The 144,179-nt window shown below is 34.7% G+C and overlaps 1 protein-coding gene across 4 annotated transcripts; it reads left to right on the top strand.

Moving 5' to 3' along the window:
* Positions 1–29,086: 29,086 nt before the first annotated feature.
* Msr1 (macrophage scavenger receptor 1) lies at positions 29,087–92,973 on the top strand. Of its 4 annotated transcripts, none has more exons than XM_005008599.4 (10): positions 29,087–29,240; positions 39,161–39,267; positions 41,285–41,392; positions 45,291–45,700; positions 48,876–49,062; positions 53,350–53,430; positions 59,635–59,724; positions 64,214–64,267; positions 81,777–81,965; positions 89,890–92,973. In XM_005008599.4, exons 2-10 carry the CDS (start codon positions 39,165–39,167, stop codon positions 90,021–90,023), a joined length of 1,356 nt encoding a protein of 451 aa, XP_005008656.3. In that variant the 5' UTR covers positions 29,087–29,240; positions 39,161–39,164; the 3' UTR covers positions 90,024–92,973. The 4 variants fall into 4 exon arrangements, with proteins under 4 accessions (XP_005008656.3, XP_013007082.1, XP_013007083.1 ...); XM_063234598.1 differs by lacking the exon at positions 29,087–29,240 and adding an exon at positions 32,818–32,955; XM_013151628.2 differs by lacking the exons at positions 81,777–81,965; positions 89,890–92,973 and adding an exon at positions 66,642–68,010.
* Positions 92,974–144,179: the final 51,206 nt, after the last annotated feature.

The raw sequence follows: 144,179 nt of genomic DNA, 5'->3' as shown, positions 1-144,179 counted from the left end.
AGCCAGAGGGAGTAGACACGTATTATGTGTTGTGTTCATTGTTTAAACATATATATAAGAAATTGATTATCTGAGTACTATGGAGATGTGACTACCATAATAATAGCCTCACTTGTTATATAATACATATTACGACCTCAAGTTAATTTGTTTTTAAACAATTTAAAAACCTACATTTCAGAGGGGTAGAAAGAATCTTAAAATTTTTATGCTTGAGATGGATGATTAAGAAGAACCATGCTAAGGTGGCCATCTAGGCATATTCATTATGGACTATCTGGGAATTACCCATATCTAACTGCTAACTAGGCATTTAGCAAAATGACCTTTAAGTAGGTTTGGCTACAAGTATAAGGTTGGAAACTATTGACATATGCACAGTATTTAAAACCACAATGAAGGTCATTATCTTCTAGGAGAGAGAGAGACAGACAGACAGACAGAGACAGAGAGACAGAGACAGAAAGAATAGAATAGATCCACAATGAACTCTGAAAGAAATTTAGGATTTGTTGCACATGGTGGTCTAAAATTGCAATCCTAGCACTGAGAATGTGGAGGTAAGACTATTTCAAGATTTAGGCCAGCAGACACTACATAGTGAGAACCTGACACCCTCCCAGAAAGAAAGAATAGAAGAGAGAGTGAGAGTGAGAGAGAGAGAGAGAGAGAGAGAGAGAGAGAGAGAGAGAGAGAAAGAAAGAAAGAAAGAAAGAAAGAAAGAAAGAAAGAAAGAAAGAAAGAAAGAAAGAAAGAGGGAAAGAAAATAAAAAGGGGAAACAGAGGGTGGGGAGAGGGAGAAAAATTCACTGTTGAAGGGATTATACGAAAAGAGAATCTTGAAAGAAAAACACCGTATTTCAAGGCTTAGGAAGGAGCAATAATAAGGGTAGCGACCTAAAAATCAAGAAAAAACAAAAAGCTGAAGGAAGAGGATAGAAGCAACAGAATCAGCTGCTGCTAGGTTTCTGGTAGGACACAAATATCCAGCGAATTTTGCAGAATAGGTTTATGAGTCCAGCATCTGCATGGGAGTGTGGTATCAAAGGGATGCTGCGACAGAGAAAGCAGGTGTACACTATTCTAAGAAACTGATGAAGAGAAACAAAATGAGAAGTAGAAGGACCTGGAGTTCACTTTTTACATTAGAAATGATGATAAAGCAATTTGTTTAAAATATAGGAATGATAGTAGAAGCCTTTCTGTGAAAATATTTATTGTAGTATTAATTTAAAGATTAATGGTTACCATTAAAATAAGAAAGATGCAATATAAAACTTGCAAATCAGGAAAGGACAGAAAGTGACAACTAAAGACAAATATGTGACCTTTCCTTTTTTCCCTGGCTTTGAGCCAACTACCGTGCTTCCAATCATTGTATGACTTCAGGATTGATTAGGGTTAGGGAGATTCCAAGGTCCGAATGTCCTGTTACAGTGCATACATTGAGCTGTGCAGAAAAGCACATTCCTTTAACCCCAGCACCCTGGAAGGTCAAATCAGGCACATTGCAAATTCAATCTCAGCTGAAGAAGTTTAGCATTTTATCAAGACCTTGTCTCAAAATAATAATAAAAAGTGGGAAGGCCCTGGATTTAATCTTCACTACCCCTCACCACATTCACACCAACTCCCTGGTGATGGTACTAAGAGATGAGAGTCTTTGGGAGGTAATTAGATTTTAAAGGGGTGAAAGCTATAAAAAATGTGTAAAGAAGTCTGAGGGACTTTTGTCCCTCCCATCATGTCAGGACACAAATAGAAGCCTCCATCTTCTAAGCAGAATCAAGAACTGAATATTCTGGTGCTTTGATCTTAGATTTTTCCAATCTTCTGAAAAGTGAGCAATAAATTTCTGTTGTTTATAAATGATTCAAACTAAGATATTGTGTTTTAGTAGTCCAGATGACCAAAGGGAGAGTGGGTGTAATCTATTCCTCTAACTGTATTTTTACTTACACTCAAATTTTTTATAACCATGAAAGAAAATAAGATTAATTCTAAATAGCTGATGAGTGGACTTCCACAGTCCACCTTGAATTTTTTCATAGGAGGGAATTCATTTTTTAAAGGAACAGGCACAATATGTAAGAAGTCCTCAGACAAGAGAAAGGAGGCTGGAAAACACTAATAGCTAAGTAGAAATCAGATCTTGACAATTTTGACACAGTGGAGGCTGGGGGCAAAGCAACCTCAGAAGCTGTGGAATTAAAACTTGACTTTTGACTTTTAATCTATGTGCACACAACTGTGAAATGTTGAGCAAATGGTATAGTGGTATCATGGGAACTTGTCAATATTGATATTACTTATAGACAAAAGGAGCTAACAAGTGAAAAAAAAACAGGACTAAGCAAACCAGCTTTACTGTGTTCAACAATCCCATTCATTGTTCAGAGCTACTCCATGTGAATATATATTCAGCATTATATTCACTACATGTGTTATTAAATCTGTGCCAGTAAATTGCTTTTAAATCTGTATTTCTTTATATTGTTTCTTTTTAATTGTTTTGTTCTGTTTTGATATGTTTAATCTTACCCTCTTTAAGATAAAAACCAAGTGTGTAGAACTGATAACCATGTTACTAAGTTTTTGTTGGATCATTGAGCAGAACTGTTGGCAGTGTTACTATTTGAAAGTCACTTTACACACTTTAATTTTATAATCTACACAACTATTTCTAAGATGACAATATGTAACCTACTGGTGATTTCTTACTGCTTATTTTTCTGTAATTCTGTATTATTTCTACCCTTTTTTTCTCCATGATTTTTTGTTTTCTTCTTTTTAAATTAAAAAAGAATTTGTTTGATATGAAAAATGTGTTATGTTTTAGCTTCTTGAATATGCTGTCTCAGATCACAATGTAAAATGAGGCACTGCTCCCCAGTGCTCAAATTACCGCCTGAGTTCTGCCTCCAGTTAGCAACAGATTCCCATGGAAACATAGACACTGGCATTGTGACAATAAGCAGAGACATAGAAAGGATACCCAGGATTTGGATGCAGTTTTGTTTACATCAACAGGTACTAATTGGGATCATTTGCAACATACGAGGCCCCAAGACTGAGGGAGGAGGTTTTTATGGAGTTGAAAAGTGAAGTATGGAGGCAGAGTACTTGACTGTCTCTGTTTGGTTCTACGGTATGCATCATAGGGACTGGCTATGTATCACAGTGATCAGTCATTTCTAGGAGACAAAAGTAATAGGAACTGGAAATGGAACTATTACCTGGGCAACTAATAAAGTAAAATATACAGGTGGGGGCATGGGTGGGCATCTTCCACTAGCCCATGAATTACTCTAGCAAAGGATCTTGATGGCAGGCTTCTTATGTGAATCTAATGCCTGATGATTTGGGGCATATCCAGGGTGGTGATGTTAGCACTGGGGAGGAGCTGCAAATACAAATTAACATTAGCAAAGAGATTTGGGCTCTCAGACCATAATAAATCAACTGTTTGCAGACACATATCAAAATCCTGTCAGTAAGTGGGAAATGACAGTTAAGCTGATTCTCATGACAGGTTAAGTCAGAATCTGACACTTAATTTAGGAGAATTATTTCATTAGATACTGAAATGGAATAATAATAGAAATAAAATGCTCAAGAAATGCAATGTCCTTGCATTTCCCCAAATCACCCTCCCTGCCCCGTCTAAGGGAAAATTGTCATCCACAAAACTAGTTTCTGATACCAAAGGTTTAGGTATCACCAAATTAAAGGACAACTATTTTCTGTTGAAGAACAGTTGAAGTTAAAAATGATCTTGATAATTATGTTATGCAATTTTAAAATTGTTTTTATTCTAAAATTGAAGTTTCTATATTTTAAAAAAGACTGATTATATTCATACTACTCAATGAAGAGTAGTAAAAAATAGAAGTATTTTTAAGATAGTTCTTTTTCATACTTGGAAAGAAAGAAAATATGTATACTATAATGTCTGTGTTGTGTGAATATTTTACTTTTGAATGATTCTATTGTGGTCCTTATCTCTCGCTACATATACTTCATTTGATGTGCATGCAAAGTCTGTTCACTACTCACCTCACTTAAGAAATACTGCATTTATTCCTAATGCCAATACATATCATTATGTCTAGTCTAGAATACAATTATTATCTTTACTACTCCCACACTGTGAGATTTATATCATAACCTTGAAGGGTTTGAGATTGTTGTCTTAAACAAGTAACAAGCATAGAAAGAGTCAGTATTGTTAAAAAAAATAGACTGCAAAAAATAAAAGAAAATACATAAAGTCCTGGGTTAGCTATTTAAATAAATATATTTCTCTGTATTTTAAACTAACAAGGATATACAATCTCATAATGCTAACCTACTCTCATAATTTATGATATAACATAAAACAATTTGATTTGGTTCATTTTGTATTCAAACACAAAATAGTTTTCAAAAATATTTACCTAGCAGCTTCATGAATATTAAAATGTGGTAATTGCTTTTCAATAGAAATTTAAAACAATAAGACTACTTCCTTAGAAAGGATCATAATTCACTAAGTTCAACCCTGACAGAGTTATTACCACATCAGAATAACTTTTTTAATTTTTTTTTTTTTTTTGAATCAGGGTCTTACTATGCAGTTCAGGCTGGTCGTAAGCTCACATTGCAACCCAGGTTGATCTGGAACTCACAATGATTCTCCTGCCTCAGCCTCCCAAGTGCTGGGACTACAGGCAAGTGCTACCACATCCAGTTTTGAAATAATATTTTTTAAAAAATAAACCTGAATTATTGAAATTCTCTCTTTAACTCCTTGAATGAATATCAGCAGAAATTTTAATAACAAAATAAAATAAGATGTAAATATTTAGCCAGAATGTACTTTCAAATTCTATCACTTTAAACAGAACATTCAACTCACTCTTTTCTTTCATGAAATGTATATTTTCATACATACTTTAGATCCGATCTTGAAATCTTAAAGAAACTAGTAGTTAGACTTTCACATGTCCTGAAGATGATCCTAGTGCCTCCCACAGAACTGTTACTATCTGTCTGGCTCGTTACAAAGTCACAAACTCTGACTTCATCCCAACAGTCTTCATTTGTTTTCCTCCTCATGGCATCGGATTCAAATTTAATTATTGCATTCTTTTCATAAACTTATTTTTAAAGCAAATATTCCCCAACACATTGTCTTTCTATCTTTTTTCCACTTCCCTTAACTTCAGAAACTTTACTAATTATGTAGGAGTCAAATTGGGCCTGGGGGTATGGAACAGTGGTAGAGGGTGCTTAGCATACATGAGCCTCTGGAGAAAAACAAGAAAATGATTGTGCATGCTATGCTCTAAACAAATTGTTCATGATTCCTTCATAGCCAGGTATGGACTAACCTAGCAATAATACATATTTTAACTATTCGAATCTGTTTATTTTATTAAGAACAACAATATTCACATGCTACTTAAATTTGAAAAGGTTACTTTCTCTGATTTAATCCACATTCACTGTTGAATGCAATCATAACTGTATGCATGAACAAATCAATTATCGTTTGTCATTAATATCTACAAATGGATGAATGCATGCTTATTGTTTAAATTATCATTCTTTTCGTGTAAGTACAGATCACAGTTTTAAATCTGACACATACTAGAACTATTACAGCTCCAAAGTAAAACAGGATTAGAATACTTACAAGGTCCAGTCCCTATCCTCGTAAACTTTCTAGTATTTAAATCAAAAGAAAATCCCATAACTTGGCTTGAATTTAAACTCATTAAGGTCCCTAGGAACAGTCAAAAGTAAGAAAATTCATTGTTTTTTTCAGAAATAAAATATCTAATTTCTAACAGTATTTTCCAAACAGATTTTATAAAAACATAATAATTAAAATCCATACAGAAAAGAGTATATATTTGTCTTTTATTTTCAATTAATGTCTGTGAGTTTAGCATTTATTCAAATAATTGCTGTACTTTTATCTGTTTCAATTTATATAGCCTGAATTCCTCTCACTTATCAGAATCAGTTGCTTATATATTTTTCAGACCTTCTGTTTAACGCAGTAAAGAACAAATGTAGCAGTTACTGTGTGCATAACAGCATAACAGACCTGCACTGATGGTGTGGTGATGGTGACGACCCACTGCTTTTTCTCATTAAGTAAGTGATGCTGCTGCACACCAACCTCGAGGCATGTGGCATCTGAATTTGTGTCTCTGCTAATTAGCAAATTAATGCTTATTTGTATCCTCTAGTTATATTCAAAGAGTCAAACCACAGATTCCAAAATTCTGCTGTACCTTTTATGAACTGACCAGTCATCTCTTCATCTCTGGATTCTATCACTGGAGATGGGATTAGATATAAATTTTCTTTTAGGAGAATTAAAGGGCAGGTGGTTAAGGTCACTTCACTATGCTATTTGTGGGGGAAAAAAAAATAAACAAAGGTTGCAGTTGTCCATGAATGAGCAAAACAAATGAAGAAATACATCTTCAGCAAAAAATAAACAAACACATAAATAAATAAAATTCAAAATGAAAATAAAACCACCACCATAATCAGGAAATTTTCTCCACATACACCTAGGGTTGCACATGTACATAGAAAACAGAACAGCTGAACATAAATGTTCCTTTCTCACACCAGCTTTCAATTCAGTAAAGAAAGATTAATCATTTAATAAGAAGCAGTGGGGAATCTGCCTATTTCTGGGCAAGATTTCCTGCACTTTTGCTCTGCACCAAAAAAGTTTTAAGAGAACTCTATGAGATGCTGTATCAGCAATGGAGCCCTTGCTGGTCACACACAAAGCATGGATTCAATTTCCAACATCTCTTAAAAAACTCAAAAGTCACTTTTTTAAAAGAAGGAATGTGGGAAGCCCTGTAATTGGCTGCCACCTTATATCTGCAGACAGCACCACCTTAAGGCTCTCTAGGAGTTAAGTTTGGTAGTTAAGCAGCTGCTTGCCTAACCTGTTAGGCCCACTCAGGGATTATGTTAATCAGCCCACTTTATGAGCCCTTATGTGCGGGAGATTTGAATTGCCCTATAACCCTGGGTCTTGCCACTGTTGCTAAGGTAACTGCTGACCTCTCAGAACCCAACTCCTTGTCCCCCAATACTGTATATATTCCTTAACTGTTTCTTTGAATGAATGACACTTGATCAGATTTCTGTCTTATCTCCAATTTTTCGTGTCTCTTGTCTCTTCTCATCCTCACTGCCCCTCTAGCATCTATGTTGACTCACCCGTGGGCTGCGACAAAGGAATAACACAAAAAATGAGTAAATGTTAGTTCATCAATTTTAGCACTTTGTTTTGACATGTGATACATTTATAGAAAAGTAAATAAATGTGTACAGTTTATTACATTATAAACATCTACAAAATGATCCTTGAATACAGATTGGATCATCTGCTTCCCAGGGTCTCATTTCCTGCCCCTTCCTAAATATAACTGCTCCTCCCACAAATGCAACAACCAGTAGGATTAAGCATGCAATTCACTGTGTATATAGTTTTACCGTTTGTATGTATCCCTAAGCAAGAGCTCAATTTTGGCTACTTTAGAAGTTTATTTGATTAAAGTTGGACTGTATTACTTAAATATATCTTCATTTTTCAGAATTATAGCTGTAAGACAAATCTGCATGATTTTCAGCATCTGCATTTTGCTGCTGACAGTAGGTTCAGCATGTCCACTTCAGTGTCAAAGTCCTGCTTGCACTTTGGAATCCCATGGTACAAACTGCAGCCCACTGGGAGAACCCCATCTAGACCTAGCCTCTTCAAACTTTCCAGTAATTTTATAGGTACTTTATTGCCTGAGTTAAATACCTTTATGCTTGAAAATTCCTAAATACTTTAAATAATATAGCTTTCTGTTACAGCATTAAAGTCTAAATGAGACTCAACTTTTTTTTTTTTTTTTTGATACCAGGGATCGAACTCGTGACCCTATGCTTGCAAGGCAGGCACTTCTGCTGCTGAGCTAAATCCCTGGCCCCTTTTTGAAAAACTGATAAGCTAATAGAAAACAACCCTAGAAGCAGGTTAGATAACTTTCTGTTAAACTCAGTATTTTCATCTTTGTAACCAGTATATTTCCTGTCACAAATATCCAACTCTGATGTTATGAATGCAGCTGCAGGCAATATATTTAAAAGGGTATATGGCTTTATTCCAATAAAATTTTATTTATAAAACAGATAATGTGCCATAATTTGCTTAACTGTATAGATGAATAAAATAATCTCAGTTTTAATTACCAGCTAATTAAAGGGCTTTGAAAGTTTTAAAACGTTATAATTAAATTCTTCATATTAATGCCAATGATAGATGCAAATATGCCATTTCCTCAAATTTATTTTGTCTTGATAAATAACAAAAATATAATTTGAGCACATGTAATTTAGAAACAGAAGGCATTTTTTCCACTGAATCTACAAATATAAAATTGATTCAATTTAAAATATTTTTCAAAGCATTTCTGAGAGTTCTATAGTACATATCTTATTGGGAATCTTATAAACTATTCTTTATTACATTTTGTGAAAACTTTAAACATTCTAATTTATTTAAAATAAAATTACCACTCTAACAAATGATTTTAGCTTAGCACTCAACTCAGCATTATTTTTACATGTTACGCCATGTTTTTTTTGTTTTGATCTTGTGTCATTGTCTTTGCATTAAACAAGCCATACTGAATGTCTGTACCTGAATAGTTTTAGTGTGCCTTCCTGCTTGAGCTGGCACTTCCCATTTTCTTAGCTAAGAAGTGACTCACGTTACTTCTGTTGGTACTTTATTGTCACATGGATAGTAGTCACACGGACTCATAAGGACTGGCAATTATGAGTCCTTAAGTACCCAGGAAAGAAAGAAGAATTTCCTTAGTGAGTACCGGCAATAGCTTCCACATATCCATTCTAAATTTTAAATCTAAATATAAGAGGATATATATTTCAAAGGCTTAGAAATGTGCACCAAAAAATAAAAATATAATAGCATCACAAGAATTATTATAATCATATCAATAATAATTATCACATATGATTGCTTACTAGAAGAAAACACAACTATAAACTCATTTAGTTTTCATAGTAACTCTGTAAGATCGTATATACTCTTTGATTTTTGTTAGGAGTGAAGAAAAAGCCAAAAACAGGAAGGTTAAATAACTTGCACAAGGCAATGTAGCTAAAGAGTAGTGGATCCAGGATTTGAATCCATAGCGGTGTTCTGGAATCTGAGATATTTAATATCTAATATTTATATTAGACTTCATGACCAAATAAATTAATGGCAGCGATGCACATAGCAAGAATCTTTTCAATTATTCTAAGATTTAAGTCCTATATTTAAATTGCAAAGTTTTCAGGGACAAAAATAATTCTATTTGAAGACAAATAAGAACATAGAAAATAAACTACCGGTGTCTTTCATATCAAAGTGAATTTTTCAATTGAGTTAACTGAATAAAATAGCAATCTAACACCCATTTTCTAACAATTGGTTACTGAAGAATAAAGGTTTTTACTGGCTAGTTAATATTTCCTAAGCAATTGCTCTTTTATGAAGATACATGAATACTGAACAAGAAAATTTAATGTCATTCTGACATTTTTCCAATTATAGCATTTTAATTTGCTCCATTATTTAATGATATCTTGTGGAGTGTATACTAGATGCTAAGCACAATTATATACAATTTTAAAGTATGTTTTTAACCCGTGAGTTCAATTTTCATCCCTTAAAAGACAGGAACTTTCTAGAGCCTAATAGGTGTAGTAACTTTCCTAATGTCACAATTTGTGAATTCCAAAAATGGGATAAAAATATAGTAAGAATTAGAAAAAAAATACTGGGCAACCAGGTATTAACATTCTTATTGTACCTTGCATGTGCTTCAGAAATGATTTTGTCCATAATAATAAGTAAATGATCATAAAAAAAAGTGTTTGGTTTCTGGAAAACACTGAAAATTCTATAATGTGTTTCTTAAATAAACTGCAGTTTTTCTTTATTGAAATAGGTTTTTGAAAGAGTTGCCGGACCAGATAAAACACTGTAACCAGAAAAGGCTGCAGCTAAACTCCTCCCCCACCCTGCCCCCTATGGATTTGATTGTAATCCTATATCCCCATCCTTAAGGACCTGTGCGCCAATGAGATACCTGTGCATCTCTAATGGCCTTTGGGGCACTGCCCTAAGCTTAGGCTATTTAGATTCCCCCACGCCACGTGTCCGAGGGAGTTCGCCAGAGGGAGTTTGCCAAAGAGAGTTTGCCAGAGAGAGAGAGAGACCACCCGCCCCGGGTGTAGAGATGCTGCGCCCGGGGCCGGCGACGGGGGCCCCCTCCCCGCATTCCTGGAATAAAGCCACCGCTGACCACTACTTTCACGGCCGTCCACTCCGCTCCATTCCTCCCACGGACTTCTCTCTCCGCCTCCCCCCTCTCTCAGACCTAACAGTTTTTACTAGCTGATTTATACTGTATCATTAGAGGGCATGCATTACTTTCTGTTTGTATTGTATGACTACAGCAAGTGATTTAGATGCAAGGAGTCCATTTCAAGATGTAAATATCATTATGCCATTACCAATTTTCCAGCAGTTTCCTTTAATCTTCTTCAGCTAGTAGTTATTTTAAAATGTAAGAAAAGTAGGTTTTCTTCCAACAAATTTTTAAAGACTTGAGTATTTGATATGCTAAACTCTATGCTGGAGAGTTAAAATGAACAACTAAACAGACAAAATTCTCATCTACATGATGTGCAAACAACCAGAGAAGTCTATTCCCTTGGGTGAAGATGGGCATGTGAAGTGGTGTGTAAATTTCTTGTAAGCATTATGACAGATGGGGAAGAACACATTTAAATTTTCAAATGCTTTTGCTTTGCTGAGAAATTTCCAAAGATAATTTGTATTCATATCAAAATAATAGAAAGCTCAAGATTAAGCATAGCAATTGTCATTTGTATTACAAAGAAAAATGCAGTCTTGAGCAATTTTACGTTAGCTCCATTTCTTCATCTTCTGAATCATCTTCTTTGAGCTATTACTCAAAAGATGCTGCTGCTTTTTCGTCCTTTGTAGGGTATCCTGCACTTTGACTAATGATAAAAAGTTAGTTTTCTTTCATTCTCATGAACACACATTGTTGTCCTTCACTGGTTGCTTTTTAGATGACAACCTTGTTGTACAGAGAGCTGCAAAACTCCATCAGATCTATCAGGCACCTGAGCCTAATTAAAGAAGTTCTAACTATTGTCTTTATCATAGATTTGGAAAATGTGCATATTCTCCTCAAAGTCTCTAAAAGTTGAGTGGATGTCTTAAAACAGATGAATTCTAAATATCACAAAACTCATGTTATATCTATATTATATGATGAAAAAGAGAAATATGATAAATTTTCTTGCAAGAATCTACTTATTCATAATGTGCATTGTTTGCTAGAGACAGCATACCATTCAAAAAGTTACAACAGGGATAAAATAAATTATTCAACTTTTAATTCTATCCACTGAATCAGCAAAAAAGGACAAGTCCTAGACAGTAGTGATTGGTTACAGAAGAACAATCAGGTTTCTTCAGATCATCTGTGTCCTCTGCATCAGTTTTTCTTTGGTTACATCAAACATCATTGCCAACATAATAAAATGAACTTTAGCTAATGTAGTGAGGAAAGAAATTTATTGGAAGACTATGAGGCATCTTCTAGAATCAGTAGAAAGGATGGAGGACTCAGCTTAAGGAAATGGCAAACATGAAATTGTGAAGGGTCACCGCAGCTGTCCTTCAGGAAGAGGGAGCTGGACTTAGCCACGGGACCCCACTCCAACCCAGCTGACTGCCTTTTCTCAGCCTACTCTCACCCGGAGTGCATACAGCCGCTGCCTGCCTGGAGGAGTGAGATGGGCCAAGCTGTGGGACCACCTTCCGGCCTTGCTTACTGCCCTCTTTCACATGGAGGGCACAACGCAGCTGTCTGCCAGGAAGGGGGAGCTGAGCCAAGTCTCCGGACCCTGCTCCAGCCTTGCCAACTGCCCTCTCTCACCCGGAGGGCACATGGCAACTGCCCGCCTGAAGGAGGGAACTGGGCTAAGCTGCGGGAACCTGCTCCGGCCTTGCCCACAACATTCTTTTGACCTGGAGAGCAGCCCTGCTGAGGAGGTTTGAGGCCTACCTAGACCATAGGGGGACCTTCAATCAGCCTGGGGAGCTTTGCCATCCAAGGAGCTGGATGGTTACACAACATCCAATCCCCAGGAGCATATGAGTTCCTTGCTCTAGGGGTTTGGGGCCGCTGGGCTTGCAGCCACACTAGTTTGGGCTTAGCAGGTTTTGGGATTGCCTGGACCACGGCGGGTAGCCTTCTTTCCCTCAGAGGAGCCTTGTGTACAGAGGGAGGAGCTGTGTAGCTTGAGGAAGCTTTAGGTCTATGTGAGAAGAGCCTGGCAGCCTTCTTTCAATCCAGGGGCCTTGCTGCGCAAGAGAGAGCTACACTACCAGAGGAGTCCCAGGAGCCCAGGACATAGGAGACAATTTCCAACATGCCCAGGGGAAGCTTTGGAACAACACTCAAAACACAGAAATATAGGAAAATGACAAAACAAAAGACAAAAATGCAATCTCAAACATCCAGCACATCCCAAGAAAGCCTATGAGCTATGTACACAGAAGAAAATACATGTCATATGCCTGAAATACTGCAATAATAGTAATTGAAATAAAGAAGCAACTCTGGGAAGCTTTAAAGGAATTCAAACTAGAAATAATCTCTCAGGTAAAAGAAGAAATGATAAAAGAAATGAAGGAGATGCTGAACATATGTAAAGAAGACACAGTAAAAAATTGGCGGAACTAAACAAAAAGATAGCATCCCTGGATGAACAATATAAGAAACAAACAGGATATATAAAGCAGATGCAAAGAGATATAAGGAAATAAAAAATTCCACTGAAAGTTGTAAAAACCGCCTCAATGAATGTGAAGATAGAATTTCAGACCTTGAAGGACAAGATTGCAGCCAGTAATCAGGAAAGAAAACATCTTTTTAAAATAACAATAAATCAGGAAATAACAATTCAAAATCTGCATGATGATGCAAAGAAAAACAAGATAAGGTTGATAGGGATAAATGAAAAAAGAAGGGGACAACATAAAGGATGTCAAGAGGATATTTAGAGAAGTAATAGCTGAAAATTTCCCAAACATGAGATTGGAAACTGATATCAAGGTCAATGAAGCACATAGAACTCCAAATAGCCATAACCAAAATAAAACTACACCCAGACATATAATAATCACCATCCCAGAAATTGAACAAAAGAATAGAATATTAAAAGCTGTCAGAGAGAAAAGACAGATCACCTATAAAGGAAAACCTAACAGAATTACAGCAGACTTCTCAGCACAAACAAAGTCAAGAAAAGCATAGAGTGAAGCATTTCAGATCGTAAAGGAAAATGATTTCCATCCTAGACTGAAGTACCCTGCAAAACTGTCCTTCAAAATTGATGGAGAAATAAGACACTTCCATGACAAAGAACAGCTGAAGAACTTCATGATCACCAAGCCAACCCTGCAAAGAATACTGAAAGACAGTTTAGATACACTTAGGAAAAAAACTACTAAACAAAGCAGACAATTAAACAGAACAGAAAGATAAAGACGCGACATCAGAAAGATAATATGTCAACAATAAACCAACATATAACGGCTATAACCATTAATGTAAATGGTCTCAATGCACCAATTAAAAGAAACAGACTAACAAAATGGATCAAGAAACAAAACCCAACCATATGCTGTCTACAAGAAACCCATCTAACTCAAAAGGATACTCACAGACTGAAAGTCAAAGGATGGAAAACAATATTTGATGCAACAGGAACCCGAAAAAATGTGGAAGTGGCTATTCTGTTTGAAGACAATGTGAATTTCAAGCCAATAATGATTAGAAGAGATAAAGAAGGTCATTACATACTGGTTAGGTGAAACTTCAAGAGGAAGAGAAAACAACCTTAAATATATATGCACCAAATTCTAGAGTACCCAGTTATATAAAACAAGTATTAACAGAAATGAAAAACCAAATTAGCAGTAATACAATTATAACAGGAGATCTTAACACACCATTGAAACCAATGTACAGATCAATCAGACAGAAAATCAGCAAAGAAATAAAAGAACTGAATCACACCTGTGAACAAATGGACTTGATAGACAAATACAGAGTATTCCTCCAAAAAACAACAGAATACATGTTCTTCTCAGCAGCGCATGGGTCATTTTGAAAAACAGATCATATATGAAATTATAGAACATATTTAAATAAATGAAAGAGAGTTGAAATTATCCCTTGCATGTTATCAGATCATAGCACTTTGAAATTAGAAATTAATGATAAAAGATACTGCAAAAATCCCAAACACATGGAAACTGAATGACACTCTTGAGTAATCAGTGAGTCACAGAGGAAATTCAGGAAGAAATTAAACAATACCAACAAGCAAATGAAAACACAAATACAACTTACTGGAATCTGTGGGATGCAATGAAAGCTGTCCTCAGAGGAAAATATATTGCACTGAGTTCCCACATGAGGAAAACAGAACAAATACAAATAAATAACCTGATGTTACACCTCAAACATCTAGGAAAAGAAGAGCAAGTCAAATCCAAAGCCAAAAGAAGAGAGGAAATTATAAAAATCAGAGCAGAAATCAACGCAATAGAGACTAAGAAAACAATAAAAAAAATCAATGAATAAAAGAGTTGGTTCTTTAAAAAGAATAAATAAAATCATAAGCCCCTAGTCAACCTTATTTTAAAAAGGTAAGAAAAAGCTCAAATTCAAGCAATAAGGAATAAAAAAGGTGAAATCACTACAGACCCTATAGAAATACAAAAGTTCATCAACACCTATTTCGAAAACCACTACTCTCAAAGGTTTGATAGCACAGAAGAAATAGTCAGGTTTCTAGAAGCATATGAAGTACCAAAGCTAGGTCAAGAATATGTAAAATTGCTGAATAACCCAATTTCTATTAATGAAATTGAAAACATAATTAAGTCCTTACCTACAAAGAAGAGCCCAGGCCCAGACGGATTCATTGCAGAATTCTACAAGAAATACAAAAAGACCTAATGCCAACACTTCTCAATCTCTTTAATGAAATTGAAAGGGAGGCAATCCTTCCTAAGTTGTTCCTGGAAGCAAATATTACTCTTGTACCAAAACCTGAGAAGGACACAACTGAAAAAGAGAACTACAGACCAGTCTTCCTAATGAACACAGATGCAAAGATCCTCAATAAAATATTGGAAAATAAGATGCAGCAAATCATCAAGAAGATTATGCATCATGACCAAGTGGGATTCATCCCAGGCATGCAGGAATGCTTCAATGTACGTAAATCAATAAATGTAATCCACCACATCAATAAAACCATAAGTAAGAATCACATGATCATGTCTATAGATGCAGAAAAAGGTTTTGATAAGGTCCAACATTAATTTATGATAAGAACTTTGCAGAAAATTAGAACAAATGGTCTTTATCTCAATATAACAAAGGCTGTCTATGACAACCCAACAGCCAATATCATAGTAAATGGCCAAAAATTGAAAGCATTTACTTTAAAATCAGGCAGAAGACAAGGATGGCCCTTATCACTGCTCCCATTTAATATAGTACTGGAAATACTAGCCAGAGCAATTACATAAGAGAGAAAAATAAAAGAGATAAAGACAGGAAAAGAAGTTAAATTATCATTATTTTCAGATGGCATGATACTTCACATAAAAGACCCTCAAAACTCCATTGAAAGACTCCTAGATATAATAAATAAATTCAGCACTGTGGCTGGATACAAAATCAATACTCAAAAATCGATAGCATTCCTATACACTAACAAGAAAGTAACAGAGAGAGAAATAAGAGAAGCCACACCCTTCACATTAGCAACCAAAAAAAATGAAATATTTAGGAATTACTCTCATGAAAGAAGTGAAAGACCTATACAGGTAAAATTATAATACATGAAAATTAAAATTGAAGATGATCTCAGAAAATGGAAAGACATCCCTTGCTCATGGATAGGAAGAATAAATATTGTGAAAATGGCCATTCTTCCAAAACTGTTATACCTATTCAATGCAATCCTGACAAAAATACCATCAGCATATCTCATAGATCTCGAGAAATCATCCTAAAATCCATCTGGAGCGAGAAGAGACCTATTATAAATAGCAAAGGCAGTTCTAAGCAGCAAAGGCAAGGCAGGAGGCATCACAATCCCTGACTTGAAGTTATATTACAAAGCAACTGTAGTAAAATCAACATGGTACTGGAATCAAAACAGAGCCGAAGATCAGTAGAATACATTAGAAGATACAACCACAATTACAAACACACTCAGCCACCTTATCTTTGATAAAGGGGCCAAATATGTTCACAGGAATAAAGACACTCTCTTTAACAAATGGTGATGGAAAAACTGGCTCTCCATATGCTGAAAACCAAAACTAGACCCATGCCTATCACCATGTACTAAAATAAAATCTAAATAGATCAAAGATCTGAATATTAAAACAGATACACTAAATCTATTGAAAGCAAATTGGGTAAAAACCTTGAAGTCATAGGAGTAGGTAGAGAATTCACGAACAGGACTCAAACTGCACTGAAAATACTTCCCAGAATCAATAACTGGGATCACCTCTTAATAAAAAGTTCCTGCATGTCAAAAGAAATCTCCAGCATAGTGAAAAGAAAACCTACAAACTGGGAAGAAATCTTAGTGAACTGCCCCTCAGACAAAAGACTTCTGTCTAAAACATATAAAAAATTTTTTAAAAATCAGACCCCCAAAATCCAAAAATGGGCATCTGAGATGAATACACAGTTCTCAGATGAAGAAATAAAACGGCAAATAAATACATGAAAAAATGTTCATCATCCTTAGTCATTAGAGAAATTCAAATTAAAACCACACTGAGATTTCATTTCACTCTTGAAAGAATGGCCAAGATCAAGAAAACCAACAACAACAAATGCTGGAGAGGCTGTGGGGAAAAGAAAGTCTCCTGCATTATTGGTGGGAGCGTAGACTGGTGCAACCATTGTGGAGGTCAGTCTGGAGATTTCTCAGAAAGCTGGGATTGGAAGCTCCATTTGACCCAGCTATTCCACTCCTAGGCATATTCCCAGAAGAACTGAAAGCATCATACCACAGTGATATATGTGCAACCATATTTAAGCAGCACAATTTGTAATAGCCAGATCTTGGAAACAACCTAAGTCTCCATCAACAGGAATGGATAAAAAAGTTGTGGTATTTTTATACAATGGCGTCCTACTCAGCTATAAAGAATGATCATGAGATATTTATAAATAAATGGACACAGCTTGAGACCATACTCATAAGTGAAATAAATCAAACTCACATGTATAAATACCGAATAGTTTCCCTAGTGTAAGAAATAATAAGAATACATAACAGTATGTGGTAATCATGGTTCCTAGTTATATTGGTTTGAAGCCATATAATGTTTTTGCTCATTAATTGGAATGGTTGCAATCTGGGTTGTTTGATTTTATTGTTTGTGATAGTACGAATAGCTATTTTGAAGAAAACAAGAAATCATAATAGCTAGTACTGATTTAATATCATCTTGTTTTGAAGTCCCATCAAGCCATTATTTGTCTGTTTCCATTGGTTTTAGCATATTGTATCTTATTATATTTTAATATATGTGATAGTGTAAACAAAAATTTTTATAGGCAAAGAGATAATATAGAAACAGTTGTTCATTTTCTGTTAGCTGGTTTTAAATACCCTGTAAAACTTTCATTCTCTTGAGTGGTTTCACACTTGATATGTTTGATGCTATAGTATATGAAGTTATACTCAAATATTTCAAGAAAATAGACACTATGAAAACTACTATTATGTCAGGTTATCTGGTGGTGAAACACTATGATGCTTAAATTGTTCTGTTCTGACCTGTGTTGTTCTGTTGTTATGTCTTCTTTTATCTCAATCTCCCTCCTTTTTTCCCTTTTTTTAAAAAAAAATTAATTTACTTTTTCTTATTTTTTTTTAATTAAGGGAAAAATAAACTTAAAAATAGCGGGATATATTATAGTAACTTTTTTGTTTTCCTATTAACCTGATTTGAACCCCTGTATTGCTCTCCCCATCTTGTTTTGACCGATTTTACTCTATTCTGTTTTGTTTGATAGTATCAAGTTTGAGGGTATAGGCAACCACTTTGCAGGCAATAAGATTTACTATGATGCCCATGATGGTTTGACTATCATCTTCTTTTGAAGTCCCGTAAAGTCTCTAGTGTAGGTTTTATTGGTCTTGTTCTGTACTGTTTTGATCAATTCTGTTATACCTGATGATATAGGCAAGTCTTTTTAAGATAGCAAGAGGCATAATGGTAACCATTTTGATCACCTCGTATTCTATTTTTACATCATGTACTATGTCCATCTTTGTGTTCTAACTATCTCTGTTTTGCTTTGTCACATTTGGTTTTTTTCTCTTTAAAAAAAAAGTAATAAGAACTGAGGGAGTAATAAAATGCAAAGTGTGTAATTGTTATTGTAAAAAAGAGGAAAAGAAAGTGATCTAAAGGATATAACTGCATGTATATTTAAGTGTGTAAAATAGAAAACCATATTACTAAGTTTTTGTTGGATCATTGAACAGAACTGTTTGCAGTCTCACTGTTTGAATGTCCACTACTTGTATGCTTTAATTTTGTATCATTTCTAAAATGATAATATGTAATCTATTAACTAGTGATTTCTTACTGTATATTTTTTCTTGAAATTCTGTATTACTTGTACCCTTTCACTGTTTTGGTTTTTTTTTCCTCTTTAAATAAAAAAAAAAAGGAAACAGCTAACATGAAAAAATGAAAAGCTAAACACACAAGCCTAGAACTCCTTTAGTTAATGGTGCTAAGAGAAACAGGGACACTTTCTGTTTGACAGCTAGTCTTCTGGATCTCATTTGGATCATTGCTTTGAACCATTTCATATCTATCATGATATCTTTGGTGTAGCTTCTTGATTTTTCAGAAAACTTAAAACCAGGTAAGATTAAATTGTTGTCTCAGCTGGGTAATAGCCTGTGCTGCAATGATTAACAGGCACGTAGAGAGGCATGGTCAGCCTTGCAATGGGAACATTGCCCCTGCCTCCGAAAGATACTCGCAAAGGAGGAGTCACCAAAAATTCAAAAAGCAGCCAGGCATGGTGGCTCATGCATATAATCCCAGCACTTGGAAGGTTAAGGTATCGTTGCAAGTTCGAGACCAGCCTGGGCTACAAAGTGAGCTCAAGGCCAACCTGAACTGCATAGTGAAACCCTGTCTCCAAAAAGACAAAAAAAAAAAAAAAATCAAAAAGCATCTCATTTTTTTAGTCAAAAGACAATAGCCTACTTCTCATATGAAGGTCATGTCCACAGATAATGAAGTATTACACAAACTGATCCACTGAGAACTCAAATTTGAATCTAAACTCAGATAGTTATCATCCTAGTGTTCTTGGCTAAGGAAATTATAGTCTCAAAGTTACATTCTCTTGTTTTCTTCAGTTTCAGTGTGGAAAAATACTGCCCAACTAGTGCAAGGTTGTGAGTCCAATGCCCAGTACCAAAAAAAAAAAAAAAAGGAATTTACATAGTTGTAGCTGAGTGACATAATAGTCTCCTTAAAATGTAAGGTCATTATAAAGAATGTAAGGAGCTAATTTGTGACATTTCTTTCAGTCAGTTTTCAGTTTTAAAAAAATGTAGCAAGGAGTTTAGAGTTTACTATACATGCTTGTCATGTTTAGTGCTCTGGGTTGATGACTTGATTTTTGACTCCAAAAAGCCACATATAATGACAAACACGTAGATATTTTAAAACGATATTAAAGGCCTAATATGTATCACATTGTTGCATAGTAACAATTTATGTAAGAATGAATATGTACATATGAGATAATATTATCAGTGTTTTAATCTAAAAATAAAGGCTAAGCATGGTGACACACACTGTAATCCCACCTACTTGGTAGGTTAAAGCAGAAGAATTACAGGTTCAAATTCAGCCTGGGGAACTAGTAAGTCCTTATCTCAAATCAAAAACAAATTGTTTAAAGGTCTGGGATTGTATCTTGGTAGTAGAATACTTGCCTATTATATATAAGACCCCGTGTTTGTTCCCCAGTACACACACACACACACACACACACACACACACACACACACACACACACTCATCTTCTTATCAGTGTAATGGAAAATTAGGACAAAGAGATGAACAATAAAATAATGCTATAATTAATGTGGAACTCAGAAGAAAGGAAATTAATGCTGAAGTGTTTCCCTTATATTACTTCCAATTTCATCATCTATGTTTTGTGAGGGAACGGACATTTCTAGGGGAAACTGATTAGTCTACTGATAGGCCCTTGGGCGAACATAACCAATCAGAACATTTTCCTGAGGCCTCTTAAACTGAGAACAAATTTAATAGAAAATACAGTGTGAATCTTGTTCAGAAACAATATTGCCTGTTTCTGCTAATTGTGATGATGGAAGAAGGCTAGCAAGAAGAAAAAACAAATCCACCCCATCAACAAGTGTTTTTTATTCTTTGTTTTCCAGTGAAGATTAAGAATTTTTCCTTGGCAGAGGTCAAGTATTATCAATATAAGACCTCAGGACAGGGCAGACTGTATTAGGAAGTTTCAGTGTTGACATACTGGACTTCGGTATAGGCAGGTTCTTGATTGCTTTGTGAAGGTAAATTGTGCATTGTCCTGTCCATTGCTTCTACTTATGCTATATAAATGCTTTGTATAAGTTGTGTAAAAGAGCCTAACTGACTCATATTGTCAATTCAGTTTATTGGTTGAGTGCCCTCTAGTGGACATTTGTATGGAAAATAATTGCGCTTGCCATTATTGAAAAATTTATTCACAAATGATTCTCCCAGTATTACAATCCTGCAATGTGAAATATATGATTATGGTCCTGAAATATCTATTCCTCCAAGAGTAGAGCGTTGTTGGATTACTATCCTGATGAGGAAGAAGCATTGAATTGATTTGCATTTTGCATACAAGTTTTTACTCCACAGCTCAGAAAAGCAATGTGGCTCCTGATAAATTGTTCAACATTTATCTTTTTAGCACGTATTTTATGTCTGGAGAAATAACCACAGAATGGATCTAGTATCTCATAGGACTCACCACAAGATGGGCTTGGGCCAAGATTTAGCACTTTAGAAGGTGTGAGTTCTGAGCTTCTATTATTGTTTATAGAAAGCTTGTGCTTTAGTAAGTCACTTTTCTGTAATGCCCTGGAGGGATGACTTAGGGAAAGTTTATGATATACCTTGTTGTGGTGTGAATTTGTAGGACTTCATATGTCCTAAGCTCTAGTACCTTAGAATATGAATATGTTTGGAGATAGAACTTTAAAGAATTAAGCACACAGAAGATTCAAGCTTCAGAGGCACTCCTGTAAATTATCAGCGGTGGTTTTAGAGATAACAGGGAAGGAAATAGAAATGCATAGACTATACAATTACACTAAGTCACATATTTATGTACATTAAAGATAGAGACTTCAACGTACAAATGGACCTCACATTATGAATGTTTACAGATGCAAAAAATTCATGACGTAGTTCTAGTGTTATCTGGACACTGTTGCAGTTGTGATGCTGTGTACTTACTGTACAGTGTGGTAGTCTACAGTAGTACAATGCTCACACAGAGCCCAGGATGTCTGGAAACAAGAGAAAAAGCAGTGGTGATGTGAAGGTGACTGCTGGGAATCGCAAAGCAATGTGTATTGTAAGTTTGTGTTCAAGGTGTCTAAGACTAACTTTGACTTAGGAAGGAATTTGACTTACAAGCATTCTTTCTGGATGGAACTTGTCCATAAATTGGAGACTATATATTTGTTCCTGAAGGCTACATGATCCAAGGAATTTAGTGGAAAGAACATTAAGAAATACACATTCCACTGCATGCTCTGTCACTGGTAAGGTGACCACAGTTAATTTACAGAAGAGTTTACAATTTTTCTTATTTCATAAAAAGAGGGTTTCTTTTTCTTTTCCCCTAAGAATAAAAGGGTGTGGAATGTGTAAGATCACATAAACAATAGATTCCATTTTGCTACAATCCACTTGGCTATAATATGAGTCCTATTTTCATTTTGAACTCATAAACTGACATCCATAATTATTTCAGGTGCTTATGGGTAAGAATTTGCTTTCTGCATTTTGCTCAGGTTTTAATGAATTGAAAATTTAGCAAATTTTGAACTTAGCTTTCACTACAGTTCTGAACCCATAGTTCCCTAAAGTTCAAAACAACATGCATTCATGTTTCTAAAACAGCACATAAAAATGGGCTCACAATCATTTTTTTTTTCTTACATTTTGCCTTTTTAGTAAGACGATCACGAGAAAAGGGCAAATTGTGAATGTTGCTTCTGGTAGACAGCTGAGCTTGCAAGGAAATTCGTCACTAGCATTTTGCAAATACTTCTACTTCCTTAATTTTCCAAGGAGTTTTCTGACTTTCAGAGTCTCAGCTATACTTACTTAGTTTTAGTGTGAAGTTTTACATTAATCTGGCTAGGAGATAGACTGTATTTAATGTTTTCTGTAGATATAACTTTTAGAAGCTAAATTTCCTCTACTGTTCCTCTATTGGCTTTGGGTTTCTCAACACACTTCCTTCAGAAGAGTCTAGAAAGGCCCAGCATTGTACTGCAGCTCTGTTGGAGTAGATGAGGGGAAGATCCACACAGTCACCATTAAATCTGGTCATTTATGAGCTCATGTCTCCAAACCATAGCCTTCCTGAGTGTCTTAGTTTTCAATTAATTTTCCCTCTATGTGGCTGGTCTGGAAGGTTAACAGGAGCTGTGGCTAAGTAATGGCTCTTGGAATATATGAATAAGGTAAAGCTTTGGGAAAGTAAAATAGGCCTTATGTTATGGATAATAATGAGAGTATAGACTCAAGGAATTACTTTCCTTCTCCCACTGCCTGAGACACCAGGTGACTTTTCTTGGCTCTACATTGTAGGAACCTAGTAATAAATATTCTTGGAGGTAAAGGACATAAATGTGTGAAAACCAGGTTGCAGCCCCCAGAAGTCTTATATTCTCACTCTAGCTCACACCCAGACTTCTGCAATTTAGCAAAATTACTGAAGTATTTTACAGTTTATCAAAACACTGAAGTGTCCACACCAGTTTGTGCCTCCAGTGACTATGGCTGATCTCTTCTTGTCATTCTCTGTCTTATCCTTTCTTTTCAAATTTCAGCATGGTGGTTTGCTCTGAAACTTGATTCCTGATGGGTCCAACACACTGATTTTAGTTTGGGTCACTTTTGTCTAGGTATGCAGACACAAATGAAGCTAGTATTATGAGTCTCCCAAGTACTTTTTTAAAAAAATATTGACAGTATGATATACTGTAGTGTTTCTCAAAGAAAAACAATACATTAGAGGGAGGAGAAAAGATGGCAGATAGATAACAACTGGCTACAGATGCTCCCTGAGATAGTCAACTTAGAATTCAACAAAATACAGAGTGGGGAGCCCCAAACAGAGGGAGATGAATTCGCTTGTCCCAAGAGAAATTAAGGTGAGAAGAACCAATCAAACATACAGTCCTGGTGCTATTATTGGAACAGCTAATGGTTCAGTGTTCTTGCTGCAGCGGGTGACTTACCGACCATCTGAGGTCCCGCTGAGACTTGCTGAGGTCCTGTCACCACTTGCCAAGCCTTCCAAGGTCCCGCTGCTTTGACTAATTGGAGGCACAGTTACATTGAGTTTGGGGTCGGCGAGCTGAACTGAGAGCTGAGTTAGCAGGGTGCCTACTTCAACCTGTGCAAGTGATGGGAATGGAGCCATTCCATAGAAGAAGAGTCTCCAGTGGATAACATTCTGGGACTGGGCATGACTGGCAAGTACAAGGGGCAGCAGTGACTTCAGTCAATCCCTTCCTGAACGGGATTGGTGGAGTGAGCTATGTGACCTGGCTGAGACCCCAGTAGGTTATCTGAAATCAAGTCCCTACAGCGGTGATGCACATTAACCACACTAACCCAGTGAAGCCTCAGAAGTTTGACTGACCTGGAGGGGAGGTGGTGCAAAGTAATACAGTGCAGGCCACAGGAGCTTGACTGATCCAGAGGGGAAGGGCCAGCATTGCTGTCCCTGTCTGCAACTCTCTAGCACATGGCAGTGGGAAGGGTCATCTAGCCAGCATGCTTCAGAAGACTTGTAACCAACAAAGAAAGAAACTGAGCCTCCTGGAAGAAGTAAAAAAGATGGAAAGAAGAAGCAACAACAAGAAGTTGCCAGGTCCCAATCCTGAGAACATTGACCCAGGACAGGTAAATACAAAGGAGAATGAGAACAGCAAACATGCAATATCAGGCACAGAGCCAGTGGACATAAAGAAAAATATTTGGGACCTCATAGACAAGTTTCAAAAGGGAAATATTTAGCCAAGTAAAGCAAAATATAAGATGATTTTAATAAAGAGGTACTAAGCACCTCTCAAGCAGACACAGATGGAAGAAGGGAGGAACTCAAACAAAGGAGAGAACCACTTGATGAAGATTATAAAGAAAATATAGAATACATGAAGCAGATTCAAAGAGATCACCAGGAAATTAAAAACTCTATGGAAAGATGGCAAATCAGCTTGAAAGAAACTAAAGATAGATTACCCAAACTGGAGGACAATTTTGCAATGTGGGAGTATGAAAGGGAAAACTTTAAAAAATAACAAGGAAACAAGCAGTAACAATACAAAGGCTAGAAGATGACAAGAGGATCTACAACTTGAGAATAAAGAATGTGAATAAAGAAGCTAGATACAAACAAAGGAACTACAAGAGTTATTCACAGAAATAATTAAAGAAAACTTCCCAAACAAGAAAAGGAAATGATACTCTGATATATGAGGCATATAGAACTCCAGCCACCTACAACCAAAATAGAGCTATACCCAGCCATATAATAATCAAGATCCCAGAAATTCAATATAAGAACAGAATATTAAAAGCCGTTAGAGACAAGAAACAGATAACCTATAAAGGAAGGCCCATCAGAATAATGACAGACTTCTCGACACAAACCATCAAGTCAAGAAGAGCCTGGAGTGAAATATTCCAAGCCCTGAAAGAAAATAACCTCCATCCCAGATTGATATACCTTGTTTCTAGGAATTAATCGAGAAACAAGATGCTTCCAAGATGAAGAGGAACTTGGGAAATTCGCAACCACCAATCCATCTCTACAGAGAATACTGCAGGGCAGTATTTTTAATTGAAGATATGGATAACTGCATGTATGTTAAGTGTATAGGATTGATAACCATATTTCTAAGTTTTTGTTGGATAGTTGAATAGAACTGGTTGAAGTCCCACTGTTTGAATCCCCACTTTATATGCTCCACTTTTAATATCTTGAATAACTATTTGTAAGAAGACAATCTGTAATCATCAACTAGTGATTTCCTACTATTTTTTCTTTGAAATTATGTATTATTTCTACCCATTTACTGTTTTTGTTTAGTCTTTCTTTAAATTAAATTTTAAATGGGTACAATAGTACCCACTGATGATCATGGAGTGCAATGATTGCAAAATCCAGTAATACTATTATTTTTTGTTCAGAATGATTTTAACCTGTTTTAGTTTGCTTAATCTCAACATAAATGAATATATGGATAATCTCGTGTATGTTTAAGTGTATAGGATTGACAACCATGTTACTAAGTTTTTGTGCAACAGTTGAACAGAACTGTTTGCAGGCTCACTGTTTGAATTCCCACTTTATATGTTCCATTTTTGTATCTTGAACAACTATTTGTAAAACGACAATATGTAAACATCAACTAGTGATTTCTTACTGTTTATTTTTTTCTCTGAACATATGTATTATTTCTACCTGTTTTGTTTTTGTTTAATCTTTCTTCAAATAAAATTAAAAAAAAAAAAAAGAAAACCAATACATTGGTCTCTTCACTCCAAAGAGTGTTGCTATATGATTGTGCTAAAACACAAAAACATAATGTAGACCTAAATTCCATAAACTTATGGTTTTTAATCAACTTTTGAAATATAATATATTTTAAATTTAAATTTAAAATTCTATTAAGAATACTAAAAATTTTAGTTAATAAAAATAATCATTTGATATTGTGTGGATGAATCAAAGCATTATTATAGATTTAATAGAAGCAAAATGCTCTTTAGGCTGATATATTCATCCTGGTTTTGTATTTTAACTTCAAAAGCACAGAAAATTTCTGTTTATATGTAGTATACATCATATTAGTGATAATACATGCTTATTTCTAACTATGATATCAGACAAAAAGCTCTGCTGGCATGCAGTTTTTCAATATCCATCTTCATAAAGTATTTTTAATAATTCTATAAATGTATTACATTCAGGTGAAGGCAAGTGTCCATTGTAGAATTATTAAAACCTGCATATAAATCAGTATTTTAATTATAACTGTGAATCCAGAACATGAAAAATATTATCTTTGGAAACGTATCACTAATGTTATATCTTATCTTTTATGAAAAATGACCTGTTACAATTTTAGCCTTTGAATCGAGCATGCTTCTATTACAATGAGCCTTAGGTTATTTAACTCAATTCTTTCAATCCATTTCCCTATTTGATCTAAACCTTTATTTGAAAAACAGGTGCATATTTTTTTCCTCAGTACTGAATATTGAATTTGGAGTGTTGCACTGATCTGTATCCCCAGCACATTTTTTTTTTTTAAATTTTGAGACAAGGTCTCAGTTGCTATTTCCCAGGCAGGGCTGAAAACTGTGATCTGCTTGAGTCAACCTCTCAGAGCACTTGGATTGTAGGTGTGTGCCACCATGCCCAGAACTAGGTGGAATATTATAGAGACCTCAGCCTACACACTGATCTACAAAAGCAACAAAAATGAAGTAATTATATCCTGTCATAGTAACTGGGAGCAAGGTGCCCATTCTTATGATCTAGAATGTTTGTAATTTTTTTTCCACACAACATTTCTAATAAAGAATTTTCATACACCTGATAATACATACAGTGACTCTACATTAAGTGTAAACATATACCTTGCTAGGTCTTGAAATCAAACTGTGTTTGACTTTAAGCTCTGTTTACTTATAGCTTTATGATATGGAAAAGTATACATACAGATCACACATGTTTATACACAGAAAGAGTGAGAGGGGATTTTTAGGTGAATTGTTAGATCGACTTAGGAATGTAGAAGCAATCAAGTAAGGAAGTGGTTTGCAATGTGAAAGTACAGCGATATGCCGTCAATACTATAGAGACAAGATAGAAATAGAACTCACTCTCAATGAAAATAGTTCTCATTTTTGGAAAGTCAGTACATTGGTGTTTTGTCTTATGATTTCCAGAGTCAACTTTTCTAATCTTGTACTGCTGACTTTTTCACTGTCCAGATTAACAATATAAGAAGGGATTGTTCAACTCCAGATTTGGAGGACCCCATGTTCTAAAATGAGATGCATGTACAAATATAAGGGAAGTAGAGTGAGTTTTGATGTTAGTTTCCAGTTCCTCTTCACTAAGAATTTCATGGTAAATTTAAACTACTGTATTTAAGAAACAGCTTAATAACTGTCAGCCTGGATCAACTTGTGATCTTGTGTGTGTGTGTGTGTGTGTGTGTGTGTGTGTGTGTGTGTGTGTTAAACTCAAAGCTTCATATTAACTATATCCCAGGTTTTAAAATTTTTTATTTTGAAATGAGATGTCACTAACTTGACCTAAAGCTTGTGATCCTCCTCCCTCACCTCCACAAGTAGCTGGGATTATAGCATTCTATGCTGTGCTGGGCATAATCAGACTTTTTGAAACTACCTGACTAGAAATTATGCAGCTTACTTTAATGCCTCTGTTACTCTTGGCCATTTATTTATTGCTTATATATTTACTTTCAGGTTTTATTTAATGATGTTAAGGATTGAATCCAGTGCCCCAAGCATGCTAAGCAAGTGCACTACCACTGAGCCACTGTCTTTTGATGGTTATCTAAAGGATGGCTGGACTGGCCAGGTGTGGTGGAGCACACTTGTTATCTCAGCATTTGGGAGGATGAGGCATTACCACAAGTTCAAGGCAAGCCTGGGCTACATAGTGAGTTTAGGACCAATCTAATCCACATACTGAGACCCTGTCTCAAAAACAAAAACTCAACAAAACATAAAAGAATCATATACTGCTACCCATTCTTTTTCCTAGGCATATTGCCTTCTGAGAGATGGTATGTACTTATTAATTTTGACCATTCTTGGATAAGAAATCTGATTCCCCCTGTTTAGGGCACCAAGAAGTGCCTATAAAATGCAAATTAAACTTCTATCCTCTCAGAAATATTGGCTATAAAAACTCATTGATGTACTGTTGAATTTTTTTGTGTGTACATCATACTTGAAGTTGTTGAACTAGGACCCAGTAAATAATATAAAACACATACAATTCTGACAGAGTAGTACAGAGTAAGGAGTTTTCCTTTCTTTTGACCCCATATTTTCAGCCTCCATGCTCTGGGGGAAAAAAAAATAACTTGTTAGGTGGTCAAAGATAGATAATGCTTAGATCAGTAAAGAAAGAGTTAAAATGAGCATTATTTGAATATTGCTTTTATTTATTAGGCATCAAATCCTTTTCTCATGTGTTTGTGTTTCAGACCCAGGATACAGTGTATAGGAAAAAGGATGGAAAAAAAACTCAAATGTGAAGTCATCTCTCAAACTTATATACAAAAGAAGAGATTAGGGGAATTATTGAATGTTATAAGTCATAATTAGCTAATTAGCTAAAAGGCAAAGATCATTCTGCTATAAATTATGTGCCCTTTTCCAACACCCTTTTCTTTTTCCTTTTAACTTCTCATTTTATTTTTTAGTGTCCCACATGGGAAGAGGAATGAGTTGGGCACATTTAGATTTTGCAAACTTGTGGGTTGTAGAAAATGCTACTAAAACACATTGCTAAGAAAAATTTTCAACACAAGCATGTCATTTCCTTTCTTCATGGACCAGATGCTGAAATACTATGAGATACAATTTCAGATTTCAGTTGCAAAGAGAAGGAAGTGAATGAATCAGTGTGCCTGCTTTATACTCCAAGGTAAAAGAGGTTTACTTTAATGTCATTTTTCAAAATTATTTCTATTGTTTGTATGTGTCTACTGAGAGAGAGTGATAGAGAAAGAGACAGAGAGGAATATTATGGTAAATATGATCAGTAATTTCTAATAAAATGTTTTCTACTATTACTAATTTTATTAGGTTATTCTAACTGCTTATGTAAAGATATTTTGGTAAGTTTTGCTGACCGTAAAACTGAATATATGGGTATAAATATTCATGAAATACGCTCAATTTTGTAGTTGAACTGGCAAGAAATATTTGTCATATAATCATGCATGTTTTCATAAAAATATTGGCTTGACTACAAGTATGATTTAACTAATTTTAGTTATTCTATTTTCCTTACTTTTCACATAGTATTTCTGGCTTTAAGTTAATGCTTTTATCACCTTCACCTGCCCCTGTAGCAAACAGATTCTGAGTATCTCTGTAAGCTGTTCATTGAAGTAGATGTAGGGAATGGATGCAAAAACGAAAGCTTCTATTTTCATGAGTTCTTGATCTAAGGCATAGACTCCAACAGGTATGCTGTGATAAAGTGCCATGAATAACTACCGTGGAAGTATAGGAGAGCTGAAATTACTTCAACAGCAGACAGGATTGTTAGAGAAAAGATCTACGTGGAGGTGTTAGAATTTAGTTTCATCTTGAAAACTAGGTAAGACTTATACAGAATGAACTGAGGGGTTGGTGTTTGTCATTGCCATTTGAAAATAATGGTGAAAACAAAGGCACAGAACTGAGATTATTATGCTTTGTGTGGTGATTAAGAGTCAATATTCTAGGGCTGGGGATTTAGCTCAGCGACATAAGCGCCTGCCTTATAAGCAGGCAGTCGTGAGTTCGATCCCTGGTACCGATAAAAAGGAAAAAGACAAAAAAAAAAAAAAAACAAAAAAAAAAAAGAGTCAATATTCTAATAGTACACTGCCTGCTTACTATCAGATTCCAGAATCTCCACTCCCAGCTGGTGACATTAGCTAGTTACTTTAGTATTTTGCTCCTGGTTTTCTAAACTGTAAATGAAGAAAATAGGACTATATATCTGACGGCACTATAGCAAGGATAAAATAAGAAAAACACATGTATGAAAAATTGAAATTTTAAAATAATGATTACCCATTAACAGACAATTTTCTGTGTACCAAGGGATTTACAAAAACACACTTTTAATTCTCATTGTCATTCTTTATATTATTGTTTTGCTGCTAGGGAGTGAATCTAGAGTTCCATACACATTTAAATGTGCAAACTACCATTGAGTTTGGGTACATTCTCAAACACAGTGTAATTGAGTTGATGTTGTAATCATATTTCATATACATTAAGAATCTAGTTGAAAGAAGTTAAAACATTTGCCTAAGATCACACAGCTAGACAAAAGATAGCCAAAATTCAAAACTAGATTTTTAGATTAAAATACTAATGCCTTTTCTACATACAGTAACAATGTTGATCAAAACTGATATCAGGTAGAACATGGACATTAGAACTTCACTATAGCAAAACAGCTATACCAATATGATACATATATTTGATTATTTACCATGTAGCTCATTATTCTAAAATTGAAAAAAATCACTTGTAGGGAAAAAAAATTATATAATTTTGGGGGATATCCACACCAAGTATGAATATTTTTATGACATTAACTATGCAGTATATATCTATCTGTATAGAATCAAGTTTCATGTGAAAAGTGAAGTTATTTTTCTTATATTAGGATGGTGAGATGACAGTTTTATTTTTCCTATTAATTATTGTCCTGATATTTTTGTCATGAAAAGAGGACTTGTTAGCTTTGAAATTCTTTTACTGTGACTTTCCTATGGTTATTTCTATAAACTTTTAACTTATTATTTAGAAGCTGACATTGCAGATATTTTTCACTTCTCATGAGAACATGCTTTTAATAGATTATACAACCCACAAGGTTTCACAATCCTCTATCATTTGACATTTGATTGGAAAAGTGAACTTGTGTGAACTAAGTTTCTCTCTAACTTTAGAAATGTTACCTAAAGGCACATTTGAATGATCTGAACTGTTTACTGGCTTATAACAGGCCTCACCTATGTTAACACAACAGCATTATTTATAGTTATAAATAATGCATTATTATAGTTATTATAACTATAATAACTAAAGTAGAACTGAGTCAGTATGATATTCTAATAATAAATTCCCCAAAACAAAATGGGGACATTCAGAGTGAAATATTTTTTGTTTCAGTTTGCTAGTTACATACAATTCAAAGAAAAATATTTTATTTTCCAAAGTGTAAAAGAATTTCCATATTAGTAAACTTTGAACTTTGCTTGATACATAAACAAAGGTATGAAATCTAGTCATCTTGCTAAATATTTTGGGTATTATTTATCTCTCTAATCTTAAAATGAAATATTATGTATATAATGGTCACTTTCTAAAAGTTCTGACTCTGATCTCTGACCCAAAGAGATGAAAACTCTTCATCATCGTTCTAACCTGGGTGTGGAGACATATGTGAGATAAAACCAATAGGGAAAATTTATTTTATATAAGATTGTGATACCTATTAAGGAGAAAATCTAGCCAGAAAGGAAGTAAAGAAGGGTCACATTATCATATGTACTTTTTTTGAAACAGGTCTCACTAATTAGTACAGGCCTGCCTTGAATTCGCTATGCATCTCAGGCGTGGCTTTAACTTGCAATTCTCTTACTTCAGCCTCCAGGATATGAACCAGCATATATACTTTGGCTTTCAATTGTGACTCCTGGCTCATACCTTTCTCCCCATTGCAAACCACAGAAATTATAACTTATGAAAGGACAGCGAGCCATGAGACTCTCCTAATGTGTACTATACTTTGGAAGAAGGAATGTTGCACAGACAGGCCAAGATGATTCTGAGCAGACAGGCTTTCCTAGGTTTCTCCAAGAATTTTATAAGCAGTCACGCTTAGGCAGTGAAGCCTTCATAGAAAATCATAAGGACAGATATCTGAGAGCTTCCAGTTAGCTGAATGTGAGGGGGTTTATGGGGGTGGGGCTCCTGCAGAGATGGGCGGGGCCCATCTCTCATGCCTCACCCCATGCTTCTGCTCATCCACCCATGTAAGTGTGACATTTATATCCTTTACAATAAACTGGGAAACATAAGCAAATTAATCAACCTAATAAAGAGGTTACAGGAACCCCTTTTATAGCTGGTCAGTTAGAAGCTTGAGTGAGATGCTTAGGACTTGTCACTAACATCTAAAGTCACCATCTAAAGTGGTGACAGTTTGGGGGACTCAACACATGGGATCTGATGCTCTTTTTCAGTTAGATGATGTTAGTATGAATTGGGATCAATGGCACTCCATTGGCTCCCACCACCTCAGAATCACTCCTTTACTAGTGAGGGGAGATTCCCATCACCATTGAGGTCAGAGAAGTGATCATTTTGAGTGTGTGGTTGGACTGCATGATGTCAGCAGGAATTGGTTTTTCCTTTGCATTTTCAGGAATCAAAAGGAGTAGATCACAATTTTAATTACTCTACCGTGCTCAAAGAAAGGTCTCCTTTCTTGAAGGTGAGATTTTAGTCAGGAGCTGAGTGTGTTGGAAATCCATCCAGGGTGTTGTGCAATGGGAGAAGAGGTGTGACAGTGGAACACAGTCATTCTCGAAGCTGTGTGGGGATGAAGCAGAGATTATAGGAGAAAGGTAAGACCTGAGAAGACGATGAGGCTGGAACAGGATGGCCTTGGGGGAAGGATGAGGAACAGTCTGCTTCTGCATTGTGTTTGCAAACTAAACCTCCAGAATGTGATGAGTGATTGGATATGTAGACAAATGAAGCTAAAGGACAAAGGAGACCATTAAGTTTGGGCAGAAGAGAAATGTGAGTGCTCCTGTTAAGCACTTGTGCATGTGAGTTTGGGGTTCAGAAGAGAGGTCCATGCAAGAGATAAAATAGTGAGAGCCATCACCCTCGTAGATTGTGTTTAAAGCAGCAAAGCTGGTGAGATCATCAAAGAATCCGATAGAGAGAAGGCAAGAATTAGTCCCTGGCTCATTCTGGTAGTAAGATGATGAGAAGAGAAGGAGAACACTCTGAAAAAAAAAATGGAATTCTGCTCACTGTCTGTCTCAGAGCAATTATCAGCACAGTATCTCCAAGTAAGAACCAGAAACTTAAACAGATTTCATGAATACATACATACAAGGCTGTTCATGTTTACATATTTACTATTTATTGATCTTCTAATAGCTTTCTACTGCTTCATCATATGGGCAACTCAGCTCAAATCCACATGCATATTACAGATGCCCATTATGCCTTCTAATTCTTTTTCTTCTCCACGAACCTGACTGTTTCTTAGTCTGCTGCCAAGATTATTTTAATGGTTCTTCTATGTCTTCAGTGCCCATTCATCTTCTTTTGCCCATACACTAAGTATGTTTGTTCTTGATTTTCAGTGTTTTGAGTGTTTTTCCTTGAAAATGTACACATTACTGTTTCCATTTTTTTTTTGCATATTGTCTGTTGAAGCAGTATGCTTTGATACTTATTTATCAATTCTTTTAATTTTTTTCTGTCTTGTAATGCTCTTATCTTATTGCTTCCACTCAAGATTCTAGGCTGGGTCAAATAAAAATGAGCTAAAATCCAGAACTCAAGACAGCTGGGTAAGGAATGAATTCAAAGAAGTCAGGAGTCACTGTTTATTCAGACGTGGGTCTTACAGCTGAGAGTAGCCTCCAAGAAAGATATGGCATCTCATTTAAGCAACTGTTTGTGAGCTCCTACCTCTTCTTCCAGTATGCACAGCTGTGTCATGCATTCCCCACTCACTACACAATAAGTAGATGATGATAATAATTGGTTATAATAATAAATAGATGATATACCGAGATCAAAAAATCCTGGGGCAAGTGAGAAGTTTGGTTTGAAAAATGCACCACAGTCTCCAGTTCTGTTATTTAAAAACATCTGATTGTGTAACATGAAAGCTAAGATGGTTATATTCGATCACTTGGCATACAGAAAGCGTTTCAAGCCATTGACGTCACATCAGATCCCAGAAAGAATATGGAGAAAGTAAGAAAAGTAACAAGAAACTGAGCAAGCCTATGACACTGCTCTTTATGATTAATGTAGTTTTATTCTGGAAAAAAATATGCCAATATATCATGTAGTTTGTAATGAACTAATCCTTGCTCTGTCTTCCATCAGAAAACAATCAGAAATAATGTATTATAGAGAAGTCAGAGGGATTATTTTTCCTTCATCATTCAACTCAGTAGATTTTGGTGTTTATTTTCCTTCTAGTCCCCTATACCTATCTATGGTGCTATGTAGACCAAATATGTTTAATAAGTCTGCCCCAAACTATCAGAGTTCAAAATAGAGTAATATGCAAACCACTGATCACCCCCATCATAAACTGAAATAAAGGTAGATCAAAACTTGGAAGCTTAAGGAAAGACAAAACTGAATGTATTCTGAGGCAAAAAAGAAAAAAGCAAAATGTTTAATAGATAATATATTTTGTGATATTAGTAGTATTAATCCAGTTCACTATAGCTAATAGTTCTTTCAGACAAATTTTTCCTTAATTGTATAGTGATTTCAATATTTTGTTCTGGAGAGCCAGATTAATTTCTGTAATCAGAAAAATTAAAGAGTAAATCAGTGCATAAGATGCCTCTAGCTAGAAGCTCCTGCCGCCTGTGGCTGGGCTCTGTACTCCCATCTCTAATCCACTTGAAACCCTATGTTGTTCATAGATTTATGTTTTGTAACATGTTTTTCAGTCTCCAATAATCTCATCCCCAATTTCTGCTCATTTTTCAAAACACTGATAAAATATATCTTTTTTGTGCTTCTACCAAAAGTTAATCACTTCCTTTTGTCTAATGCCTGTGCCTGCTGTGCATATCACAGTTCAGGAGGATATTTACAATTTGTTTTTTCTAACAGTGTCTCAGATCTTTGAATCGCTGAGAGTGTTCTACACACGTTGATCTCAACTTCCTGCTTACTTGCACAGTTCTTGTTATATATAATGCCTTGGTAAATGATTTGGTATAATGACTCAGTAATGTGTGGATAAAAATAACATTTATGCCACTTCACTGAGGCACGGATAGAGCACTGTAGTAAATTCTACAAAATGATTCTTTAAAATATAAGTTTTGTTGTATAAGAAGCAGTCATATAGGTTTAATAAAGGTCAGCTCTCTCTAGGTGAATGGATAGATAAACAATCACAGGACATCTGAGAAATATACTCCCCCCAAATTTGATTAATCTATGTTGTTGCTGAAATGCATGAAGATATTTTTTTTTCATGAAAATGAATGTTTATTAAAGACCTTGGGCCTAGGATTTACCTCAGGGGCATAAGGGCCTGCCTGGCAAACGCAAGTTCGTGAATTCAATCCCCAGTACAGATTTAAAATAATAATAATAATAATAAAATAAATAAAAATCTGTCAGCAGTCAGACCGCTAAAGGAAATGTTGCTGACGGAACTGTGCATTTCCTGTCTCCTCACCCACATTTGGGAGACCGGAAGGGCTCTAGTTCTCAAAGAGGCTTGTGAACTTGAAAATACAAGGAGAATAGTTGCCCATCCCCTTTTTTTCCCCAAAGATCCATCTTATTTCATGGACAAAAACAAATGGAATATACAAGACTAATGTCTTACAGAAAGCAAACCAAATCATTTATTTAACAAGTACTTACTGTGCTGTAGTAAAATAATTTTGAACCAAACAGGCATTTTCCTGGCCTTCTGTTGTTCAGTCTGGAGATGTTTTCTGATTCAAGAGTCCGCCTCTTTTGCATAAACATTTGTAGGTGAGAACGAAGTAGTAATCTAAAGCGTTTCTTTTTCATTTAAGGGAAAATAGTCAGAATATCTCAAATATGAGGACCAAAGCCAGGAGAAGGGAAAAGCAGGCAGCCAGAAAGGAAAATATTTCTAGTCATATACCAGCTGAGTGTGGACACAGTCTTTGTGACTCTTCTCTATTGACTGAATTCATGGTTAAAAACTTTACCACATATCCTCAGTTACTTTGAATTATAGTTTGAAGTTAATTTAGCTAAATTACAGTTACCTCAGAAATTGTTTGCTTGTTTGCTCATTCCCTTTGTATGATAGAACTCTTATCCAAATTTCATGATAGAGTAGATTAAAAAGAAATAAGTGGAAGTAAAAACTGGATCTGAATGGTCCAAATTAATTTCTTCCAATTTTTTCAGATTATTTTTATTTTTGAGTTGGAATCTCACTGTGTTGCTAAGATTAGTGTTGTACTTTTGGGGTCCAGCGATCCTCCTCTCCTCGCCTCAAAGGAATGTGAGTCTCTAGGGACATGTCATTATTCCTGGCTTCTTTATTATTTTTACTTTGCCTCAGTCTCAGAAAAGAGAAGAATTTAGGTACCAGTGCTATACTACTCCATGCACTTCACCCACAGAAATCAAATCACTTAAAGAACACAGTCCTTGGACAGATCAACACAGGGTTGGTAGAAATCAATTTTCAGATAATGTAGTTTCAAAGACTGTCATAGCAAATAGCCAAATAAACCATTTCCTTATTGTACTTGAAAAAATATGTCGGTAGAAATTGAGTCACATCTCTAATTGTCAGTGTCTCTTCCCAAAGCAGGATCAATCTTTTGTATGAAAAATTGTATTTTTGGCTTGGATTTACTTTTGGGGTCCTGGATTTGCCAGTGTGCTCTATTAAAACTGTGCAGTGCTAAATCCACTACTCAACATTTGAGGAAATAAATGATCTGAAGGTGCTGACTTTATGCTAAATTATCAATCAAATAAAATGAATAGTGCCTGACAACCAAAACAAAGCAAAAGAAAAAACTACATACTTTCTTTTCACAGAAAATATTCTTTAAATGTGCTCCTAAGATCAGCAGCAGAATATCTGTTGAGCAATTATTAGAACTGTCAGTTCTTTTTTGTTTTATTTGCAATCAACATTATTAATTTTTCAAGCAGAACTTTAGGAGTTGGAGATGTTAGAGCATGTGCATAAGGTATTTGAGGTCTTCATTACATCCCAGCACTATAAACAAAAACAAAAACAAGAAAAGAGAAATTCATATATGATATATCAATTCTTAATTGATATATTTATTTTTAATTTTTAACTTAAACTTATATATATATGCTACTTGTACGTACATATGTATGTGCATATGTATGCAGTGCTAGAGACTTAATCCAAAGCTTCCTATGTGCCCCATGAACAGTCTACTGCTTAGCTACATTCCCAGCCCTGATTAAAATTCATTTTCATTTGTACATAAAAATAGAAACTGTACACACTAGTGGTATATAACACAATGTTTTTATATACTGTGAATATACATTGTATGACAACAAAAGCAAGTTGATTAAAAGGAACTGTTATGTATAATGCACAGTTATCAACTCCACACAATGATTGTAGGCAGTATGTATTGAAATGTGTACACACAATAAAGGAATGAGATCAAAGGATAGGTAAAGGGGGGCAGAAGATACAGAGTATAAAACAAAAATGAAGATAGACTATCTACATGTATAGTACCAAGTTCTCACAAAGAATATAAACATTATGTACTACACACTTGTAAAAGTAAACTAAAAATTTTAAAAATCAGGTTAAATAATCCACCTCCTCATTTGTTATTTCTTTATGATGAAAATTTCATGGTCTTTTATCATGACTTTTTGAAATGTGTAGCACTTTACTGTTAACTGCAATTACCCTACTGTGCTATATAGTACATCAGAACTTCTTGCTCTCATCTAACTGTAACTTAGTACTCATTCAGGAAGAATTACAAATTCTTGACCACTGCCCTTTCTCCACAAATATTAGAAATGCTGAGCATGAAACCCTTCATGCTCTGACACATGGTAACATAGATAGTTATAGATAGTGTCACAGAATACTGATTATACTTATGAAGAAAAAAGTCAAAAAAACAAAAGAAAAAGAGGGCTGGAAGGGAAGGAAGGAAAGAAGAAAGGAGAAAAGGAAGGAAGAAAAGAGAGGGATAGGTTCTGTTTTGGTTTGTTTAAATTTCCCCCAAAAACCTCATTCAGTCATGGAGGCAACTGAATCCTGCTTTTGTGATTGGTTCATTGTCCAGCACTGGGATTGGAGGTGTGAGTGCTGCACCCACCTAGGGGCGGAGCCAACATACAACATAGGGCAAGGAAGTAGGTGTGCTTTCTCCTTGTCATTTGTGGCCATTATGAATGGCTGCCCCTCAGCCATGCTACCCTGCATTGGAGCCTGCTGAATATGGACTGAAACCTCCAAAAACTGTAAACTAAATAACCTTTCCTTGCTTCACTTTGGATGTCAGATATTTTATCTCAACAAGAGAAAGGAAACTAAGACAGGTTCTTTTCCTATGAACCTCAACCTAATGGCTAGAGTTTAGTCTCTAAACTCATGAATAAAACCCTTAGCAAGGAAAAGTTGGCTTCTGGAATTAATCTTAATTAATTTAATCCTCAACTTCTGATAAAAGATCACAGAAAATAGTTGTTTCAAGTCTGCATAACTATTTCTTCCTTTGAAGAAATTACCTTTTTTCTTATCTGCTATATGGTAATTTTCTGTCATTTGAAATAATGAATTTTTATTTTACAAAGCTACTTTTTCTCACATTTTTGCATAAAAGTAGGTTTCTGGTAAATATTTTTACGTTAAAACTAAAACTATCAAATAAATGTAATGTCTTACCACAAATGATGTATGTATAAATTTAAATAATTAGCTGTATATTTTTCTTTGCTGGAATATAATTTTGATTACACAGTTCAATTTCGAGCATTATGTAGAGCCCTGGGCATTTAATGTGGTCATATTATGTTTTATTCTGTGTTTGACAGCATTATGGAGTCACGGAACATCTTTCTTGATCACCAGGAAGAGCTTGATATCTATTCAGATTCTGTGAAATTTGATGCTCGTTCAATGACGGCACTGCTTCCTCCCAGTAAGTAGATGGGGGATAGTGTGGTCAGGAGTGGTGGGTGCTTATTTAGTTTTCTAGGGTTACTGTAAAAAAAACAACAAATTATATATTTGAGAACAACAGGATTAATCAAGGTGAGCAATTTAACAACTGAACAAATCCTATCTCAGAATTAGAGGGCAAGGGTCATGTAGCTTAGTGCAAGGGCCTGGGGGTCAATCTCCAGCACTGTAGTCAATGAATCAATAAATAAGTGAATGAATATATACCATAGTTATGAGTTCTAAAATTCTGAAACCAAAGTGTACAAAGGACCACCAGCCCTTCCAATAGCTGTAGGAAAGAATGTTTTCACATTTTGTAGAGTCTAGCAGGTCCTGGCACTTCATGGTGTGCCTTGTATGTGGCTTCATCACTCTAATCTGTGCTGACTTCTTTGTTATTTCTTCCTGTGTAATTTTTCTGGGAAGACTCCAATCATTAGATTAGGGCTGACCCTAATCCAGTATGATACCAGTTTAATTTGAGTACAGTACAAAGCTCCTATTTCCAATCAAGAACATTTTCATAGGTAATTGGGGTTAGTGCATAAACATATTTTGGAGAGACACATATTTCTTCCCATAATAAATTTCAACAGAGTATAGTGGGAACTCAAAACAAACAATATTCAGCTTTAACTAGATAGACTTGGTTAAGGTGACAGGAAAGGATTTCTTACAATGTTACCAAGGTTGGAAGGATAAATACCTGTATCCAAGGGCATGAGTGGAAAGAAGGGGATTAGAAAGCTATCTCAGTTAGCAGAAGCAACACACATAAAGTTTTTCAGGGATTACATGTGCATTCCCACAAAGCCAAGACTGGAATAGAGAACCCAGATAGATCTTGTGTGTTGTGTAAAAGATGGATGGGAGGTTGTGATATCAATGTGATGCCCATGAAAAACGATAAAGCAAAAGCTGATATAGATAATGAATGAATGTCAAGAAAGGATGGAGGCAATGGCAAATTTTGTAAGATATTAGGTAGAATATGAAGAATTTGTGATGATTAATTAAAAGTAAGAAAGACCACACACAGGCTCCAGGGTTAGCCATCTTGAAAGATGCAATGGCCCGTCTTGCTTGTGTCATGGGTTATTTTTCTTTATTTCTTAAGTCTTTTCTTCCTCTTTCTTTCCTTTTTTCTTTACTCTGCTTTTGAGATTGTTTTCTGACAATAACTCATACAATGTCATAGAGCAATATCTTATATATTGCTTTTAGTTTACATGTTTGCAAACAGAGAGCAAATGTTACTTCTTTTTTCTTGAACAATAAGATAAGTAACCAGAGGGAAAAATTTCTAATGAACATTTTGTTCTTTTACTTAGAGAAAAATCTTCTGCAACTGTTTGCCTCTATCTCAATGCACTTCTCCCACAATTAACATTCCATTTTATGAATCACTGTTCCATTTAAGACTAAATTTAGAATAAAGCTAAAAGATTATTGTTACTTTAATATGATCTAAAATATCCCAAGGATAGGCTTCAGTGATCTACACTGAAGCTTAGTAATTACAAATCATTTTGTTTATTCCATTTAAAACTCATTTTTATTTTGTATTCAAAGCATAAGAAGTATATGAATATAAACCTATTAAGATTGAACTTGAAAAGAAAATTAACTTTGCTTAAGTCATTAAAAATAAACATTACTCTCATTAAAATATGAAAAAAATTACAATTGCTTGGAGAATTTTATTTAACCTAAAATATACTGCCACATAATATACATAGGAAAAGTACAATGTATGCTCGCATATATCAGTGTCAATATTAAAATTTACCAGCAGAACTCAAGGAAATTTAGTGAATGGAAAAACACATCAAATGTTCACAATGAGATCTGTATCAGCTTTTTCTGCGCCTACGTTTGGCTTCCTACTTTGTAAGTAAGGATTTTATTCATTTTTTAATTCTAATAGGATTGATAGTAAGAAAATAAGTGACAATTACAAAATTCTAACAATATGTTGGGACTTTTTTCTTTAGATCCTAAAAACGGCCTCCAAGAGAAGCTGAAGTCCTTCAAAGCTGCACTCATCGCCCTGTATCTCCTGGTGTTTGTCGTCCTGATACCTGTCATCAGCATAGTGGCAGGTACAGTACTCTAGATCTCAAGTGGCTTTCAGTTTGATATAGATAGTAGATTCAGGAAGCAGTTTTTGGATACAATGTGTCCCTCAGATTTATTAATATAAGAAATAGTTTCAGAAGTGTTAAGTGGAAAGAAATAGACTTTTAAAAGTAGGCAAAATAGTACTTGTTTCAGCAGCAGGTACACTAAAAACTAGGCAAAACAGCAGAGAGTAAGACAAATAATATATGAAAGTCATATAGAACAATTTGGACTATTTAAAAAATACCTCATCCTGTAAAGTCCTATAATCTTTCTAAGGACGGACCCCAAATTTACGATAAGTATTCTTGCCCAATGTGAAAACAAAACAAGACAGAATAACATACGTTAGCAATGCATATAGTATAAAAACAAGCTTAACGTGTAGATCTTCTATGTCTATTGTTGAGAGTAGAAAAAATTTTTCATTTTAAAATAATGTATCATTTAATGCTTATACAGTTTACATAACTACATGTTTCATGGCTTTTATTTAAAACCTCTAAAAATAAGATTAAAGCACCTTTCCAAGGAAAAATATGGATTGCATTAATGGCAATATGATTTTCTCTACAGATATATTTTTGGGGGAGTGTGGAGATGAATTTGAAGATCTAAATAAGGGTGGGACTATATACCTTAACAATATTTAAACATCATTTTCCTATGTAAAACATTTTATGTGTTTGATGGATTTTGATTGGCAATTTAGTTTATATCTCTTACCACTCTCCTCTTCTCTGTGGCTGACAAAGTGCCTGGTCATATGTTCTATCAAGGTATAGGCTTTGAATAAAATGCAATTCTAACTGCATACTAATTAGCCTAACAATAAAATGCTCCTAAATACAAACTCAATTTCCTGTTAAGGGACAATCTAAGGAGGAATTCCAAGATAGAGCCAAAATTCCACCCAGAAAAAAATAAAAATGGAAACATAAGAGTAGCTATTTTTTTTTACTAATTTCTTTGACCAGACATTGGGCTATAAACTTTCCACAGATTATCTTAATATACTGTTATATTTAGCATATAAGCACACTCTATAACTACCCTCATTATGGACACAATGAAACAGACTCCTCGGTAACAGAGCTATAGTTGTCCTCTATAAATTCTATATCTTAAACTCCATAGTTTATTGTCTCCCAGTGTAATTGAATTTTTATTAAAAAATATAGTTTTCCAATTTAAAAGCAACTACAACCAAGCAACCAGCCTAAAACTCAAAAATCCCAAATGGTGTTGTCATGATTTTATCCAGAAAATATATTTCCATGTGAAAAAATCCATAGCAGTCATTAAAAACAACCACAAACAAAAATTCAACTATGAAAACACAATGCATTCACAACAACCAAACCTACAAGCAAACAAAATGTGCCATTTAACATAAAAGGTCCTGATGTACCTGAAATGAATGAACTTCCTGTTGAGTGAATGTTTTCTCTGTGTTCTCTGTGTATGTTATCTGAAATTCAAAGTGCATAACTGAAAGATGCATCTTTGGTTGAAGTTATTAGCTCTATACTAGTTTCCTAAAACTACCCTACTAAGATTGACTAAAAGTATTTCAGTTTCACATCAGTACTAAATTCACAGAATTTAGAAAACAATTCACAGTGTCAGTCACTCATTCATAATGAACAATGATTATCTAGTTAGTAACCTGTAGGTCAGAATATTTTTCAAAAATGACCCCAAATGCAATATGTCTCCACCTGATACTAAAAATCTACAAATATGGACAAAATATATTACTAAAATTGTAGAGGTTACTCTGTTTAGGAATTATGAATTGATGGATGAAATAAAATATTTCATGGAGTAGCTAATTAAATTTAACATGCTTCCTGTTGAAAGATATTTTCTTAATTATATGATTTACCCCATATGCTTAAATATATGATTTACTCCATATATATTTTCTTAAAGACACTATTGAGTTCATGCCAGAGCATTACAATATAATGTTGTCTGGGACAAGAGGATACAGTCTAAAGCTGACATGTAAAAATTTCTACTCCACTCAGGGTCAGATGTGGAATACAAACCTATAATCCCAGTACTCACAAGGCTGAGCCAGGAGAATTTCTGTGAATTTGAGGATTGGGATACATACTGTGTTCAAGACAAACCTAAAACTCTGTCTCCAAAAGACATTAAAAAAAAAAACCTTTGCAATAAAATATAAATTTTGGATACAAAAAGATACTACCCACATGAAGAAGTAAACGTGATCTGTAGAATCAATATAACTTTCTATTTAGGTATTTGCATTGGTTCTAAAATATTGTCTGCTTCCATGTATGAAGTAATGATTTCACAAAATATGATCCATCCAATGACAATTAAATAAATGAATTTTGGAAGATAAGTGCTCTGCCACTGTTCATCTAGCTATTAGATAAAGAGTTGAAAATTTTGTTAAAAGCAATAAAGTCTAAATTAGTTTTATTTGATGTTAAAGAAACAAACAATGGTATCACTGTTATAAATAACATCAACATGTTATTACTCATGGTTTATTAACTTTAAAAAGCTAATATTAAAGGAATTTAACAAGTAAAATCTCAGGGCTGGGAATTTAGCTCAGCGCCGTAAGCACCTGCCTTGCAAGCAGGCGGTCCTGAGTTTGATCCCCGGTACCTATTTAAAAAAATTTTTTTTTAAATAGTTATTCTCAATATAATTATTTAGCTATGATCATGAGACACATCTTTAACTAAAAGTAGTGACTACTATTGGCGTTATACTAAGACAATACCTTTCATGAATAGGCACTTTATAGTTGAACAGAGTTTGCATTTGTGTCAGTTTATTTGGTAGAGAATTTACATGCTTTGTTTCACACAGGTGCAAATCACTATTGAGGTAAATATTACCTTTCTCTCTGGGGAAATGTAAACCTGGCAAATTTAAGTACGTTGCCCATAGAAACATAGTGAGGAGTGGTGCGGGATTCCAGAATCATTAAGCCTGGTCCTCACACTCATGTAACAGGTGTCCTGAGTTAAGAATGGAAGTCTGTGTGTGTGTGTGTGTGTGCACTCACGAGTGTATGTGTATTATCTCATCTAAAAACCATCAGTACTACCATATAGAAAACTAACAGACTCTGGTGTATATTTAAAAACTATATAAAGTTATTTTTGTTAAATAATTGTGACTAAAACATGCATATATATAGATATATATATGTGTGTAGATGATAAATATGAATATAGAGATACAGAAAATTGTGAAATTTTACCCACTACATATAGTAATAAAATGGTGTTTAACTTTTTATTCATTGTGTATTATTTTGGATTAATTTTTTCTTTTTGGAAACTATATAGTACTTTGCTTTAGATTACTTTGGAAGGATAACTAACTGGCTTAGAAAACATGCCCATATGGAAATATGTATCAACAGTTCAGTATGCTCCTCAAACACTGTTGGATAGAATTTTTCTTCAGGAGATAATTTATGCTAAGATTATTCACTAAGACTAATATATTGTGAAAACAAGCAAACTAGAAATAGGGATTTTTTAAAAAATAAATCTGGTAAAGCAATACATAAAATACAGTGTGGTTATTGAATTATTTTTGTGTAACATATTAGATAATATTAATGAATATTTATAACATTTCATTAAAAGTAATTTATAGATCATATATCACATAACCCTGGAATAAAATGCAATCTAAAATGTGAAAGGGAGACTTCGTGATCTACTGAGTGTGATTCAGTCATATGTTTAAAGTAAATACTCAATTTATGATAGTATTCAACGTGTTATAATGGCAGGAAATAAGTGGAAGTAGTATGGATTGATGTACGCATGTAAGCACATAAGTCATGACTTGATTCATATTTACTTAAATATCCAGCTCATCTTCTGAAGAGGGAAATGAAGAACTGCACGGTTGGTTCACCTCATGCAAGTGCCATGTCTCAAAGTCTGGGAAAAGGAAATGGCAGTGAAGATGCAATGAAATTTCAAGAATTTGTTTTGGAACACATCAGCAACATTGAGAGAAGAATCCAGGACATTTCAGATGCAGAAGCCAGTTTCATAGGTTCAGAAAACTTCCAAAATTTCAGCATGACAACTGATCAAAGACTTAACAGTGTTTTTCTGCAGCTAAATAACTTAGTTTCCTCAGTCCAAGAACATGAGAGTGCGGTAGATGAAATCTCCAAGTCCTTAGTAAGTCTGAACACGACCTTGCTTGATCTGCAGCTCAGTATAGAAACATTGAATAAAAAAGTCCAAGAGACTACACTGAAGCAACAAGAGGTAAGAACTTTAGTACAGCAAGGTCACTTTCTGGAATTAAGTCCATCCAGATTCTATCTCCTCGGGTGGTCTAGGAAAGCAAAGCATGCCAGCCCTATTTCAACTCGGTGCTATTTACCCTGACTCATCTGGTAAGCTGTGTGAAAGGTTTCAAGTGCCTTTAGTGGTGCTTTTTCCAGATTCCTAGCAAAAAATGCAATTGTTTTTCAATGCATGTAGAGTTCTTTAAGGTACCTTAATTTTATATACGCCATTATAGTGCCCTCTTAGACTGTTAAAGTTAAGTGTAATTTTTAGATTATTTCAGCATATATGTATAACTAATCACCTTATATTTGTGAATTTCACAATAGAATCAATATTTCTTCACCAAAGGACTGGAAATCTTATTTACATGACTATCTTACAAAATTGAACTTTGAATTATTTTGTTTTTCTTAAGAGTTTTGACTGTTCATATGTATACAAGCAGCTAAAACTAAACAATTAAATTTTGAATAACATGTATGTATTACCATCCTAAGATTATAGTATGACAGCAATGTATGATTACAATATTACCATAATAGGATAATGTACACAATAAAGTTTCTGTTTCTATGAAGACTATGACAATCATTGTCATTGAGAATCACAACAAAGGAAAAGTTTCAGCAAAATCAAAATGCAAAATGAGCAAATAGTCCCTTAAATTACTGTCAAGTAGAACAAGACTTACTCTAGACCAGTTTTTAGTAAAATGTCTTTATAACAGACCACAAAAAAGCACTTTAGGCTTTGGGCACCATACATTTGTCACATCTACATTTAACTTGAAAGCATCAAACATATACAATATGTACAGAAATTAAGATGTTTTGATACAACCATTTATTTATAGAAATAGTCTGTGAGTTGAACTTGGTCCATGAGCTATAACTTTATGACTTCTGTGTTACAGCACTTTGTACCAGCTCTGATTAAGATCTGATTTACCTTGCTCTTATGAGAAAGAAATTAAGAAACTGTGTTTTTAAGTTGCAATTCTATTGTTGAGTAATTCTATTTGCTTTTCAATGAATGGAAAATAAATAATATTTCACTACCCATGTAAAAATGATCATACAATAAAATATATAGGATCTATTTCAATCATTAGTTAAATGATCCCAATATCATTGGAGGAAATCTATCTTAGATAGATCCATTCTTTAAAAAGTTTTTTTTAATAAAAACATCATTACAAAAGTGATTTTTAAGCCGATAAGCAAAAATACATCTCTAAATTTATCAAAGCATATGAAAACCAATGGAATTATTGTCTAAAAGTGGATTAAATAAGTAAATGAATCCTTCATTTCTGTAGTTTTTGATATTCAGTCATTTAAAACTTTGGAATTTTTACTTCTTGTCATTTTAAGTTGTTCCAAGATATGGCACCATTCTATAACCATGATGATTTTGTTGGACATCTCATCTCAGCAAGAACCTTAATATTTCATTCCTTTCTCTCATTTCCTAAAATATGTAAGGCAATGTTTCACACATTGTTGATAACAATACGTTTATTTCAAAAATATACTATCAAGAATAGGGATGAGGGATGTGAAAAGCAGAGGAAGATACAATACCAATTGTAATAGATTTTGATTAACTGGAAGAGAAAAGATCTAGTATGTAGAAATGAGATCAGAAGCAAGAAAGAAGATAGACAAAATGGAAAAAAAGCACTCCTGATTTGGTAATGTGCAAAGTCCAGCAAAAATGACAGAATATTTTTGAGTCCACTCTAAGTGGTATAGTGCCAACCACATTAGAAAACCATTGGAAGGCAAATTTCCAGTGAGAGAATAAGTGAGTTACATGAAAGGAAAAATCAGTAAATTATCTTTGGAAAAAAGATCCGTAAGTAATATTAACATTTTACTTCTCAAGGATAGACTAATCATTAATTTGAAAGGAAAAGGAAGAAAATCCATACTCTGTATGGATGATGGGTAGAATGTATCATCTCTGTTTTTCACAGGAAAGACTGAAAGTTCAATGTGTATTTCCAACAGTGCTACTGTTGGCAGAGTGTGGAAAGTGTGTATCAATATGGTATAGGATTTTGATAACATAAAATCCATTTTGTGCCACCCAATAACAACAATTCCAAGTGAAATTTTACAAATGTGAGCATCATGTATAGTTTTCAATGACAATTTCAGGTTTCTAAATAGAAAAATCACTTGCCAGTTTCCAAACTTTTACTATGTATGTGGAACTAATGACACATTTGCAACAATTTTTAGTTACTTCAATGAAATCAACCTTAGGATCAAGGTATGGTACATGCATTCTAAATATGCCATAATCAAACTTATGAGTTTGTATAGTTAATATATACTACTACTAAAAAAGAAAGTTTTAAAAAGTCTTAAAATTTTAAAGATATACTCAGTACAGTTGCACTAAATTATTGAAAATAAGCCTGTCTTTAAATATTTAATAAGTAAGATTCTTAATATATTATGAAATAAAATCATATTCCAGAACATGGTGCTCTTATCTCTTGTTCACAAACTCTGTATGTGTGTGTGTGCTGGTATATAAATACACATAAAATATGTATATAATAGATAACAGAAAATAATAATAAAACTTTACATATAAAAGTGACAGAAATTTAAAGTAAAATGCAATCAGTATGCTACTCTGAGGTTTTTTAGAATATAAAAATTTTCCTTGATATTCACTATCACTGAGAATTAGAACATTAAACTTTGGTTATTGCTGGAAAACAATTTAATGTATAAATTCAGAAAATTTAAAGAATTGAAATATGTTGTCAACTTATGTATACTCTAAAGAACACTTCAGATAAATGAAAAATCATATGACAAGTTCTAATTTTTATCACTTGACAGCAAAATATTTGGGAATAGAAACCTCCCTCACATATACATTGAACTGATTTGGGGAGATTGCTTTGGCTTAGCCTGCAAAATTTTGGATATTTAGTTAAAAGAGGAAATGCTTCACAGCCAAAGAACTACTATTTTAAAGTAGTTTCCTAACTTTTGTATTCTTTATCCATAGAATCTCTATAATATTATATGTTTTATAAAATCTGAAGATTTTATAAAATACAAGATTTCTTGAAATTATATATTTGATAATTATAACAAAAATTGTGAATGCCCACTATTCGCAGGATATTAGTAAATTGAAGGAGCATGTATACAATGCATCAGCAGAAATTAAGTCTCTGAAAGAAGAACAAGAACACATAGAAGAGGAAATAAAGAAAGAATTGAAAGTGCTGAATAATGTCACCAATGATCTCAGATTGAAAGATTGGGAACATTCTCTGACACTGAGAAATATCACTTTGATTCAAGGTAAAATGTTTTGCTATTTTTCCCAAGAATATCATGTCTAAAGTTGGGATTTGAAGTTCTGTGGTTTAAAACAAATATTTTTTAAGTATTTATTTATAATAAATGAATAGAGGGAATCCTAAGATCAGATCAAACATCAGATCAAGGATAACACGTGGCTACCACCTAAAGAGAAAGGTGTAAATAAATACATTAAAATCCAATGAGTATCTTGTTGATGAGTATACCGAACTGTGTTAAAGATTAATACAAGTGTTACATAAATACAAGTTGTTTATATGTCCACAAACTAAGTCTGTTAATTCTGTTTTTCAAAATTTCCAATCCTTTCTTACTTCTTACCTGACTGTACTATAAATAGGTTAATTAAAATAATGATAATTTGTAGATATCTTTTTCAATTCTTGTTAGTAAAACTAGGTGAATTCACTATTGCATATTTTAATAAGCACAAATCATATATATTTTTGCACTAACTTTCAGTTAGTTTTACACTGTGGATATTTTCCACATTTTATTTCCAAAGTTTTGGAACATTTATATTCTTTTATTTGTTTTATGTAACAGTTTTTTTGCTATATTTTTTCTACAATCTTACTTTTATATTGTGCTTTTCCAGTTTATTTTTACATTTCTTTTCCTTCCTTTTCTTGTGTGTTTTTTAATTGATTGAGTTTTTTCTCATTAAATTTTCTATCAGTGTTACAAAAAGAGATTTTGAGAACTTTAAAACATATTCCTATTTTCTTATTGGCTGCCTGTTAAATGTATTTTAATAAAGTCTAAAGTTGATGAACATCATAGATTTTATTCTGAAATATGTATGATACTTAAAATATTCTGTCTGATGATCTTTTTCTGTTTTTTTTTTGTTTTTGATGTTTAAATGAAGTTCATTTTTATTTCTCAGACTTTTTAAAACCAAGAATTTAGACAATAAATATTACAGTAATTTTCTTCATAAAGACAGTATTTAGATTTGCTTGTGAGTATATCAATTGTTCACCTTCTAAATGAATCTCAGCTACCTTTTTTGGGATAATTTTCTTTCTGATTAGAGAATATGTTTTGGAAGTTCACTCAGTGAAAGCCCATTGATAGTGAAGAGTTTTTACCTCATTTTCTCTTTTTTAAATCTTGCTCTTCAAAATTACCTTACCACATACATAGTTCTGTGGTACTGTGGTTTTTCTGTATCAATGGGATATTGGTTCCAGTACCTGCATAAATACAAAAATCTGTGGCTATACAAGTCTCTCCTTCTGCATAATTTGAATCACTCCTGAATTACTTATAAAATCTAATATGATATAAATTCAGTGTGAATATCATACTATATTAGGTAGTAACATCAAAAAATATTTTTCATATGCAATGCAGACTAGATAGATAGATAGATATAAATTGTATTTTTAAGAAAAATTTTCCTTGGCATCTGGCTTTTCTTAATGCTCCTAAAATGACTGCTATTAATTTTATATCATTCTCTGTGTCTAATATCAATAAATTTATTAATTCATGGTTTTTTGAGAATCTATCTGAGTTTCTGTTTTGTGGGTCAATGGATTTATGTTTATCATTAATAGGAACATTGTGAGTTTTCACATCTTTGAATATTGTTTCTGCACATTTCTATCTTTCCCTCTATAACTCTAAAGTCATGTCTGATCATTCTACTTTGATGCTTAATATCTACTTCATGGTTTTAATGTTTTTCTCATCAGTAATTAAAGAACAGACACCAGGAACTTCATGAGACTTCATTTTACATATACTTGTTTAGGAAAAATAAAAAGTTCAATAATCCAAGTGTTAACAAAAAATGTAAGCCCCAGGAAACTATATTGCATAATTTGTGATATTAATGCTCACAATTTAGCAGTATTAATTAATGTATATTTATATCCACATACATATTTAAATGCATGGTTATTTTTTAAGTGAAAGAAAATAAGAAAATCAAACTCAGATTTGCATCTGAAAAGGAAGTAGATGAAGGAGATGGAGGCCCTTAAGTAGATGTTTATTTCTTGGATTGTAATGTTTTATGGGTATTTTCTTTATTACTGTACTTTATATTTTATATAGAAAACATACTGTATACATTATTTAAACAGGTAAAAATTTAAATTAATCTACTTTTCATTAACAATTAGACACCGGTTTTGCTTTCAGTTAAGCATCCAAATCTCTTCAAGCCCAAACCAACCCTCTACTCTTTTCCCACCCGCTCCACACCTGTTGCTGGTCCTGACTTTCTGTCAGTGGTAGCACTGTGCAGCCAGGTGCTCACTTCAAGATCCTAGAACTACCTTTGACTTTTATGCTGGTCTCACCTCCCCTAAAATCCATCTAACAGTCTTCTTAGCTTGACTTGTGTATCATATTCCAAAGAAACTTCCTCAGTTTCTTTGGTCTACTACTATTACTCTGGTCTGCGGAATTTGCTTCTCGTCTAACATATTCTAGGTATCTCTGGAATGCCTGTGTCTCACATTGGATCCCTAATTGCTAAATTAAAGTCTTCGCTTGTGCAGTTCTTTTAAAAACACCATCTTTAAGAACTATACATTTTATTCTCTTATGAAATTCTTGTACAGATTGCACACAGCTTCTCTCCTCATTTATCACTATGTAGTAATGAACAGAATGTAGCTCTGATCATGGTGGTAGATTCTAAATCCCCTCTTTTGAGAAGAACTGCAATTTTCTGGATAGACTAAGCGATACACATGGATTCTCACTGATAAAGAGTTAAGATGTGTTGTGCAACATCTAAATATAAGTCTCTCAACAATTAAGCTGCACCCTAAAATTCCAGGATTACTTACATGATACACAGTAGTGTGTAATTTACCTGATGATTACGTGAAAAATGTACACAGTCATATAGATAAATATATATATATAGAGAGAGGAAGAGATGCCCTACAAAAATATATTTTCTTTTTTGTAATAAAATATTATTAAATATTACTGTCCATTTTTGAATATGAAAAGAAAGGCAAAATGTGACATTGGGAAGAACCATGGATATCTTGGTCTTCTAAATCCTAAGTTGAATCTTGAAAAATAGAAAAAAAAAATCAGATAAATTGAGAACTAGGGATGAGGATGTCAAAAGAAGCAGAAGAAATGGGTGGAGTACACTTACTCATGGAAGTTATGTTTTGTTAGTTCTCCTGGAATTGTGTGCAAATTATAATTCCTGACTTAATTAAAGTTTATAAAAAGCAGTCTCCCATGAGGGATGCTTAACAGTTGTGTGAGGTGTTTGAGGTTGCATAGTAGGCCAAACTACAGCAATTAAAAATGCCCACTTTATGGACCAAGGTTTTTTTTTTTCTTATGGAATTAAAAAGATAATTAAATGCTCTACCTTAAGTGGAGGAAAGAACACTGTCTTGTACAATTGAGAAAGATGAGGAAATTCAGGGAGGATTGTCTTTAATTCCAAGAAACATGGTACAGTCATTCTGAAGAGGTGATAAGGAGATGTCTGTGTTACTAAGTCAATATAAACACAGTACCAAGGTGGCCACATGAGAAACTGGGTAGCCAAGCAGTCAAAGTTTTCTGTGTAATCTCTCCATCTTATTTTGTAATTCCTATAGTGTTCTAGGGATCTACTTAATATTTTAGTTGAAAAAATATTTCTCTTTTCCATCTATTCCCATGTCTTTCCCACTTCTTGAGAATTTTTTCATTTTTTTCATTGTGCTTATTCTTTCAATTGGGGTTCCAATTCAACTTTTAAAAAAGGTCTTGTGCATCTTTTACCATTCATGCTGATCTCTATCTCTCTGACAGATACATGAGTTTATATCAGTACCATCAGTATGGTTTTTGGTTGTTTTAGTGCATGAATTTTTGTTTCCCTTGAGAATATCAAACCTGTTTATAAGTCTTTACTTATACATCTTCTATATAGTATCTAATACAACATAATGAAATCTGCCTATTGTGTGAACAATACTAATATTGTTCAATGTTACTGTAGCACCTTCTTTTTCCCCAGGTTCTTAGAATATAGAAAAGTGTTAGTTGCACCTAAACGATATGTATTTAGGAGACTTAGTCAAGAACTATGTCATCCTTGTCAAAAGAGGCCATCACAGTATTTTAAAAAATGAGTATTCTTCTATTTAGAAAGATCTGCTTTATTAGTTACATTCTATTAATGAACAAATAAAATATTTTAGATTTCCTTATATAATTGTCTTGACAAATGACAAATACGTTTTACTTGAACTTTACAACTATGATGAGCAATGTAATTTTTTAAAGGTCCCCCTGGACCCAGAGGTGAAAAAGGAGACAGAGGTGCCCCTGGACAAACCGGTATACCAGGCCTGCCCGGTCTAAGAGGTATGGTCCTAGTAACAGCCTTCTCAACCTAAACATGGGATGCGGTAGTATGCAACTACTTATGTTTACAGGGGAAAATAACTATTATTTGTTTCCTATGGTTCATGTATGAGTGTGCATGTGTATACTTACGCTTGAATGTTTTGGAGGAGACAGTAAGTGTTCTAACAGACTAATAATGTAATATACTGAATGGGAAACAATGATTCTTTCTAATTTTAAATACATTAATTTTTTAGCTGGACCCACTCCATGAAGTTGTTCATGAATGTAGTGTTCTCTGTATCATAGATTGCAGACGGTATAAAGCTGACCTTTCTTTAGGTCACTTGATCATATGTGAAGGAGATGAAAAGTTATCTTTACATTGAAAACATTTGCAAGATCTATTTTTTAAGATACCAAATTACTTTAATATGAGTCAAGGTTTATCAGAGTATATGTCTTGTATAATCTTTGTCAGGGTATATTTGCTCAAACTCACAAAGACTGTAAGTAAATACTAACTATAACATATATGACTTTTTCTTTGCTGTCAGCCACTCTGTATTTTACTTAAAACAAAATTATTTCAAATCATTTTCCTTTATGTTGTAATCTTGAAAGCAATGTTATCAAAGACAAGAATATAATACATAGCAAAGAAGAAGGAGCATGAACTTTCCTTTAAGAAATGAAAGAAACAACAGTAACATGCTATGCTTGTCTAAAAATCAAATATCCTACTCTGTTTGAAAGTAAGGAAGATATTACATAATCTAATTATAATGAAAATGCTTTGTTCAGTGAAAAGATTTCCTTAATACCTTGTAATTCATCTTATTTTTCTGTCTTTTTCTTACATGAAATGTTCTTCCTGGTCAATGTATTGACTAGCTCAGATTATGTCAGGAAAAGCTTTTAGAAACTATAATCACAAGTTTTACTGCTGCCTAAACTTCAAATCTTTTTGCTTAAAAAGCAACATATCAAATTTATATTTAAAAAGATTTTAAACATATTTTGAAGACTTGCCATGTATATATGTATACATATATATATATATATATATATATGAACATGTGCTGGAAGTTTGGTATCACTGTGCCTTTGAAAGTGAAGTGATGGCAGGGAAGAATTTTTATCCTAAAGGTTCTTCTTGCCTGGTACTCAGCAGATCTTAATAATCGTGCATTAATGTCATAAATAGAGTTGTATCAGCATTACAGAAGCTTCCGGAGTTACTATCATCGAGACTCTGTCAGCTTCTCTATTACAAATCTCGATTGTTAAAGCTGTGACTCCACAAAAGCCAGTATGGGCTACAACTTACTGCACAAATCTTCATCTTGAGTGCATCTTTGGCAGCTCTTTCTGAACCATGGGTGTATGACATAGGGGGATTTGAAAGTTTTTATTAATATCATAAACACTATTACAAAACTTTGATTATTTTAACAAGAGCTTAGGTTTTGCTATAAGTATTGCTCATCTATAACAATAGATATTATCCAGTTCCCTCATGAAAAAGTTATTTATAGTTGATTCGGTGATAAATTAACTCGTGGGTGAGGTTATAAAGTTTCCTCTGGGTTTGGTGCATGACCATAAAGTATTAAAGCCACAAAGATCTAGTCTAACTTCTGTATTTAATTCCTACATTGTGTTTAGTTCTTTGACAGACTAGCTCATTGTCTCAAATTTGATACTGAAGACAGTAAATGAAAACTGTACAAGGAGTAGTCAAAATATTAATTTGATTTTTTAAAATTTTATTTAAGGAGAAAAAGAAAAAGAGTACAAGAATTATACAGAATTTCAGAAAGAATAAACAGTAGGAAATCAACAGCTAATAAATTATATACTATTATCCCAGAAATAGTTTTTCAAGTTACAAAATTAAAGCATAAAAAGTGGACTTTCAAACAGTGAGACTGCAAACAGTTTTGTTCAGTGATCCAACAAAACTCAGTAATATGGTTATCTATCTTATACACTTAAATATATATGCAGTTATATCCTTTAGAGCACTTTATTAATTTGATTTTTGTTGCTGTGGTTTTGTGACCTATCTTGCGATGTACTTCAGGTCCCCCTCGAAATGACTATGTAGCCCCCACAGGCCTTGAGTTCACAACATTCCTCTTGCCTCAGCCTAACAAATCTACTTTCTGATCTTGAGCAAGTTCATTGAGTCTCCATTTTTATATTAATTTGATCTCTCCAAAGTCGGTCCAACATTTAGCATAACCAACGTTCATGTATTTACGACTCAGACAGTGGTGTGAATATATTGTGAAATATGATTTATCTCAAAATAATTTGACAGAAATATGTGTAAGAATATTTTAGAGTGTTATTTTCTTGGAAGAATACTCAGGATGATGTATTGCCTGTTACTCAAAATTATATACTACTACTATATACTACATATATATGTAGTATATAAATATATATATATATATATATATATATATATATATATATATATGAAGTAAAGAGAGTAGGAATTGCTGCCCCCACAATGCTTATGAAGTGACTAGTAACTTTGCAAAGGACATGAATGTCATGGTCAAGGTTCCCTCATTTGAGAACTTTTCAGAGGACAGTTTTAGGGTTGTTTTTCCATCCATGACAGCAACTCAGCAATACTTCCAAGAAGGAGCTCCTGCTAAGTTCCTTTTTTGCAAGACATCTAATGAAAGGATTACGTACAATGGGATAAATAACAAAGCAAACCCAACCAATCTATAAATCATGAGATCCCTAGAAAAAGAAAAAAAAGACTCCCTTGGGTTGCAAAATTTTCATCATCAACCAGTGCTACTTTTTTTAAGTAGCCTGAATTTTTCACCTAAGAATTATGCTTCTGGAGGACAACATAATTTCCATCTTGATTGCAAACAGTGTCAAACAGGAGCCATATTTTATTGGTCTTGTTGGTCATGCGTTTACTTACCTTCAATCCCACCCTTCTACAATCTGACCTGGGAATTCCTTTCCCTCAGCTTCAGCAAGGATATAATTCTAAATACACTAAGTAGGGATATTATTGCTTGCAGATGATTGATCTCCACCAGAGAATTGAAAGTGAGTCTCTTCAGGAGATAAAATATAGTGCCCACCCCCAAAATAATTTCTATGAATCAAAAAAGTCACTAATTACTGTATATGTCATTAAATAAAACTAAATTTAACCACCTACACACACAAATACATGATGAAAATGATTGTTTTATGGAAGAGAAGGGAAGGGGGAAATGGAAGGAAAGCTATCATAGTTTATATGCTAAGCACTTTTCTAAGTGTTTTACATTGTTTAGTGCATTTAATCATCCCATCTAATTGATGTGGGAATAACAGTACATTATTTTGCAGATGCAAAGGTTAAATGGCTTGCTGGAAGCCAATCAGTAGCTGGTAAGTCCCACAGTCGGTGTTTGAACCCAGAAAGACATGATTGCAGGGTCTGTGCTCTTAACCAGCTTGCACGGTGCCAGAAGAAAGTGTGAGAAGAGTTGCTAGCATATGTGCACAATTATAATACCAATCTTATGCAAGTGACTTGATCCCTCTGTGCTTCTGTTTATGCCGCTACAGAGTAACAAATTTGGACTAGATGATTTTCAGGATCTTTTAAAACTCTTATATTTCATAGCTGAGCTTGTTTATCATTGAATTCATTTTGCCTAAGAGTTAATGAACTAATTTCTACTGGAAAGGTTCAGAGAATCTAGTTTCTTGGACAAAATTCAACAGTGGTGCTTGTATTTAAGGGTCACATTTCAAACATCATTGAACAAGTCAATATAATTCCACAGGCCAAAAAGAACCTGCTAAAACGTCTGCCATTATTAGTTGAATGATTGATTGATAGCCATGAAAGTATCCCATTTGCTTCATTTGGGGATATGCTTGTTCACCTATTAAAAAAGTTCACCTATTAAAAAGGTGCCATAATTCACAATGAAACAGCTGTTTTCTGAGGGTTACTGTAAAGTGGTCAGTGAGCCATTCTCTGAAAGATCTTTGTAATCTCTTTCCCTAAAACAGGTCTTATGGCACCCTCCATTTTATTCCTGTTTTCTAGCATTTCATTTTTCAAAATTATAACCTTGGTTAATCTATGTCTTTTATCACCATCTGCCTCTTCCAAGTGTCTCTACACTGAAAGCTATGAATGGTTATGGATATTTTGAACTCTAGAAACAGACAGACTCTGGCACAAATTGTGTGCTTCATAGACATTTGTTGAGGTCACTGAGGAAATTGTAGACATGGGAGCTACTTGTGAGTGGTACTATGCAAAGAGTGGGTGAATCTTTTAAAATTTTTAAAAAATGAGGCAACATAATGTCGGTGATTTTATTTGTAAATTTAACTTACAGATCTCACTAACTACTGGTGCAGAGTCTGACTGTGTAATAAATGAAGGTTTGATTGTTGATTGATTAGTTTGTTCTGAGAACAGATGTTAGAACTTTTTAAATGAGGCTAAAAATCCAGCCAATACATGTTACAAGGTAGTATATCTGATCTGTATAGTGGTAGTACAGAGTAGTAAAAATAAAAAACAAAATAATTCATTTTAAATGTCCTGGTGTTACTAATATTTATAAACATAATTTAATACTTATTGCTTTAAAATATGCTTGATTTATTTTAGAATCCAAGTCTTAGACTGGATTTTTAACTTTCGTAAACAACATTTCTTAGAGGACAGTTAGCATAATATTAGGTGTCTATAATGATGAACCTCAACAACAGTGGTTTGGTTTTGTTTCGTTTTCATTGGCTATGCTGAGAATCAAACTCGACACCTCTTCCTTGTTATGTGTTACGGTTTGTATCTGCCTCATGCAGTCATGGAGGCAGGCTTCTAGAGTTTGTGACTGATTTATGGTTCAGTGCTAAGATTATGGGTGTGAATGCTCCCTCACCCTACAGTGGGTAGCCTGTATACAATACAAGGGGTAGAAAGAGTCTCCTCAGGGCTGGGGATTTAGCTCAGCAGCATAAGCGCCTGCCTTGCAAGCAGGCAGTCATGAGTTCGATCCCTGGTACCGGTAAAAATGAAAAAGACAAAAAAAAAAAAAAAAAAAAAAAAAAAAGAGTCTCCTCTGCGCTCCTTCTTTTTTGCCCTTGTTGTTTTTGCTGACTTCTGCAGCCATGAACTGTTCCCATTTACCATGCCACCCTGTCTTAGAGAGAGCTGAGTATGGGCTGAAACCTCCACAAACTGGAAGCTAAAAAAACCTTTCCTTCCTTAATTTGGGACACTGGGTATTTTGTCTCAGCAACGAGAAAAATAACTAAGACATTTTGTGTTATACCAAAGAGCTGTATTCCAACCTAAGAAAAGATGTTTTAAATAAAATATGCCTAAATTCTGCCTCTTGGACATTGTAAACTAAAGGCAATATTCTAAAAGGTTGACATTGGAAAAATAAAGTATGTGATAGTTCTCATAATGTAGCTTACAAAAGGATTCAACTCAACATTGGATTACTGAGATCTTTATGTACTTATAATGACAGTTAAGACAAAATAAAGCATTTAAACTTTTCTGTTAGTTTATGTCAAATCACTAACCTCTGGGATAAAAATTTCTCATAAGAATATTGCATTTTTTATTACATACAGTTTCCATTCTTACCATAGATTAGGATGTCTGTTTTCAGTTTTTATTTAAATATTAAAAAGTTTGAATTTGTATATGCATCTATCATATACTCACAAGTAAATCTGTGTTGTGTGTGATTACACTTGCATTGCTTGGGAACACAATAAATTCATGAAAGATAATGTAGTCCATTCAAGAACCAAGGCTTCAATTTTTAAATGAATACTTAACATTTTCATTGTTTGAAATGGGGAATTTTTCTAGTGCAAATCTCTAAAATTTATTCTTCAGCAAGTTATCATTATAGCTATTTGAAGTCTGCTATTTGAAGATCCCTGATTGATTATATAAATCAGTTAAAACTCCAAGTTTTGTTTTGTCTCCTGTTTTTATTTCAACTAATAATATATTACTGAATATCTACACCATACTAATACTCATAATTAATGCTTATGTTATCTTTCAGTAGCACACATGGCATCTTAGTAAAGATGTTATCTCCCACGTGGAGATTCACTTATTTATATTCACTTTTCATATTCTCATATCTATTTGAAAAATGAAGTGTTTCTCTTTTTCTTTCTTCTTTATTAATCATGTAGGTCCTCCAGGTCTTAAAGGTGATCGTGGAGTAACTGGCTTTCCTGGAAGTAAAGGCTACCCGGGACCAGCAGGAAATGTGGGCAGACCAGGTATTACAATGCTATACCTTTTGTTATACAATATAAAAATAAAAACCACATCGTAGATAACTGTTTTTAAACTCTTGGATAACAAAATACTTCATCATAATATGAATAGTAACACTCATGTAAGTTTGTTTTGTTGCCTGAAATGTTTTTTAAGACTGACTTTTGTTCACCTGAAGAAAATTTTTACTTTCCAAAAGATAATAGTTTAACATACAAACACACCAGGATTTATGCACACAAGACAATTGTAAGTCACTGAAAAGGAAACGAAGCTTTGTAAGTATTGAGGGGAAGAGAGATTGAGAAGCAAAGAGAAATCAAAATACACCATGTACAGGTACAAATTCCCTATGATGAATATGATCATTATGCATATCTAAAATGTACCAATAAGCTTAATTAAAAACAAAAACAGCAAAAAGAATTGCATCTATATTGCAACAAATGAAGTAAAAGGAATAGCAAAAAAAAAAAAAAAAAAAAAAAAAAACGAGTGTAAACACATCATTAACCATACTGTCAAACTCTGTTAAGTTACTGTGGAAAAATGCAGAAAACCCTGAAATTATACCTTATCCAAAATAAACTGCTTGATATTTTTTATTAGTGCTTAAAAATTGATATTTTCAGCATTTCAATATTTACATCCATGATGACAGATTAGGACAATAGCCCAAGCTTGGATTACTTTCTTCACACAGGAAGTTTAGAAAAGTATAGGTTCATGTTTTTCTAATTTCATGGTACATTATTACCAAGAGAAAAAGATCTGTTTTAATAGATTTTATTTTAGATGAATTTTGTGTTTATAGAAAAATTGCAGAGACTTATAGAATTCCCATATGCTGCTCAGTCACATACAATTTTCTTAATGTTAACATTTTGCATTAGTAGGTACATTTGTAACAATAAAGCAATACTAATACATGATTATTATTAATGAGAATCCACAGTTCAAATTAGGGGTTAATTTTTGCACTGTACATTCTATGGGGTTACAATGTCATGTATTCCTCATTACAGTATTATATAGGAAAACTTTATTGTCCTACAAATTCCCTCTGTTCCGCCTATTTATTACTACCACTCTCCAAACTCTTGAGAACTGTTGATCTTTTAACTATTTCCAGTTTTGCCTTTTCCTGAAAGTCATAGTTGTAATTATAAAATGTGGTATAATTAAATTGTAATTACACAGTGTGATTATGCAGTTGTAATTATACAAGGCTGTTTCCCTTAGCAATATATATTTAAGATTTCTATATTTTTATGGCCTGGTTGTTTGTTTTTCTTTATTAGTCAATAGCATTCAATTTTAGGGATGAATTACAAACCGTTTAGCTATTTACCCAGTGAAGGACATCTTGGTTGCTTCCACATTTGGGCAATTATTCATAACGCTGCCAAAGATGGTAAGCATATGTTTAGCTATGTAAGAAATTGCAAAACTGACTTCCAAAGTGACTACCATTTTGCATTCCTACCAGCAGTAAATGAGAATCCCTATTGTTCCACATGCTCACTGGCTTTGGGTGCTATCAGTGACTTGGAATTCAGCAATTCTAATAAATGTTTTGTGGTATTACTGAATCAGTGTATATGAACTGTGTCTTTGCCAATTAGCTTGCAGAAAAATCAGCTAACCTCAAGTAAGCAACCTGCAATTAGTCTCCACTAGAGACTTGATTACCTGAAATGAGTGGTGTATTTATATATCAACCATCACTAAGCCATCTAGCTTTAATCAGGCCCTTTTGGCAATATGAGAGGAAGTGTTTGTTGTTTAATTTGCTTGAAATGATCTACATCACTCAACAACTGCTGAATTTCATTTATGGGCAATTTGAGTTCAATGAACAAATATATTTAAAACCTTAAATTTCACACAATTGCAAAGCTATTTATAGATTCCTACATAATTTCACATAATTCTGTGAAGGAAAGATAAAATTTTTCCTCTGCTTTAAGCTTAGAGTAAAAAAAAATAGTTTGTTAGTCTATGATCTGATTAAACAATAATAGTTATTTGGTGTATTTGGCAAAAAATCAGATCTGCTTGAACTCTACTACATACTTTCCTAATTACATTAAACTACAAAGTAATTAAGTCATAAGCGAGTTAGTGCTGTATCTTGAACTTTTCAATTCTAAGAGATCCCAAAGCATTGATGTATAGTTAGACTTCCAAGAATCATTTAGTCTCTCTCTCTTTCCAAATTGTCAAATGCTTAGATAGCTAAATTAAGCTAAGCATTTTACTATATCCTCTGTAAAGAATTAGAACTGATCATTTGCAGCTTGCTTTAAATACTGTTTTAAAGTTTCTTAGACTTTTCTTAATAAATGATTCAAAAATTTGTTACAATACTTCACAAAATGACATCACTTGAAAAATAAGAGGAATGCTGGAGACTTTGTGGTACCTGATGATTTCGGACAATGGTATAGCACCTAATATGACTCAATCACAATTAAGATTTTATGTGTTTTCATGATATGAAAATAGAATATCATGAAATCAATGTGAAAATTCTCACCATAGCACTCTGATAAGGAATAGTTGTCATATTATTAAATCTTAAAACTAAAATTTCAATTGGGAATAATTTGTACTTTTTAATTTCTTCAAGTCATGTGATACTCTTTATACATTACATTATATTATACTTTTTACAATTAAATAAGGAATCAGAAATCTTAAAGGGGTGCAGAAGAATAAACATTCAACACAAAATTCAGTGGAAACTATTAAATAATTAAATTATTAAAACAAATTAATTAGTATTCAATCTTAAATAAAATTAAAAATCATGTTAAATGTCCTGGTGTTACTAATATTTATAAACATAATTTAATACTTATTGCTTTAAAATATGCTTGATTTATTTTAGAATCCAAGTCTTAGACTGGATTTTTAGCTTTCGTAAACAACATTTCTTCGAGGACAGTTAGCATAATATTAGGTGTCTATAATGATGAACCTCAACAAAAGTGATCTACGTTGAAAAATTCCTGTTTTGATTCAATGACAGTAAAAATCACAGACTTCATATTCTGGGTCATCTGTGGGTGTTAAAAAGCAGAAGCATCAATAAGAGGAGCACCACCATTTATAAACTTGCTCTGTATTAATGTAGGTGCTAATTTCCAGGCAGCTCTGCAATAGGAGGAATTTTACTTTCCTTTTATAGTGGAGTCAGCTTTATATAGAAAAGGGTTAAAGACCGTCCTCAGCCGCATGCCTACAGCAAAGCAGTGGAGCAAAATCACTTAAGACAAAAATTTTAAATCACAAGTATTATTCCAAAGTTTGTGATTTTTAGACAAAGAGGGGTGGATGGAGATTCTTGATTTCGTGGGGAGCAGATCAAAAGCATTAACCGAAGTTCTGACTTTGAGACAGACAGTAGTAGAATCAGTTCTACATATATGCCAGGAAGGCATATGTTTACACCTTTTTTTTTTTTTTAAGGGGGTGGGAGGTACGCTGGGGATTGAACCCAGGCTCCTCCACATACCAGGCAAGCATTCTGTCACTGAGCTATGTCCCCGTGCCCCCCGAGATGCCCTTTAAATTGAAATTCTGGATGAGGCACCAAATCACTAGTGGAACCAAGATCTAACCACTCTGACTGTCACACAGAATGGCAATAACTGCCCGTCTGTAAACGAGTGCAAAGTCATGAGGGTAAGACTGACCAGCATAAAGGTTTGGATGAACTTTTATACTTTCCACTCAAACTGAGATCGTCAGAAACTCAGCACTCCCAGAAATTCATTTACACCTCAGTCTTCGGGTGCTTTGTCCTAAAGGGATGGAATAAATAAACTATAATGACAATAAAATAACAAAGTTTAGGATGAATGGGCGATTCTGGGCTTTCTGGGGTGGGAGAAAGGCGGTCAAAGAGAAGAAACGGAGGATGCATGAGCACAAACCAAACTCACGCTTTCTGTAAATTTCTGTTTTATAAAAATGGAACATTTGGGGCTGGGGATTTAGCTCAGCGGCAAAAGCACCTGCCTTGCAAGCAGGCGGTCGTGAGTTCGATCCCCGGTACCGATAAAAAGGAAAAAAGACCAAAAAAAAAAAAAAAAAAAGGCACTTAAAAATGGAACATTTAATGCATTTATAAGCTAAGGTAGTATATCAGGTTCATCACATGGTTTGAAAAGTAATGTTCTTATTATAAATATTGTTATATTATTTGAGTATCTATAACTTGCTATACATTGATATTTTGCATCACCCCATGATGTTCTATCTCCACATAAAACAAGCATTTGGGGGACTCAGCAGCTCAGTGACAGAGTACATGCCTAGCATGTGGAAGGCTCTAAATTCAATTTCCAATATAAGAAAGAGGGAAAGAAAGAAAGGATTGAAAAAAGGAAGGAACAAGGAGCAAAGGAAGGAAGGAAGAGAAGGAAGGAGAGGGAGAGTGACTGCTTTTGATTTGTTTTGATTAAACTATTTTTCCCCTCTCAGGAAATCCTGGACAAAAAGGTCAAAAGGGAGAAAAAGGAACTGGAAATCTATTCCGTAAGTTTATAAATTCTTGTTTTCTATGTGCATTTCTTAAATGAGTAAATTGTTACGTTAACGGTCTGGGCTTGAAACAAATGTTGGGAAATTCGGCAGTAATCCGTGGAGAGTCTGTGGGAGCCAGGCTTGTTTTCCACAAGTACAACATGCTAATTGGAGTAAAACAAATACATTAAGTTATACAACTCTTTCAGTCTCATTACCTATTGGTATTCTGTTTCTGTGATGAGCACTATTTTTTGAAAATTCCACATAGAAAATTGTTCAATTTTCTAGTCAATTTGTATCCACTGAAAGAAAATCAAGCTTATGAATAGAAACAATTACAGCCTCTTTACTCCCTAACCATGCTAACCAAAACCTTATATATAGAAATTTACACACCCAAGGAACCTGATAGACCAGTTCTCTGCAGGCCAGGGTTGTTTGGTTTTTCTAAAAAGTTGAAAAGCTGGAATTCCATATCCTATTGTCAAACCTGAAAGTGAAGAGATTTTATAATAGGAATCATTGTCATTGGATTGCAGATCTCCTCGTTCAATGTAAGGGATCTATACATTAAACCAAAAGCTAACTACAAGATTGGATACCATCTATTTGTTATATATAAATAATTTAATTAGTTGTGTCTTTAGGCCAAATCTATGTTAATGTAATGAAAGGTTATGTAAAGGATTGAGGAATACCCACTTGACTCTAAGAATTAAATAGTTGCTCTCCTATGATCTCCATAGGAGGGCCATGTGATACCACATGAAATATGGAAATAGCTAACACAAACAGTGATCATAATTGATTATTCAGATGTCTGCTTTGTGCAAATTATGACACATCTTTTGATGTACCCAAGTCTTGCAGTTGTTAGTTGTAATCGTTTTTAAAAATACAGTACCAATACTTCTATACTTTGCAAAAATAAGTGTTTTAACCTAATACTATATATGGATAGCACATTAAAGCATTTTATAATATTCATTGTGAAAATCAGCCAAAATTTTTTCTTTTATTTTGAGACAGGGTCTCATTAAGTCACTAAGTTGCCCAGGTGGTACTTGAACTTGCAATCCTTCTGCTTCGACCTTCCAAGTACTGGAATTCCAGGCACGCACCACTGCACCCGGCTAGCATACAGAGTTCATGATGGTTTCAAAATTGAACAACGTATTGCATGTCTTCCCAGAATATTTACAGTTATTTGATGATGACTATTGTTATATTAAGATAAGAAAAACATTAACATAGCTTTTTTCTCTTTGTGTACATTTATTCTTTAAGGCAGTTACCTTTGTCCTCAGTATCTTTTATTTCCCTTATTAGCTTTCACTCAACTTAATTTCAGTTGAACTCTGCAAGTCCCTCTTCCCTAGCTTTATGTGAATCTTTATCTACACTTCTATTGTTTTCTAATCTTTTGTTCTTTATCTTTTCCTAGAGGCTTTTCTGAGCTCATGACCACTGATTATAGTTGAGTTTAGTAAATAAGAAAAGGCTGTACGTTTTTTGTCTGTACACTGAGCAACCACACAGTTACTTGTGGTTAGCAAATTCTTAGAATATTTTTTAGAGCTATATTTAGAACTGTTGTCAGTTACAGATTTTTCATGGCTACTTTGGAATTTATGTGCATTCATTTTTGGAAAAGCAATGAGTGCTATTTACATATACCGTTTCCTCTCTATGCCTTACCCTCGGAGAGTGTATAACACCACGGCTTTTCAAAGGAAAAAAGAATCATATGTATGTATGCTCATCTAGTATGATGTGTTCTGCTTTTCCATGTTTAATATAATATATGTTATCTGTCCTTGTCATTACTGATGGCTCCATCCATTTTGTTTCAATTACTAACGATTGCTGCAATATGTTGTTATATAATAATTACCAGGACATAAGCATTCAAGCCCCTTATCATGAACACTTAATGATCTTTGTTTACTTTGATTTTTTTTTTTTTTTTGTCTTTTTCATTTTTATCGGTACCAGGGATCGAACTCACGACTGCCTGCTTACAAGGCAGGTGCTTATGCCGCTGAGCTAAATCCCCAGGCCCTACTTTGATTTGGTTTTAATAAACAGTGCTCCATTCTCCCTTCTTATAAATAATCATCTGAAACTATGTTTTATTTGACAATTTAATAGAATTTGAATCGGTTCAAAGATGATATGCATGTTGTAATTTGAGGAATTTGCACAAATGGCTCCAAAAATCTTTTACCAACTTAGTCTGTATGAAAATACCTGATTATCTACATCTTTAATTCTGATATGTGGAATATTATATTGAACTACCTTACTATACATTTTATATGTTTTAGGCATGATTTAAATGCAATAAAATAATCATTTATTTCCTCTCTTATATGTGCGTCAGGATCAACACAACTCCCTGAGTTTTTTGATCAGGAAACTTTTATGATCAGGTGGTTTGGGCAGGACACCCAGAAGCCATCTCATTAAAAGCTTCTTCATCTCTGGACAAGTCATCAGAACCACTGACTTCCAAGATCTCTCTGTGCTTCCTCCAAATGACCTTGGTTCCTGTATTGTGCCCAGCTTCTACACGGCTTTTCTTCTGATCCTTAGTGCTATTCTCCTGTGCTGCTTTTTTCACACTGCGTTTTGCTCTCCCACCCCTGGATCCACCCCAGGCTGCACACCCCCATGTACACTGTGAGTGCACCAGCTCATCCTCAGGTACAAGGCCAGGTGTCCTCTGCTATCAGTTTTGTCCTCTCAGTCAGTTTTGTATAACCCCAAGTAATCCATTAAGATCTAGAAGAAATTTCATGGGGTGTTGGTTCTATGTAGGTTTATAGTTTTGACACGTTATGATCAACCCATTCACTTTCATTCACTCTTTTATTTAACATGGATGTATTGTGTGTACTTCCTGGAGCTGAATGGTTGGTAAAATAGATGGCATCACTAGCTTTCCACAGCTTATTTTTTCTGAGACATATGAAAAATAATTAGTAATTATAAGAGAGGTATACTGGGGAAATAATAGGACTATGTCTGTATTCAAAGGAAATAAAGATTTTAATTCTTTAGAATGTTAAAAAAATGATTTATTTTTATTTGCTTAATTCACTTTCCTGTCTTCTTCTTCTGCAAATTAGAGCATTTTTTTTAGTTTTACAGTGAAATACCGTTGAGATTTTTCAACACATTTGAACCAAAGCCTGAATTTTAAATTACTTATTCATTCTTTAAATTACTTATTCATTTCACAAAAACTATTTTGATCATGAAGAAATAATGCTGATAGTTTTTTATTCCAAAAATAGCCTGTATTTCACGTTCTAAGCACAAAGCATGGAGAAAAAGAAATGTCTCAATAGAAAAGATATTTGAGGTAGGCAAAGAAAGGGAAGAAAATGAAATGTAGGATTGGTAAGAAAAAGAGAAAAAAAAAACCCTAGAAAAATGTAGGATTTTATGTCACATTTTGGTGCCTCTCTACCAATTAACAAGTCACATTTTCACAATTATCCTTTCCTTCAGGTTTTGGCACACACACCCCAAATTCACACCACTAAAGTTCTAGAACATTCTAGGTAGCATATCTGCATGTATACCACCATTTCTATCTCCTGCTTTGCCAAATGGATATGTTAATACCTACCTCACAGGGTTGTTGTGAGGACCAATAAGATATTGTGTGAGTGTGGAGGATATGCTTTATAAAATCATAAAGTGCTTTAGTTTCATAAATTATAGCTCACAATGGTCTCTCTGAACTGAAATTTGGTGTTTCTCTCTGGTGTCCCACAGACATTTTAAATCTGTATCCAGAATGGGATAGAACACAAAATGAAAATGCAAGGAACAAAATAAACATCAGGGATAAAAGAGAGATGCTAGAGAATAAGACAAGATTTTATATTACATAGAGCAACAGATCACAAATCAGTGAGTTTGGCTGGGCCTAACAGAACAGCATTAGTTATAAAGATAAGAAGCAACTAAAGAGAATGCACACTAGAGGCTAGAAGCTGTCAACAGAGGTTGGAACAAAATGTCAGGCTAATAAAGCAAGAGTTCACGTTGTGAAGGACAGAGCCCAAGCCTAAAAAATTTCTGTTGAGAAAGATTCAAGAAGTACTGAAACAAATTTAGAGTTGTCGGTCATACATGGTTGGGGCTGTATCTGTATCATTCCAAAATTTTCATAATTAAAAGGTTAAAAAAAAAAGATAGATTAGCCATTAGTCGAAATAGCCATCAGAATTACCAACATAGCATCACTGAGTAGTTATTTAGTGCAAACATCTAAAGATAAAGTGGATTTTGACATGACTCATGTCTCCATCTGTAGTGGAGGTGAGAGAGAGTATGGGAACTCTGTCTCTCATGCCAGTAGCCTCTCATCTACACTGGCTACACAGTGGCTCTGATCCCTGCAGTCCTGGGATTTGGTTCACAAGTAATCCAACATCCTAGACTGAATATAGATTGTTTAGTATGAAATACTAACTTGACCTTTCCAAAACAAGGTCGAAAAACTTTGCTTTGTCTTCAGACAAAAATAGATGCTGAATATCCAGCTCAAATGCACAAGTTATACAACCTTCAACAACATGCAATAACAAGAAAAAAAAAGGCCTGCGCCAAACTCTAGTGCTGGTCAAAATGAGTGGTCGACTGTATTCTCACCCTACATGGGAAGGATGTTGCAAACAAGCAAAGAAAATTTTACCACATAATTAACCACTTTGTAAGATTCATTTCTAAGTAATCTGTAATTCCTAAATAATTACCTATATATGCATTGTTAGGATGTTTAAATGCATTTTGCTTATGCCCAATGAGACCGCAAGTAGGATGCAAATTTTGCGTATCTTATTTTGAGTCTCATATAGTGATATGAAAGGTCCATTTGTCTTTAATTTGATTTCTACTGAAGACTCAATCATAAGTGAATTTTGTTTTTCTTTTCATCAAAGCATTTAGTCCTTCATACTAAAGCCTTCTTCTCTGATCATTAAATAATTATGTAATATATATTTAGAGGACACTTGCTGTGTACCAGGTGCTTTTGAAACATTAGCATGTCTAACACTCAGAAGAGCCACTGAAGTGAGTGCTATCAGTAACCCTTGTAATGGATTAGAAGCTGCAGCTTACCGCTAATTAGTGCAAGAGAAGAAAATGAAAACATGCCCATCAATCTCGAAATCCCTATGACCCTTTTCAACACATGCATGCTAGTTTTATACATTTCTTATGTGTACATGCCACAGATATTTAGTGTAGAGGGTCTGGAGACCGACGAGAAAAGAGAGAGAACAACTTGTAATGAGCAATCTGTTTTTCCAGAATGAGCTTCATAATCTGAAGACCCTAAAGAGATAAAAATTCTCACAGTAAGTGAAATTCCAAAACAGCCTCCTTGATTAATTTTGATTTGTTTGTTTGTTTCCACCTTCGCGATTACTCTAGACTCACGCCTGCAATTTCTCCTCCACGAATATTACTCAGAAACAGCCTTGCTGGAATGCTCACAAAGCTTGTTTTATCACCAGTGAGAGTTACATGTGCATACCTGGGGAAGAGCTGGTACTGTTCTGTCTTTATTTCAGTAACTGGCTCAGTTTAACATCTGTCATTGCCATTTGGCTTCAGTGTTGTCTCTCGTCTTTTATTGTATCTCCTTTTTAACTCTGTAATTTACTTTGTCAATAGTACTAGCTAAAAGCAGAGTATAGACTACCTGAACAACAGTAGTTCTAGATAAATTAGATCAATACACCTCATTCTTGAAAATTATGAAGTATCTAAAATTTTCTATGAGTCCCAATTTTTTAATAAAAAATACACTGTTCTTTTAACACAACAGATGTGTTTGTTAGTATTGTGCATTGCTAATGTCTTGCAAATTGAAACAAAGATTTAAATCAATGATGGATCAAGCAATTAGCACTTCTATTTAGTCTCTACCCCAAATGACTTTTATAGCCTGGATCTAATCAGAAAAATGTGATGGGAAAATGTCTCTACAGTTCCATGAAAGTCTTTTATACCAATAAATTTGAAATCCATCCAGTATGTGCAGGAATGCAGATGGAGAAGGGAGACCTGGTACAATGCTTCCAATTCCTCTACAACATCTGAGGACCAAGTGGCTTTTCTGTCTCTCTCCAGAAAGCCAGTTCCATGATTTGTATTCCCCAGTGTGATACTGAAACTTGCACTAACACATTATTTATTTTGTTCATATTACAGCACCTTCTCAGTATAGGCTTGCAATCTATTCCATAGCCCTTTCTGGAAAGGTGCTGCTCTTATACTATGAATCTCAAGACCAAATTCCCTAGGAAAACAGTCAATTTGTTTGCATGTAAAATATCCAAGAATTCTTCCTATCATAGTTAACCTATGGATTCTTGATCTTTCCCTGGAGTGCTAATTATTTTCATTTCTTACTTCTCCTAATTTCTTATAGCCTGCTGAATTCACTTCAAAGTAAAATGCCTAATGCCATATATTTTATGAAATATATAGAGGATTCTAATGTGAATTCTTTAGCAAAATGACCTTATTTCCTACTGTTCACTGTAAGTTTGGATTTTCACTTCCTAGAAACACTGAACCTCTTAACTGAATATAAATGTTTAGTTTCTTTGTACAATATTTTCACAAAAATTTCACATAGCTTACAACCTAATTAATTTTCCTCATAAATTGTTGATGTGTTCTGTTATAAAATATTCTCCCCTAACCTTTCTCTTATTGTCTATCCCTATATCTACTACATCTAAACACATGCACCAAGAAATATAATTTTTGCACCAAAAGAACATTTATTAATCACAGAGACTAACCAGTTAACTAGTTGAATAAATTATTAATAAAGTATCATCCAGAGGTCCTAAATAAATACTTCTATAACTTTTTTCCTCTGTATATGGATCCTAGAGCCTTGACATGTCAATGAGGCATCCTACTGCAGAGTTATATCCATAGCCTTTAAAAAAAATTTCAAGTAATCAGTTCAAATCACAGAAGAATACTATATATATATATATATTTTTTAAATTATCATCTATATTAGATTGTATTTTCAAGTTTATATTCATTGTGGTTTTATTGTTCTTTTACTTGCAAATATTCACAAACAGAATTGGAAAAAGAAAAATTTACTAATCTGCTTACACAACCCAAACATAGTTACTCCAATTAAATAACTTCAAGAAAGAAATCTATTTTCTCACATTTCTGGAGATAGGAAGTTCAAGATCAAAGAGTAAACAAGGCCAATTTCTCAAAGACCTCTGATCTTGATTTTTAGATGGTCCCTTTCTCATGTGACCTGTACTGAACTCCTAGTATCTTTCCTTGTCAAAAAGCATAAACCTAGCAAATCAGTGCTTTACCCTTAAAATCTCCTTTAGCGTTGGTTACCTTGGTAATTTTATTCTAAATACAGTCACATCAGAGAGCAGGACTTCAACATATGACTTTATAAGAGGAGAAATTTAGTACATATATTAACAAGAAGCAATCTTGTAACCTCAACTAAATATTTGCAGCCTTGGTTACATATGTTTCAATGTGAATTCAGATTTCATTGCCTATATTTCTTTTGGTTTATTTTCAAAGTAAGTTTAAATTATACCACAAATAAATTTGAGGCATTCTGGTGTTTTATACTTATGAAAATAATTTCACTTTATTTCTTGCCAATATTGCATTTTCATACTTCAGTGACACTTTCATATTTTTCTGTTTTGTGAAATAATAAAAATTACCAGGATAATGTAATTTAACTAGACAATAACCAAAGTTAGTGAGATAGTCTCAGAATGAACTTGTATCACTTATCCCTTCTTCAAATATATTTTTATGAACAGTTAAGAAGGAAGTAACAAAAACATGTTTAATTAAGAAATACAACCTTGCAAGCAGGCAGTGTGAGTTTGATCCCTGGTACCAATAAAAAAAAAATACAATGTGTTAATTTTGAATTCCAAACCACATGATCATTGTTTCAAAAAGCTTTCTCTCCCTCTGCCTCTCCCTCTCCCTCTCCCTCTCTCTCTCTGTCTCTGTCTCAGATATATAGTCTTGCCATGTTGTCCAAGCTGACCTAGAACACTTGGGCTCATTTCTCCAGAGTACCAGGGGTTATGGACCTATGCTATAGTGCTCAGCCTTCTCTGTTACTTTTTGTATGTGTCACATTGGTTATCAAGTAGGCTCTTGCTGTGCAGCATTAGGTTTATATCTAGCCATGTCTGAGAAAGACTGCCACTTTCTTCCCCACCAAAGGAACTATCTTGGTTTTGACTTGGATCCTGAATTTTCTACTTGACTAATAACACTATCTAAAGAGGGACCAGACTCACTGTAGAGCAGATGAAATAAATATCAAGTCCTGGTAAAACAAGATCACCCTTCAGAATTCCAGATTGCAGGGTTCAGGTCAGTGGACCAGTCTTATCGTGTGATTTGATAATATCTAGTACATTCTTTCTGATTGCTTATCGGACAGCAAGAATGTACTATTTTCATTTATACATAATGTGAAAGATTTATAACTAAGTAATAATGCTACAGTGTCATATCTTAGACTATAGGTAGCTTGAAAACATCCTCAAGATTATCACATAGAGCTGATTGGACTTGACGAGGCAAATTCCAGTTTAAGAGAGTTTGGGTTGTGGACTGACGTAGGTTATTTATAAAAACTCTTCTTGGGATTCTGAAATACTAAATGGTTTTTTAAAAACTTTTTGAAATATGTGGTACTTTTGTACTTCCACCATCCATTCCTAGTTATTAGGTCAGAAATTCAAAATTTTAATAAATAATTGAATAATACCCTCTGTGCCAGGCATTTGGCAAAGGACTTTGTAACTATAGTTTCATCACTCATTCCTCACAAGAAATCTAAGATGCCATCAAACGCCACTTTCCTAAGAGACTTAGAGTTGTTAGGAACCTTTGTGACATGACATATGTGTGTATATGTGGTGAGTCTGCAGTTTGAACCTCAGTTTATCTGATTTTAGATTTCCTAAGTTAAGGACAGCTCTGTAGTCACTTTAAGCTCATTTCCTCCCTTCAAAACTCTTCACAATATATTGATAAGCTAAATTAATCTCCACAATTGTCCTATAAATTCATTACAAAGAAGACATAATAAACGAAGAAATTTGAGTGCAAATAGGCCAAGCAGAATGCTTGTGATCATATGGTGAGCTTTTAGTACCACTGGAACAAGAACTGAGTCACTGGTTCCAAGTCTAGAGAAGCATCTTGCTTCAAGACACTGGACCTGTCCCTCCCTGTGAAGCAGAAACTGGTATCACCCAAACAAAATATGCCAGTTCATATGTTTTCTTTTTTCTGACATTAATATTTTGATTACACTAAATGGTAAAGGAAAAAGAAGCAATTATTTTCTAGAGGAGGAAAAAGTTTCTTTGTTGCATATCTGAGATTTCAATATTCTACCTCTGTACATTTTTAGGTCCAGCTGTTGGAAGTAAATTATAGCCACTGCAGTTATGTGCATATGTAATGAAATATAGGTCCACTTGTCCTATACCAATTCTATTATATCAGTCTGTTTACAGCTTGCAGAGACTTGGAGAGTAATGAACATAAACAAAATATAGCACACTATGCCAAAGAGAAAGTACATGTTTTTCAAATGCCTCCAACTCCAATCCAAAGTATACACTCAGTTATTTTGGGAAGTTATGTTTCCCTTCCCAAAAAATCTCAAAATTCTGTACTGACTTGTCAGCATGGCCAACAACTATACAGACTAAGTTTTAATGCAATACATTTGGAACATTTTTCTCCACACGACTCGTATCTCACATCTCTCATAGCTCTTGCTAGGTGCTCAAAATAACTTACAGAATCAGATAGAGTTAATAATGCAATCGGTATTTTGACATAGCACTTTAAGTCTTCACTTCTTTATATATTGTCACATCTCAAAATCAAACCTTGGAAAAAATGAGTTGTTATTTTATAAATGAGCAAATGGAAACTCACAGAAGTTAGATAATTTATTAATGCCTCAAATGGCTTAGGAGGGACATTTGTACAAGGTCTGTTTGAGATCTACATTTTCAGAAACAAGATAGAGTGATAACAAAATTTATGCTATTTTATTATGGGAACTTTTTAAAAAGCCTGTTTAATTCTTAATGAAGACCTATTTTTGTTTTACAGGGGTTTACATGAAAAGCAAAAGTTGAAACCGAAAATTAAGTAAACTAAATTTCACCTTATAAAGTTAAAAGTTTCCCTTCTAAGTAACTTTAGAAGTTAATACACCTAGGAAGAAATCTCTAAGTAATAATACAATTGCTCTAAAATGAACACCATCTCTTTAAAAAACAATATGTTTCTTTAAATGCAGATATTTTTAATTAAGGATTTTTAACTACCAAGCCCCTGCTTATTAAAACTTTAATACTGTTTCAGCAATACTATTTTAAATATTTTTCTAATGAATCAATTTAAAAATGGACAAATATAGGAAATAGGTTACTTCTCCTCCTTAATTTTACTCTTTGACATAATTTACTCTTTCATGTAATTTATCACCTCAACTTAATACAATTCATTTTAATATGTATTCAAATTATATTTTCTTTTTTCCTTTATTTTAAACACAGCAAAACAAAACAAATCAGAAAAAAGAAAATCAGAATAGAACAATGCAAGCAACACAGGACTTCAACACAGGAAGTCAGCAATAGCTACCATAATCTCTTGTTTTCTTCACAATAGCTGTCCTTACTATATCACACATAATGAAATCAAACAAAATAAAACAGAAAAAAAGCAATCAAAACAAAAGAATGAAAGCATTACATGACTTCAAAACAAGACAATAACAAAAATATAAATAAATAAAAAAGATGGGCCAAGAGTTTCGCTCAGCAGCACAAGCACCTGCCTGGCAAGTACAAGGTCACAAATTTGATCCCTGGTACCTGTCTGGTACTCCCACCCTGAAAAAAAAAATCCAAGACAACAGAAAATTGACAATGGTTTCCATAATGTCTCTTGTTTTCATTGAAACAGTTGTGCATATCTTCATACACAATAAAATCAAAGCAAAATAGAATAAAACCAATCAAAACAAAAGAATGAAAGAAAGCAATATAGGACTTTAAAATGGAATAATAGGAAACCAACCATGGTCACCATAATATATCTTGTTATCTTCAAAATAGCTGCCTATAACATTAGATATAGTAAAGTCTAGTAAAACACAGAACAAAACCATACATAACAAAATTATGAAAATGATACAAGAGTTCAAGACAAAACAATAAGAAATTAACAGCAGTTACCACCTTCCCCTCCTATGTGTTTCCTCCCTTTCATTTCATAACTGTTGTGCTTTTTGGCCCATTAACTCCTTCAGTTTTTTTATGCTAGGGAAATAACTCAGTGTTTACTCATATGAGTTCAAACTGTCTTGTTCATGAACATGATCTCCAGTTGCATCCATTTACCTACAAGACCCTTAAGATTATTCTACTTTATAGCTCGTAGCTTTCCATTACATGAAAACACCATATCTTTCTTATCCATTCTGTGGTTGATGAGCAAGTTCCCTTTGCTTTAACTGGTCTCCTGTGATGTGAAACCATTTTCTCTCCTGTGATTTTCAGTCTATGAATCTCCTTTCCAGTTAAATGTTTCTTGTATACAGTATATTAATAGATCTTATTTCTTGATTCATTCTCATTGTTTCTTTTTATTGCTGACCTGAGGCCATCTACATTAATGGTTGCAAATAGCATACATTGGTTTGTCTTTCATGCTATCCTCCTGTTATTGGCTCTCCACTTTTCCCCTTCATTCAATTGTCTGTTTTGTTTGGTGATCTTCCTTTGCTGCTGATCCTGGAAAGATGCTCATCTCTATCTCTCTCTAGAATATCATTCAGCACTTTCTTTAGGGTTGGTCTGATGGCCATGAATTCCTTCAGTTGTTCTTTATCATGGAAGTTTCTTATTTTTCCATCAAATTTGAAGGATAGTTTTGTAGGGTACATCAACATGGGTTGGAAGTTGTTTTTTTCAGCATTTGAAACACTTCACTTGAAACTCTTCTTGCTTGATGGTTTGTGCTGACAAATTTGTCATGATTGTAATTGATTTTCCTTTATAGATGATTTTTTTTCTCTTCTCTACAAGCTTTTAATATTCTGTTCTTGTGCTGAATTTCTGGGTTGTTAATTATTACCTGTATGGACATAGATTTACTTTGGTTATGGCTAGTTGGAGTTTTGTATTACTTGCTTATCTGTATCCCATGTTTGGGAAGTTTTCTGCTATTACCTTTGTAAAATAGCCTTTTTACTACATTGAACATAAAGAGAAGAATTGGCCATTCCCAGAGACAAAAATCTCAGTGATAATGTTTCACTGTAAATTAATAAATTAATCAAAGTAATAACTCAAACACTGTGATTTGCCTGTCCATGCAGTTTCTAGGGGAAACAATGTCCTTATCCTGCAGATTCAAATATTCTAGTATTTGAGGCAATTTTATCTTTCATTGTAAACTGAATTGACATTTAGTCTCAAAATTTGGTATAATTTTACTCTTTCACAAAGTGATAAGATGACCAAAAAATAATCAGATTGAATGCATGAGCCTTCTGACAAGATCCTTCTAACCAAGCCTTTCCATGCTGGCAAGTTCTATGTAGCCAAGTTGAGAGTTTTCCAGTAATGGGACTCTTATTTGTGCCAATTAAATCAATCTTCCTTTCATGATTCTTTTACTGCGTAGAAACTGCATTCCCTCTAGAGAGCAGAAAAAAATGATTACATTCTCTTTCTTCTATTGCTTGATCTTTTAAACATTTGCCAGTGTAAGTCATTCAGTTAATTCATGTATGAAGATGAGTTCATCATTCTTCAGTCAGTCAGTCAGTCAGTCAGGGTAGTATCCAGAGACTCTAAGTGACAAGCTTTATTCTGTTAGATGTAGAAAAGTTAGGGATACGGACCTCAGTCTAGTGGACAAAACAAAAAATAATTTTATAACAGTTTGGTAGACTGGTGGTGAAAAATCTGATAAAAGTAATTTTCCCTCACTAGGGATTGATGGTAGAGAAGTGAGAGTGAAGAGAAACAAGAAATTTCACACAGAGACCAAAGTTTCAGAAATAACTAAGAGTAAGATTTATCTGGAAAAATGTAAACTGTTACATTAAAAAAAATCCTATACACATAGGGGAGCAGAATTTCTCAGTAGGTTGGCCTGGAGAGGTAAGCAGAGATTAGTGGACCTTATTTAGTGTAGGAATCTATTAGCAGAAGTATCCCTATGGAAATCCCCCATCATTGTTATCTATTCTGCTTGTAACTATGTACAGCAGGGATGAATAAACTGTTTCTGAAAGGATAAATAGCAAGTGCTTGATCTGCATGCTACCAGTCTTTTTCAGAGCTACTCAACTCTGCTTTTGTAGACTGAATGCAGCTATTGACAATACATTAACCTGAAGGCATGCTTGAATTCCCTAAAATTTTATTTACAGAATGGAGATCAGGTTGGAATTGGCCTCCAGGACATACTTGCTCACCACTAATCTAGAAGATTTTCTCCTTAAATAGTAGAAAATTGTCTTTGGAAATAATAAAGATTAACCAACCTCACTCCTAAAACTACAGGGGAAGTCTTTATCTGCAGAAATTTATCAAAGTTGATTCATATTTTCTCTTTGACAGGGATCAATTTTAAATGGGAAATCTGTAAAAATGCACATAAACTTCATTAATATCACTGATAATATATTCACCACATTGCTCACTACAAGATAGGAATCTAGGGGGCTGGAGGTTTAGCTCAGCAGCATTAGCACCTGCCTTACAAGCGCGTGGTCATGAGTTTGATCCCCAGTACCGATAAAAAAAAAGAAATAGAAATCTAAGAATTTTTTGCACTTGCAAACATGACAACTCCATTTGTACCAAATTTTGAGTATGCACTGTTTCACCTAACCTTCATAATAACTATATGAACCTTGGCGGAAAGATATGCTGTTTTACTCAAATTATTTCCAGGATGCAGAAAAACATATAGTACAAAGAACTGTGGTCACATGAGTAATGAGATATCATTTTCTCCTTTTAATTGTTGAAACTTTAGGGTCCACAAAGATAAAATAGTTGGAAAATGTTTAACAATGTAATAGGAGGAACTAAAATCTAGATTATCTGAATTTGAAATTTTAACTTCAATTATATTCTATAGTTACCGATATGAAAAAAGAATGTTCTAGAACTCAAAACTTCATATAATGAATATTGGGTATATACATTAAGATATTAAAATACTGATGTCATCTATAGAATGGACTAAAGGTTTCATTTTTTTTCTAAACATCCCTCAAGGAACTGCCTACTTACCCTCCCCCCCAGCAGTACCACAGTTACACAAGTGAACTAGTCTATAGATGGCACCTGGCCCAATCCATGCCATAGAAGGACTTGCCTGTATGTTGTGAAAGTGTTGTTAAGAAAGAGACTGCAAAGTCCAAACCTAGGAGTCAGTAGCAGCATTTCATCATGTGAACTAGAACAAAAAAGAACAATGAAGCAACCTACAGAAAATCTTGCATGAAAGTCAGAGAATGCTGAGATTTGTCATTATTTGGCTATTCCAGATACTTAAAGATGATCTTCTCTCTTACATATTCAAGACAAACCCTGAGCCTTAAAATATATTATCATTTACATTTTGGTTTAAGTTATTTTGGTTTATGTTTGTCTTTTGGTTAATTAAAATTTATAATTAGTATAGAATCACTCAAAATGAACATTGTCATAAACCATCCACGATGGTGCACACCTGTAACCCTAGCACTTGGAGGTCTGGGAAAAGAGGATCACAAGTTCAAGGTCAGCGTGAACTACACTGTGAGACAGTGTGTGGTTATGGAGAGAAAGGCACATAGTGCTTGTCTGCATTTGTCTGATTTGAACCTAGAAAAATTCTGTATTTACAAAATAAAAATTAGAACATGTACCCATATTATGAAATCTATAAGTTAAAGACAAAAATTTCCAAATGAAAATGTATGAGTAAACATGAGAACCTCAAATCACATTAGTTTAATCCATATGATATCATATAAAGTCAGAATAAATTATAATCTGCAATCTTACAGATAAAATGCTATGACAGGTTTTGTGAAATATGATGAGTAAGGTTGATAACAAGATGAATTTTCTCCATCATCAAAACATAACAGCTCACTGGCTTAAATGAGTGTCGATGCCAAATGAGTGTTGACTTGTTGCCTCTTTCGCCTGTATTAATTCAAAGAATGTTAAGGATTAGCAGTGTGTGATCACTCAGTTCTTTTGTAGTTTAAAAATATTCCAGGTTACAGATACGCACAGACATATTCAAACATGCTTGCCCCTAAAGAATTTAAGGAGACAGACTGATTCCCTCTCAGAATTCCATGAGCAGAGGGGAGTTTGGAAAAAACTTATAGTCATTCATTTTGCCATAAATGATTATACAAGGATCAGTCAGTAACTGTTAACATTCTCCCCTGAAATACAATCTTAGTACTTCACAAAGCATCTGCAGCACCTGGGAATTTGTTAAAAATGAAAATGATATCTCTCAAGAACTACTAAGTTAGAAACTCTGAATTTGGGCCAACAATTTATGATTCTGCTAAATACCAGTTTGACAGCTTCTGCTAGAGGACAAATAAGGCTCATTAATGACATTTTGGGAAGCATAAGAGAGAAATGATGCACAATGAGAATGTTTGCATTCATTTTTTTGGGCAATGGGACAACCAGGCTAACATAGTCAAGTGTATAACCTGACTATTTTCTCATAGCATGCATGATCACTATATTATGCTTGCATATATTATACTTGGGAAGTGAAACATTTGAGCACTATACTGGTTAATGAATTATGACCTCAATGCTGCAAAACTTTACACAATCCATTTTTAGACTATTTTTTCTCATTTTCTTAGGCTATTACAGTAAATGATTGGGTCACTCAGATGTCTTATTCAGTGACTGCACTGAATACTTTTAGCAAAATATTCCTATTTTTAAAGTGATTCTCACTTGCACTTACTAAGATATGTCCTCTACACTTTGGCACTGATTAATTTAATATTTAGCACTAATTATATTTTGGAACAATCATGAAAATAATTATAATATTTATTAACATGCTACTTTTATGTTTCTAAGTGACTGCATTTTGTTATAGGAAAATTGTCAGTTTTCTTTAAATGTCATTGAATTTCTGGCTCAAATAAAATTTATACAAATTGAGGAAACATTGATTTCAATTGAGTTATGAAAATTCATACCCCAAAACTCCACTTTCACTTGAGAGAAATATTTTTATTTGGTAATTACCTCTTGCTTTTCAATAATACATTGTTCCTCAGACTTCTATTTGAAAATACATATTTAAATAGAACTGTATCTATTGTTTGGCTTTGGTGATTATTTATTTCTACTTGGTGCTAGGTTTTCAGAACTATTTTCATCCTGCACTTCAATCTATTCTTCACCCAAATAATTTTATAGACAAAGATTCATGGGAATGATATGGGCTATTAAAAGAACTTAGTTAATCAAATATAGTTTTATAATAGCAGTTGTACATTTTTATTTATCTGTTCCTACATTCAAAATGTGTATATTGACTTTGGAAAATAATAATTTCATATTTATGCAAATCTTTCTGTAGCATGAGCAAGATTTTATAAAAGTTTAATATATACATATACATAAATTCATTAGATATTACAGAACAAAAATTTATAATTATAAACTTTATATATCTTTGTAATTCTTAGTGCTTTAGTCATTTTTAAAAGTAATTGAAAATTTTTGTTTTTTTTTAACTCTTTAATTTTTTTCATTCCCCTTCAAAAGAACTTTGGGGGAGAATTCAGGGTCCACATAATGAGGACCACCCTTGTCATTTGTAAAAAAAAAAAATTTCTCATTGTAATCATCTGTTTCTTTTAGCATAAGATAGCAAATTTGTTGATATTAATTTTTGTTTATCTTGTCATAAAATATGTGGTCATTATCTCTGAAAGAATGAATTGTATTAACTTTGTAGGTTAGTTGGTCAGAAAATTAATGAATCTCTTCATTATGAATTTTTAAACAGTATGAGAAATCTATATAACTTTAAAGAACTCGTCGCTGTTGCATGTTTAGGTCATTAGAATCTTCCCAAAGTTCTCAGATGTATAACAAATGTTAACATATTTTGCCCTTCAGTTTTTATGAATGCAATTTTTGCAGTTAAAACTCTTTATCCAAGAGGTGGGGCTAGAAAGTTTAGTATTTATTCCAAGAGCTCAACTTACTGAAAAATGGGGAAAAAAATAAATGCTGTTTTAAAGAAAAAAAGATTATTGTGGCTGTGTGTGTGTGTGTGTGTGTGTGTGTGTGTGTGTGTGTGTAAACAATTATTCCATGTATTTATCTACTGATTGATTTTACAGATCTGCCTAACGTAGTTCGACTGGTTAATGGCAAAGTGCCTCATGAAGGTAGGGTGGAGATCTTCCACGAGGGCATCTGGGGCACCATTTGTGATGATCGCTGGGAAATAAGAGTTGCAACTGTCATCTGTCGAAGTTTGGGATACAAAGGTGCTAAAGCCGTGCACAAAGCAGCTTATTTTGGGCAAGGTAATGTAAAGAAAATTTTGCTTTTAAAAAAAGTAAAGAAATATAGAGAATCTCTAATGAGATGAACTTAGTATAGACAGGAGTATGTAAAGTAGTAGAAATTTCCTGTAGGGTTATTTTAATGCTCTTTCCTAGAAAGAAGAAATAAAAAGAGAAATATTATGAAAATGATATGTGCTCTCTGACAATCTGCAATTTTAAAATTTCATTCAGACTCATTTAGCTAGTGAATGTTGATGCAGAGGCAGGCAGATAAATAGAGACAAGTGAGTTACTGTCAACGCACTGACACATCCTGAGTGGCTCAGTTTACACCACTGGGTGAGGAATGCAACTGAGCAATCTATGTGATCACCAGTGTTTTTTCTTCTGTGGAACTGGAGAGGAAGGTGCCAAACTCCATTTTTACATCCCCATGAGGTCTGCCAGACAGGAATACACCGCTCATCCTCCCTAGAGCTCCTGTATACGCTAAGGACAACGACAAAACAGGAAAGGGAAACAAGCAGTGGCTTTCTGTGCTTGCTATGTCTGGCTGTTGCTTTCTCAGGAGAGGACTGAGGAAAGCAAAACGTTACTTTCCCCTCATTTTGAGGTTGTCCAAACATTTAGTAATTCTTTAGGTGCATGTGCATTTGTGTGTATTCACTTCAAAGATTCAGTAACCTGTTCTATGAGTGAATGAAAGGATTGAAAGAGAATTTGCAGGGAGAAAATATTTAAATGTATCTCCATGAAATTTTTACTATGAAATTTTTCTAAATTGCTATATTAAAATAGGTCTTATATGTAGTTAAATATATACTTCAATTCTGAGTGAGGAAGAGATTAGATAAGAGTAGCTTTTAATCACTATTTCCTGCTTATATTACTCAGAAATCATAGTTTCTTTGAAGTATATGTTGACAAAAATTATCTTGATTTCCTAATTGTTGTCAATCTAGATAAATGTGAGAAAAGTGGCAAAATGGAGAGGAAATTGCATTTACAATTATAAAGATTAAATAGTAGCATTTTGGGGGGTAATCTTATCTATAAATAACATTTCCAAACAATCTTATTATAAATATTTATAAATAGGAAAGTATATCAAATCACCATATCAGAAGATTGGTGATGATATACATGTTTTTAAATGCCTAAAAGATAACTTATATTGTGCTACAAATTTGTGAAAAATGACTATAGGTTAAGCATTATGTTAATACCCAAATAATATTGATTATAGGTCCCACTTCTATCCTTTGCTCCTTTATCTAAATGAATTTTGGTATCAGATATAAGGCATAGATCTCAGCAGGGATTCAGGGATATAACATTGTTAGAGGCATGAAGATTTGGAAATTTCATGAAGAGACTGGACATACAACAAAGCATTGATAATGTGTATCTGAACCTAGGCCACACTCTTAGAAGTTTCAAAATCGTCTCTGCTCATCACATCTTCCAGAGTTTATTCCCAAAATTGTGGGCCTAAAATCATGCTTTAAAATTTACCTCCCAAAGTGAGTTTTTTAAGGTTTGTAGGGACCTTAAAAGAATCCAATAATGCAGAAGTCACTTAGTTAAGACTGAGCTGCCAATCCAAGATCCTACAATGCTGCTTGGGGAAAGAATCCATTTCTATGATAACTGAAGTACACACAGTGAGGCTACTTATTTTAAGTACACATTGTACGAAACATTTCAAGTGATTATTAGCATCCATAAAATAGATTATCTGCAATTCTAGCAGAAGACATACAATTCTTACCTATGATATTTTATTCACCCGGTAAGTGGTAAAAACTTCTGTTTTAGAGTAATGGATAACTTAAGATTCTGAGAATATAATCTGGGTACAAAATAAAATACAGTGCTCATCAGTTATTCAGATAATTTGTCACAAGAGAAGAAAAATATCCTAAAATACCTTTAGTCCGGATGAGTTCTTTTATGGCTCACATCAGCCACAGAGTTGCATTTAGCTTGGTTTCTTTAAGAAACAAATTTGATGGTGCAGTTTATTAACCCTTAGATATTGAAAAATTTCATCTATTACAAAAAAGAAAACAAAATTCAGGGGAAAATAGTTTTTGTAATTTAATTCAGGGGAAGCCAATAAGCTTTTGCAAAATACAGCATGTAGTACCACAGCTTTATTTTTTCTCTGCTCATGAAGCTTTGCCATGGACTTCAAAGATCTTTTTCCTTGGAGTTCCTACATAGGTGGGAAATAATAGCTGGAAGTTCTTATCTTCAGAGTGCATTAACTGTTAAGGCCTACTCTCACAGAGAAATGTTCTTATTCAAAACTTTTTATTCATCCTCCTTATATCTCTAAAGATTTTTTATTTAAACCACTGATAAGGAAGAAAATATGTATTCTAAAATACTAACCAGAAAGTATTTTCTGTTTCACTAAGGAATGAAAAACTCTGGCTTAGCCTTGTGTGAAATGACTTACCCGTTATATGAAGACACATGGCTTAGGTTTTCTTGATATAACTGACTCCTTGTCTAGTATGCCTCTAATTTTATTGAGATTGTATGTTTATGATGGTGATCCTACACCTTGTCCCTATTTTCCTATAATGAAGTGTTAGAAAGTGTCAGTAGCATTATGGGAATTGTCCACTACCAAGTCCAGGCATTGCTCAATAGTGAAAGAGATCACAGCTAGGGGCTGGGGATTTAGCTCAGCGGCATAAGCGCCTGCCTTGCAAGCAGGCAGTCCCTGGTACCGATAAAAACGAAAAAGACCAAAAAAAAAAAAAAAAAAAAAAAGAAAGAGAGAGAGAGAGAGAGCACAGCTAGCAGCTAGTGAATGAGTAAAAGAAACATGCATCAGGATTTAATGCATTACAAGCTTATTTGCCATTCTCCTTGATGGAAGAGTCAGGAACACATTGTTGTAGTGACACGGATGATATTTCAAAGATCAGAAAAAGAAATGTGATTTTCCATTATATGGATGTGTGAAAGGAGTTCTCACACTCTCCTAACTCTACTCAATATTTACGCAGCTTGTTTCAGGTTTCTGCTTACAATTCAGTATCAAAGAACTGAAGAATGATTAGGAGGATTTTAAAAAATAAAGCAAGATGAGCTGGGGCAAAGAAATAATAGAACCAAGTCTATTCATTCTGAAAAACAAAGGTTTTTTAAAAAGCTAAATTTCATAGTCAGCTTCACTGGATATATTTTACGAGACAGGCTTAAAATGCAAGCTGCCTTGAGATTATATGTGGTAAACAGCCTTATATGTAAAGTTATGTAGACTCCTCCTTTTACTATTCCTCCAACTTTACAGTTTTACCCAAGAGATAAGGAAAATGCAATTTTGAAGGTGAAATATAGACAGAAAAAGAAAATTAGAAATATGAGTGAATGGGTAGTAATTATTTATTATTTTCTTAGGAAAAAATAAGAATGCGATTAATATTGTATGGTACATAATTACCAAAACTGAAACAAAAAGAGAAAAACCTAAAAGCATTCCTTTGGTATAATTCTGCATTACAGAAAGAATGTCATTTTTGGACACAATCTCAACACTCCCTCCCTTTTACTTTTCTGGTTTTAAAATAGCAAACCTGGCTTACCAGAGATAATCCATGTTAGCTTTAAGAACAATTAGTTTTGCAGCTGCAAGCAAAATGATTTATTGGAATAAAGCTTAAAGCACACTCCTTTAAATAGGTTCTTTCCTTCGGATGTATTTTTTTCATAAAGTGAAATGTTCTTTCTTTTTCCTGAGTAGCAAAAACCAGTTAAATTGAGGAAGTGCTGAGAGATACCTGGTGTTTGTCACTGCACGGCACAGCGAAGGGAGAGGAGTCGCTTTTCATTTCCTGTAAAGGCTTTCTTAACTCCTGTTCCAGGGTCTCTACCTACAGCACACACAGATGAGCTTTATGTGTCAGTGGTGACCTCCAGATAATCCATTCAGATGTTTCTGTGGATTCTAATGAGGAAAATACAAGCTGGACAGGGAGTAGCTATTTCATCTTCTCCTGAGTTCACAGCCAGTATTTCAGATTTTTACATGCTACTCTCTCCATACTGAAAGTTTTGAAATATAGATGTTTGGATGTTGGCTATTATGGAAGGGACTTTAAAGCTTAGAGAATTTATTACACATGTATTTTGTTATTTATGAGAATAAAGTTCTGAATGTAGCAAAATCAGTATTTATTATATGTCTATCATATCATCTTCAATACTGACAGTGTCTGTGAGAAAAAGATACCATAGCCTGAATGTTTCAGAGAAAAAGTAAGTACAGCTGGTGAAGGTCACAAACTTGCCTGAATTAATACAGCTAGTGTGGTGGTGAGGTGAGCACCTAAGTTCACATCTCAACCTGGGTCTCATAACACACTCTTCCCACAGACAGAATATCTTTCTGAATACTTGACCCTTAAGCAATTTGTTATTTTAAAATCTTGATTCTTTAAAATTGCTAAAAGCGAGTGAAGTATCAGTACCATTACAGCCTCATCCTTTTAGTCTGCCTATATTAAATGTAGGGAAAGTAAGGGGCTTCTCCATAACCACAAAACTGAAATCTCAATTGTGGTCCATATCTACCCATTGTGCTCTATTCTGGGTCAGTGGAATTTTGACTTTCATTCAGAGCACAATGTTCTTATTCAGAGAAGCTCTTCACAAAGCGTTTCCAACCCAAATCATAAAATTAATATGAATGTAATTATCCACTACTAATAGACACATCCAGACATTTTAAAATATTAATGACTTTTGCTTTGTCAGAAATTTGTTCAGCAGCTAATTTCAAACTGCATCATTTTACTGTGTATCTGGTTAATATATGAAATATGATTGCAATTTCCCTATAAAATGATGATAATCTAAAAATCAAAGAATATTAATACATCTTTTTTTTCTTGGAATTAAATGCAGACTCTTTATACTTAGGAATATCCCTATCCCTTTTTTTTTGTTTGTTTGTTTGTTTATGAAAAAGAGTGTCAGTAAGTGTTAAGGCTGGGCTCACACTTGTGATTTTTCTGCCTCAGCTTTTCAGAACACTGATGTTAGAGGCTGTGTCACCCCCTAATAGCTACAGCTAGCATTTTTTTAAAAATACGGCCTTACGGGGTGGGAACTGGGGATGTAGTTCAATAGTAAGGCATTTCCCCAGTATGCCCTGGGTTTTGGCCTCTAGAAACACACACACACACACACATACACACACACACACACAACACAACACATACGCAAATTAAAAGAAAATAGAACTATCAGTGAAATCTACAAAGTGTACTTTCAGGCAGCATAAACTCCTGTCTCCAGAAGTCATAGACAACACTTTCACTGTTGCCTACCATTAAAAATACATTGCAAGGCCTCCCTATGGGTATTACATTGTAAAGCAAGCATCAGGTACGTAGATGAATAAATAGGTAAAATAGATAGGCAGGCAGGCAGACAGATACACAGATAGGAAGATTAAGGATGAGAAAATGAAGCATATTTAAAATATATGCATCAATTTTTTGTTTCCGCTGAGTAAACTGGATAAGCAAAAAAAGAAAAAGAAAAAAAAGGAAGAAAGAAAAGAAAGAAAGAAAGAAAGAAAGAAAAAAGAAAAGAAAGGAAGAAAGAAAAGAAATGAAAAAAGGGACAGCAACAACAAAAATAGTTGAATGGCTGTTATTATCTAAAGAAATAAAAACAGATTTGTTTTTTATCTCTTAGGTATAAATGAAGATAAAATTTTATGAATTTTTGCTACCTTGGAATTAATTTTTTAATGCACAAAACAATTTGGAATGAAATGGGATATATGTATTAAATAAAATTTTCCCTTAGGCTCCATATTCCTGAATATATTAACATAAAAATAATACAACAAATCTTTGGAAATTATTTCTATAACTCTCTTTTGGCACCTATGCAGCCAGTGAATATCACTAAGTTTAAGCACCATTATGTTTTGTTGTCTGGCTCTATTTTCTGTTATTTTGAGAAAGTCATACACCCTTTCCAACTCTCAGTTTATCTATGAAATGGAAATAAATGGAAATAAATGCCAATATTTTACAAGGTTATTACAAGAAGTAAACTTAAGAATTATAAGCACAAACACATAACACATTGTCTTTTATGCAAACACTCCAAATATATTCACTATTTCTGAATTTTTCCGTGTAACAAAAGAGAAGAGTTACTGGAAGGCAGAATTTCTCACATCTATGTTTCTGCAGTGAAAAAGAACCACAGGTTCTACATGCAAAGGTCACCTCTACCATTGCATTGTGCTTGATTGATTCATCTGCCTAGAATAGAAGCTCCCAGTAGGAGGTCAGGCCCAGAGAGAAGGTACCTTAGTTTTGCTCACTCATGCAGGAACTCAAAACAGATTTGTGGCATGGTAGAGTCTAAAATGCAGGGGACTGCAGGACTGATTAAAGGCACAAGCTCTGGGCAGACACCAGATGGAAATAATAGGTAAAGTTCCTTGTTGTGTCTAATTTTCACATTTCTTAGCAGTAAAATGGCACTATGACAGTACTTAATTTTTGAAGGTTATCATAGAATTTGAGAAGGTAATAGAATAAATGCACAATGGATATTTTCTGCTACATAGTAAATTTTGAAAATGGTAAGCTTACATTTTCATTATCACCAGAGGTTTGGTATTTCAGCATTCATGAATTCTTTTACCACTGTTTTTAAAAATGTGTGCTCACATGTCAGGATGTTAATTGACTGAGTAATTTCCTTCCTATTCTGCTCCACTGGAAAAGTGGTGCATCAACGGGAGGATGCTAGTTCTCAATTCTATTTGCCTGACCTATAAAAGTTCTGAAATGCTGAGATCTATATCTAATCAGTAGATCTGCAAAATATACAGTGAACACACCACAGTACCTGGTAACGAAGTCATAGCACCACTGCATTCTTGGCCTTCCAGAAATATGAGAGCCCTGGCTTCCTCAAAAGTTTCACTCCTGTTTATTTATCCAGTTTATAAACAATCATAAATGTAGTAAATACAAGTTATAAATGTGCCACTGCTTTTACATCCTTCCATGTCAGCATGGAAGTAATGTTATTACTCATACAATTGTCATCATTTGCCTGTATTTTTGAGTAGCACTTTGGGGTTTACCAAAGTTTTTTATAAGATTTTGCAGACTTGAAATACACACAAACACATTCACACATGCATGTAGGAGACACACTCAGTAAGATCATCTTGAAAATCACAAAGTTTCTGATGAGGCTTCTGATTTAGAAATCATAATCTCTTAGATACTTTTTTTGTCTACCATACAAAGATTACAGAAATGTACTGGTTTATTTTACACGCGGAAATAAAAATGTCCTGTTTAATTCTTGCTGTGTAGTTCAGCTGATCTTGAAGTCGTAGGGATCCTCCTGCCTCAGTTTCTCTAGTGCTGGGATTACAGGTGTGCACCACCATGTCAGGCTCTAGTGTCCGTTTAATTCTAAAAATAAATAAAAGCAGGAGTCTTCAAAGAAAAATTTTGTATGAAATGAGTCTATAATAATACTCTTTTATAATCACATTTGTATAAATTAAACATAGCAAACCTGAAAATTAAATTCCAATTAGAGACAAAATTAAGTTCAGTTGGACTTCAGTAACAACTACCAGTCTTTCAAAGTGCAGTGACTGTGTTCCAGTGTGGCCCTTCACACTCTGTGCTTATCTTTAATCCGTGCTTTCTCAGTACCTGGACTTCTGTTACAACTCATTACTGTGTTTTAGTAGTTTATGTGTTCGCTGAGCATAAAGTTTTCTGAGGTAGAAGATTCATTTTGTATCACAACATTAGAGAACTTGAATATTAAATTCTTGTTTAATTAGTAAATAAGTTAATGATTTTATCCTACTCAAACATAAATATTTAACTATGTTTACCAATGCAGTTTTATTTGATTATTCCAGGTACTGGTCCAATATGGCTGAACGAAGTATTCTGCTTTGGAAGAGAATCATCTATTGATCAGTGCAATATCAGGCAATGGGGTGTGAGATCCTGTACACACTCAGAAGATGCAGGAGTCACATGCGCTATATAATACATCATATTTTCACTCACATTTATAAAATTATTGCTGCAAGATAATGTTTCTTACTTTGCTCTATTGAAATTAGCTTAATTAATATATAAGGGATTAAAATTATTTGCTATAGGATGCATGGATAGTAACTTCCTACTTATATAAAGTACTATGAGGATAATTGTAATAAGTAATCTCAAAAATTTGTAATTGAGAAAAATCTACTGAGTTTAGTCCAATCTAGAAAAGAAGTTAATAATGTCAATACAATTTATGGGCTCACATTACTTTGGAGCAAAGAGTAGTATTAACTCCAAGAAGCATGATTTTTTTTTCTTTAAAAATGAAAACATTGAAACATAAGTTCAAAATAGGATAATAAGAAATTAGCAATGATTAATATACTATGTATTGTTATCTTCATGATTTTTTTAAAAGAGCTGCTAAGTCAAAGCACTGTTATACTATTACACTTGTCTGGTCATCTAGCATCAAATTAAACATAAAATGTAAGAACAGAAAAAAGAAAGGAAGAAGAGGAAGATGAAAAAAAGAAAATGAAGAAATACCATGGAGTTGACACTGAAATACTAAGCACTTTATCTCAATCACTCAGATAATTTTAAACAAGTACTTGCAGATTTTCCAACCACCATTGCGGTACAATGGTATTCAGTGGTCCCAGGTTCTTGCTATCTTATTCAAAAATTGGAGAAGACAATCAATGAAGTTGAAAATGCAACATTCAGTTAAAGTCAAGAAGAAGGAAAAAAAGGTGGGAAAAAAAAAAGAGAAGTGCAAAAAGATGTTAAAAAAAAAAAAGCAAAATATATGCCATGCACACCAGACAGGCTGCTGCAAAAGCAAAAGGGAAACAATCACAGTAAAGTCAGTTGCCGCTATCTTTTATATCCTTTTCTCATGTCAGATCTGGGCCACAATTTACAGGTTGTGCTCTGTTTTCCAGCCTTTTGACCATGCCCCAGTCTCCTTCCTCACCACAGGAAAATACTGTATTCAAGTGATGTGTTAACTGAGGCATGTGTCCATATGAAATCATATAGTAATATTTGTCTTAAGGGGAAAATGGAACAGTTGGAGCTTGAATTAATATATGTGTTGCCAGGTGTGCTGGCACATGCCTGTAATCCCTGCATTTGGAAGACTGAAGCAAGAGGAACACCTTCAGTTTGAGGCCAGCCTGGGCTACATAAGCAAGTTCAAGGCCAGGCTGCACTGCATAGTTAGACCCTGTCTCAAACAAAGAAACAAAAAGGCAGTAATGTTTATACTCAATCCAATCATGGTGAAAATTATGAAGATAATTGTATCTTGTTCTTCCATAGAAACACTGAAAAGCAAAAAGAAACTGTCAGAATCAACTTTCTTAAGACTCCAGAAAAAGTCAAACTTTTACAACAAATAAGGGAATATTAAGACAGTAAAAAGTCAACTTCAAAACTATAGGAAAGTTTTGTGACATTTTCACCTGTCACGGCTGCAGCAGTGATTTTTGGTCTTGAAGCAGTAACAGTCTATGTTCCCAACTTGTAAATATTGTACTTGGATCCAGAGGAAGCAGAGTTCTTAACAAAACATGTCTATTGTGGCTTCTTATGAAATATGTCTGAAGGAGTGATGCTAAGGCAGATCAGAGATAAAATGTGCCTAAACGGATGATTAGAACTTTCAATGATACAAACAGCCCACTGCAGCACATATGCCAGAGTGTTGCCACTGCTGATGTATTCATCTGTTTCACTTAGCTTGAAATTCAGGTTGTAAAAGCAGTGGGCATTGTCTAAAACTCTGCAAACAACCCTCAAGTTCCTGAATCAAATGGGTATAGTGGGAACATAACATAGACTGTATAGGATGGTGGTAAAAGCTGGGGAGAGTTTTCATAGGAAATTAGGATATTAAAAATGTATACAGAGACATTTAGAAAAGATGTGCATGCCCAGTGCAAAATACATGCATTGAAAAACACTGAGAATAACCTGTACTTTTACCCTAAGCTGATTTGCAGGGTTAGTGTAAGTCTGGCTAAAGGTTAAAGCAATGCCTATTATGGAAGCAACCTGAAATTCTGGGATTGGTGAGTTGTAATGGTTTGGAGGGTTGTTTTTGTTGTTGTTTGTTTGTTTTTGTAGGGGTTTTTTTGGTCTCTATTTTGTTAGGCAATCACAAGTTAAGGAATAGAAATCTCTGAGAATATCACAAATAAGAAACATCATTATGGAAATCCATTATTAAAAATTAGATTTTAGCTAGCACAATATATAAATTACAGGAAAAGAAAAATAATAGCTTTTGAGACTTGTCACATTATAATATTAAATGATATTTTCAACAAAAAATCATAAGGCATAAAGAAATAAGGAAGTATGACCTACTGAAAGAAACAAAAAACAGGCACTGAGGAAGTTCTCATGTTAAATTTACTACAAGATAACTGAAATTTTTGTATCTGAGACTCAAGAAGGAGAAAGAAGGAAAATTTGAAATACTCTTAGGGATCCACAGGACATCAAGTGGTCCAAATGTACATTACAGAGTCCCAGAAATAGAAGAGAGAAAAACAATGGAAGAAAGAACAACTGAAAAAATAGTGGGTAAAACTTCCAAACTTTGATGGAAGACATGCTCATACATGTCCAAAAATATGGCTAATTTTGAATAAGATAGTCAAAGAGACCTAAGCCAGGACATATTATAATCAAATTCTACAAGGATAGAAGTAACAAGAATCTTAAAATTACCAAGTGAGAAACTGCTCATTATAAACAGTTGATTACCTGTAAGATGAACATCACATTTCTCACCACAAAACATGGGGATAAAAGACATTTGGGTGATGTATTTAAATTCCTGAAAGAAAGAGAAAAAGAAAGAGAGAAAGAGAAAGAAAGAAAGAAAGAAAGAAAGAAAGAAAGAAAGAAAGAAAGAAAGAAAGAGAAAAAGAAAGCCTTATTAACAAAGAATTCTATTTGTGGCAAAACTATTCTTCAAAAATGAGAAGAAAGTTAAGAAATTTACAGATAAGCAAAAGTTGAGAGATACTATTGCCATGAGTCCTGTCTATGAGAAATTTTAAAGAGTGTCCTTCAAGTCTTTTTAATTTATTACTTTTAATAGTATATATTTTCAACACAAAATAATTATATTCATTATATACATAAAGCATCTTATTTTTTAAATTTTATTTTAAAGATAAAATATAAAAATTTCAAAACAAGATAGTAGGAGAGTAACAATGGTTAATACATTGTGTATTGTTTTCTTCAAAGTAGTTTCTTGAAGCACAAGATATTGGTATGAAAAATTGTCCAAATAATAGCACAAATATTTCTTTTCATTAAACTAAGAGAAATTAGCAGTATCTTAACTGTCTTGTATTTGTGTGTATTTTATTTCTTTTTCCTTCCTTCTTCACTCCTTTTCCCCAATTCCAGTTTCTCTCTCCATTTGAAGAACTTCTTCTCATTTCACAATATCAATTGTATAGTTTGGATCTTATTTGGATTTTACTCTTTCAGCTTTTCACACTAGGAACAAAATACAATGCTTGCACCTGTGAGTCTGATTTATTTCACTTATGAGTATGATCTCAAGCTATTCATTTACCTATAAAAGTCCCAAGTTTATTACTCATTATGGCTGAGTAGCACTCCGTTGCATAAATGATCAAATCTTTTTATCCATTCCGCAGATGATGGGCATTTGGTTGTTTCCAAGGTATAGATATTACAAATTGTTCTGCTATAAACATGGGTGCACATACATCACTATGATATGGTGTTCTTAATTATTCTGGAAAGATATCCAGGAGGGTAATAGCTAGGTCAAGTGGAACTTCTAGTCCTAGTTTTTGGAGGACTCTCCGTACTAATTTCTCTAGTAGTCTCATCAGTCTGTACTCCTACTAATAGTGGAGAAGGATTCCTTTTTCCCTACAGCCCCTCCAGCATTTGTTATTGGTTAATTTCTTGATTATAGCAATTCTTTCTGGAGTGAAATGTACTTTGAGTTTAAATGAAAGCTTACTAGACATTAACTCAATACAAATTGAGGAAATAAATGTCTCAGAATGAGGGAAGCACATGAGAAAATATAAAAGTAGCGTTATAGTTTTGTTTTACAGTTTCTCTTTTAATGCTCACATGATTTAAAAGATTATGATATTAAGATCACTATTCATCTATGAATAGTTAGCCCACAATTCATAAAAATGTGACCTATAACAATAGCATAGTGTTTTATATGTTACTGAATTTAGTGTCGTATCAATATAAATTAGATGTTATAAATTTAGGATATTAATTAATCTCCATACCAATCATAAACCATACATTAAAAAACAAAAGAAAATAAAATTATTTCCAGATCAAATAAATAGAAATAATAATGGAGGAAATGAATAACACACAGAATATACAGAAAATGATAGAATTTTTTATCACTATTATATTGAAAATAAAAGGATTAAGTTCTTCCATCAAAAGGCAATGATTGGCAGAATTGATTTAGAGTAAACAAGCTTGAGTCAATTGATTACATGTCTGAAGATAGGATAGACAATCTCAGCAGATCTATAAGATCAAAAGAGATTGAATTAGTAATTAAACACCTGAAAATAAATCACAGAACCCAATGGCTTCATTTATGAATCCTTCCTATGTTGAAATGAGCAATAATTTAAAGAACAAACAGTATTTTCAAATTCTTTTTTAAAAGTTAAAGATAAAACACTTCCTAACTGAAAATATGGGCCTAGCATTACTGATATCAGAATCATAAACACACACCACAAGAAATGAAAATAATAGAACAGTATTCTTTATTAATATACATATAAAAACAAACAACCAAAAATATACTATAAAATCAAAGCCAAAAGCATATTAAATGGATTATGCATTTTAAAGATGGCATTTATTCCAGGACTGCAAAAGTGATTTAATTGAAGAAAATCAATCAATGCAAAACACATTGTAGAATAAAGACCAAACAGCAAATGATTATCTCAATTGGCTCAGGCAAAGCATTTGAATAAAATGCTCAGAAAATTACAAATTGAGGGGGGGCAGGTAACATGATAATGAGTACTTATGAAAAGACTGTAGCTAATGTCATATTTTGTAATGAAAAACCAAAAACTTTTCTCAAAGATCAGGAACAAGAAATGGCTATGTGTTGACACCACTGTGACCCAACATTGTACTGGTCAAATTGGTCAAATCTGTTGTACAAGGAAAAGAAATAGAAAGCATCCAAAAGGAAAGGAAGAGATAAAATTATCATTATTTATTGATGACATGATAATATGTATAGAAAGTCTGATAGAATTTATAAGCATGTTACTAATAAATTCAGCAAAGTTTCAGGGTACAAGTTTTTCAATGTTATGTTTATTTGTATTTCTATAATGAACAACCAGTGATGATAATTAGTAAATGTGACAATCAGATGATTATCGTATAGCACACAAAGAATTACAACAAGCCAATTTCTCAAGGTAATAACTATCATAGTAAGGGCCACGGAAATGACTAAAAACAAATAATAAATTCTCTGCCTTATTAATAATCAGGTAAATGTTAATTAAAATGAGACAATGATTAAACAAGATATACTTATTGGATAAGCAAAATTAATATCTGCTAATATTACATGTTTGAAGAAATAAAGTGAACACAAACTATGTGTTTGCTTGAAGAGCTTCATATTGGTAAGGAAATATAGATCAGTAGTATGATTTTAGAGAGAAATTCACTACCCACTGACACTGATTAAGCACCTATCACATAATTCAGACTTTAGGCTTTTTGAAATATAATTTTTAAAAATTATCTCCCTATATGTACATAAAGTATCATCTATATCCTGTTCATATCAGCCTGTCATTAAATAAGGTATGAGTGTCATAAATTTTTATCAGTGACAAATGGATAAACATTGTTTCACTTTTACAATGGAATACTATACAAATAGACAAATATTCTTATATAAATCTTATAAAACAGGCAGAGATTCAGCAATAGCTCTAACATGACACATATACAGTTCTTTAGAATGACATATAAAATATGACTATACTTAAATAAACCAGTACTGCTTACGGATTCAAATATGTGCAGTAAATATACATGATCATATATTGAAACAATGTGACAGCCTCAAAATAATAGCCTGGAAAGGTAAGGAGAGAGTTGGAAAGGGCAGAGAGAGAGAGAGAGCCCTACATTTATCTATGGATATGTGCAGATATGAATATATCTATACTAAACCTATATTTTTCACATGTACATATTTATATATGAGAGATGGTATTAATATCTGTTCTAATATTAGAATGTTTGCTGTTATTTTATGTATATAGAATTTAAAATTTGTAATATTTAAAACTATGAACATGTTTGAATATATGCAATATTAAAACTAGGGCAAACCCAGAGGCTTAAAATTCTATAGAAAGATGCTTGTTTCTGTGTGTCCTCCAAGTGAGAAACAAAGATTTTACCTTGTAAATTAATTTTTAAATAAATCTCTCTCCCCTTTTTAGCTCTCTTCACCCATTATTTCTCTCTTCTCTCTCTTTCTCTCTCTCTGTCTCTCTGTCTCTCTCTCTCTCTCTCTCTCTCTCTCTCTCTCTCTCTCTGTCACACACACACACACACACACACACACACACACACACACACACACATACTGCCTTCTTGAGAAGATTGGTACACTGCACCCAATTTTTAGAATGCTGAAGTATTCAGAAAATAAATAGTCAAAAATAAATAAACAAAAGAAGAGAAAAGGAAAGGAAAAGAGAAAAGGAAAGAAAATACAAGAGAAAAAAGTAGGCAAGAGACTGTATCAGGTGAGGTCTGGTAGCTGGGCAGCACATTTTGGGAAGTGCAGGGTTCAAGAGTAAAATCTCATAGTAGGAAAAATGGAAAGAATGAGCCCCACGTAACAGATCACAGATCCAAATCAGTTGTCATAGTGATGAGAAGAGTGGAAGGCATAAACTCGGAGAGTTCAGCACAGAAGAAAGGGAAAAAGAGGAGCAGGGAAGAATGGAAGGAGGGAAGAAGGGAAGGACAATGGGAAAGAGACTGCGGAGGAGGATGGAGAGGAGAGGACTAGCACATGCGTTAAGCATCTCTTTAGTACATGCCAAATAATCTGAATTGGAAGGTAAATCAGATTTTGGTATTTTTAAGCATCTTACACAGAAGAAATGAGGCAAATTAATTGAAAAAGGCCGTTGTGACTATAATAGTATTAGACAATTGTTTTTGTCATAATATTCAAAATGCAAACTTTACTTTCTAGTTACTAAAAGTCTTTTTCCACATTGAAACTAGTAACGAATTTAATACATTTAAGAAAAGTTTTATTTTGTAAGAATTTCCTTCCAGTGTCAGAATATTCAGATTTGTAGGAGATCGCCACTCTGAAACTTAACTTTCATTCATAAATAAAAGCATAACAGGCATTTCCCGTGATAGAAAAACATGCTATTTGTCATGTTAAAGCAAAATTATAATATTTATTAAGCACAAATTGAGGAAATTATATCACACTGTGGTAATACACAATATATAATAGTCTCCATTTTTGGACTATGATACTTTTGAAGAAAATAAAAAATTAAACATTTCACTACCATTTGCTATGATCCTTGTGTTTGATCTACAAGAACAGTGTCAGTTCATGCAAAGACTGACTGATGCTTATTAGAAAGTCATGGAATATAGTCATTATATTGGGAAAGCGGGGGAGAATTACATAGCAGTTGTGGATCCCTTATGTGAAATTCTAGGGACCAGATTTGTTTAGGATTTGATTTTTAACTTACATTACATAATGAGATATCATGGGAATGTACCCCAAGCCTAAACACAAAATTCATTTATGTATCATACACATTTTACACACATTATTCTAAAGGAAACCTCACATGATATTTTTCATACATTTGAACTTTGACTGTAGCCCATTACATGAGGTCAGGTGTGGAATTTTCTATTTGTGATGCCATGGTTCTCAAAAGATTTTAAATTTTTGATAAAAAAAATTTGGAATTTTTCAGATGCTTAACATGTATTTCTGTCTGGCTCTGCTTTTTGTGGTTGCCTGTTCTTTAGGAATATCATTTAGCCTGTAATCCTTACCCTCCTAACACAGAAAATGAAACGATTATGTGTGATCTACCTAATTCAGGCTGTGACTGCGAGGGTTAGAGGTGGACACAAATTGCTTTCAAGATGAAAGTTAATAATTTTCAAGTGGCCCTAGTATTTACTAGTGTTTACTATTCCTCATGCAGTTGAAGGTGTTAATAAAGTAAAAAAAATTAATTACACTGAAATTGCATTTGTTTTCAAACTATTCTGTTGGGAGCCGCACCAGCGCTAGTTCACAATGCGCGGCGGTCATGCGGCCTGTAGGAAAAGGCAAAGCCTGAGCTAAATTACCCCTCCCATTGAGTGAGCCAAGTTGGCGCCTGCTTCCTGCCCCCTGATTGCCCTGGCGACTTAAACAACCCGCTCTGTAAGATAGTCTGCCTAGCAACAACTGATGTTAGCCAATCAGCCCGCATCGCGCGCTTTGAACTGATTGCTCACAGGAAGTAACGCCCCGTTCCACTCTGTCGCGACTGCCGTCCTATGACGTCACGCCACGGGGCGGACGGTATTTTCATGGGCGGTTATGGAAGGGTGAAGGATGGTTCGGAGGGGATCCACCGATGCAAGGACTAGATTACGGTCCTTATGGAGTATACCCTGTGCAAATGGCCCCAGGCAAAGGGCGCAATGTTTGGGAACCGTTTGAAATAAAACAGATTAGAGAATTAAAAAGCGCTGTCACGACCTTCGGGCCCACAGCTCCTTATACCATAGCTATGCTAGAAAATCTTGCCTCTCAGCCTCTTACACCGGGTAATTGGATGCAGCTGGCCAAGACATGCCTTCCTTCGGGTAGTTATCTTGATTGGCGAGCATGGTATGCAGAGTTCTCTGCCGAGCAGGCTGAGAGAAACGCCGGTCGAGGAAACAGGGGCTGGGGATTTAGCTCAGCGGCATAAACGCCTGCCTTGTAAGCAGGCAATCGCGAGTTCGATCCCTGGTACCGATAAAAAATAAATAAATAAATAAAATAAAATAAAATAAAATAAAATAAAATAAAATAAAATAAAAAACAAAAAGGGGGAGTAAGCCAAGGCCTACTCCCAAAGGCACGGTTAAACTTAAACAGTGAAAATTGCTCCCCAGCTATGGCACATTGTACCCCATCCCCAAAAAATAAAGGATGGGTTAAATGGAAGGACGTCCTGACAGGACAATGGATGGGCCCGGATCCGATAATCAGCTGGAACCGAGGCGCGGTTTGTGTTTTTCTGCAGGGACCGGGACGAGAACCACTGTGGGTCCCAGAGAGGTTGACGCATGCGACAAGTCCCTCGACTGAAGATCAGGCCTGTTCCACCAGAGGCCAACCGCAGACCCAACAACAAGATGAGCCCTAAAAGAACTGCAGGACAATCCCTTTTTGGGGGCCTGGAACGGCTTGCTCCCCTATGTGCTACCCTTGTTAGGCCCTCTATGCTCCTTGTTCTTGCTCCTGCTTATAGGACCATGCTTGCTCCGATGGGTCACATCATTTATTAATGGGCGCCTTGCGGCGGCCCGGCGTCAAGTACGCCTGGTTGCCCATGCGGCCCTGGCAGCAGCCCGTGATGGGCACAATGACCCCCAGGCTTACGCATGGCTCGCTCGACTGGCCTACGACCGGGTCTAGATGTGGCGGGTCTTCCACACTCCTTCCCTATTGACACCACACAGCAGGGTAGGTGAGTCAATGACGGGTAAGAGCGTGCCTCCCCAGCACGACTCGACCTAAGCCAGGCCCTACCCCATACTGCACGAAAGCCGCTGGATTACTAGAATCTGCCCAGATCTAGATGCCTCTCCGAGGGGATCACACGGAGGGGCATGAGTGCATGCCTATGTGCATCCAGGTTCCGTCCAGTTCACTCCTGGCCCTGGAAAAAGGACGAGGGTCTCAAGGCCTTGGCGGACCCAGGGACGGCCGACCAGGGTCCAAGCCAAGGGCCTACGGTGGGCCTCAACACAGGGCATAAGCCTCTGCACTCAATCCAGGGCGGGCTGCGATGCGTACATTCATTCAAAATAAATAAAATAGGGGGAGATGTTGGGAGCCGCACCAGCGCTAGTTCACAATGCGCGGCGGTCATGCGGCCTGTAGGAAAAGGCAAAGCCTGAGCTAAATTACCCCTCCCATCGAGTGAGCCAAGTTGGCGCCTGCTTCCTGCCCCCTGATTGCCCTGGTGACTTAAACAACCCGCTCTGTAAGATAGTCTGCCTAGCAACAACTGATGTTAGCCAATCAGCCCGCATCGCGCGCTTTGAATTGATTGGCCACTGTTACCCTATAAAAGTGAGTGCCTCTCCCGCCACGAGAGAGAAGCACAGAGGGAGATAGAGGAAGTCCACCGGTGAGAAAGGGCTGGTGGCAGAGCAGAGGCCTCGCGCGGCCCATGCGGAGACAAATAAAGACAAGGTTGCACACCGCCAGAATCTGTCGTGTGTTCTTCCTGCCGGCCGGGAGCCACACAGACACTATTCTTTTCATTTTTAACAAATCACTGAGACTCCCATATGTCACAGCTTTATTAGTGTTAAAATTGTGATAGTGTTCTGTAAATTAAAATAGAAAGTTGTCTGTGTAGTTATAACTTTTAAATTATTCAGACTTTTAGGGAAGAAAAAATGGAGTATAAACCACTATAGTCCAATTTAGAGAAGGAAGTGTGTTATAAATCAACCAAAAACACATAAAAACGATGGGGGTGGATCCTTTGAAGATCCTTAGACTATGGAGTGTAGACAACCAGCTCCTGGTCTCCACAAGGGATGCCTTTTTACTTTTCTTGTTTCTGAGACAAAACACCCCATACCCATAAGTTGAAGGAAGAAAGATTTATTTTAGCTCACTGTTTGTAGAGGTTTTAGTTTGTAGTTGGCTGGCTCCAAGGCAGGAGAGCATGGTAGAGGAGAAACAGTCCACAGCAGGACAGAGAGGAGGCAGGGAAGCAAAGAAGGGAAGTAGACCCCCTTTCTCTTTTATCCCATCCAGGCTATCAGCCTTTTGGGTGGTACCACACACGCACACACACACACACACACACACACACACACACACATGCAGGGTGGGAGTTCCCATTCTCCACACCCAGAACTCTGCTAAACAAATCAGTTGACAAATTTAGTTATTATTTTTCTTAATCCATACTCACACACCCTAGACCTACATTCACATACCTTAAATCTAGTCACCTCTGAAAAGCTCCCTCTATGAGCATGAGTGGGGACATCTAGATGCAAGACATAACAGGGACTCAGAGAAAGAAAGACAGGAGACAAATCGACAGAATTTTCAGAAATTGATCCTAAATGGAGCCTTCTCAGATCAAGAAGAATTAACAGACACAATCTAGGTAAATTTCCTTCTTCCTTTCATAATTTCAGGCCCTCTAGTTCCTTCTCTTTGCATCAGTTCTGCTGTCTCTTTACTTTTTCTTAACTTCCCTTTTTCACCTCAGAAAAGGCCTGCAGTTTAACTTAAAAATTGTTAAACTAAAACTGAGCAGACCGGAATCGTACCTACCCAGGGCTCCTTTTACCACGCTTCTCATTAAGTCAGTCTGCTGGCATCTGGATCATGATGGACCAGCAAGGCTGTGGAAAGGTACAGAGAAGTAGACAACAGAAAAGGAAAAAAGGAAGGAATTTGGAACCTTTTTCAGAGTTCTTATGATCTAAAGGAGGAGAGTGTCGTTTGGCAAAGGGAACACCTTTATAAGTGGTGTCAAAACAGAATAAAACCTTGACAACACCTAGAACACAAGAGTGGAAAACAAGCCAGTTGGGACAAGAATGAAACCTGTGACTTGGAAGTCATTAACTGAATTTAACAGGCATCTTAAAGTCATCCTGAAAAGGGAAGTACTATATAGCCATTATTATCATACATCATTAAGAGGCATTATAAAGTCATCATGAAAAGGGAAGTACTGAACAGTCATGACTAACCAAGAAGGAAAGCTGCTTCTCTGCAGGCTCGAGGGGCTGGTTGGACATAAGATCAGCTCCACATGGACAGGAGTGTTGTTTAAGCTGAGGTGATACTGTTCTCCATTCTGCCACAGCCACACAGCTGATCATAAACTCTGGGTTAAAGCCGCATCGATGCCCCTGATAAGTAGTGTGAAATTTAGCAAGCTACAACATTTTCTATGCTTAACACCTGTCATCTTCAGATTAAGACATTTATATCTTCATTCTCTACCATACAGTGCCATTGTTGTGATAAAATTAGAGTCTGTATCAAAAATCTGCATAAGCTATGTGGTCTACTAATATTTAAATTAACAGCACTGTTATTATTGCTATCTAGTAAAAGAAAATGAGATGGGACAGAAAAAATTTGCTTCTTCTTTGCAGGTAAGGTGTGGGTGGGATCAGTGCCACCCTATGGTCATAACTATGTGTATGTACGGTGAATTTTTAATACATTATAATTAAGCTTTTAGTAATTCTGATTAATAATTTTGGTATAATTGTTTTATTTTATTGTATAATTTATGTTGTGATATTGTCAGTTAACAGCATTTTTAGTAATAAAAATTTTGCTTTACTTTCTGTGTTTTGGGCTGGGGATTTAGCTCAGCGGCATAAGCACCTGCCTTGCAAGCAGGCGGTCACGAGTTCGATCCCTGGTATTGATTAAAAAAATAAATAAATAAATAAAAACTACTTTCTGTGTTTTTCCTAGAAGACTTAAGCAATGTTCTCCCATTTGATGCATAAACATTTCAGGTGGTATGTGGAACGTTTAAGTGAACAAATATGCAACACAACCCATGACAGCTGGATCAATCCCTCACTTGCCTTCCTGTTCTTTTTAGTCTCATAGCCAGAAGATGTAAAGTTTGTTCTTCTATTAACATAGAAGTTAATACCTCATAAGTCTTAATCTATAAGTATCAATTTTCCTAAATGGAGATAACACAAGCTTGTTAAAAATCAATTAAAAAAAAGAGTAATTCAAGATAATTTTCACATGTTGGTATTCTACAAAAAAATCATTTGGAAAGACTTCTTTTTTTTTTTTTTTTTTTTGTCTTTTTCATTTTTATCGGTACCAGGGATCGAACTCACGACCGCCTGCTTGCAAGGCAGGTGCTTATGCCACTGAGCTAAATCCCCAGCCCCGGAAAGACTTCTTAACAGCAAAACATAATAGTGACATATTTCATTAAAAGCTTTGTTAATAGGAAGAATGCATAGAATTCTATATATTCACTTAAATTTCTTTGTGTTGAAATTTTAGCTACCCTCTATTTATATGTTTAATAATGAACTTCCAGGAAATAAAAATAAAAAGTAAGATGCTAAATTAAGAAATTAATAATTTCAAAGGATTATAAGTGTTTATTTGCAATGATCTGAAGGTTTTAAGATCCATATACTTAATGTCAGATCCATAAGGAATTACTAGAACCAGAACTGTGTCTATAGCTGTGATGTCTTATAAAGTCAAATAATTTGGTATCAAACTAAGTAATTTCCCTCCCAACAGACGGAGGAAGATATGTCACAGAGATAAAGCCTGAGGATTCAGAGAAATAAGTTACCAATAACATAAACATCTCAGACTCAAGATTAAGCATCTCTCTTGTTGAACTCCCCACCATTTGAAGTGTCTTATTGATCTATCTTACTTTTCTCAGCCTCCTCTTTCCTCTACCTCTTCCTTCTTCTGGAGTTTTTCACCTAGCACTTGTTACACGTCACAGATGTGGTTTGAATGTGTTCCCCCAAAATGCTTGTATTGGAAACCAGTTCTAAATGTACATGTTAATAGCAGTTGGAGGTAGGATTCCTGGGAGGTGATTGAGGTGAAAAGAAGTCATGAACGTGGGACTCCCATTATGCCATTACTGTATTTGTAAGAAGAAGGGAAAAACAGACGTGGGTTTGAAAGCTCACTCTCTCACCATTTTCTACCTTCTGTCATGTTATGACACAGGAAATGAGCTCTCACCAGATGCAATCAACCCCTTAACTTTGGACTACTCAGTCTCCAGAATCATGAGAAATGAATTCATTTTCTTTATAAATTACCCAGTTTTGGGCATTTGTTCTGTCAGAGCAACACAAAATGACTGAGTTAGAGACCTTGATTTTATTTTATTTTCAGCTATGTCCTTGACTGAAAATCTTATTTTCCTCCTCTAGGTATACCAACAACCCTTTGCCTCTTACAGTTTCCAGTCTAAAGGATCCACTGTAAACTGATAAAATAATACTCTCCTTCATCCTACGAGGTAGTTTTAAAGATGGAATTTCACCACAAATTAACTAAGAACTAAAACAGGTAACCCTTTATCTAGGGAATGCACGATACAAAAGTAAGATGCTAGTAAACAAGAATGCACTGAAAAAATCAGAAAGGTTTTAAATACTCAGTTCATTATTTGGATTTTGCAAAAAGATCTAGCAAATAAATAGATGGAGGTAATCAATGACTTTGGGCAGTTCTTCAAATCAGACTGAAAACAATTTAGAAGGCAGATGTAAAATCACTGAGCTATAATCCTGATATCCATCCTATTTCTTACAAGTCCTGATTATCTTTGTGCCTCCGAAAGTTGCCTCCCGAGCACTGCCGCTTCATTGGCAGGCCTCAAATGCCTATTATCTCTGGGTTCCCTACTAACCTGAGGACTTCCGGAGACCCTCTCAGCTTAATGGGATCTAATGGTCATATTTTGTCCATTACAACACCCTGTCTCTCTTGGTTCAGTTGAGTTCTCTGATCTAATAAATCCTAACTGTACCTCTGTTCATATCAAGAGATTTACTAAAAACTACAGTCCTTCTGTCCCAATTTCTGGTTGTCACTTATTTGGACACACTGAAACATCTTTGTGTTACGCCACTCCTCACCCATCTCATGAACAAACTTTTGGTTCTAGAGGATTTCTCTCACTGTCATTTGAAAACAGTCCAATTCTTCTATCATTTTATTCCACTGGTAATGTAATACATAATTTTATAGTTCGGTGGTTTTAAACAATGCTCCATTTAGAAAATAATATGAATAACTACTAGTTCAAGCACAGAATTGTTAACAGACCATGAAAAAGTATTTGTTCATGTAAAGTATCACTCATTGCTTTCTTACCATTCCCTTTACCTAAGCGCTGTTTTGAAGTCTCTGTGCAGTAATAATTTCATTTTTGAACTTTAAAATAAGCCTTGCAATGACTTAAGCATCTGCTTAGCCACAAAGGCATAACCTTCTGTGAGTGCTGATGCCAGGGCATATTAACTGGGCTCCCTGAACATTTTCTCACTTCTCACAGCATATTTTAATAAATTAAAGGTAATGTAAAACATTTACAACTTAAATAGCACAGAGGTTGGAGATATAATAAATTAGTTATAAAACATTTTTTATGGCTGAGTGTTCTCCCAAATGCAAGTAGTGGAATCTTAGAATCTGTAGCTTTTATGCAGTGACAGTAAGTAAAAGAAACTAGAAATTTTAAAAAATGGTCATGAAATCCAAAAAAGCAGTTGTTCTTTCCAGCTTTGGTACTAAACAATGATTCATCAATAAGGCAAAGTTCCTAGGGGGTATGCAGGATAGTACCCTCACCTCCAAGACGAGCTGGACAGAAATGCAAAGGGAGAATGGCTGAGAGACGTTTGTTAAAGTTTATTTATAGACTTTACACGGAAGCATCTGGAATGATGGAAGAAAATCTTTCAGACTGTATTGAACAGAGAAATGTAGGACTTACATTCTTGACGTTGTAGGTGAAAAATGTAGTGGAAAGAATACAAAACTGAAGACAGGAAAGTCAAGTTCAAATGATAACCCTCTATTTTTTGCTAGTTCATCAATTATAATCTTAGGCAAATTACTTAACATTAGTGTAATAGTAACTCTCATAGCAACCTCTCATAAGCCTCAGTGAATGTAACACACTGTACTGTGCTTTGTGCACAGATCTTGGAACAACCTGTGGGAAATTTTTAAAAAACCCTAACAATTGCAAGCACTGGCAAGGATGTGGAGAAAAGAAAAAAATCAAAGTTCTGCTGTGAACTCATTACAACTCATTGTTTGTGCTATTCACTTACTTGTACTTCCAATGTAAATAAATCTCACATAATACTGACTTTATTACAGTATAAATGCTGTTAGATATAGTTCGACTTTATTTATAAAAATGTAAATAAGTGCAAATCAATAGTATGAATTATTTAAAGATATTTACCACAAAGTTCAAAATTGAGAAAATATAGATAAAATACCCTATTGAAACTCATCAGCAACAAATTAAGAGCTAAGAGAATGAGGACTGACAGAGAAATAGGATTATAGTCAGGAGCTTTACATGAAGTTTCACTGTACTCATAATGCCCTTTAATTCTCAAGATAGGCAATACTCATGCATGTTCATTATATTATTATCAAATATGTTTGTAATGTTTTCTGCATTCGAATTTATAAAGGAAATGGTTCTGATACTTAAAGGCCATTGTGTCCAGAAAGAAGAAATAGCAGAGAGCTGAGTTTTTGCAGAGGATTCAAACATAAGTGAACAGTGTTACCAGCCCTAGTAGCTTATAAAGCAGATGGTTCCCAGCTGTGAGCTACTCTATGATGTGTATTTGCATAGATGCTTCCAGGCTGTACCCTGCCTTGAATGATTCCATTTTATAAAACAACACTTCGTTCTATTTTGAGTTCAAATGCAGAGGCAGGAAGACATGGTAGTTTTGTCTGTGCAATAGATGACCATCAGGTGCTGACACACCACGCTTTCCAGTAACAACTCCCAGTGACATAGCATAATTGTAAGGGACAAACTGATACAGAAATTAATTATCCTTTAAAATTGGTAAATTTATCAGATTAAATCAGGGACACATGATATATGCAACCCATTTCAGAGAGAACAAGGCCTGGGAAATACGGGATACGTCTGACCAACGTCGGAATGCAAAGTCCCCAGCTGCATCATATAGAGAAGGAACCCCAGTACTGGGATGAGGCAGTGATGCACACAAATCTTTCATATTCTCAGACCACCTAGCCAACAGCATTATGAGGTCCACAAACAACAAACTCTGGCTCTCTGTGCTCTGGCCTCAGTTCAGCTGGACCTTCTTGCTTAACCTGCCTGCTCAACCTCCTGCCTACCTGCCTTCCAACTATACCTGGGCTTTGAACTAGTTCTATGCTTTCAAAAATTCTGTACTTTGAACAAGCTCTGACCTTAGTCATTCTTCTTTGAATCTCGCAGCTTCTTTTAGTTCTTTCTTAGCCTTCTGTAACGTACATATTACAGCTTAAAGTGTGCCTTGAATAGTAGAGATACTAACAATTAAGACAAGAATAAAATAATCCATGATTGCCTGCTCATCACCTATGAAGTGACATCTAAAGTACTCAACAAAATAAGGCTGATGAAATTGACATATCTTCGATATTTATTGTAATTTCATAAATCCTAAAATTGTGGAAAGATGCAATCATGCTGGTTTATGTTAACTAATTCATTGGATAGTGGCATATGATTGTAATCTCAAATATTCAGGAGCTAAAGCAGGAGGAGGTAGCCTGGGTAACATACCGAGACACTGTTTTGAAATAAATAAAAGGGGTTATGGATGTAGCTCCATAGCAGAGATATGCAAACATTCCTGATTTGCCATGAATTCAGTTCCTAGTACTGTACCAAGTATGATGTTGCACATCTGTAATCCCAATACTGGGGAGGCTAAGGCAGGAAAATTTCTTCCAATTTGAGGTCAACCTGAGCTACGTAGTGAAATCCTGCCTCAAAAACAAAACCAAACAAAACAAAACAAAGTCACATACAATTCCTAGTACTGAAAAAGACACAAACAAAAAAGAAAAGAAAAAGGAGAAAGAAAAAGCAAGAAAACAAAAGATTACAAAACAAACAAAAGAAAGCCATGTCATCTGAATTGAAGGGCCTGGTATGTTCTATTTTTTTTTTCCAGAACTAGAGACTGAACCTGGACTCAACAAAAGAAACCCTCTACCACAAAGCTACCTTTCCAGAGCTATTTTTTTATATTCCTAGTGGCAGTAGGATGAGTATAATGGTAGGTATAGAAGTTGAGAAGAAAGTGAAAATTATGAGGAAAAGACAAGAGTACAGACAACATTTTTGAGAGACTGTTTACTTCCATTGAATTTTTTTGTGTGATGACCTGGGAACACTTCAAAAACAAGCCTAGTGTGAAGGTGTTTATTATGCATCCTCTCCCCTGGACATTCCTGCTACACTCTAAATAAACAGACACTTTAATCAATTGCTCTACAGAGAGACAGCAATAAGCAGAGAGCACTTTGCCTTTTTAGAGCCTTTGATTGCTTTGAGTATAGGTCAGTTTACATAGATGAGAATCTGAAAAAGAAAAAAAAATAGTTAACAGTGTAGGTAACTTTGGGAAAACTTACCTCAGAATGAAAACAGGAAAAGTTTACAATCCTTGGTCTAGTTTAAAGGACTGGAAGGAAAAGATAGTTGGAAAAGGATAGATTCAAAAACCAGGAAGGGACAATAAAAAAAAAAAAAAAAAAAAAAAAAAAACAAGAGAAATAGTATGAGAAGTGTGGATTAGGGAAAACATTCCTCAATTTGCAATTACTGACCCATGAGAACACATTTAATACTTCCTTTGCCTTCAATAAATACATTCACAATTAAAAATGCATTATCTGTGCACAACACATTGTAAAACTATGCTCTCTTCTGGAAGCAGCCAAGCTTAAGTATTTAACTAAATGCTTACAAAACTGTTAATCCTGTGGCAATAATGTTGGGAAAATTCTATACAACAATTGAAACCAGAATTAAATGATTACAGATGAAGGTTAAATCAGAACATCATATTAAAATGTAAAGATGAGAGAAAAGAATATAATTGTAGTAATTAAAATGAGATCTAGTAAATGATCTGTTCCTCATAAGGTTACCAAATTTACCAAATAATAAAGCAAGATAGCCAGTTAACTTTGTGTTTAAAATTTTAAAAAAAACAATTTTTGTACTTTAACTATTCCATAAAATATTTAGGATATATTTTTATTATAATTTGAATTTGTTGTTCATATGAACTTCAGTTCAATGGGAATAACCTGTATTTTACCTGATTATCCTTGTACAAAATTTTGTTGTTAAATTAACATGCAACTTGGTCTTATATCCACTTGTTTCTGCTGGATGACAGTTACAAGCCACTTAACTTCCAAATCCCAATTTTCATTTTTATAAAAGTGACTGAATTAAAACTACCTCATAAGTTTTCTGTAAAAGTTAAAAATACTAATTTAAGTAAACTAGTGACTGGATCTTTTCAAGTGTTCCTGGATGCACTTGTTAGTGGAAAGTTTTAAATGACATTCCTTTTGTCCATTCAGGAAGCATTATACTTTTTTATTGTATTTATTATACATTTATTCACCATAATTTGAACTCCTACATTCACTAGGAAAGTAGTATCAAGATTTGGTCAAGAAGTATTTCAGCCCCTGGTTCTTTTCCATTTTCATATCCTCTGATCAATTTAATATCTTTATGTTGTCCCCCAAAATGATGTATAAGAAAAGAATGGGGAAAAGTATTTCTTTGTAACACATTACTTCTCCAGATCTACAAAACTTGTATATTCAAACCCTTCTCATGAATTCCTTGGGAACTTATTTTTGTTAGTAATAATATGATAAATTATTTAGAACTGAAGTGCATTTTAAACAATAATATTTACCCTGCTCTAGGAATGTGGTTGGAGATGCTAATTGTGACTAATGGAAGGTAGAAAAAAATTATAGCACTATCCACAACAATTACCCATAAAAACCTCCTTCTACAACACTCTCCCCCTGGCTTTCTCACTCCCTATATCTACCTGTCCTTCTCCTTTTTCCATTTGCGTTCTGGAAGACCTCCGAATAAGGCATATTACAGGAAGCAGAAACTTCCACAGGTTTGTAAGCAAGATGGCCACTCTGTCAGGTCTTCCTGAAGCTGATTCCAGACAGACACACAGTGCTGACCAGCTATTCATGCACCAAATCGCTTTCACAAGAGCCAATGATGGCTGCTTGTAGTATAAAAAGGCATATAGAAAAAGGCTGGAAGACAAAGTTGCACATGTCATCTCTCCTCCAATTTCATACAGCCCAGCACTGAGAGATGCCTGCCTCTTGGGAGGGAGAGAAAATTAAGTATAGGCTTCAGAACAGAAACCCATTATCAGGTAAAGTCCCCCAATTCCTACTGCCAGGCCAATTAACTGTGGATAAGATGTAATAACAGTGTAATAACTGTGGATAAGATGTAATAACAGGTGGCTGACCCAGGTGAAAAAGGGGCTGTCTATATCACTCATCCTCCATCCTGGGCAGCACAGCAATCTCACTAGACCAGTGCTTACAGATGGGGATGGTGCAGAGGGCCACCAGGTAGAGACCTGAATTCCAGTGGAACAGACTTCTGTGTCAGCCTAGGTCATCACCATCTAGAGCATGGACTTCTGTGGATCTCTGAGTCCATGCATGTTCTTGTGGCTCTGGGACACAAAAGTGGCCCAGTCTAACAGCCAGTTCAGGATCCCCTGGAGAAAGAGCCTACAGAGATGTGAAAAGTTACCACAGTTAGCCAGGTAAGATTACAACCTAGCCATGAAACTGAACAAAGAGATGGACATGAAAGGTCAAACAGAAACTCTCAGACTGAATGTTTGTGGCCCCTCCCCTCCCAATTTCCATGCTGAAATTCTAACCTCAAATGTGATGGTATTAGGTGGAGGGATATGAGACTTTGAGACATTAGTAGACCCTGAGTGTGGAATCCTGTTGAACGGGATCAGCACCCTTCTAAGAAGAAACAAAAGATTATTTCTTTCTTGACCTTGTGAGGATACAAGATAACTATTGGTAAGCTGGGAAGAGAGGCTTCACTATGTTGGCAACCTGATAAGGAGGCTTATTCTGGTCTCCAGAACTCTGAGAAGTAAATATTGTTGCTTAAGTCTCAGTCTCTGGAATTCTCTTGAAATCCTGACTGGGACAGAAATTAGTACCAAAAAGTCGAATGTGGCTGTAAAAAAACACCTCAAGTTTGTGGAAGCTTGGAATACAGACAAAGAGTAGAGGTTGCTTGATTTTTGAGGGTTACACAGTAGGAAGCCAATATTACTATTAAGAATTTCACAAAGGTGATTCTAGTGAGGCTTTAGACAGAAAAGAGGAGAGCTAGAAAGACTCAGTGTTTTTAAAGAATATTTAAATAATCTGTAGAAACATGGGCACTGGTAATGATTCTGATGAGATCTCAGCTGGAATTGAGCAATATGTTATTAGTCTGTGGAGAAAAAGGTGGTCTTTCTTATAGAGCCACAAAGAATTTGACTGAGTTGTGTTTGCTTCTAGTGTCTGTGGAGGGTAGAACCTGTGAACAATGAAACTGAATGCTTAATGTGGAGAATTTTGAGAAAGTTGACTGCTTTCAATAAAATTTGGGAAAGAGTACATGAAAATAAACTTTTTTACACAAAAGGGAATCAGAATTTAAAGACTGGGAAAGTTTTGGGTGTGTCCATATTGGAAAAAAAAAAGAGAAAAAGTGTTGAGAAGAGGATGAGAAGGGAGTGGTGACCAACCACTGAGTAAGGAGGTGAGTGTGCGCGTGCACCTACCACGGCTTCCCCCAGCTATCTGCAGCACACTCTGACTACCAGGACTGCACCAGCAGAAACTCTGACTGCCAAGATGAAAACAAAATATGGAGTTAGGTGTGAGTGCATTTTAGCTGTCAAGAACATGGAAGAAGGACTGCAGAGGTGATTTGGAAATTACCAGAGCCACGGTCTAGGCTTCAACAGGCCAGATGGAATCTTGCAGAAGTCACAGGGATGGGCTACCTGGGGTTGTGGGAGCAGGGCTGAAGCCTGGGGTACTACCCCAGAATACTGAGCACAGGGATCAAACCCCAATGACAATAATGCTATAGTAACAGTGGGTCTAGGAGGTCCAATATCAAGTCAAAGGATTAATCTCAAATTTTAATACCCCAACAAGTTTGGCTTGATTTGCTTGAGACATCTCAACCTTTTTTCATTTATTTTCTCTTTTTGACAGTGAAAACATTTATCATAAACCTCCATTACCACTGTATTTTTGAAGCACTTTACTATGGACAATCTGCATATAGTCCCTAACAAGTTCCAAGTGTATACAATACTCTTCTATGGGGTAGCAATTAAAACCATTCATTTCTAAATGAAACTTTAAAACTAATAGGCAAGTAAAGATGACTATAAATGCATGCATATAAATTCATATGTCAAAAATATCAAATTAATGTATATATTTATATATACATATATAATGTATATATATATATATTATGTACATATATATATATATAATGTATATATTTCTGTAAGGAATTCTATCATTTTAAAAGAAAAATAAAATGGTCTAAGATGCCCATGTCCCTCTTGCCAGAAGCTCTGGGTATGACATATGACAAAGAGGAATTAATTTTGGAGATGGGATTAAAGTTGTTCATTGGCACACCTTAAAATAGGGAGGCTATTCTGGGTTACCCCTGTGGGCAAAATGCGGTCATAGGCCCTTAACGGTAGAGGAGAGAGGAAAGAGGGGTTCAAAGTTAAGAGATGTGAGGAGAACTCTAACTGCTATGGCCCGCTTTCCAGATACAGTAAAGGAGCACAAACCAGGCAACTCTAGGAGATGAGGAAGGCAGTGAAATTGATTTTCCTGCACTGCCACCTGAGAGGAAAAGCCTGAGGACTCCTTGATTTTCACCCAGGGAAAGCAGTCAGACTTCCAACCATAGTTGTGTTGTTCTGAGTCACTAAACATATGTGAATTACTCTCTACCGTTGATAGCCGTGGGCCTTCTTGAGTAGCCGCTGCACTGCTCTGAGCTCTGTCTCCATATAGTGCTCCCGCCCCCATCTTCATTCTGTGTCAGATCTCCCTTTGTGTCCTGCTCTCATGCCCAAACTTGGCATCAGATCCAGTGCCCAAGGACCCCACAAAGAGCCAGGAAAGGAGGGCAATGACTACGGGTAAAAGTTAGTGAGAAGGAAGAAAGGAAGGATGGAAGGAAGCAAGCAAAAGAAAGAGTACTTTCTGATTCTTAAATTCTAAAATTATTTTACAGGTCACCCGAAAACTAAAGTTAAAAGTCTAGGTAATAGTAGGCCAGTAACTATGAGGCATAAATGCCAACAAATGATAAGCAGACTTTAAAAAGAAAAGTAAGTTGTTTTTGGCACCCTGTATTATAACTTTGAGAAAAACGTCAATTGATAATGAAAAAAGTTATAGCCGTAGTTGTATGGTGGAGAGAGGAAAAACTATACATCTCAGCCTTGGATAGATATGTTGTCAAAGCAAGCACACATGTGACCCTTACGGAAAGTCATTCTTCTTGTTAATCTAAAGGGTACTTTCACTGTTTAAGAATCTCTTTGTTGGGGCTGGGGATTTAGCTCAGTGGCCTAAGTGCCTGCTTTGAAAGCCCATGGTCGTGAGTTCGATCCCCAGTACCAATAAAAAAGTAAAAGAATCTCTTTGTCTTAATGTTGGGCAGAAAATACAATTGTTTACATTAATTTTTAAATTTCTACAGATACCAAATTAGACTTTTCCTCTTTCTTTCTCTCTTGTTTGAAGAGCAAAAAAATTGAATTCAGGGTCTTGTGCATGCTAGGCAAGCACTCTACCACAGAGCTACATTCCCAGGCTTATCTGTGACTTTGAACTCTCTAATTTGGTAAGCATCCATATTATTATCCCCATGTTATTAAAAAACATTAAAATTTAAGCATTTGTTTTAACCATATGGAATGTAGAAATAAAACATAAATATAGGAAACTGAATTTTTACAAATTTTATAACCATTTAGCAGTATTAGTACAAAAGAAGAGTTTTCTTATACCCGCAAAGTCCAGCATAGATGCAGTATTATGTGGTGACTGTGTTGTGCATAATGGTAGTAGCTGTCATGATTCTTCTCTCTCTGTATCCAAGCAATTCAAGCTATCTTATCTACAATAGAACATCCTGGACTCTGAAATCTTAAAGGAGAGCATTGGCATTAGGCAAATGCTGAGGCTTCACTCACCCAGCTCATGTCAGAGGTCATATCAGTGTCTGCAAAGTCAGGAGAAGGGTGGCTGAGGAGCCGGCTCATGAAGGTCAGAATTCCCCTGTCCTCCCAGGGTGGGTAATGGTAGGACACTGAGTCTTATTCACTGTGGCCACCTCGTGCATTTTATTTGAACTCTTTGAGTTTTTGAACCATGTGTATCTTCCTCCTGATTCTCTTACTATTTAAGTGATTTGATCCATTGCCTCATTTTAATTTATGGTGAAATGACTTTCTAATGACAGTGGAACCTCATCGAACTAGGACAGGGTGAAGACGTTACTCAAACTTTTAGAAAGTAGTTTTAACTGAAATTAGTTTCATTAACTTTTCCCTTGATTTATTCTCTGTTATTATTTTCCCACATCAGTGGTCTGTTAAAGCCACCTTTGCAGTATCTAGTTCTAGAAGCAGAAGGCCCACTGAGTTCACCCCTCAGAGCCCCCTCCCCTTCCAGCTGACATTGTTCTGAAATCACACAGGTCTCCATCCCAGGCCCGGCTCTTTCCCTGAATAAAATCATGGTCCTTCTCTGGCACTACTCTTCCCTTTTAATCTATTGTTGAAATGCTACTGTCATCCTACCTTGGCTTGAGTACATTTTGTCCTTTCCATTTTACTCTTCTAAAGACCTATTTCGTATTCCTTTTGTTGAAAACAGAAACTTTATGTTTTATAGAACTTACCCTCCTACCCCCATCTACCTCCTTTTTCTATGCATAGCATTCAGAATGTCTCCATTTCAAATGAAGAAGTTTTGTAAAAGTTATAAGTAAGGGATTTGTCTTTGCAGATAAAATCATAAAAAGTTAAACTCATAAATTCATTTACAGCATAGGTTCCTCTCAGTAAAATATCTAAGAGGATGGCAAAGAGCAATGAAATAAAAAGAGATCTGATCAAGACTGAAGCCATAAAAAAGAGACAAAAGTATGCTTAATACTCTATTAGAAACATTTATAATGGTGCAGGAGTCAGAGTATGCTTAGATGCTCACATCTAAGCATAAACAGTATTACTGCTCAAAGAGACTTGAAGGCTGGAGATCTAGCAGACTTTTCACTTTTAACAAAGGGATGGAACAATAATCAGGACACCCAAGATAAAGTTACCTGCTCCTCTCGTAGTCCTTTCTCCTCCATATTTTCTGGGAGACTTTGTACTCTTTTGACTGTCAATAAGTCAGAAAAATGCTAGACCTCAGCCAGCAGCCAGGTAAATGCGCATCTTTTGTAAAGTTAATGCAATCGAAAGCCCTTTCTCCCTGTTTTCCTTCTCCTTAACTATTACTCTATTCTTCTCCAGGCCACAGTTGGTGGGAAGAAAGGGAACGCTGGAGAATGATATTTCTGTAGAAGTCTGTCTCTGTTTTATTATCATTTCTCAGAAAATGGTAACATGAGATTACCAACTTTCAACAGAAAACTTTAAAAGTATTAAAAAAAAAAGTCAAACCTAGGAAAAAGTCAAGCCCCCAAAGTCAGGATTTGGAGTTCCAGAATTAGATTTTTACATAAAAGGCACAGAATAAAGCCTACGTTATGTACACTCCAAAGCATGGAAGCGTGAAGCCTGGGAAAGAAAGATCCTCCTCTTCAGAATCTATTTGATGCATACATGATGAATGTACCCTATTAAATTGTCCCAGGGAGCTCACAAATCTTAAGAAAAAAGCAGAGAAGTGTCATTTCTGCAGAAGTGACTACCTGAGGACTATAAACTTAGCAAACTCTACCTAATAAGAGTAGGAATGTTAACACTTGTTACATAAGCAGGAGTGCTCTGCTTTAGGGTCAGAGAAGCAACCTCTCTTTCTAACAAAAGACACAGAACAACGGCTATTTGAAGGTGCTGTGTTTACAGGTTTCCTTCACGATACAATTTGCAGTTAAAAATTGAATTTGTTGATGTTTGCTATTGATTTTTCTCCGCAGAACATATTTTTAGTTGAGAACTTATTCTCTCTGCAGGTGCAAAATCTTCTAGATTAAATACATATTTCAAGTCTATTTTTTGATATTAAATGTATAAGTAGTTCACTTAATATATTTTCGAAAATGCTGGCTTTCTTGCCACCTTTCAGAGATCTCTCATAAACACTTTTGTAAAAGACAGAAATAGCTAATGTTTATTTCTGATATTTGAAGTGTTTTGTAAAATTTAGATGCTCACATCTAAGCATCATTCTCCTCCTTTTATTATAATTAATAATGGAATATAAATGTGTACAATTATAAAAAGAAGTACCAACAGAAATTTTTTCCACATGTTGAGACATTCCACAGCACACACATAATTCTGATATTGCACCTTTTACTTGAGCTTTATCATATAATTTGCTGAGCCCATCTTTGTTCTCATAGGGATAAATTTCAGTCTTCCTGTTTACAACCATTGTCTTCAGAGATGTTTTGGTATTTGGTGATATTTTACCTGATTTTTGTATCATTCACAATGACACTATATATTTCATCTTTGATGAGGAGCAATTTTGAGTTACTGATACTAAATGTAGGAGACTGAGCTTGAGAATGCAAAACCATTCAATATTATGAAGAAATAATGCATCTGCTAAGTGTTCCCAGAGATAAAAAGGTAATACCATTTTCTTCTCACCTACTTTTCCATATTAAATTAAAAGAGTGCAAGACGGAATTATAAATATTCAGAAATCATCTTTCTCATATCACCCTGGTTGTTTAACTCAGAATCCTTACATTAGACAAGGATGCTCCTTAGAAACTATAGTTATCAGGAAATTGTTTTCAACTTTTGACAAAAAGAAAAAAATTATAAATATATATTTTAATGGAAAAATAGGTATCTCACTAGCACTGGCAGGGGAAATTTTTGTTTTTGTAAACTGAGACAACTGACTATTGAAGAGAGGATTAATTTTGATTCATAACAGAAAAAGATTGGTAAAAGAAGCTATAACTAGGTATAAATAGAGAAAAGGAAAAAACAGATTGTGTGTTTTACATGGATTTGGTCCACAAGCAGTCTTAAATTTGATGGGAAAATTATGTTGGGTGTGAGATAAGCACTGGACTTTTGTGTTGCATCCCTCATGACAAATCAGTGATCACTTTTGGACTGAGATTTTTGTGAGTCTATTTATTTGTGAATAAAATTGAGTATCAATTTCTTAAACTTCAGGAATACTCTTACTTCCACAAGCCCTACTCTAATCTTAAAAATCTCATGTTTTTTACCTTTAAGTTAGTTAATATTTTAGCTTAGAATAAGTTTCAGTATAGTGTACTGAATTCTATAAATTAATGAAGTTTGAAAAAACCACCTTTTCCTCCAAGGTGGCTATTGAAAGAACTGACATTTTTAGGTCAGTTTAAATGGTTTTGAATCAACTTGCTTATCCTTCTAAATGTTGCAGAATGCATTTTCTTTATTCTTGTAATTAAAAATATTTCATTATTTATATTATTAGTAAAGACTTTCAGGGGTTATATGAGTTTCAGATAGATAGATTCTGGAGATAAGTAGTGTTTCCTTATTTCTCTAGTATCTTTGACTTATAAGGTTCTATTTATAACCCGTAAGTCTTACTTTTTAGTTTTAAGATTAAAAAGATATTTTTCTTATTATAATAAGTTTTCTTACAAAGAACATTTTTGCTCGCTTCTATCTTCTCTATGATCATAGCTCAATTTTATAGTTTTTACAACTTGCTTCGAGCCTTACTTCTTTCCTGTAAAATCTGAACCCACTTGAATTTATTTCAAGAATGATTTTTTTCCATTCAGTCTCTTTTCTTTTCTCTTTCTAGCCTCTTCTTCTCGGATTTTAATGCTAGTATTTATAGCTTGCCTATTTGTCTGTGTTTCTGCTTACTTTCTTACTTTACAGTGATAATACAAAATATATGCTATGGTCATCCTTTTGGGCAAGATCATCCACTTTATGTATTAGAGTGTAATTTATTGTCCAACCTCCTTTTCCATTATTAGAGTAAGCATTTTTGCTCCTCTATGACATAAAATAGTACAGTCTATAGAATAGTAGGAATCTAAACTTAATAATTTTAGGATTTAAACACATACATAAAGATAAGTAACAACTTGAATACTGAAAGAATAAAAGCTTAAAGCTTATAGCTCTAAGATGAACTTCAAGAAGATAGGAATTTAGGCAAGTGGATAAGATTATAAATAGCATCCAAATAATTCATTTTTCTTTGGGATAAAGATGAACAACTTTCTTATCAAAATATTTAATTTTGATGGAATATTTAAATGTAAAATATACCTTGAAGTACATGTGGCTCTGTGGGGCATTTTAGCAGCTAGTAAAGAATTCTATTATCTCGATTTGAAGCCCTGTATTACTCTCACCATCTTGTTTTTGACTGATGTTCCCCTATTCTGTTTTGCTGGATAGTATCAGGTTCGAAAGTTTAGGCATCAGCTGTGAAGATAATGAGATTCATTATAACGCCCATTCTCGTTGACTTTTATCTACTTTTGAAGACCTACAATGTCTCCAATGTTTTGGTTTTGTCTGTTTTGTTCTTTACTGTTTTGTTCAATTGTATTATAACTAATGATATAGGCAATTCTACTAGAGATAGCGGGAGGCATTATGGTGACCATTGTTGATCACCTTGTATTATGTTTTTATATTATCTATTATGTCCACCCTTTTGACTTGACCGATTCTGTTCTGTTATGTCTCATTTGGTTTTACTCTCTTCCAAAAAAGCAATAAGAACCGTGGGAGCAATGAAACCCAAAATGTGTAATAGTCATTGTACAAAAGAGAGGAAAAGAAAGTGCTCTAAACTATATAACTGCATGTATATTTAAGTGTATAAGATAGAAAATGATATCACAGAGTTTTATTGGATCATTGAACAGAACTGTTTGCAGTATCATTGTTGGAATGTCCACTCTACAAGCTTTAATTTTGTGACTTGAACAATTATTTCTAAGATGGCAATATGTAATCCATTAACTAGTGATTTCCTACTGTTCATTTTTTTCTTCTGTAAATCTGTATAACTTGTACCCTTTCACTGTTTTTTTTCTTTTCTCCTTAAATAAAAAAAAAAAAAAGAATTGTGTGCAAGTTTCCAGCTTTTTTATCTTGAGAAAATCTAGGAAAAGAATAATGATATAAGACAATAAGAGGAAATACGAGTCCATAATTGGTTAAGAGCCAAGTAAATGGAATAAGCCATCATAATGATAATTCAAAGAGAAGAGTATTACCACTGAGATTAGTGTCTTGATCCTATTGCATTGCCATTTAAAAATATCTATCTAGTAAGTAATAATACTCAGTATTCAATACATGCATAATTTTTAAAAGCAGTAGCTTGTTAATTATGAGAACCATCTAGCAGTAATTTCAAAAAGTCTGAAACAGAAATTTTGAAATGTTCCAAGTTATCTAAAAGCAGAATTAGGACACAGAATGGCCTGTACACAGAATGGCCTTATTTAATAAGCGTAAATCACCATTTGGTGGTACAGATTTGACTATGAAGATATCCAGGTGTTTGGTGCTCTGAAATGAATGAATGCTTATTGCTGAGATGCCAGATGCAAAGGTCTGACAATCTTATCATAAGGAAGAAAATTGAAAGAGAAATTTAAACTAGTAGCTAAAATCACAGATTACATTAAATAAATGATAAAATAGAGGGTTTGAGAAGAAGGTTGTCAGTAATGGCTAACCATTTCAATTGCACTATTTATACAATTTTCTGCAATTTTCCACTTTTTCTGCTAAAGCTATCAAAAATGATCACTGCAATTTCATATGAGATGTTCCACAATTTTTCCATGGCATGATTAAAATTAAATGGCAAATATTTTGAGCTTTCCCCACATCTACTTGAAAATAAATCATAATCACAACAAATAACTGAAATCTTTTCCACAAAGCAATGAGTTGCTGTTAGACAGTTTGTATGAAAGGGACAAGGCATTGCATGAATGAATCCTGATGTCATTTTTGCATTCCCTCTCCTTTACCATTTTAAATTTTGATAGGATGCATTCAAGATACAGGCTGGAGAGAGTAGTCATAAGCTTCGGGAAACTCATTGAGGCTCTTGAACAGCTTCGTGGAGTGTGTGCTTCCTCTTTAAACAATGCTTGGTGAATATAGCCTGTGAAATCTAAAGCAGCAATATTACTCTCCAGGTATGAGATGCTACCCAAACCCTGTTAGGTTCCATGATTATAAAATTACTTGAGAGAGGTTCATAAATGAAAAGGATTTGAAATGTGTGCATATAAATTTCCTTAGAAAACCTTTAATCCACATCTCCATGATTTTTAAAGGCAGAATAAGTCACTCTGTGTACTCTCTTAAGATTCCTTAAAGGAGACCACTGACCCTGTTGTAAAATATGCTGTGTAAAATGTACATCCGGCAATCGAAACCCACAGCTCTGTGCTCCTGACTCAACTCTTGCCACTTGTCTTGAATTATCTCATACAAGCTACATATAACTCTGTCAACTCTGTGCAGTTTGATAGGGAGATATGATGAAAACACAGTGAATTGTGCTGCTGAGTGTTATCCAATGAAAAAGCAAAGATCTTCAGTCTTGAGAAATGCAACACTTAACCTTAGTAGCAATGTGTGACAAATTGTAACTTGTTTGGTGCAGTCAGCCAGTTGTGAACTGTGGGTGACAGAAGGTGTGTTTAAAAGTGTGCCACAATGTGGGTCACAAACAGCCTCTTAGTATAAAATTTTGTTCCAAACAGCAAAAAATACTAAAGGAACACTTAAAGTTTACAGATTAGTTTACAGCATTATATTAATGCAAAAGTGACTATGAAAGTTGTTTATAAGTTTTTGAGGGGTTGTGAACCCGTTGAAGAAGAAAAGATATTGGGATGTTCTTCTATATCAAAAATTCCAGAGAACATAAAAAGAGCAAAATAGTTGGGCATGGTGCACACCTGTAATCCCAGCAATCAGGAGCTAGGGTAGGACTGGCACAAGTTCGAGGCTAGCCTGGGATACACGGTGAATCCAAAACCAATCTGAAGTACACAGGGAGATCTTGTCTCAATGAGGACAATGAGTCCATCAAATAAAACATTTACTGTTGGAGAAATTTATGAAGATCTGAACATCTCTTACAGTTCTATTCATCTCTAAAGTTCTTTTTTTTTTTTTTTTTTTTTTTTTTTTTTTTGTCTTTATCGGTACCAGGGATCGAACTCACTACTGCCTGCTTGCAAGGCAGGCGCTTATGCCGCTGAGCTAAATTCCCAGCCCCTATCCCTAAAGTTCTAATAACAGATTTGAACATGAACTGAGTGAGCATGAATTTGCTTCTTGATTTTGGATCTGGGAACAAAAGCAACAGTGTTCAACTGTATTGCAGCTGTGTGATTACACTGCTTCGAATTCCAGCTTTTTAAGAATTGTCATTTTGAGAGATGAAATTTGAGTCTAAGCATGAGATTATTATCCTGCGATCAAGGTTCAGAGTTCTCAGTGAAAAGCACTCAGCACTACGCATGCAAAAACAGTGTGTCAATCAAGATCAAAAATCAAGGTGAGATTGACTGAGTACTTTCACCTTTGGGGAGTTATGCAAACTGAGTTTGTTACCACAATGACTTCTATGAATTTGGAGATCTATAAGGGCTTATTAGAATGTTTATAAAACTATGTTCATAGAAAACAGCCTGAGAAAGGGGCAAATGATGTCATCTTTCATCATGATAACCACACAACACTTCTGACAAGAGCATTTCTTTAAAATAAAAACATCACAGTGTGTCATCATCCACTTTATTCACCATATATAGCACTGTGAAATCTCTGAATTTTCACAAGGTCAAAGTCACCATGACAGGTAAACATTTGAATCAGTTCAGGACCTTGAGACATGTACAACACCATAACCTAAGAAATCCAGGAAGGAGGACTTTCACAACTGCTCCAGAAAGTGGTAAGAACAATGGCATAAGCAATGACAATGCATCTTTTACTGTGATATACTTTTAAATTTAAATGTTCACAGTATTCCTTGATCATACCATATATCTCTGTAGTCTTGCTTTATTTTTCCTTCTGCTTTAAATGTTCTCAGTTCTCAGACAAACTGGACAAATTTTCCCCAATTCTTCCATCCTGTTCTTGATCCCTTCGAGAACCGTCCCTTTCTTTCTCTGATTTTCTCCACAGTTCTTTGTACGTCTAAGTGTTCCATCGTTGTCTTTATCACATTGGCACTTATCGAATTTGATATCCTCAAGACAAGGACTATATTTATATCACCAGCATCAAGAATAGTGACTGGAAAACAATATAAATTCACCAAATATTTCTAGAAAGAAGCAATCAAAAGAAAAGAAAAGGGAGATATTATATAAAGAAGAGATATAAAAATCAGACAACAAAAGAACAAAGAAGAAAGCTAAACAGTAGGGGCAATGAGAAGAAAAGGGAATGGAAAGGAGCAAGAGAATGCAGAATTGTAAAATAAGTCTTCATCCACATCATGATGAATTATCATCATCAAAAGTAAAAAACAGAGTTAAAATGTATTAATTTGTGAGGTACAGAAATCAGAAAACAGTAACTGTCATAAACATCAAGATAGCTTAACATTTAACCAATCAACACAAGACTGTTGCTATGAAAATTCATTCCAGAGTCCTGAAGTGAAATGGATTAATTATGTAAGCCTTTGTCAGCGTTAATCTACTTTTTATATGAATCAAAAATGAAAATCAGAATGTTATTATTAACTGGAATTTAAGATAAAATATCTGATTCCAGTCTTGAAATAAATATTTTTGAGAAATAACTTATATCTCTGATCATCACCTCTAGACAAATGCTATTTGAGCCAACCTAGCTATCTTGTGGAATTTACTGGTAAAAGTAGATAAATGAAGATTAAAATAACACAAAATAGGAAAGGAATGGTATGAAAATGAGAACTACGACGAGTGAGAGAAAATGCAAAGGCTCAGATACTTTGATAATTAGACATTAAGTCTATTTAAAATATTTTATCTATCAAACTTTATTGGCTATCTTAGTTATTTTTTACTGGTCGCTGAGACAAAATACTTGATGCCCAAATTTGGGAAAGGAAAGGTTTATTTATTAAAGGTTTTGGAGTTTTCGGGCCATACTCAGTTGGTTCCAAGGCAGGGTGGCATGGTGGGGCTGCAGTTCATGGCAGAAACTAGCAAGAGAGAGAGAGACACACCTTCTTCCTGCCATTACACTGTAGACTGGCTCCACCCGTATGTGGGTGTAGCACCAACACCATCAATCCAAGCTCTAGACTGTGAACCAATCACAAAAGCACAATGCAAATGCATGAGGCCTGGGAGCCACTCACATAAACCATGACATTGGCCCAGATAAGGAATGAAAAATATCCAGCAGAACACATTTGGTTAAAGACAAACTATTTAAATGCTATGACAGGTCCTTAATTCTTGTATTCTAGTTACTTTCATTTTCATTGTATTTGGTTCAGTATTTTATTATATCAGGATAATGGAAGAAACATTTTGTCTATCAATACATGCAGTTACTTCAGATTTTGTTAAACAGTCTTTAAATTTTGGTCATGTTTTCATTTTATGTCTCTAACCTGCAGATTCCTTCTCAACTATTTGATGCATATTTCATTACATATTTTAAAGATCCTAGTTATATAATTGTGCACATCTATATTTCACTTTCTCTGACTAATGAAATACCTTAGTCTAGTCACAGTGGTGTGTCTGGTCATGGTTACACCAAAAACGAGGACATCTTGGTCCAACACAGTTGTGCTTAGAAGAGAAAAAAAATGAAAGAGGAGTAATGTACCTAATTTCTTTCATTATCTCTTCCAGTTTTTTGGAAGATAAGATTGAGAGCATAAAGAATTGAGCCAGCTGGAAAAAAAGATAAACACCTGATAGGCAATCTAAATAATGTGAGGTAATTACTTCTAAAACACTTTGCTGCAATTGTCTACCTGGCCAATATAAACTTCTGTTTAGAAACATGTTTAGAGGAACAGCTTTGTCTTTCCAACATTTCAACAGCAGTTGCTGTTTTCTTTTAAAGAAATCAGTTTTTAGGCAGGAGTTCTGGAAAGAGTAAGCATTTGTGATCTCTGCAGACATCACTGTTAGGAGAACATTAACGGCAGATTCTCAAACGAATTCCCAGAAACCAAATAAGGCATTGTCTTAAATATTTTTATATAGATTCTGTGGGTAGCATTAAATTAATTTTTCTACTCTTTTGACAGAAGTTCCCAAGTAGATTTGTGAAAATATACTATGAAATTCCTATTCCATGCTGGTAAGTTCTCCCGAGGATTAATTATTTTAGCAATAAATTCATTGCAACAGTTCTGACCTACACTGAACTCACAAATTGGAATCCATAGCAAACAGTGTGCCTCATAAAATATTTTTCTGTGTTTTATAGCTTAAAAAACATCTACTCAGTAATGATAATATTTTCTTCGTTCTTTTGCTATTTTATAGCAAAAATATGGGTCAATTGACTAGCTCTCTAATTACTGAGCTATAATTCCCAGTATCTCTTCTTTATGTCATTTACTATCCCCATTAAAATAAAGCAAAGCAAACAAGTAAGCAGGTAAATAATGATTTTAACATGAAAATAATTCAGTTTATTTAAGAAACATTTTATAATTATTTAATATAAAAGTTGAAAACTTTAAGAGCTCACCAAATCACCAGGTGCCTGTGGGAAGCTCTGACTTTATTTTCCATGGTGACGTTAGGAGAGGTTGGCTGGATAAATTATAACCTCAAAGAATCCAAAAACCTCATTTTGTCAATATTCCAACCACCTCTACATCATTTTTATTCAATAGCTACTAACAAATATAAAATTTACAGGCTTAAATTTTATATATAACCTCTCTTGATGGTGCTTTAATTATCCAATGTAGGCACATATGATATAGGCAGGAAAAAATGTATCAAACCACAAACCTGGGTAATTAGAACCTAAATAATGGGTTTCTGACCTCTCATGGAGGCCTTGTAAACCCCTGGAGTTGATTTTAACGCTTTCCTTATATGTTTGTTCTTGACCATGGCACGGTTATAGGAAGACAATTCCTTTTGGACTCAGAATTAAGCAGAAAGAGATGTTCTTGATATGGAGTGCTGCTCAAGACACAAATTGCTTTTACAATCTTTGTATACCTTGTGACTGCCTTATTAGGCACTCAATAATGACTGACCAATGAAAAACATACAGCAGTGAGTGGGAATAAGAATCACATTTAATCTTTGTATAACCTTCTACTAGTTATGTAGACATGAACGCACCATCTCAACTATTTGAATATCAAGCTTTTTAATCAAAGAAATGATCACATAAGTAAGGTTTCTGGCTACTTTATTTGCATCATCCTGATCGCTGCATGAAATAATGTGGATGCTTTTGAAAATATACTGTATTAGCATGAAACCTGTATTTTTTCCTTCAGTGTTATGAGCTATCCATCCATATCTTCATTCTCCATTCATTTAACTCAGTGAAGCAAGGCAGTGGTGCTTCATTGATTTGTCACTCAATGGAATCACATTAAAACTCTGGCAAAGTGGCTTTGTACATACTCATCACTCCTAATTTGTAACTAGATCTGTTAGAAATTGCCCAGTTCATCAACTTCTCACAATGCTGATTCAGATGTCTCATTTCTCTCTGCTTTGATAGTAGAAACTCCAACATTCAATGGGCTTAGAATTCTTGACAATCTCCAGTAAGCACATTTTTGGGTCTTTCTTGGAGCTGATCTAGCTGTGTTGCTTCTCTCTTTTCTCTTAATTCAAGTCTCAGCCTCTTTGCATATAGGGTCTCATACTGCCCACCTCCTCCTGCCCTGTGGATCACAAACAAGCACTCCAGACACTGAGTCTCAAAGCCTTCCCAGACGTACTGCTGTGGAGATCACCAAATCACACAATCCATTTCCAGCGGACTGAGGCAGCTGACTTGAAAGCCATGCACTTCCTTATCTCTTTAAAATAGTTAATATTTAGCTGGACATGGAGAGACGTGCCTATAATCCAATCTATTTGTAAGGCTGAGGAGGAAGGATGGCAAATTAGGCACCAGTCTGAGCAATTTAGTGATACCTATGTCAAATTTAAATTTTTTTCATATTGATAGAATTGTAACTCAGTGATAACACACAGGTTCAGCATGTAGCCTGCCCAAGGGTCTGGATTGAACCCCTAGTCCTGAAAAAGCAAAATGAAAAGAATAATTGATGAAATGTATTTGCAAAATTTAAACTTTAATGCATATAAATTTAAATTATATAGATGCCATCTAATTTCTATACCTTATTCTATCTTTCCATGTTCCCTAGTACATGATTATTTTTGTTGTTTACCTTTCCAAAGTTTCCACACAAAAACAAGCAAACAGGAAGATATGCATACATGTTTCAACTTTTCTTGCATTCTTTTATGAAAGCAGTCATATGCTAAGTATTTTTTGCTCCTGAATTGTTACTCCACAACTTACGTCTATTATTTTTGTGGGTGCGTTATTTTTCTTGCTTTTTTTGAGACAGGGTCTTTCTATATAATTCAGGCTGGCCTCAAACTAATTTTGTAGGCCAGGATGGCCTCAGACTTGCAGCTATTCTCCTGACTCAGTCTTTCTACTGAATGCTGGAATTAGGTGTGTCCCACCAAGACAGTGATACCTGTCATTACATAATTATCAGTATATAGATTTTCTCTAATATTTGTTTCTGAGATGTGTGCAAGAGCCAGTGTGTTATCAATAGTCTTTATTGATTCCAGTCTTTTTCTATTACAAATGGTGCCATAAAAATAATTTAAACACCGCATCTTTGTGCATATATGGTCACGGGAAAGTGGTTGGGATTGCCTTCTCAAAGTATGAATACATCCGTAATGTGTATGGTTTATGTCTATAGTCTTACTCATAAAAATCTCTATAATTTTTTACTTCTAGCTTTGTTGAAAATATTATGTCCTTTTTGTTTTACGTTTTCTATGTAGAAATCTCTAAAGTTTTTTTTTCTTTTATGGCTTTTGAATTTTGAGCCATCATTAGGCTTTTTTATATAAGATCTTTTATTAGTACACATTAGTTATGCACAATGATAGATTGATTGTTGCATTTTCACACCTGTGTGTATCATACTCGGGTCATGCCTTCCCATTACCCTCTTTTATCTTTCCTTTCTCCCTTCCACTGATTCTTTTTTCACTCTCTAAATTTCAATTCTCCTTCGGTATTTTTTCCTCTAAGTTCCACATATGAGAGAGAATGGGATCCTCCTCTTTCTTTGTCTGGCTGAATTTCCTTAGCGTCATGATCTTCGGAAAGGAACCCACAGCAGCCAAACTTCAGCACATTATAACCCAAACTCCCCTCGTTAGCAGCACCCCTTGAAGCTGCCTCAGTGAGCCCCGTCTGCACTGATCGGTCTCAGTTCTACTGCACCAAATGGAACTGGCACAATAAATAATCAGGACACAAACAGAAAAGCTGCCCATGGGTTCTGTTTAATATCTAGTCCTTTCAACCCAGATTGTCTGTCATTTCTTAGGCTTATATAGAACCCAATCATTATCTAGCAAATCAGCAATTTCTGTGATTTAAACATTAGCTTCTAGGATAAAACAAACATTCACTTGTTTCTCGGATGTCTGCAGAGTCATATCTGTGAGTGGAAATCTGCCATAATCAGTTTACTATTTTGTCCTGAAAGAAATCTTTCATCTCCCTCTATCTTTTCTAATGAACACATACGCACAGTTTACTAAGAACTTTACATCTATCCTAGATTCCAGGCAGGAAAATATTTAAGCCTTTATTGCATATGTATTTTCATAAATGATTCAAATACTTAGGATTCTTGAAAAGTGAGGTCGTGTCTAATGAATTACTCGATTTTTCTAAGTATCTGCCAAAGTCCTTTGAGCATAGTGGGTGCATCATAGTGGTTATTTAATTTAAAGGGCATTTCAGCACAGCAACTTCAGAAAGACAGCTCTTGCACAAGGAATATGCAAATTCATGCCATCTCAGATATGTCATTTAGATTATTATGCATGTAATAAAGATGCCCTTATCATGAGGTTTCTGAATGAAATGCTTCCATGAATATTATAGCTTAAATTATCTCCATTTCATTACTTTTAAAAATCCAAAGTAGAAATGTACTGTAAAAAATCATTCATTGTAATTCTGAAAAGCTATATCCTCTGCTTCCTTAATATTCTAAAACAACCACACCACATGTTGGGTACAAAAAATGCAAATCCAAACTCTGTTTCTGAAGTAGAGATGGTACTGTCTGATGTTAAAATTCTGGGTTATAAAATAGGGTTATCTTACGGTCCTACTTTTTCTCTAAAAATTCACAACGTAGAATTTCAAAAGAGTTAACCAAAGACAATGAATTACAAAATGGAAACCAAGAGAAAAAGAAGCGTTTAAGATCGTTTCCTCCTTGTATGTGATGTAGTTACCATCAGGAGGCACATACCAAACAATCCACACTGGGCGGAAAACCTGTTGGCAGAAGGTAAGCATTAAAACAGAGTTGGCGGTGGAGCCACGCACCTGTCATTTCTAGGAAACCACGTCTTCATTAAAGATCCACTTGAAAATATACCTTCTTGCCAGTATTTGAAAGCTGCCTGATTCTTTGTTCTTTATTTACATCATCAACTCTTCATTTTGTTAGTTCTTGGAAAGTAAAATATGATACTGTCCAGAAAATTGCACAACATTATACGAAATGAATGGATACAACCATAAATGTATAATTATTATCTCTCAAAAACTGCTACCATATTTCTTTAATTAACTCATTTTCATGCTTCCTGCTATGGAAATAAGAAAGCTTTTTATAATGTCTTCAGATGTGCCAGCCCGGCTTATTATCATCTCTTGCCAGGATTATAGCCTCCTCGCTGGTCTCCCCAACTCTGTTTTTTTTTGACTCACTAATATATTTTTATGAAGAGCTGAAGTGAGCTTTTCTTTTTTCCATTACTTTTTATTAAAGTACAATACATATACACAAAAATCCAAATATGAATATATTTTATCATGTTTTTGCAAGCAGACAAAACCAGTGTAGTCAAGAAAGGACATTATTGGAGCATAGCATGTTTATTTTGCCTATTTTTGTGATTTCATATATGAATTGATGTAAACTGTCTTGTTTTTGCTGGGGATTGTGATTATAAAATTAATGCAGATTGGTACCTGCAGTTATTGTTTAGCATTGTACACATAACATTATATACTCTACGTACTTGTCCACCAATTGTATTTAGTTTATTTACTTGTTCATCCATAAATTCTAATTTATAGTATGTGGCTGGGTGCTTTCCCTTTTAAGTCTGTTATGCAATGTTGCTTCCATCTACATTTCTGTTCATATCTTTTGAAGAGCATATAAATGCCTTGCTATAACAAGTGTAGATAAAAATACACTAAATAATGTATCATTCCGTTTTGCTATCCACTCTCAAAGTTGGATAACAATTTATACTAACAACAACACACAAATGAAAGTTGAAATTACTTCAGAACTTTGCATTTCATATTTTCAATCTCTTTTCCTTTTTTTATAAGCCTGTGTAGTTACATTTAGTTTTGGTTTCCATTTCTTAGTCATCTAGTGAAGGTAAACACATTTTCATGTTTACTAGCTATTCAAATGTCTTCTGTGATATTACTACTTTTGTGTGGGTCTATCCTGCTTTATTTTCTAATTCAGAGTGTTTTAGACTTTATGAATTGATTTGTTTAAAATGTGTATTGTAAACATCTACTTCCTATGATTTGTGTTTTCACTCTCTTCTATGACATTTTAGAGACAGAATAAATTGTGATATAATTTTATCTTTTTATTCCTTTTATGGCAAATGTTTTATGTCATTTAAAAGAATAGTTTTCTTTGAATTCTTTGTCATTATACCTATTACATATATATTAACAAATCATCTAGAACTGATTGTTTTTTGGTTTGGTGTAAACTAGGGGCAGAGATAAATTTTACCAGTTAGATGTTTGATAATTCGACATGCATTAAAAATAAACACTTTCCAATATTGCATTGAAATTTTACTCTTGTCATAAATCAGGTTTCCATGTACATATGGGTCTCTTTCTTTTCCATTACTCAGCCTGCCCATCTTTGGTTAAGCTTTCATTTTCTTAATCTTCATGCTTTATAGCATCCCTGACTCTTAAAAGTTAGTTCAAGTCCTATAACTATTAATTCTTCTTCAAGATTATTTGTAATATTTTGGTCTTTGGTATTTCCATATAAATTTTAGAATTGTGCATCAATTTTCTGAGAAAAGAAGAAAATTTGGAAGACTACTGTAAAATTATTAAATACTTTTTATACAAGTAATACTGAATCTTACAATGCACGAACAAGGTATATTTCTTTACTTATTTCAATGTACTTTCTTATTTTCAGCAATATTTTGTAGAGTCAAGTAAGAAATTTTTGTATATTACTTATTAGCTTTATTCTTGAGTATTTGATCTTTGTTATTACTGATTTTATTTTATAGTTCTTTTTCATTTGTTGCTAGCATACATAATTATTCATTCTTTCATACTTAGACATTGTTATTTTGTTAAATTCTTTAATTATAATTTGTATATTCATTTGAGATTTTCATGTATTATAACATAACATTCATAAACAAGATTTTAGTTCTTTATTAACAATTATAGTACTTGATTTTTTAAAATTTTATTTAAAAGCAAAAAGAGAAAAAACAAAACCAAACAAAGTGGTGTAAGGGTACAAGTAATACAGAACTACAAAAAAAAAAAAAAAGTAAGAAATCACCAGTTAATAGATTACACATCATCATCTTAGAGATAGTTTCTCAAGTCACAGTATCAAAGCATACAAAGTGGACATTCAAACAGTGAGACTGCAAACAGTTGTGTTCAATGATCCAACCAAAAACATTAATATGGTCATCTATTTTAACACCGCTAAACACACTTGCAGTTATATCCTTTAGAGCACTTTTTTTTTCTTCTCTTTTTTACAATAAAATTTACACATTTTGGGTTTTATTACTCCTTAGTTGTTATTACTTTTCTTTTTTTGGGAAGAGAATAAAGTCAAATATGTCAAAACAAAGCTGTCAGTCAAAACCAAGAATAGACATAGCACATGATGTAAAAACAGTACAAGGTTATCAACAATGGTTTCCATAATGCCTCTTGCTTCCTGAAAAAGAATTGGCTATCTCATTAGGTATTATAAAGTTGACAAAACAGTAGAGAACAAGACCAATAAAACCTAAACCTTGTAAACATTACAGGACTTCCAAAGAAGATAATAGTCAAACCAGAATGGGCATCTTAGTGAATCTTATTGCCTTCCAAGTAGTTGCCTATACCCTCAAACTTGATACTATCATACAGAATGGAACAGAGTCTAGTCAGTCAAAACAAGATAGTGGAGTATTTCAAATCAAGTTAATAGGAAATCAAAAAGTTACTATAATATATCCTACTAATAATACTTGATTTTTAATTTTCTTGCCCTATTATATTAAGATTTCCAGTGCAGTATTAAATAGAATTGATGAGAGTGAGAATTTTGGTTGGACATTTTATCTTGGTGGAATGTTTTTCAGTCTTCCACAATTGATTTTCTCATTAATAAATTTTATCAATAGTTTTATAAAATTAACAAAGTATATTTGTAAAACTGATCAAGGAAAGGTGGTAGAGTTTTTCAAATATATTTTCTATATCAGAACGGATGTGCAAATTTTTTCTTACTTTGTAAACCAAGTGAAGGCCTCAGAAATAAGGGAAATCACACGACTTATCATCAGTGCTCCGAGCACCCAATAAGCCTCACAAGGAGGCTTAGAGGCACGGCCTGACTCGAAAAGTTTTATTCATGATGATGCCTGGGAGAGAGAAAACGTTCCCTCTATAGAATGTTTTCTTTTCCCCCTTTGTCTGATTTTTTTTTTTGTTTTATCTTTAGTACCCCCACCAAACACACATACACTTTTTTCCATAAGCTTGTACACTTACATTTCATTTTTACTCCAATTTTTATTTGTCTATCAGCTAATGAAGGTAGTGTCTACAGAAAAGGCATGAAGGCCTGCCTGCTTCTTACCAATCTATCTTCCCAGAGGCAGGTCTGCCCAACTGAGCCAGTCTTTAGATCTCTTCGCCTTTAGCTGGTATAGGGTGTGTGGTGGCCTCATAGGTTATTAAATTTAATATCATATCCATGATATGATAAAATATGCATCTACTCTATGTCCCTGGTTCCTGGCACAGACCTTAAAAATCCTTGTAATTGGGACTTCCGGGAGAACATGGCGGACAGATAACAGCAACTACCGGAGGCTCTCTGAAAGACTCGGCTCAGAAGCCAGGAATGGTGCCGACTATGGAGACATAAGCAGGTGGAGATATGCTCTGCTGACTCAGGAACGAACTGGGCTGAGAGAAACCAACCTGGAATGCAGTCCTGGTGCTAAAACAGGAACAGAAAAGCCTCGGTGTGCAGGATGGACCCCGCGCCATTGTAAGCCGTGATTTGGGTTTCCCGCCGCGGTGGCTGGCTGCCTCTACAGTGGCTCGGCAAGGGGAGAGATGCGCAGAAGCTCTGAGAACAGCAATCTGCGAACGGCAGGGAGGCGTGCACTGACTTGTGGTGAGGTGAGTGAGAGAAACTGACACTCTACCACAGTTTGACTCCAGCAGAGGACTTTCTGGGCCCGAGCAGTCCTGCGGGAGCAGGGCACAGTGGCGACTCCAGCCACACATCCCCCTCTCGGGCTGGTTTGGTGAAAAGTGCCTGGCCTGCATGACACTGCCGGCGGACCTGGTAGGCTGTCCCAACCCAGATCCCAGAGCCTGACGGTGGCCGGGAGGGGAGACTCGTAGGCTGCCTGGTCCGTAACTCCCTGGTGCGCAGCGGTGAGCGGGAACACCTAACTGGCGCAATTCGATCAGGCTGTGGCTGACTGGGAGAGAAGCTGGGCCTCTTATATAAGCTTGCATATATAAGGAACAGAGAAGAAGAGGCAGCATGGGAAGAGGCAGCAACAAGAAAGGCTCCTCGGCCCCCAATTCTGAGAAACAGGCAATAGTAGACACTGCACCAATACACATAAGGCGCCATATAGAGAGCCTCATAGACCAATTCAGGAATGAAGTTATCAACGACCTGAAGCTAGAAGTATGCAGAATAGTTAGAGAAATGCTAAGTACCACCCAAGAAAAAACAGGTGGTGGAATGGAAGAACAGAAAAAAAGGGGAGAATTGTTTGATGGAGAAAACAGAGAAAGCATAGAATACGTGAAGCAGGTTCAAAGGGACTACCAAGATACTAAGAAGTCTATCGAAGACTGGCATAACAGCTTGAAAGAAACTAAGGACAGACTATCTGAACTGGAGGGCAGACTTGTAATACGGGAGAATGAAATTAAAAACTTCTTAAAAATAACAAAGAAACAAACAGCAATAATACAAAGACAAGAAGATGATAAGAGGAGCCATAACTTAAGGATTAAGAACATAAAAGAAGAAGTAGGGACACAAACAAGTGAACTACAAAAGCTACTCACAGAAATAATCCAGGAGAATTTTCCTAATTTAGCAAAAGGTAAAGATACTCAGATGTATGAGGCATACAGGACCCCAGCTACCTACAACCCTAACAGAGTGACACCCAGGCATATAATAATAAAAATTCCAGAAATTCAATACAAGAACAGAATATTAAAAGCTGTCAGAGACAAGAAACAGACCACTTACAAGGGAACACCCATCAGAATTACAGCAGATTTCTCTGCACAAACCATCAAATCACGAAGAGCGTGGGGGGAAATAATTCAAGCTTTGAAAGATAATAATCTCCAGCCAAGATTGAGATATCCTGCACAACTGTCCCTGGAAATTGATGGAAAAACAAGGTGCTTCCAGGATAAAGAGGAACTGGGGGAATTTGCAACCACCAATTCAACTCTACAGAGAGTATTGCAGGATATTCTAAAAAAAGAAAAATACAAAGAATCCAGAAATAATGGCAGAGAGGCCACAACGAATGGAGCAGAGAACAAAATGAAGAAGACAAACTGACAGCTACTGACAGAAAAAGAGCTCAACAGAAATGAGGCAGAGAAGATTGGATGATAGGAACAGCTATTTTGGAGAAAATGACATCTTAATAGGTAATACTGATTTAGTATCATCTTGTTTTGAAGTCTCATCTAGCTTTTGTTCTTCTGTCTCCAATGGTCTAAATAGGTTGTATCTTATTGGATTTTATTATGTACGATAGTACAAGCAAAAACCTTTTAAAGACAAGGAGATTATACAGAAACCATTGTTCATTTTCTGTTAGTCGATTCTAAATACTCTGTAATGCTGTCATTCTCTTGAATGGTCTTACATTGTTTTGATATACTTAATGCTATAGTATACGAAGTTGTACTCAAGGATTTCAAAGAAAGAGACAATATGGTAACTACTTTTAGGTTAGGATTATCTGGTGGTGAAACACTACTCTGCTTAAATGGTTATGTTTTGATCTGCGCTGTTTCATTGTTATGCCCTCTTTTATCTCAATCTCCACTCCATTATTTACTTTTTTATCTTTATCCTTTTAATTAAAGGAAAAAAATAGCAGGATATATTATAGTAACCCACTTTGACTTTTCATTACCTTGATTTAAAGCCCTGTATTACTCTCACCATCTGGTTTTTAACTGATGTTCCCCTATTCTGTTTTGCTGGATAGTATCAGGTTCGAAAGTTTAGGCATCAGCTGTGAAGATAATGAGATTCATTATGACGCCCATTCTTGTTGACTTTTATCTACTTTTGAAGACCTACAATGTCTCCAATGTTTTGGTTTTGTCGGTTTTATTCTTTACTGTTCTGTTCAATTGTATTATAACTAACGATATAGGCAATTCTATTAGAGATAGCGGGAGGCATTATGGTAACCATTGTTGATCACCTTGTATTATGGTTTTACATTATCTATTATGTCCACCCTTTTGACTTGACCGATTCTGTTCTGTTACGTCACATTTGGTTTTACTCTCTTCCAAAAAAGTAATAAGAACCGTGGGAGCAATGAAACCCAAAATGTGTAATAGTCATGGTACAAAAGAGAGGAAAAGAAAGTGCTCCAAACTATATAACTGCATGCATATTTAAATGTATAAGATAGAAAATGATATCACAGAGTTTTATTGGATCAATGAACAGAACTGTTTGCAGTATCATTGATGGAATGTCCACTTTACAAGCTTTAATTTTGTGACTTGAACAATTATTTCTAAGATGACAATATGTAATCCATTAACTAGTGATTTCCTACTGTTCATTTTTTTCTATAAATCTGTGTAACTTGTACCCTTTCCCTGCTTTTTTTTCTTTTCTCCTTAAATAAAATTAAATAAAAAAAAAAGAAAGTTAAAATCCTTGTAATTTTCTGGGTAACATGCATTCTTTGTTAAACATAACTAATTTCTTCTAACCATACCAGAGTTTATGCTAAGGAAGTGACTATTGGCATGGTCTTATTGCTTGTTTGTTTGTTGTGATAGCTAAATGCCACAGACTGCGTAATTTATAAAGCAAAGAAAATTATTTCTTACTCTTCTGAATGGAAGGAAGCCAAGGTTTAGAGACTGCATCTGGAAAGAGCCTTCTTGATGGTGGACATTCTCTACAGTCTTCAAGATGGCCAAAGCATCACATGGTAAGATAGATCAAGCTTCCTAACACAGAGCTTCTTTCCATAAGGCCAGTACTGCAAACATATCTAATCCTAACTACTTCCCCAAACCCCACTGTTACCATTAACACCTGACTCTAGGGGTTAAATTTCAGCATGATTTTGGGAGATGACAATCATAGACCATAGTACACATGGTAACCCCCTTGATGTCTTCAAAGTGATCCCCAGCAGCAGCCAAATAAGACAGTCCCTCAATCTTGGATTTTTCAGTGTCCAATAATACCATAAGAAGATATGTTTTGCTGTTTAAGACACCCACAGTTTTGCCCTTTATATGGCATTTTCTTACTGAAGCCTCCATAGCTATGTATGACTCCTGGGGTTCCCACTTGCTGCTCGAATATGAAGTAGGGATAGTTTTTGAAAGTTAGTGTTTTTAACTTGTGCTGCCTGTCCTACCTCCAGACAGTTAGTGTCATAATGGAACTAAATTGTAGGCATTCAGTTTATATGTAATAACCGATGTCACAATTCAATGTCAAAAGTACAAAAATCTTAAATTTTTTTTTGCAGCTTTCTGTAGGTACAAAGCAGGGAAACACTGCTATTTGCTCCCTGAGGTTCGCATCTGCTAAAACATAAACACCTACAGTTTGCAAACTGTTCTCATCTTCAGCTGTATTCCTAGCACCTAGAACACAGTCAGCACATAGTATAGATGCTCAGTACATATTTGTTGAATAGATGATGAGCCTATAGCTTTTTTGCTAGAAAAATTGAACTTTATTTAAGTGCTACCAGAGATTTTTAAAATAATTTTTCCTAGACTAGTATAATACTGGGTTTTCTTGACTTATTAAACCTGCATAGTATTTCTTCAAAACTCCAATTTTAAAGTAGAGCAAAACCTTAAAATTTGCACATATTTACTTTACTTTTTATCTTGTGATCTTTATGCAATATCTGTGTGTCTACGTGCATCAGTACACACACATACACACACACGCACACTCACATGCACACACACACACTGTACCAAACGTTTTGTTAACTAAATACCTTCATAATAGGTTTGAAAATAGAGGCCAAGGTCACATGACACAGCAGGTGTCATCTTCTTCTCATGCTGCTGCACCTCTGGATCGTTCCATCTATGACGTCCTAACACCAGGTCACATCCATGCCCCATGGAGACTCATTTCCCCAAGTGATCTAATCAAAGATTTTCCAAACAAAGGCAGCTTGTTTCCTAAGTTGCTTTCTCCTACCAGTCATGAGAACTCAATTTTCTCCCTCATTACATTTTCCCGTGAGCAAAACAGTTATAGCTCCTTGCGAATTTATTTTATTAATTCTCTGCTTGAACTTTAGATGAGTAAAAGAAATAAGCACAGTGGCACAGGTCTCACTTATTTGGCCCTCCCTCCTTTCTTCTAATCTGGTGATGGGAAGGCCTCTCCCCTGAGGCTCTAAACGGATGTGTTTTCTAGAACTTTCCCTATAGTTTACTATCTTCCTCCTTGGGGTATTTCTTGGCCTCGGTGGTCTTCCTTAGCATTCAAAACCAGCAAATAGCTTCCCTTTCCCTCCAATGACAAGGGTCTTGTAGGTCAGGAGAGTGACTGAAAAACGCAGATGCTTTGGACTCAAAAGTCTTTTTAGATTTATAATTTAAGAATTAAATGTTTTTTAAAAGCCTTTAATCCACCATCATTCCAAGTCTTTTGACCTCCCTAGTATCTTTATTCATGAAACTCAATCCACAGCTGTATGTTTAATCCCACATATAAAGAAGGTCTCGAGATAGCACACTCCTGCCCAACGTTTCCTTCTCGTTTCTAAACTTGTTACCAGAGACCACTCACCACAGGGACGCCATCCTCTCTATGACCAGAATCCCTGTAAAATGTATTTTCTCTGCACTTGCAGCATACAGGCAGCAGCCTGCTAATTGCCAGTGTGATGTGACAGTCCCATTTCTTATAATTCACATGTGACTAGACAATTGATGGATACTGGCCCAGTCTAAGTGATGAGGCTTATGTGTCTGACTGGAGGGGAAGATGTCCATATTTCTACTGCCAGGGGTTTTATTCATTGTATGTTTAATTCCAGGAGGCAGGCTGTATCCATAGCATTCGTCTCCCAAGTCTGAATGAAGTTAGCTGTTTCAACTCTATTGAAACTTTCCTTGGGTGAAGTTAATATTGCTCTCCTTCTTCATACCTCTTGGCATAAATTCACTAATATTGAGGTTATGTTCATTATTGATGCCAATAGTATAGTCAGACATTTTCCTCACAAAGAGCCAGATGCGTTACTAAACTTACAGTCATGTGTAACTAGAAGGATGCTCCCTGTTTTGCTTTTCTACTTTTGAGTCCTGACAGTCTCGGACACATTAGTGATGTAATCATCCCATCCCTCAGAATTCAGGGGAGAATGGTTACAGGACCCTTTCCTTGTGCCCAACTGACAGAATCTGTACATGCTCAAATCCTTTATATAAAATAGCACATTTATATGCATAACTTTTGTATAGTTTAAACCTTGCTTAGATTACAAATAAACACTAATGCAGCATAAATATTATATAAATAACTTTCAATATTTAGGAAATAGTAACAACAAAAACCTGTACATGTTCAATGCAAACACATTTTTAAAAGAATTTTTGATCTAAGGTTGGTTAAGGTTGGTTGAATCCATAGATGCAAAACCCAAATATATTAAAATGAGCTATATATTCTTTTCAACTCAAAACCTTCCCCTCAAACTAGCACAGCACTACTTGTAACTATGAGTTTCTGAAAGAGAGATGTCTTTTAAAATGCTCAGTAAACAAATCCATGATAGCTGTCCATTTCTAGAGAATTAATTCTTATTGTTATGTAATCTGGGGCCATTTTGGTGTTGTTTGCTGGAAATCCTCTGTCTTCACCAATAATGAACTAAATTTTAAAAGAAATAATTATGTAATTATGTGCATCTTGATACATGATATATTTTTGTTGCTTCCTCGTGGGCAAATTTGTAAAGTCATATAAGAATGGTCTGCCTGTGCCTGCCAAAGGTATGTCTATTACCACAAACCCCTTATCTTTTGTCACATTTCCTCAAACTGCAATGACCCAGGCAGGGATATTTCTTATTCCCTTTTAAATTCGACAGCTTTGGGTCACTTGACCATTGCATATCTACCGACCAAATGTGCAGAACACACCTGATATAAATTGAGGACATATACTTTTAGCTTCCTGAAAAAGCTCTGTATCAGCCAGGATTCCCCAGAGAAACATAACCACTAACATATATAATGATAGAAGAGGGCTCACACCATCAATCACGGTGACTGAAACTTTCCACAATGACTATCTGCGAACTGGAGAGCCTGTAAAGTCACTGCGGCTCAATTTGGGAAATCAGAAGTCTTAGAATAAGGAAGAATGGGCAATGATGCAGCCTGCAGTCAGAAGCTGAAGAACCCAGAGCTCCTGGGGCTGCAAATTCCAGAGTCCAAAGTGTAAATGTTCTGGAGTTTAAGGTTCAAGGGTAGAGCAGCAGAAAATACACCTGTTCCAGAAGAGGGCAGCAGGGCGCTTTCCCCTTCCTCCTCCCTCTCTGTTCCTTCCATGTGGGCTCCAGCTCATTTAGGTTTCCCACTTGGTTTGCTGTCCCCAAGCCAATCTTCTCTTGGAGAGACCCACAAGCCTTCTGAGAAATAATGATCTCCCAAGTCTCTAGGCATCCCTTACTACAGGCAAGCTGACACTCAAAATTAACAACCACGAGATCCCAAAATGCAGTCAGGTGATGGTTGAGACCTTCCACCCTTGGGATGAGAAGACAGTGATTTCACCAATAACTCTAGGATAAGGGGAATTCTAATTCTCACAGAGATTATCTTTTACTCTTCTGTTCTAGTATATACTCAGGGATCCTGAACTGTCCTGTGTTTAGGTTTGCCCGGTGATAGTCTAAGTACAAGACCTAGACCTGTCCGCCAATTCCAACACAAGCATAAGCTCTTCTGAGATTTAAACAATTTTAAATTCAGAGAAGTCACAAAGAGATTAATGCTGTAGTCTTGAGTCCTGTGCAGACTTAGGAGATTACCAGGACTTCCTCCTGCTCTTCTTTCCTTCATCTCTTTTACATCCTTTTCTTCTTATTCCTAAAACCAGACAAATGGTTCTCATTGTCTCAAGCAAAGTAGCTTTACTCTCTCACATAATGTTCACCAAGTATTCCATGTACAGCATTTTCCAAAGTCAATTTTCTCCTGAAATTAAAAAAATCACAATCCTCTTATAGTAGGTAGAAAATAAATTAATCAGTTGTGCCAAAAAGCAACAAAGGAAGTAATTGTTAATTAAAATCCCAACAATCAGCAATAGTACATTAACATTTTGGTGAATCCATTTTTATCTCTTTTACAAAAGACGCACATACACAAATGGTATCACATCAGCAATTACAAAAGTTTTCTTGTTACATAATTAAGCAGCATGTCTTTAGATATTTTACATGAAACAATATTAATAAGCATATGGCATTTAATTATGAGGATTTAAAAAATTTATTTAACCAGTATTCCACAACTTTTGGATATCTAAAAGGTTTTTCTAAATTGTGTTGCTGTAACCAATGCTGTAAAATAATTATCTAATACCTTTTCACATGCATATTTAAGTTTGCAATGTCTTTTTAGCTGTAAACACCAAAATAAGTGCATTTGCTGCCTTATAAGAAATTACATTTTAAAATTAATATTTATAAATGGAGTATAGCCAATATGAATTGAAAGAATATCTATATATTTTTAGGAATTGTTTCTTTTAAAGATTGTCCCAAGTCATATTTTTAATTTTTTAAGCAGAGCAAAGTGTTAGATAGCATGATGGATTCACTGACAGATCTTATTTGAAGCATGACAACTAAACCATCTATAGATAGATACTCAGTGCCAACCAGTAGCAGAATTTTGTGATACTTGTTTTAATAAAATAGGAGATCAGATCCCCAGAAGCAATTCTTTTTCTGTTTTAAGGGAAATGGTCTTTCCAATGCTATAACCACTAGGGAATACTCCCTTTTAGAGAATGTAAGCATTGAAATCTTGAACAATCTGTGCACCAAAGGAATAGAGTACCCATGCTCTGTGTTTTGGATTAAAATAAAAACCTTAAACGTCTGCATAAAAGCACTGAAGAAAAATTTGTTACTTTGGAAAACTTTCTCAAGCTTTTCTCTGGCTATTGTGCGTCAGTCTTGTCATAAAACTACACACACACAGACATGCATAATCTCACAGTCATCGAGATATATGTATATAGAGATTAAGAGAGATCCAGATACATAGATATAAGGTAGATTTAAAACTACTTTATTCAATACGGAATCTAATAAAATAGCTTAAAAGTGCCAATAAAATGTGTTTTACTTTATTTTTCTGTATTAAACTAAAATAACATAAATTATGTTAGAGTTTAAAATACTTAATTTTGCCAGTGTGTACATAACTTCTAAAACAATTATATTCTAATGAAGTTTTAATTTTCCTAAGAATTTAATTTAATTTTTCTCTCCAAGACTTGAGATCTCTTTCTCATATCAAGTTTTTTTCTCCCACGTGTAATTATTTGAAGACACTCAAAGCCAAGTTTAAAATAATATTGAATATAAAGGCTGTAATATGCATCTCCATCTTCCTTGGTTTGGATTTCATGTCTCTGCTGTATTATTTCTTATATGCATCATTTATTTATGATTCATATCAGAAAATTTTATAGAGAACATCTCAGGAAAAGACAGATTACATACTTAAAACATTAATGGTGGAAAACTTTTTGTTCCTTTTTTATCGCTTAGTTTTCATTAGTAGAAAATAATATTAATTATTCCACGATAAATTATAACCAAAGTTTGTATATTCCCCTTGACAAAATCTGAATCGAAAGACATTTTTCAGTTGTTTGAAGTATAATTTTAATGATCAGTCATCATGTTATTCTCTAGAAGGAAATGAAAATCAAGTTGTACACCATTAAGCATTTCCAAAAGGTTTTGTCATATTTTTTGTCTTCAGTTATCTCCCCTGACTATAAATATGGCATTAAAAACAAAATTAGTAAGTTTAAATAAATTATATTACCTTTTACAAATTATTTTTACTCTCTCAATGTATCTGAACCTATATCTATATATCTTTATCTACAAATTCATAGTAACAAAGATATAGAAAAAATAAATTGAAGAATTCAAATTGTGATCCCATTTTATTTTATTTTATTTTATTTTATACTGGGGATCAAACTCACAGCCCTGTGCTTTTCAGGCAGGCACTGTGCTGCTGAGCTATATATCTGGCCCCATGATCCCATGAATTGAGGTCAACCGAAAATACCACCAGGACATTTTAAGAGAAAATATTGCATGGCTTGATTTATCAGTGTAATTACTAACTTAACAATCAGCTTTGTTCTACTGTATTCAGAGATCATTATAATAACAGGCTCACAACAAATACTAAGTGTGTGCATATTAATGTATAAGAGAGAGTGTCATGAAGTCAAAGTCAAGAAATTCTGATGGTTGAATGTAATTAAATTGTGAACGTATCCTGAAGTATTTGCCTACAGAGCTGTGTTTTAAAGGGAGAGGAAATAAACAGATTGTCTGAAGGCCAAGGAAAGGACATTTCAGACAAGGGACAGTAGATTACTGATGCATAGTAGAAGCAGCCTTAATTCTCCCTAAACTTTTATAACTTAGGCTTTACCTATATAAAGAACTGTTGAATAAATACCTCTAGTCATTTAGCTCTTAAAAGTAAGGCTAATTTGTTATTGGACACAGTTTTCCAATAGTTCCCCTAAAAGTAGTTTCTGCTTCTTTTCACACAGACTATAACACTCTATTGATTTTTGTATGCTTTGCAATTTCTATTTTTTCTGTCTACCATCTCTTTCATGCCTTGGTTTAGAACTTATCTCTCCTTCTGGGCATACTGCTGGTAGAAATATTTAATCTGAGTTTCCACCATTTTCCATCTCAGTCTTGAAGAAGAAAAGACATTTTTGTTCTCTGTTCATTATTTATTGGAAATAATATTAGTATGTTGCAGAAAGAACTGATGCAAATTATGTTGAGATAACAAAATAGATTTTGACAAAGTATTTAACATATTGGCCTAGTATATATTATGATGTTTCTGTGCACTAACTGACTCCTTTGTGAATTGGTCTGCTAGACTTATGAGGCAAAAGAAAAATAAAATGTACAGGGCATCTTTTTTATATAGTACTATAATTTTTGTTGATTATAATGTACAGCACAACATGGTAATTTTATGCTGTTATACATTACAGCACTGCATGTAGGAGTTATGCAAATAAAAGCAAAGTCATCAAGTTGGAGTTTCCTTTGACCATCGCTTTGTATGAAATATTATCATGTACATAGAATGTACAATTTCTCATTTAACAAATAATTCACTTGACTTCCTACAGGAATGAATTCGGTCATTAAATGAGGAATGTCTGTTTACATATAACTAATATGTTTTAAGGATGAAAAGAAAGATGCTTTGAACTTGCCCATGTTCAACAGTGAGATGCATGTGACGAATACCTGGTCACTCCTCCCAGTCTTCCAATTCAACCTGAAATGTGCTTTTCTTAGAAATACTAACTTAACCTGGGTTAGAAATAATGTACTTTGTAATTATATCAACCATCTGAGGAAATTCCACTACATTACCATGATACTGCCTTTCAAGTTTTAGTGAGTTTAACTATTAAGTATTCAGATTGTAAGACAAGTTATTTTTTATCATCTGTAAACATAAGAACGTCTCAAACTGAAAATGGAAGAGAAAACTAAATGGAAAACAAAGCCTATTTTCACAAGAGAGTCATCAAACTGAGTAGTAAACTCAAGCTCCACTTGAAAGTCAGGCTTTCTCTCGCTAGGGAAAATAAAGATCTTAAAAAGGAGTGAAATGGAAAGGGAATTCAGAAAGGAAATTGAATTCCTATGAAGAGACAACCCAGTTTACAGGTAGAGTATGGATTCAATCATTTGCCAACATG

The sequence above is a fragment of the Cavia porcellus genome, unplaced genomic scaffold, assembly GCF_034190915.1.
Source record: "Cavia porcellus strain 051 isolate PalLab524CR breed Dunkin Hartley unplaced genomic scaffold, mCavPor4.1 scaffold_24, whole genome shotgun sequence".
NCBI classification, from domain to species: domain Eukaryota; kingdom Metazoa; phylum Chordata; class Mammalia; order Rodentia; family Caviidae; genus Cavia; species Cavia porcellus.
Note: the sequence above shows the minus strand (reverse complement) of the source record. Positions and strands in the feature narration are given on the sequence as shown.

What these genes read in the sequence shown, in the direction of transcription:
- Msr1 (XM_005008599.4), top strand. Translation starts at nt 39,165, where the DNA reads ATGGAGTCACGGAACATCTTTCTTGATCACCAGGAAGAGCTTGATATC. An exon ending in AGGAACTGGAAATCTATTCC is followed by an intron (nt 64,268 to 81,776) that starts GTAAGTTTATAA and finishes TTGATTTTACAG; the next exon opens with ATCTGCCTAACGTAGTTCGA. An exon ending in AGCAGCTTATTTTGGGCAAG is followed by an intron (nt 81,966 to 89,889) that starts GTAATGTAAAGA and finishes TGATTATTCCAG; the next exon opens with GTACTGGTCCAATATGGCTG.